This window comes from Saimiri boliviensis, chromosome 2, assembly GCF_048565385.1.
Source record: "Saimiri boliviensis isolate mSaiBol1 chromosome 2, mSaiBol1.pri, whole genome shotgun sequence".
NCBI lineage: Eukaryota > Metazoa > Chordata > Mammalia > Primates > Cebidae > Saimiri > Saimiri boliviensis.
In genome coordinates, this window is record NC_133450.1 from 139,185,509 (window position 1) to 139,323,619 (window position 138,111).

The window sequence follows — 138,111 nt, forward strand, 5'->3', positions numbered from 1 at the left end:
AAAAAAAAAAAAAAAAAAAAAAAATTGCGGCCCAGCGGATGCGGTGGGACTTCTAAGTTGAACTGATAAATCTCTCTAATTTCCATATTTTCCAAGAGACTGCTTTTTTTCCTTTTATTCCAGGTGGTAAATTTTCATTTTCATTACATTGCAGTCCTTATTCTTTAAAAATTTAAAGTAGAACATATTTATAGAAAGCAGATTCTAAGCATCCAGCCCAATAAACTTTTTACCAAGTGCTTGTTCTGGTTTTAAAATCAGTGGCTCCCAATATTTGTCACCAAAGTTCCCCCCGTAATATTTTGCTCCTAAATTACATTTATTGATGCCTATTTTTGCCCAATTTTAGTAGACATTTAACTAGTACAAGTCAGCTAGCTGGTGAGTCCCTGTGGCCCCTCGTGTGGGTGCTGCGAAGGCAGAGCGTTGGCCACAGGGTGGGCACGTGGGTTTCTCTTCCATGATTTTTATTATTTCCATGTGTGTTTCTCCAAGTCGGACTCTTGTTCAGTTCGCAGAGTCCCGTGTTACTTCCTGGATAGTGTTTCCTCATCCCAGGAAAACAACTTGTTGGAGCACAAATATTGTCATTACCCGGGGGGATGTTCACGCTTGCTGACTGACTGTGGTCTCAGTCCTGGAGATGAACTGCTGGCCGCAGGCCTGGGCATCTGCTGTTTATTTTCCTTGAGGATGACTTTGGCTGTCACTCTTTCGTTACAGTCTTCAAGGGGCAGAGGTGGACAGAGTAGCCCTGGGTGGTGGGGACCCATGCGGACCTGCAGGTGACACAGCGGGTTCCTTTTCCTTGGTGGGCTGTGGTTGGCTCTCAGACCATGGTGGCTGCACCAGGCGGTGTTGGGAAATGCTGGCGAAACCTCCCATTGGGGTGAGGTCAGTGACACCACCCTTGCTCCTCCAACAGAGGAAGCATGTGTTGTGTACATCAGTGTCCCGTGCGGCCCAGCGGATGCGGTGGGTAGTGGCTGTGGAAGGCGAAGGGGAGGGTGCGACCACCCTGAGCTCTGCAGTGTGGGTCAGAGAGCAGCAGTGGGTCAGTGGGCAGAGGCTGGGCCATCTTCCCTGCGGATGCTGAGTGAGTGCCAGTGGCTGGCACAGGGACAGCCAGTGCAAGGTGCCACCCTGCGCCCGGGTCCTTGGTAGAAGCCTACTTGCTGTAAGAGTGCCACCATGCTCACAATGGAAGGGCGGGGGGAGCATTTTTCAGGGAGGAATAGTAGCCACAGAGTAGTCAGGTAAAATTAGTCCTATAGGAACTGTGGGCCCATCTGTTAGGGAAAGAGAAGTGAAATCACCACTTATGTGTGACTATTTTGGTTACAATTAGGGTTTTTAAACTAAGCTGCAAGACTTCAAGTCATTTGGTACAAAGGCTGTGTTTAAACAGTGCAGGCCGTGCAGTGCCCAGCCTAAGCCCTGCCTGCCAGGAGCAGTGAGGGCCCTTAGGCTTCGCGTGTGCCCAGTGCCCAGGGGCTTGGGAGTGCTCTCTGGAGGGCTCTGGTGCACACACCAGGGCGGACATGGGGTGAGGCTGTGGCGCCCTGACCCTTGTGATTAAGAGTGCCAGCCCTGGGCTGGGCACACTGGAGAGGGCTGCTCGAGTCAGCCTCCCACTAACTTCCTCAGGAGGCGGCTTGGGGTGAGGGGCGTGGCAGGCACAGGAGCTGCCTCGATGGAGGAACGGGTCGAGCCCGACGGTAACCGCATCGCGAGGACTGCTTGGAGGGTGGCAGCCAGGCGCACAGGGCAGAGCCCACAGTGTGCTAGGCTTGCAGTTTGTGGAGAGCAGCCGTGTCACGAGCGCCACCTGTGAACACACTCGTGGGTCTGGCACCTCGTCCCTGGGAGCTTGTTGTGGGCAGAGCAGTCTTTGTGAGTGTGCAGACTTCGACCTGGTGCTGGGAGGTTAGTGACAGCAGACGACTGGCAGTTAGGCTGAGGGTCACCTCTCCACACTCTGTCCCTTAGAGACAGCACCAGCCACGCCCTCCCTGCAGAGCACTGGGATGAGATGTGGAGGCCTGGCAGCCTCTCTGGTGCTGTCTGCCTGCGCAACCCAGCTGGAAGGTGGATGTGGTGGAGGGACCATTTGTTATTTTGAAGATGAATCTGCCTTTTTTTTTTTTTTTTTTTTCCTTTTTGAGATGGACTCTCACACCGTCGCCCAGGCTGGAGTGCAGTGGTGTGATCTCAGCTTGCTAAACCTCTGCCTCCCAAGTTGAAGTGATTCTCCTGCCTCAGCCTCCTGAGTAGCTGGGATTATAGGCACATGCCACCACGACTGGCTAATTTTTGTATTTTTAATAGAGACAGGGTTTCACCACGTTGGTCAGGCTGGTGTGGAACTCCTGACCTCAGGTGATCCACCCGCCTTGGCCTCCCAAAGGGTTGGGATCACACGTGAGTCACCAAGCCCGGACTGAATCTTCTTTTTGTGTCTGAGAATTCAGAAGCAAGTGGGTTTTTCTCCAATTGCAAAGAAGCTGCAGGCCTGACTTCTATGCTTTCAAATAAAAACTGGTTATGTAGGTCTTGTTTATAGAAGCCCCGCAGAGGCAGCATTGCAGCCTCGGAGGATTACGGTACAAAGGAAAGGCCTCATTCTGAAGTGTGATGCAACGGGCCAGGAGGGTTTCCCACAAGCTTGGCTGGGGCTGTGGCGGGAGCTGGTGCCCCCTTCCTCCCAGAGCACACCCCGGTGCCCTGCAGGAAGCTCTGGACCGTACTTTCTCCTTTGGAGTTAATTTACTTGCCCTGCACCAGAAGCGAATTGATTGCAAAAACAGCCCTTGCCCTTTCCGTCCGTCCATCCATCCATCCATCCATCCAGCCATGTTTTCCTTGAAAGTATCAGCTGTGCAAACCGTTCAGAAGTACACGGGAGAGAACAGAACAGAAAGCTGCCTGCCCTGCCTTGATGGCTGTTGGTGTCCGCAGACTTCCCGAGTGGCTACATCCACCTCCACAGCCCGTACTGGAGTCACCGCGTGAATAGGCGCGCACTGCTCGGTGCCCAGCTGACAGTTCACCGCTGCCCTCCTGGAGCTCACAGGCCAGCCAGCGCACAGGCAGATGAGGATAGCGGTGTCCAGTGACAACTTCCCATTTCACCGAATCTAAGATGTCCTTCATTTTAAGATGGCACCATGGTTTTGTGCCACCAAGAAAGAAATATTGCCCATTAAACTGCCACCCTGTTGATCTTAAGATGCTCTGATTTCAGAGATGCTGAAGTGTGCGTGGCACTGGTGAGGGTGTACATCTCAGCCTCAGTGGAGCTCGTGGGGGTGGGGTGGTGGTAGGAGAGGAGCTGTCTGCCCAGCTGGGGTGGAGTCCAGGGCCTGAGGATGGCTCAAGGTCCTCCCCGCATGGCTCACGAAGCAAGCCTGGATGCGCTGGGGTCTCAGCAGCCAGGGGAGGATCTGCCCAGACCACACCCCGTCCCAGGCCCCTCCTGGCACCACCACTGCTCTGCGGAGCCTGTCTCCAGCTCCCCAGCTCCGGTGCCAGGTCCTGGAAGTGCTGGCCAGGGGCTGGCATGCGCTGCGCTCCTGTGGGATTATCGGGGACCCAGGCGTGGACTTTTTCTGGACTGGTGGGTGTGACATGGGTTGTCAGTGCTTTCTCTCTTCCTTTGCTGGGCACTAGGGAGGTTGACTTGTTTCAAATGGTATGGACTTGACATGCTGTTGCTGCTAGGAGATTTCTGTTCACTTCCTTGGCCCACTTTTAATGAACTTGCTTTAGTTGGGTGGGATTTTTTCCTGTTGATTCATAGAACTTCTTTAAGCGACCACGTTGACAGGGCACTTCTTTTGTGAGCCGCAGACATGCCAAGCAGGCGCTTCTCTGTGTGTGCTGGCATCTGACCCAGCACACACCGCCCAGTGCTGTTGATTGGCAGTTTCTTGATGGCAACAGAAGTTGAGCCTGTTTACATCTTTGTTGGTCATGGAGTTTCCTCCTGTGAAATGTCTGTACAGACTTTTTGCCTGTTTTTCTCCTGTCTTTTTCTAATTAATTTACAGAAGGTAAATTTTTGAAAGACAATAGACAGAAGGTAGAAACATCCATTCTGTAAGATTGTGTGGCCAGATTGTCAATGTTCTTATTAGGGTTTAAGAAATCTTTCCCTACCTTGAAGTTAGGAAAGTATTTTTGAAACTACCTTCTAACCTTTTTTTTTCCTTTTTGCCTTTTGTGTTTCAGCCTATAACGCACCTGGACTTGGCTTTTATGGCTTGTGAATGAGGTGGAAGTCCATGTCATTTTTTTTTATAAGGATATCTAGTGATCCCAGAGCCATTTCTTGGATACGCCATCCCTCCCCTGCTGTTCGGCAGTGCCAGCTCTCCTGTGGTTTTCTGTTTTTCCTTCTAGTCCTCTGGTCTCTGGTGGGCAGAGCAGTGCCCACCTTGCACCCTCGGAGATGTCCGTATTCTGATCTCTGGGTGTTGTGTTACATGGTGAAGGGGAATCGAGGTTGAAGATGGAATTTGCCTTGCTAATCAGAAGACCTTGAGATGGGACACCAGTCTAGACTATTAGGGGAGCCCCATGTCATCACAAGGGGGGTCTCAAGTGTGGGAGGAGTGCAGAAGACAGAGGAAGACCGTGCTGATGGAAGGAAGCATAGAGCTGCAGATTGCTGGTTTTGCAGATAGAGGGAGGGGCCGTGAGCCAAGGAATGCAGATGCCCTCTAGAAGCTGGAAAGACTTCTAGATTCTCTGGAGCCTTTCTGGATTCTCTGGAGCGTCTCCAGGAAGCTGGGAGCTCTGCTAATAAGCTTGATCTCAACTCAGATCTTTGTTGGACTTCTGGTCTACAGAGCTGTTAATAATTTTATGGTATTTGAAGTCACAAAGTTTGTTACAGTAGCAATGAGAAGCGAATCCAGTCCACTTGTCTATTTCTACAGTACACAGGCAGGGTCCCGATTCCTGCTGCTTGATTATGAGGCTTGCTAGCTGGTAAACCAGCTGCTTCCACTAAGAGTGTCGTGGATATCCTTGGCCTTTTGCATGTCAGATTCTACCCAGCCTCCCTTCCCTGACCCCTAATAATCAAGATTTAGTTTAGGATTGCCTTGAATTTGAAGAGATTTGACATCTTTATGATACTGGGGCCTTGATCCATGAACTTGGTATGGCTTCAGTTATTTCACTCTTTCTTTTTTGAGATGGAGTTTCGCTCTTGTTACCCAGGCTGGAGTGCAATGGCGCGATTTTGGCTCACTGTAACCTCCGCCTCCTGGGTTCAGGCAATTCTCCTGCCTCAGCCTCCTGAGTAGCTGGGATTACAGGCACGCGCCACCATGCCCAGCTAATTTTTTGTATTTTTAGTAGAGATGGGGTTTCACCATGTTGACCAGGATGGTCTCGATCTCTTGACCTCGTGATCCACCCGCCTCGGCCTCCCAAAGTGCTGGGATTACAGGCCTGAGCCACCGCGCCCGGCATATTTTACTCTTAAAGCTTGCAAAACATTTGATAATTTTCCCTGTAGAGGTCTAATGCTCTTTTTATTTTTTGAGACGGAGTCTTGCTCTGTCACCCAGGCTGGAGTGCAATGGTGCAATCTCAGCTCACTGCAACCTCTGCCTCCAAGGTTTAAGCCATTCTCTTCCCTCAGCCTCCCAAGTAGCTGGGATTACAGGCATGCACCACCACACCTGGCTAATTTGGGTATTTTTAGTATAGATGGGGTTTCACTATATTGGCCAGGCTGGTCTTGAATGCCTGTCCTCAAGAGACCTGCCTGCCTCAGCCCCACAAAGTGCTGGGATTACAGCCGTGAGCTACTACACCCAGCAGGAGTCCACTACTTCTAATGTTAGAGTTATGGCTAGGTAGTGTGTGTTTTTTAAGATCACTGTAAATAATGCTTTCTCTTTAATTTCACATTCTGATTGTTTGCTGCTGGTATGTAGAAGAATATAAATGAGTTTTGTCAAGTTTGTATGCGGCAATCTTGTTAAACTCATTACTTCTGAATATGGATGTGTAGATTGGCCTGGACTCTGTGTGAACCTTTTGCAGAAGGCGATGATCTGAGTATGGATGTGTAGATTGGCCTGCGTGTGAGCCTTTTGCAGAAGGCGATGATCTGAGTATGGATGTGTAGATCAGCCTGGACTCTGTGTGAGCCTTCTGTGGAAGGCGATGATCTGAGCATTGATGTGTAGATCGGCCTGGACTCTGTGTGAGCCTTCTGCGGAAGGCGATGATCTGAGTATGGATGTGTAGATTGCCCTGGACTCTGTGTGAGCCTTCTGCAGAAGGCGGTGATCTGAGTATGGATGTGTAGATCGGCCTGGACTCCGTGTGCGCCTTCTGCAGAAGGTGATGATCTGAGCATTGATGTGTAGATTGGCCTGGACTCTCGGTGAGCCTTCTGCGGAAGGCGATGATTGTATTCCTTGCTTTGTAGTCAGCAGTCCATTTGCTTTTTGTCTTGCTGGATGCGTGGGCGAGGTCTCTGGTCCCGCCGAGACAGCTGAGCAGAGGGCCTCCTCTCCTTCCCACACCCGGGGGATGCTGTCAGCATTTTACCCTGAAATGTGATGTTTGCTCTGCAAACGCTCCCTCAGATGAGGGAGATTCCTGTCTTGTCTTGGTGTCTTGAAAGTGCTGTTGAGTGTTATCAAATTCCGTGTGTTTATCGGAAGTTTCCCCTGGACTCTCTTACGAAGGTGCACGTGTTGCACTCATCTGCGCTCCTGGAACGAACCCAGCCTGGTGTGACGCGGGTCCTTTGTGGATACTGTTGGATTTGGTGTGCTCGTGTTTTACTAGTACGTATGTCATGAGCTAGATGGCCTTGTAATTTTTTCTCATGTGGGTCTTTTCAGGCTTGCGGTTAAAGTTATGACGTCAGCACACAGGAATCTGGAGAGTATCCCTTCTTTTGCTGTCTCTAGACAAGCTCGTGGTGGTTGGGAATTATTTGTTCATTAGGGCTGCTGTGTGAGTTTGCTGGGTCTGCCATAACAGCACCACAGGCTGGGCGGCACGAGCGGCAGAAAGGGGTTCCTCACTGTCCCAGAGGCTGCTGGTGCGGGACCCACGCGTGGATCGACAGGCTGGTGTCTCCTGAGGACTTTCCTGGCTTACAGGCGGCCGTCTTCTCCCTGTGTTCCCACCCGGTCCCTTGTGGGTCTGGGCCCTAATTTCCTCTCCTTATAAGGATACCGGTCAGACTGGATGAGGGCCTGCCCCGGTGACCCCTTTCTGACTTATTCCTTCCTTAAAGGGCCTGTCTCCAAAGACAACCACATTCTGGTGTCCTCAGGGACAAGACATCAACCTGTGGATTTGGGGGTCCTCGGGGACAGGACGTCAACTTGTGGATTTGGGGGTCCTCAGGGACATCAACCTGTGGATTTGGGAATCCTTGGGGACAGGACATTAATCTGTGGATTTGGGGGTCCTCAGTGACAGGATGTCAACTTGATTTGGGGGTCCTTGGAGACAGGATGTCAACCTGTGGATTTGGGGGTTCTTGGGGACAGGACGTCAACTTGTGGATTTGGGGGTCCTCGGGGACAGGACGTCAACCTGTGGACTTAGGGGTCCTCAGGGACATCAACCTGTAGATTTGGGGGTCCTTGGGGACAGAACATTAACCTGTGGATTTGGGGGTCCTCGGGGACAGGATCTTGGGGACACGGTCCAGCCCATCACAGAGGTCGTGTGGGGAGCGCTTCCCCTACTTGGAGAGCCGACATTTCCAAAGGTAGGTTGACCTTGGAGGATTTCCTTCTATTTTTGTATCATAAAATATTCAACCTGTAATCCCAGTGCTTTGAGGGTCTGAGGTGGGAGGATTGCTTGAGCCCAGGAATGGGGGGCCATTCTGAGCAACATGGCGAAAACCCATCTCTACAAAAAATATAGCAGTTAGCCGGGCTTGGTGACACTGAACTTGTAGCCCTGGCTACACGGGAGGTTGAGGTGGGAGGATCATTCGGCCTGGCAAGTGGGGGCTGCAGTGAGCTGTGAGTGCGCCACTGCACTCTAGTCTGGGCGACAGAGCTAGACCCTGTCTCAAAAAACAAACAAACAAACAAAAAAAAACCACCAAAAAGTAAAGTATTAGAAAGCCATCCAAGGAATAGAGTCACACAGATTAGTCATGAAGCAAAATAAAGTGACTGTCACTCACCTTAATAAACAATTTTACAGCGAGATCTGTAGAGATGGCATCACGAAGACCAGTGAGCTCGCCCATCATGCAGGGCTTGGGCATCGCATACCCAAGTCTGCGGGACTTGATAAGTCTGCGTTTCTCCTGGTCGTCCCTCAGTGTGTATTGGAAGCACCCACGGAGTGAGGTGCTGTGGGGTGGATGTGGTGCTGAGCAGGCAGCCCTGTGTGTCCGAGCTTTGCAGGCTGGTGGAGGAATGTCAGGCAGGTGGACCTTTTCCAGACCGGAAGAACTGACCAGGGTTGGTTGGGAGGTGATGATGAAGCCTTTGCAGGAGCCAAGAAATGTGCGATGCTAAGGAGTTCAGGCTCCTGAGGAGCCGCCGGCAGGGTGGCAGCCCACTGGGTCCCGGCAGGTGAGGAGCCGCTGGCAGGGTGGCAGCGGAGGGCCCACTGGGTTCCCGCGGGTGATGAGCCGCCGGCAGGGTGGCAGCGGAGGGCCCACTGGGTCCCAGCGGGTGAGGAGCGTGGACTGCATGTCGCCTCCCTCTGCAGCCAGACACAGGCCCAGTGACAGGTCCATCCGGGCCGTGTTTGCTCATCTGTACGGTGGGGATTGCAAAGCAGGTTTGCTGTGCGTCGATTACCACCTAGTCTGAGCTTGGTGAGACAGAACCACCTCCCCTGCCGCCCCCCACACAAGCTACATGAAGCTGGCGTATGACTCACAGATGGGCCACAAAGGGCTACCAAAGCCTCAGACTCATCACCAGCCAGTCCCCCAGGCCCAGGAAAACCTCCTGAGGAGGACGGAGTCTCCTCCGCGTGTGCAGCACTTATACTGCAGCTGAGCGGCCCCAGAAAGCAGCCTCCCTGGGTTTTGTGCCCCTGGGGAACGCTGTTCACTGGGCTGCAGCGTGGAAGGACGCCGTGCTTGCAGGGGACTGTCTGGCCAGCCCCTCCCCATCTGAGGACACTGTGCTCCCAGCACACTCTGCGGTGGTTCCCGAGAACGCCGAGCGGGACAAGGAGAATGGAGTGGACCAAAGCTCCTGGGGCCACTGTCCTGGAGTGATGACTATTGAGGTGCGTCCCGTGTGAACCTTAGGAGGACTGAGCTGCCAGGGCTGGGAAGAGTGAATTCCCTGCAAGAGCTTAGAGGAATAAATGTCGCAGGGGGAGTGGGGATGTGGCGGGAGGACCATGTCGTCAAGTGAAGCTTTGCTACTGACATGAGTAGGAAGGGAGCGTCATCGATGGGCTGAGCAGGGGTGGTGGCTGGAAGTGGCTGGGGCGCTCTCCTCGAGAGCCTGGCCTTTGTGGGCACCGCCGGTCTGCGACTTCATGTCCTCTGCCTCCATGGCTGCAGGACGCAAGGAGCTTGGAGGAGCTGGTCTGGGTAGGTGTTTGCTGTGGAAGGACGCAGGAATGGAAGGGCCCCAGGCTGGTGGTCAGGGCCGTGGGTGGACCTTCTGAGCCAAGTGACCCACGAGTCCCACCGTCCTTTTGTTCCCCGAGTGTCAGCACCATCAGTGGAGGCCTGGGCCAGTGGGGTGGCCAGGTGGCAACATGGTGGTGAGCTGAGCGGGACCACGGCAGCTGCCACCTGAGGGAGGAGGCCACAGGCAGGGGCTCGGGAGCCATGGCCAATGCCTGCCACTCACTGCTCTCTCATTAGGATGGTGGCCTTCTCAGGCTGGGAGGTGGTGCTGGGGGCAGCGGACTAGACTGTAAGGGATAATCGGGGCTACACTGTGAAGGACCCTGGCCACAAGCAGCCATCTGGCCTTTGGGACTTTGTATTTTGAGTAGAACGACCGTGCACTCACCCACTCCTCCACTCACTCATCTGTTCATTCATTTGTCCATCTGCTCATTCATTCATTCAGTCACTCACTCGTTCATTCTGGAATAGGGCTGGATGTACTGCTGGGTGTGGTGCAGGGCTGGAAACGAGGTGGGGTCCCAGCCAGGGGTGGCTTGCATTAATTCATGGCATCTGGGGGGTATTGAAGTTCATGGGCAGTGGAGAGACGTGACCCTGCGCCCACAGTGCTGTGGAGGAGCGATGGAGAGAGGAGGTGCAGCTCACGACTTACAACGGAACGTTAGCGGCACGCACCGCAGCGTGCGGGCCCAGGCGGCTGGAGGAGGCACAGCCTCAGAAGACATGGAGACCAGGCAGGCTTGTCCACCACCCAGCAGGACCGGAGCAGGGCAGGTGGAGGGCAGGCGAGGTGGGGACAACGCGTGATGCCTGGCTGGCGGGCAGCTGCGTACCGGAGACTGCAGCGCCGCTGGCGTTTTGGTGTGTGAGCTGCCGCATCTGTCCTGTCTGCTGCACAAGGGGCTGGTCTTGCCGCAGCAAAGAACCCAGGGCTGGGTGCAGGGCCTGCCCTGGCCAGCTCCTGCGGGGATGGAGATCGGAGCATGGTCAGGGTCAGGCTGTTCCCAGGGCCTCCCAGGGGAGGCCATGTTTGATGCTTGGCTGGAAGAGAGCTGGTGCCAAACATGTCAGTGCTTCCCAGGAGCGTCCCGGGTGCCAGGCACAGTGGCCAAGCCCCATGGCCCGGCCCGGGATGAGCTCACAGCCACTCTCAGAATGTAGGGCTTCATCGTCACACTGCACCCCGGATTTTAGAGTGACAGGGTAGATTTAAGGGTCAGCTCTGGTTACAGAGAATAGACAGAGGGTCCGAGGCACAGGAAGGGGAGCGTTCCCAGGCTGCTGCGGTGCCAGGGCGGGCAGAGGCTGCTTGGGGAGCAGAGGACAGAGGGCAGGTGGCCCTAGTGCCTGTGTGAGACATGGCGGAGGGGCTCAGGGTGTGGGTGGGGGACACTGAGGAGGACCTGGGGTCTCGGGGTGACAGATGGATCAGCTTAGACACGTGGAGTCTGAGGTGCTCCCAAGACAGCCACTTGGAGTGTGGAGTGGGCTTGTGGGTTCCCAGACTTGAGTGGGATGGAGGGGCTTCTGGAGGGGCTGGTAGATGGGTCAGCACTGGCAAACTTCAGTAGTCTGGGGCTGTGAGAGGATGATCAGGAGGGCCAGGACAGACTCTTCAGAGGACAGGTGGGGTGAATGTCCAGTGGAGGTCAAGTGAGGCGAGACCCAGCGGCACCCTTCGGGTTCAGTGGCCAGGAGCCAGCCTGACTCAGTGTGTTTTGGGGAGTGCTGGGAGTGGGGTGAGCAAGAGAGGACAGCATGTGGGGAAGGCTGGAGAAGCCCAGCTGTGCAGAGGGGAACAGAGAGAGAGAGAGAGAGAGAGAGAGCCCTCATGTGGAGGTGGCGCCAGAGGACGGCCTGAGCTGAGGGCCCAGGGACAGCTGAGTGGGAGCTCACATCCTGGGAGAGTGCAGAGCTCGGGGGTTGGGGCTGAGGCTTGGCCGTGCTCACCAGACAGGTCAAGCGGCTGCCAGTCCCCTGGGGAACTGGGCTCTTCGGAGGCCAGGAGGGCTTCTGGCTGCTGTCCTCTGGGGCGGGCTGGGAGTTGCAGCAGTAGGTGAGTTGGGGGGCTCCATGGGATTCTACCCCATGTGTGCTGTGGCCCCCTGCAACCCGCTTTCGGGAATGCTGGGGCAAGAGGAGCTGCGAGGCTCTGAGCAGCTGGAGAGGCTGGGCTGCCTGCTTTCTGAGCGTCTTCGGGCCTCGGTCCTGACTCTCCTGCTCCTGGAGAAGCCCTTGCTCTGCAGAGTCTGTGTCTCAGTGCCCCTCACAGGTGTGTGCCTCCCACCCATGCAAGGTGGGTGCCTCTGGAGCCCGGTCCTCACACACAACCATCCAGGCAGCTGTGGGGCAGCGATGGCAGCTTTCTGGGACCTGGGGGCACTGCAGGGGCTGATTATGGTAGCCAATGCCCTGGCAGGTGGCAAGGCCATGAAGAGGCCATGCCTCAGTTTCCCCGATGAGCGAGGTACATGTGCCCTCAGGCAGCTGCATCACTCACCTGCCACCTTCAAGCAGGTACCTGCCTGGAGGAGCTCTTCCTGGCTTCCAACAGCTGTGCCTCTTGCTGTGGGTGCATTTTGCGGCACGTGCTCCTGACCTGGTTGGACCTCTCCAGTAGCGAGCACCTGTTTGCTGAGCGGGACACCTTCCTGTCCCCAGGGGCCCTTCAGGAGCTGCAGCTTCAGGGAGCTGGCTGGTCACACTGCTTGCTGTAAAATAATGTGCCATCTAGGGGTCACTTAAAAACCCTCCAGCCTGGACACACATCCAGGCCTGAGGTGTGTGAGGGGGTAGAGTGGGCGGATAGGGCTGAGGACCACTGAAGCTGGGGCTGGCGTGCTGCTCCTGTGACTCTCCATCACGTGGGGACTTAAAAAGTCCACTATCAGTCTCTGTCTTTTTTTCTTTGTTTGAGACGGAGTCTTGCTCTGTAGCCCAGGCTGGAGTGCAGTGGTGTGATCTTGGCTCACTGCAGCCTCCTCCTCCTGGGTTCAAGCAATTCTCCTGCCTCAGCCTCCAGAGTAGCTGGGATTTTAGGCACCCGCCACCACGCCCGGCTAGTTTTTGTATTTTTAGTAGAGATGGGGTTTCACCGTGTTTCAGGCTGGTCTCAAACTTCCGACCTCAGGTGATCCGCCTGCCTCAGCCTCCTGAAGTGCTGGAATTACAGGCATAAGCCACCTCGCCCAGCCAGTCTCTGTCTTTTAATTGGTGTATTTAGACCAATTCATTCTCGTTTAACGTGGTGACTGGTTTCATGGAACTAACATGGACCGCTTTGTAACTGTTTCCATTTCTTGCCCTTGGTCTGAGTTTCTGTCTCCCTTTCTTTTCTGCGTTCTCTGGTTTGAATTAAGCATTTTATATGATTCCACAGCCTTTTTTTTTCTTACTCTGTTGCCCAGGCTGGAGTACAGTGGCACCATCTTGGCTCACTGCAACCTCCGCTTCCTGGGTTCAAACAATTCTCCTGCCTTAGCCTCCCGAGTAGCTGGGACTACAGGCGCCTGCCACCATGCCCAGCTAATTTTTGTATTTTGAGTAGAGACGGGGTTTCACCATCTTGGCCAGGCTGGCCTCAAACTCCTGACCTCGTGATCCACCCACCTCAGCCTCCCAAAGTGCTGGGATTACAGGTGTGAGACACCATGCCTGGCTGAGACCATAGTCTTTTCCTTAGTAGCATATCAATTATACTTTAATATAGAGAAAAATAAAAAGAAAATAAAGATATGTATTTTAGTGGTTGCCCTAGAGTTTGCAGCTAATCCATATCCACCTGTAAATTACGTGGTGCTGCTTCATGGGTCACATGGTAACTTGTAACTGACAACCCACTTCCTCCCACCTGTCCCTTTTAACGCTGCTCTTACACATTTCACTTAACCATAAGCTGTCACCACCCAATACATTGTTGGTATTCTGATTTTGAGCAAACAGTTTTTACTTTTTTCTGTTTGAGACAGGGTGTCACTCGGCCACCCAGGCTGGAGTGCAGTGGTTCATTCCAGCTCACTCCTCCCCGACTCAGGTGATCCAACTTCCTCAGCCTCCTGGGTACCTGGGACTGTATATGCACATGACACCACGTCTAGCTAAATTTTTTGTATATTTTGGTAGCGTCAAGGTTTTGCCATGTTGCCCAGGCTTATCTTAAACTCCTGGGCTTGGCCAGGCATGGTGGCTCACACCTATAATCCCAGCAGTTTGGGAGGTCGAAGCGGGCGGATCACGAGGTCACATCAAGACTACCCTGGCCAACATGGTGAAACCCTGTCTCTACTAAAATATAAAAAGTTAGCTGGGCATGGTGGTGCATACCTGTAGTCCCAGATACTCAGGAGGCTGAGGCAGGGGAATCGCTTGAACCCGGGTGGCAGATGTTGCTGTGAGCCAAGATCGTGCCACTGCACACCGGCTTGGCAACAGAGCGAGACTCTGTCTCAATGAAAAACAAGCAAAAGACTCCTGAGCCCAAGCAATCCACCCGCCTTGGCCTCCCAAAGTGCTGAGATGGTAGGTGTGAGATCCTGTGCCCTGCCCAGGTTTCTGTTAGATGAGTCAGGAATAAGAAAGATAGCAGGTTTCTCACTAATTTTGAATGTTTCAAAACCTGTAAAGCATTAAAAAAAAATCCTGTTAGCTCATCCTGGGCGGTGATGACACGGAATCCAGTTCTGCAACCTTTGCTCAGATCCTGCTTCACTTGGTGTTGGCTTTGCACAAGGGACCTTGCACGGGTCAGCAGGACATGCGGCTGGGAGACACGGTGGACGAGGCCAGCTGGGGGAGCAGGGACCCACCTTCCTGACGTCATGACTGCGCAAGCCGGGGGTGTTGGTGAGTGGGCCCGGGACAAGCTGAGAGGCACCCCAGGTACTCCCGAAACCTGGAGATGAAGACCACGGAGGCCAAGGCGGAGCACAGACGTTCCAGATGCTGCAGGCTGGGAGCTGGCATCTCACAGTCACAGACCTGCCTGATTCTAGCCCCTGGCTCCCAGCCTTACCCACGGGAGGAGTCACAGGCCACTGGGCACGGGGTGCCTCCTGCGTCCACAGTGCCTGCATGAGCTTCGTGAGCTCTGTCTAGGCAGAGCAGGAGGCCCAGGGGTCTGGCATCCTCTGGGGTTAGTGAAGGTGCAGGGAATGCCCACCTCTCCCTCAGATGTCCAGGGTTGGACCGGAAGTGACCTCGCTACTGGAGATTAAGAGAATGGTGCCACGGCAGCAGACGTGCGGAGGGAATGGACCTCTCGTGTTTTCAGAGGCCCAAAGGTGCCCACCCAGCCTCTCCTGGGCAGCAAGCCCCCACCCTTTTTGGGGAACTCCACTCAGCCTTGGAGAGAGGCTCAAAGGTGAAGATACCTCCCGGCCTCGCGGAGCTGGACTCCGGGGACACCATCCACATCGTAAGTCAATGCCCAACAAGTCACGGGACTGCCCCCGGGTGCCTCCTAGAGGCCAGCTCTTCCCATTGTGGGGCTGGGGGTAGGCTGCAGCCCCACCGGACGGAGCTCAAGGTGACCTTCCTGTCCCAGCCAGGGTGGCTTTTCTCCCCACTCCCCTCCCCTTCCTACAGGGACTTGCAGCCCCCTCTCCTGGGGGCCAGGGTTTGGGTGACATGAGAGGTCGCCCAGGTGGGGCAGACTTGGGCCAGCCTGCTGCAAGGGGACTCCAGGGGAGGGCGAGCTCGCCAGGTGGATCCGGGGCCTGACAGACCACAGCCCTGCTGGCACCGGCCTGGGCCACCCCACCCCAACGTCAACCCTTGCCACTCCATTAAGGTCCTGGGACTTTCTGCCCCCCGAATCCACACAGCCTCTTTGTGATCACCCGCATCCCGCTCTGTCCCCCACCGAGGGCTAGTGGGCGCCTTCTGAGCAGGGGGGTCCTGGATGGCCTCTCCAGCAGCTGCGGAGTTGTCTGCCTGACACCGGGGAGGGGCTGCGCCTTGGCCTGGTGGTCTGTCTCCTTCAGCCTCTTGGGGTTCCCTGAAGTGAACATGGTGAGGCATGCGCACATTCCCCACCTGGGGCAGCCCTGACACCCCGTGTGGCGGAGCCCTAGTAGCGGCTGGCCCCAGGAGTTCTGTGCCACTTCGGGCAGAGCCTGGGGCCTCTGTGCCGGTCCCAGGGCCACGCCTGGCTACAGAGGTGAGGCTGATGGGCAGCTCACCAGAGAGCCCTCCTGGACTCTGGGACCTCCACCACCAGGCGACTTTCTTGGCTACAAGGATCCAGTCACCAATGGCTAAATACAATTTGGGTCCTGATTTTGGGAAGGACTGTCCTGGCCTAGCTGGGGGACAGGGGCTTGCCTGTGAGGTTGGGGTAGGGGACCCCAGCAGGTGTTTCTAACCCTAAAATAGGGTGGCTGGGAGGGGTGAGAGTTTGGAACCATGAGCGAGACAACTTATAACTTCGTGCCTCCAGAATGCATCCATTTAATAGACGGTCCCAGTGCTAACCACACAAATCAGCAAGGACGCAGCAGCAAAGGATGCAGGGCGGCTCCTGCTGTCAGCCGCCGCTGGGATTCCCCTTGCTGAGATCCTCCATCCACACGGCCCAGCCCGGAGGCTTAATTGTGCTTCACAGGTCGGGGTTTAGAAAACGAGGCTTTGCCTTAAAAGGGTGTAAAATGGTCCATGGAAATGCACCATCTGTGCGCCCAATGTCCCCCAGACGCAGGAGCTGGAGAAGTTCAGTGCGAAGTAGAGGAAATGGCTCTCCTGCTTCTCTTCAGAAAGGTCCATGGCGGCAGGGCTGTCTGGGGACCTGGGGACGCACCCCTCACACATGTCCGGCTTCCCTGGGCCCTGCATGGCTTCTAACTTCCAGAAGGGGCTCAGGACGGCAAACAGCAGAGGGCCCCTCGCCCGGCCCGCAGAGTGGAGACCAGCACCCTGGCCCCCAGGGCCTGGCTGGCAGGAAGCAAAGTTGCTCGGCCGTGAACGCCCAGGCCGGCTTGGAGTTGGCTGGCCCACGTGGGGCTCCCGGGTTCTGGGTTCTCTCCCCCTCCCCATGCATCCCAGCCCCACCTTCTAACACAGCCTGGCCTCAGCCCTGCAGGGTGTCCAGTCCCTGCACTGCCCTCCCAACTGGCCCTGGTCACGAGTTGCGGTACATCTGTGTAAAGAGACGTGGACTCATCGATTTGTAAAAATAGGTTAAAAAACTCTCCCCACCAGCCTGCAGGTGCCCAGAGGTAAGCTGGCCCTCCCCCGACAGCATGAGGGCCTCCTTTCTGGGTGGAGTTCCGGGAGCCACGTGAGCAGAGTGTGGCATCCCAGGGTTACCCGAATGCCACCGTGTCCTCACTCGCTCCTCCACGTCCTTCCTGAGGACCCTGGGCAGGGCACCACTCCCCCGCCTGGCAGCCTGAGCTCCGTGGAGGGCTGGCTCAGAGCTGGGTCTCGTCGCGCGTCTCGGGATTGCAGGATGACAGCTTGTGGCTGCAGCTGCTCTTCCGGCTCTGGGAGCTGCTGGCCACGTGAGCCAGGGGGTCGGAGCGGATGAGATAGCTGCGGGAGGGCAGAGGGGACCCTGGAGGGGATGTGGTCCGGGCGGCCCTGCCCAGCCCTCTTCTGAGCCCCTCTCCTGTGATGCCTGTGGCCCCGCCTCCCCAGAGCCTACGTGGTGCTCAGGGCATCTGCACACAGCCTGCAGGTGCTACTCACACAATGTCATTGGGCTCCAGCCTCGTGTCGGGCGGAGGGTTGATGAGGACATAGGAGAGGGTGTTCTGGTGGTCGTTCATCTCATCTGCAAAGGACACAGCCGGGCAAATGTCACCCCCAGCCCTGCTCCTCCCAGCTCTGCAGGGCCCAGAGGCGTGGGGGCTCCAGGATGAGCTCTTTCCAGCCTTCCTGTTCTGCTCCAGTGCCTCATCCTGGTGAGCCCAGCCAGGGCCCGACTGACACCTGTCCCCAACCCATCCCCACACCATCAGGGGGCAGCCACGAGGGCAGACGGGAGCCAGCTCTGACCTGTACCCCCCTCCAGTGCCAGGTGGCATCACCGCAAAGGGGTGGCTCTAAGCAGAGCCACCGAGCATACCCGCACACACCTGCCACGTATGTCACGCACTACCACACACCGGCAGGTGTATGTTCACCATTCACTTGCCACGAACACCTTCATCTCCACCTGCACACACCTTGGATCCGCCCACACGGAACTACACACCCCAACCCCATACACACATCTGTGTACACGCCCACATGCCCTGCATACACACCTATCTACCTCCATCTTCACCTCTGTATGCCACACACATTTGTGCACATCACAGCCCCCCACATCCATGCTGTCTGCAAACCCCTACACACCTGCATGCTGTCCTCCACATCCACACCCACCACGAGCTCTGGAGGCTGCTCAGCACTGCCCCTCCCGCAGCTGCTGCCATCCCGGGCCTGGGCGGCCACTCCTGTTCCCTGTACTCAGCCCTTTGCTTCAGACTCAAGTCCTGAGTGGCATCAGCTCAGGGCACACCCCCGCCCCAGCTCATCCCTCCGAGAACATGGCCCCTTCCTCTCGTGGGAGACAGTCTGGCGTCTGGCTCATGGGGTGAGAATGGCTCTGGAGAAACACGCCCTGTCGTCTCAGTCTCTGTGTGGCCAGCAGGGCAGGCTGCCAGGCACAGGGAGAGGCCAGCATCCCAGCAGTGGCCCTGGGTTTGCTGGCTGAGGAGGAGGGCCTCTGGCCTCCATTTACCCATTTGATGGTGTCTAAGGGAACCTCTTGTCTCCTGTTCCAGGCTCCACGGACAGAGAACAAAGGTGACCCAGGACAAGGGACCCCCAGGGAGCTGTGCCCGGTGCGGCCTCCATCCTGGCCGCTGCCATTCCCTTCCCTCTGCCCGTCCTCTCCCCTTGGGACAGTCCCACTATGGCCCCTGTGAAGGGAAAAGTCAGGAGGCTGCTGACTGCCCAACCAGGTGGGGGCCATGCCGGTCCCTCTGCAGTGGGGGCTTCGGCCTTCCCACTGTGGGCACAGCTGCTGCCCGGGAGGCGGGGCACAGGCTCGGACTTGGGGCCGACTGGGCAGCTCTGGCCAGGAGACCAGCTCTGCCTCGGGCCTTTCGCACCCTGCGTGGGTCACTTGGTGCCAGCTCCTGTGTCCACGCCTGGGGGACGGGATGGCCTGACCCCTGCCCCTCACAGCCCTCTTGCTTTTTCCCAAAGCCCAGAGCAGGGACTTCCCCAGGTCTTTGGTGGAGGCCTGGGGGGCTCATGCTGGGGCTGTGCAGCGAGGTACACCCTCCCCCCACCACACCTGGGTGCCTGCACACACCTCTGGGGTGGCCGTATGGCAGGTGGCACAGGAAGCGGGCAGCAGTGGGAGGGGTGGCAGGCGGCTCTTGTAGGTTCTTGGGGACCACCCCCCGCCAGAGCTGCCTGACTGGCTTCATGATGAGTACCCAGTGGGACACCGAGAATAAGGGGCCACCAGCTCGTTTCACTCCGGCAGGCACAGACCAGCCCCCAGGCCCCAGCTTCTCCCCCCGGGGCGCCAGGACCACACACTTCTGACGTGAGTAGAGAGCGTGGCTGGGCTAGGCCAGGCTGGGCTGGGAGGGGCGGGGGGTGGGAGCGTGGGGACACGGGGCCCCAGCTGCAGTACTAGGGGCTGGGTTGTGGTCAGTCATGTGGCACTGGCTCTGGCTGCCCAGGGTGGCCACAGAGGTCTAGCTTTGAGGGTCCACTGTGCTTGGTAAAGGCAGGCAGCAGGTGTGCCTGGGGCTGGCTTTGGCTCTTCCGGAGAATGTCCTGGAGCAAGGCCACCTCACTCCTGGTCCCCAGCGCTACCTGACTCTTCCAGCCAGACCCTCACTCCAGGCCTCAGTGGGAGCTAACCCTGCAGGTCCCAGAGCTTCCAGACCCCATGGCCACTGGCATCCACGGTCACTGCCTGAATCCCCCACGCTGGGCCAGAGCTACCTGACCCAAGCCTCAGTTTCTTCTATAAACAGGGGGTAACTAGGGCCTCCCCCAGGACAGCCATGAGGAAGGTGGAAAGAGGTGTTTATGTGAGTATCGGGGCTGGGCTGGCTCCTCCCATTGTGTGTGGGGTGGGAGCTGCGTGCTGGAGGGGCCCCAAGATACTGCCCATCCTCCCCCCACAGCACGTGACTCTCCCTGTTCTGTGCCCTGGCCTAGGCTCTGCTTGAATCCAAACATGGGGGTGCAGCCCCCTAGCCCTGGAACCCTCACCCTGCCAGGCATGTAGGCTGAACTCAGGAAATGCCCACCCAGTGGGTCCTGTGAGCCACCGCCCCAAGCCCGCTGTGGCCTCACCTGCCCTGGAGCGCATGGGGAGCGGGGGACGGTGCATCCCATTCATGAATGCCACTAGCTATGGATCCGAGGCCCACGGTGCCCAGCAGAGCCAGGGACATCCCTGAGCACCATCGCAGGGAAAAGCACAGACCCAGTAGAGGCTGGAGCTTTACTTCCGTGGCTGCCCTGGGCCTGGGCCTGCCTCCAGCGGCACGCACGGCCATCCTGGCACACAGGTCCCTACCGAGCTAATACCTGCCTGGGCTCAGGAAGCCCTTCAAGCTCCCAGGTTACCCTGTAGGGAGGCGGGGCAGCAGGTGCAAGCTCTGAGTTCCCCAGAGGCTGCAAGGACCCCCTGGGAGTGGCCCAGACTGCTCTGAGCACTGATGGGGTACAGGATGTTTTTGGAAGAAATGGGGTTCTGAGAACCCAGAACGGTGTGGACCTGCTCTGCCCCAGCCGAACAGGCGAGTCCCCTCGTGGAGCCCCAGCTGGAGGACAGAGGTCACCATCCACCCGGACTGGGCAGCCACAAAGCCTGCTCACTCCCTGTGGCTTGGAATCCTCACCCTGCATCCAGCCCAGGCTTCACTGAGCTCCTCCTGGGGCCCTGGCTTGGGGCCATCTGGGTGCTTCCCAAGAGCAGGGAAGCTTAGGGTCCTCAGACCTCTCATGGCGCTGGCCACAGGGAGGGGCTGGCTGTAGGCCAGGTGTCCCACCGGTCCCATCAGGGCTCATCTTAAACAGCAAAGCAGCAGCACCACTGGGTGAGCCCCGAGCTGGGCAGTCTCCACCCTGCCTGGTGGCCAGCAGCGCCCTGACCAGCACGAGCCCCAGACCTCAGCCTCAGGCCCATCCTCAGCACCCAGCCAGGGGACACTCTGGATGTGTGAGGCCTCGTCCAACAGGGCTACCGGGGCTGACAGCTGGGACCTGCTCTCACAGCTCCTGTGCACCTGCCTGGCTGGGATGGCACGGAAGGCTGCCAGTGGTGAAGGGTTGGCGAGCCCCGTGGCGCAGTGCGGAGCCCGCCAGAGCCGAATTACCTTGCAAATATCCCAGGTTTACCCGATTCATGACATCACTGGCTGTTAAATTTGCTACGTCCTCTACAGAACACACAGAAAGAGGCACAGACAGAAACAGAGAGAGAGAGAGAGTCAGCAAGCCAGGCGCAGGAGGCCGGCACAGCGGGAGGGTGCGGGGGCAGCTGCGCGGGCGGCCGGCCACCCCAGGACCTGCAGCCAGCACTGGCCACCAGAAGCGAGTTGGTCACCAGAAAGCCAGTTGCTCCTCCCTTGCCAAGCTCTGGGGGCGGCCGGACTGGGCTGGATCATCCTCTCCCAAGTCACGGGGGAACATGAACGCCAAGGCCGGGCACCCCTCTCAGCCTCAGAAGCCCCTCCCGGGACAGGGGCACTGTGGGGATGGAGAGAAGCTTCAAGGAAGGGACATGGGGACGCGTTCCACAACACGCACAGGGCTGGGGCCGGGAAGGGTCTTCATGGGCTACCTGTTCCCCTAACCCTGGCCTTTGAGTCTCCTTCGGGCAGACAGTCCAGCCCAGTGACCCGTGGGCAGCTCCCCGGCCAGCCCTGAGCTCTGGACTCTGCTCGGGGGAGTCAAGGCCCCTGACCCAGGTGACAGATGCAGGAAGCAGGGTTGGGAGACCTGGCACCCCAACAGGACAGAGGCAGCCCTAAGCACTGGGCAGGTCCCTGAGATGGAACCAAAGAGAGGGCAAAGCCTTGAGGCAGCCCAGGGGTAGGCGAGCTGGGGCCGGTGGTCTCATCAATGGAGGTAGTGTCTCTAGAGTGAGGGAGAGGATGAGCTTCCCTCCATGCAGGCAGGGCACCTGGGACCCAAGCACATTTCCCACCACAGGGTGCAGAGAGGGGGGCTGCACGGATCTGTTGCTGGAGACAGGCGCCGGGCTCCCTGAGCAGCAGGAGGGGGGGATGTGCTGTGGGAGTGGCAGCAGGCCATGGTGGACGGAGGCGTGTCCTGGATGGGCCATTCCCCCAGCTGTCCCCTCGAAGACAAGGTCCCCTCCACACTGACTGCTGGGAGGGATCGGGCTCCCACCACAGTCTTGACTTCTGCGAGGACTCAGGGGCCTGGGTATTCCATGTCCAGCAGGACGGGCTGCAGCCGGCTGCCCCGTCACGGACACTCTTGACTTGGGGAGCCCAGCCTGGCCCTCTGCACCCGACAGCTGCCTCCCCTGAAGGGCTCAGCCAGCTCCCATTTAGTAGAGAGGGAAACTGAGGCCCCAGGGCAGTGGGAGCCAGCACCTCCCCATGGGGCTCAGCACCAAGGCTGTGGCCATGCTCCTCCTCCGCCCTCCTCTGCACAGGGTCTCTGCTGGGGCCGGAGGGGTGGTGGTGGTGCCCATAGCTGGCCCCCCAGGAGGGGCAGGCAGAGTGCGGCCGGAAAGGCCGACAGACAGGAGGACGGCCTGGCCCCGGGATGCTGCGGCCCGACCCTGGCCCTCCGTCCGTTCCGCCTGCACGCGGGCCGGGCATCCTTACCGTAGCCAGTGGTGGGCAGCCCCAGGTGCTTCATGCGGTTCTTCACCAGCTCAGAGAGCTCCTGGCGCTCGGAGCGCTGGTACAGGCTGAGGCGCTGCTGGCTGATCCACTCCGCGGCCGCCGCCCGGCCCGCCTGCCTGGGTGCCCTGCGGCTCAGCCTCCGTGCCCACTGCAGGCTCTTGCGCCGCAGCAGCGGGTGCTCCGTGGGGTCGCCGCTGCCCGTGTGGCGGCCGTGGGAGCTGCCTCCGGTGCCAGTGCGTGCACCCCAGGGCCCCTTCACTTCCCGCGTGTCCTCACAGTCCTCCATGTTCACTGAGATCTGGGACTGGGCAGGCGGGGAGGGGTGAGGCGGTGGGGAAGGGGCGTGGGCTCTGGGGCGTGGGGGCAGCTGGGGGTGTCAGGAAGAGGACGACAGACCCCAGGGGTGCATGTACCTTCCTCCTCTGGGGAGAACGTGCCTGGGCCAAGGGTTCCTCCTGAGCCCAGACCTCCGGGCTACCCGCCCTGTCCCGCCCTGGTCATGGGATTCTCCAGCTCCCTTCACCTCTCTGGGCCCTTATTTCTGTGGCTCCAGCTGGGAACCCATCTGGACCCCAGCACATCCTGGCCTTGCCCTGGGGATCCATGCCCTCTGTTCGTCAATTTCTCCATCTGCAGACAGGCCACGGTCCCTCTTGCAAACAAAACTTTCAGAGGCCTGGAGCCAGCGGAATGTGGGATGTGGGATGTGGGGTGCAAGGGCCTGACAGGTGTGGGGGGCTGGGGACAGGCGGGGCCCCCCATCTGGGCGGCACCTTCTGAAAAGCCAGGGAGGCTGGAGGCTGGATGATCAGGCCACATGGCCATGGGGGATGCCTGCCTTGGTGGGGCCTGGGGGAGCCAGGGCTGGGCCTGAGGGGGCAGACACAGGTGCCTGCGTCCAAACTCACAGGCGACTCCCCCCAGGCCTCAGTTCCCCGCCACCAGTGCAGAAGGGAGTGACTGTTAGGCACCCTCTCTGAGCCATGCTGGGCCCAACATATCCATGTGGGACCCACTCCTGTCCTGGCTTCCCCAGGGCCCCGTGGGTGGGTAGGGCCTGGCAAGCTTCTCCCGTGAAGCTAGGATGCGCTGGTGCTCAGAAGAGGCTGTGTGGCACGGAGTGGTCGCTTACCTGGGCTCTGAGATCGTGGGGCTGCAAAGGAAGCCAAGCACAGTCTGGGGCCTGTGGACGCCCCCCTCCCCCCCACACCACCTCTGCCTGTGGTCTGCATGGAACATGCTTAGGGCTGGCAGGCAGGTGCCCGCTGCTGTGTGGACTGCACCACGGGGCTGCCCATGTGCTTTCTCAAGCCTCCCCTGACCTTCTCTGCCCCCGGTTGGGGTCACGACTGCCCCAGCTGGAAGCATCAAGTGTGGGTGCTGGGGCCAGACAGAAGGGCCGCTGGCAATGGCAAAGCTGATCTAGCCCAGGTCCCCAGCACTGAAGGTGGGGATGGCGTGAGTCACACAGGACAATGGGGCCACCAGTCCCAGCCCCTGGGCTGCCCAGAACCTCCGAGGTGGAGAAGACATGGCTCTCCGTCCTGTAGATGCCGATGGGGATCTCGGCGCTGGAGGAGCAGAGCTTCTGGAAGAGGCGGCCGTAGGTGCGGATCCACAGGTCACCTTCCGTGATTTTCATCTGCAGTGCGGAAGCCCTGAGCCAGCCAGCCCTGGGCAGGTGGCGGCACCCAGAGCCTCCGGGCTGCCTTCATCAGGGGTGGGTGCCCACCCACTGGCTTGGGACAGCCCAGCACACCCCCAGCCCGGCCGGGGAACTTACGGCACAGAGGTAGCCGGAGCCTGGCGTGGTGTCCAGACCCAGCAGCAGCCGGGTGATGGTGATCATGTAGTCCTTCACGAAGGACTGCCAGGGAGGGAGCCAGAGCAAGGCGCGTGGGCATCACGTGGGACGCAGGTCCACACCCCACTGGCCACGGGCCCACCGTACCTCGCACACACACACAAGCCCCCAGGTTCCTGAGCACCGTGTAACCCACAGGGAGGCCTTTTCTAAGGAAAGCCACTTGCCAAGCACCCACAGGTCAAAAAGGGCCCAGAAATCCCCAGGACAAGGACAGGGCCCAGAGGCCTTCTTGGAATCCAGGGAAGGTCATTCAGAGGGAGGCATATCGCTCGGAACGGGGACCAGGCTGCAGCGCCGAGGGCATGACGGGGGTCCCACCCAGGCACCACCCTCCCGCTGCCACCTCCCAGCTGACCTGGTAAAGCAGCGTGTCCAACATGCTGATGCTGAAGACGCGGCCGGCGGCAAATGGCAGGCGGAACATGAAGGCCAGGTTGGAGCCGTTCTCTCTCTCCCTCTGTGGGAAAGGAGGGGCCTCAGATGGGCTGGTACCAAGGTCCCTGCAGTGGCGCAGCGGCCACAGGGCCAAGGGCACCTGTGCGCTGTGTGCGCGTGCATGTGTGCATGGCGTGTGCAGTGTGTGTCTCTACGTGTACACACACCAGCAGGCTTGAACCAGCTGTATCTTCCCAGACACACTCAGGGCCCGAGAGTAGTGCTGTGGGACTGTAAGAGGAAGGCGAATTCCCAGTGGACGCCCGGGCGCTGCGCTTGGCCGAGCACCCTGCTTATGCTGTCCGGAAATTCCGAATCCTCCTGCCAGTCCTCTCCTGCCCCGATGTTTGCTAAGTGGTGTCCAAGGGCGCATGGCCTGGGCTGAGGAGCAGCAGCATCGGGCTGCCTGCCGTCCTTGGCCTCCCCGTCCGTGCGCCGGGCTCGCAATGGGCCCGCTGTGTGAGCTTCTTGGGGCTCCCGTAACAAATGACTGCAAACTTAGCAGCTGGATCGACACCCGACTCCTCCCTCCTGGTTCTGGAGTCGGAAGTTTAGTGAGTCTTCGGCTGGATTCGGGCCTGGGCAGGGCTCCTTCTCGGGCCTTTTCCAGCTCCTGGAGGCGCCGGCTGTGGCTCGTGGCTCCTCCTCCCTCTTCTGAGCTGGCTGTGCCGCTTCTCCCCATGGGACCCGGACCCTCCGGCCTCTCCCTAGAAGGGCCCTGATGGTGTGAACCTGCCGATGCTCCTGGGGGTCTCCCATCTCGAGGCCCTTAACTTCATCCCGTCTGCAGAGTCCCTTTTGCCACGTGAGGTGGTACGTCCTCAGGCTTTGCCATCTCAGCCGTGGCTATCTCTCTGGCCATTCTTCAGCTGGGCACGGTGGCTCACACCTGTAATCCCAGCGCTTTGGGAGGCTGAGGTGGGTGAATCATCTGAGGTCAGGAGTTTGAGACCAGCCTGGCCAAGATGGTGAAACCCTGTCTCTGCTAAAAATACAAAAATTAGCTGAGTGGGTTGGTGCGCACCTGCAATCACAGCTACTTGGGAGGCTGAGGCAGGAGACGCTCTTGAACCTGGGAGGCGGAGGTTGCAGTGAGGCGAGATTGCACCACTGCACTCCAGCCTGGCAACAGAGAGAGACTCCATCTCAAAAAAAAAAAAAAGGGTCTAGAGCTGCCCCAGGTGCCCCTGTTGGAAGCAGGTCACTGTGTGCTGGCCTCTCAGAGAGACCCATGGGAGGGAGTCCCACGGGGGAGCCGGAGCCAAGGCCACCCAAGCTGGGGAAGACATGGCCCCTGGTACCCTCTACAGGCTCCTTGCGTGCCAGGGAGGTGGATCCCAGCATCTCCAGGGGTGATGGGTCAGGTGGTCCACGGTGTCCTCTCCTCCCTTGGCCCCAGGTCTCTGCACATGCCTGGTCCTGCCCAGGGCCCAGGGTGTCTGTCCCACAAGGACCCCAGCACCTCGTCAGTCCAGAGAAGGCCATGGCTGCTCTGGGGGCTTTGCTGACGTCCTGACCTCTCCCTGCTGGTCCCTGTCATACAATCGCCACGGAATCACATGACCAGGGCCCAGGACTGTTCAGTGCCCTGAGATGGAGAGCTGGCTGCCCCCACCCTGGCAGCACTGGGCACTGGTGGAGGCGAAGCTGGGGAAGGAGCTGGGGTCCCACACCAGGGAGGAGGGCGGGTGATTGGTGATGTCTGCCTGGCGGGAAGGAGGGCAGAAGCGTGCTTGCTGACCCAACCTTCAAGCTGCCTCACTGGGGAGAGAGGTGTGAGGCTGAGGCTGCAGGAGCCACGTCAGGCTGGCTGCCTCAACCCACGCAGCATCCCTGCCCACGCCGGGGCAGACTCGGTCTTCTAGATCCAGGGAGTCCTTCCAGCACTGCAGAGCGGCATGGCACCTGAACACGGAATCCCAGCACGCTGGACCACAGAGGCAAAGTTCCTCTCTCCCGTGGTTGGAGCTGCGGCGAGCACCCCTCTGCCGGCTGTGCTGGGGACCGGGGCCAGGTGCTCCCAATGCTGGGCAGGGTGGGCTCCAGGGTGGGCTCGGGTGTTGGGCAGGGCAGGCTCCAGGGTGGGCTTGGGCAGCGGGCAGTGCAGACAGAGCCCTCTCCTGTGGCGAGACCAGCTGTCCCGCTACACCTCAGGCTATCTCGGAGGCAGGAGCCCCTGTGGGCCTGGGGGCTGGTCCAGCCTGGCCTCCTCCCACCTCTCTGGGGCAGGCAGAACTGACTCCAGACTCCCCCATAGGCTCTCAGTCCATGGTTGGCTGGAACCCACTTTCACTCTCCATCAGGTTCAGATGGGACAAAGCTGTGTCCGTGTCACAGGGAGTGCCAGTGTGTGTCCTCTGCTGGTGTTGGTCTGGCCTGGCTCCAGGGGTCCTCCACAGCATCACGCTCCGCCAGCCACGCAGGCCCCAGCGCTCGCCGACGAGGACTTCAGCCCAGATTGGTGAGCTTGGGGTTTGCTGCTCCTGACCAAGGTGGCCCAAGTCTCCCCAAAACAGCATGCCGCCTCCCTGCTCTCAGCCTAGGGCAGCCCGGGCACCGGCCCCCATAGGGACACGGTGGTGCTGCCCTGGCCTGAACAGGTGGGATTGGTGTGGGCTGGAGTCAGCCAAACATCAGGGCAATGGCAACAGTGGCTGTCCCTGGGTGCCCGTGCCCCTGGGTTCCACAGCTGACCCTGGTTGGTGCCCTTCACGGAGCCGCAGGGGCAGAAAGCCGATCCCAGCTCAGTCACTTGCTCCCCTTGCGACTCAGGGCAGGCCCCTTCCCTCTCAGGCCCCCGGTCCCGTGTCAGTACCAGGAGGCAGTGCTTACAGTGAACCCGTTTCAAGGTCAGGCGTAGTGACCCGGGCAGTGGAGGAGTCGTTAACAGCCATGTGCGTTATTTGTACTAAGAGCTGCTGGCCAACCTCTACAACCACGGATCAGAGGGCTCCCCACGGGGGTTCTGACCAACTCACCATCCCAGGACAGATGGCCTTGGCCTCTAGACACAGCCAGGCCTGGCCCCTGCTCAGGGAGATGGAGGGCTGCTCCGGGCCACATTCCCAGCGCTCCACACACACTCAGGGAAGCGCCCTGCCCATCTCCTGGCTCCACCATCAAGAGGGTCCTGTCCATGCTGGGCCCCCAGCTCCTCTCCTGAGCTCCCCAGCAGGAGGCGGCAGGAGCCCAGCCTCCCATGGCACCGGCCCCCTTGCCCTGAGCCCCTTCTCTCCCACTCATTCTGTCTCCTGGGGTGGCAGCTGGCACAGGGCAGGGCTGCTCACCTTTTCTAGTTTGGAAAGAGCCAGAGAGTAGCTGTCCTTGGCACGGAACTGCATGAAGCGCATGTTGGAAGGGTGGGTGAGCTCTGTGGTGATGCTGAGGCTGGGAAAGAGCCTGGGGAAGGCAGAAGGCTCAGGACAGGGCCATGGTCATGGCTGTAGGGGTCTCAGGACAGGGGCCTATGGTCATGGCTGTGGGGGTCTCAGGGTGGGACCCATGACTGTGGCTGTGAGGGTCTCAGGGTGGGGATCCATATCCGTAGGGGGTCTTAGGGTGGGGGCTGTAGTCAGGGCTGTTGGGGTGTCAGGGCAGGAGGCGGGGCCTGTGGTAGTGGCTGTTGGGGTGTTGGAGCAGGGGGAGGGCCTGTGGTCGTAGCTGTGGGGGTGTCGGGGCTGGCGGCCTGTGGTCGTATCTGTGGGGGTGTCGGGGCGGGGGGCAGGGGCCATGGTCAGGGCTGTGGGGGTGTCTGGGTGGAACCCGTGGCTGTGGGGATGTCAGTGTGAGGCCTGTGGCTGTAGGGGGTTCAGGGCGGGGCCCGTAGTGGTGGCTGTGGGGTGGTCTGGAGCCGAGCCCGGAGGCCGCGCGCACCGGAACATGGTCTGCACGTTGACGATGGTCTTGGCGTCCGCCATGTAGTCCTCCTCGGCGCTCATGGTGCTCTCCTTATCCACCACCACCAGGTTGTCGGCGTAGATGATGCCGCACTGCAGCAGGCTGTCCAGGCTGGTGGTGGACGGGGTCCCCACGCCTGAGGATGCGGCCCACTCCCCAGCCCCAGGCCCCCGGGATTTGGTCAGGGAGGCAGGAGGACCTCAGCCCCCCACCCCCACCTGCGGTCGGGTGCTACCCCAGACGTTGGAAGAGGAGGGGAGGGTGGGTGTGGAGCCCTCCCGAGCCACGGCTGACCACGCCTTACTTGTCCACGGAGCCCTCCATGTAGTAGACCATGGGGAAACAGCAGATGGCTTCCAGGAAGTGGTGGTCAGGCCTGTGGGGACAGCGGTCCTGGAGGGGCCCATCCTGCTCCAAGGCCCACCCTCCATGCGCAGAGCTGGACCAGGCAGAGGGCCCTAAGAACCACGGTATGGACCCTGGGGGGATGCTTTAAGGCCAATGGGCCATTCTTTATTTCGTTCAAGGGGAAACCAAGGCCTGGGAGGGTGGACCTGCTGAGGTCACACAGCCAAGATGACCCTGGGCTCAGGTGTCAGGGCCCCGGGGTCCCCTAGGCAAAAAGGTGCTCAGGAGGAAGAGCCATGTGTCCCCCTATCCCTGGGGCTCTGAGTGAGTGGGGCAGGAGGCAAACAGGACAGAAGGAGTGACAAGGGAGGAGGGGGAAATGGGGAGAGAGGACCAGAGCAGAAGGGGCTGGGAGCCACAGGAGCTGAGAGCAGGGAGGAGCTGAGGGCCAGAGGAGCTGGAAGCAGGGAGGAGTTGGGACTGGGGAGGAGCTGAGAGCCAGGGGAGCTGGGAGCAGGGAAGAACTGGGAGTGGGAGGAGCTAGGAGTGGGAAAGAGCTGGGAGCAGGAGGAGCTAGAAGTAGGAAGGAGCTGAGAATGGGGAGGAGCTGGGAGTGGGAAAGAGCTGGGAGCTGAAGGAGCTGGGAGACAGAACTAGGAAAGGGGAGGAGCTGGGAGTGGGGAGCAGCTGGGACCTAGAGGACCTGGGGGTCATGAGGAGCTGAGAGCCAGAGGAGCTGGGAGTGGGGAGGAGTTGAGAGCTGGAGGAGGTGGGAGTGGGGAGGAGGTGAGAGCTGGAGGAGGTGGGAGTGGGGAGGAGGTGGGAGTGGGGAGGAGCTGAGAGCCAGAGAAGCTGGGAGTGGGGAAGAGCTGAGAACCAGAGGAGCTGGGAGCGGGGAGGAGCTGGGAGTGGGGAGGAGCTGGGAGCGGGGAGGAGCTGGGAGCGGGGAGGGGCTGGGAGTGGGGAGGGGCTGGGAGTGGGGAGTGGGGAGGAGCTGGGAGCGGGGAGGAGCTGAGAGCCAGAGGAGCTGAGAGTCGGGAGGAGCTGGGAGTGGGGCGGGGCTGGGAGTGGGGAGGGGCTGGGAGTGGGGAGGAGCTGGGAGCCAGAGGAGCTGGGAGCGGGGAGTGGGGAGGAGCTGGGAGTGGGGAGGAGCTGGGAGTGGGGCGGGGCTGGGAGTGGGGAGGAGCTGGGAGCCAGAGGAGCTGGGAGTGGGGAGTGGGGAGGAGCTGGGAGCGGGGAGGAGCTGAGAGCCAGAGGAGCTGAGAGTCGGGAGGAGCTGGGAGCCAGAGGGGCTGGGAGTGGGGAGGGGCTGGGAGTGGGGAGGAGTTGAGAGCCAGAGGAGCTGGTAGTGGGGAGGAGCTGAGAGCTGGAGGAGCTGGGAGTTGGGAGGAGCTGAGAGCCAGAGAAGCTGGGAGTGGGGAGGATTTGAGAGCCAGAGGACCTGGGAGTGGAGAGGAGTTGAGAGCTGGAGGAGGTGGGAGTGGGGAGGAGCTGAGAGCCAGAGGAGCTAGGAGTGGGGAGGAGCTGAGAGCCAGAGGGGCTGGGAGTGGGGAGGAGCTGAGAGCCGGAGGAGCTGGGAGTTGGGAGGAGCTGGGAGTGCAGAGGAGCTGGGTGCGGGGAGGAGCTGAGAGCCAGGAGGAGCTGAGAGCCAGAGAAGCTGGGAGTGGGGAACAGCTGAGAGCCAGAGGAACTGGGAGTGGGGAGGAGCTGAGAGCCAGAGGAGCTGGGATTGGGGAGGAGCTGAGAGCCAGAGGAGCTGAGAGTTGGGAGGAGCTGGGAGCCAGAGGGGCTGGGAGTGGGGAGGGGCTGGGAGTGGGGAGGGGCTGGGAGTGGGAAGGAGCTAGGAGCTGGAGGAGGTAGAAGTGGGGAGAAGCTGAGTACCAGGAGGAGCTGAGAGCCAGAGAAGCTGGGAGTGGGGAGGAACTGAGAGCCGGAGGAGCTGGGAGTGGGGAGGAGCTGAGAGCCAGAGAAGCTGGGAGTGGGGAGGAGCTGAGAGCCGGAGGAGCTGGGAGTGGGGAGGAGTTGAGAGCCGGAGGAGTTGGGAGTGGGGAGGAGCTGAGAGCCAGAGGAGCTGGGAGTGGGGAGGACCTGAGAGCCGGAGGAGCTGGGAGTGGGGAGGAGCTGAGAGCCAGAGGAGCTGGGAGTTGGGAGGAGCTGGGAGTGGGGAGGAGCTATGAGTGGGGAGGAGCTATGAATGGGGAGGAGCTGGGAGCAGGGAGGAGATGGGAGTCAGAGGAGCTGGGAGCAGGAGGAGGGGAAGCAGGAAGGAGAGCCCCACTCTATAGTAGTAGGAAAGCTGAGAGGACTGGGCCAGAGCCCCCATGTTCCCATGCCCTCTGAGAAGGTGAGGGTGGACCTGGTGGGGGAAGCTGCTGGCTGCAGGTCTGAGGGCCCGGGTCGGCAAGGTGGGCTGAGCCCCAGGAGCCTCACTTGTTGTCCAGCAGCAGGACGATGGGGTTCAGCTCCTTGCGGGACCTGTAGTAGGCCCGCAGTGGCACAATGAAGTTGTACAGCCCATTGCCGGCCGTCTCTGCCGACACGATGATCAGCTTGTTCTTGAACCCATAGGCCTTGGCATCTTCATAGCTGTTGTGCTTGCAGCCCTGGGGGCAGATACTGGAGTGAGGGCTGGCTCCTGCTGTGGCCACTGGGGCCCTCCCAGACCCCTCACAAAACAATCCCTGCAAACACCCAACCATCAGCCTCTCAGCCCACAGCCGTTTCATGGCCTACATGTGCCTGGTGGGAGCTGCAGGCACTGCCAGACACCACAGCTGTGCCCACAGGTGGCACAAAGCAGTCATGTCGGGGTGGAAAGAGCAGCATCCATGTGAACGTGTGGTTTTGGCATGCAGTTAGAGAGCTAGGCGTGAGCATAGATACATATCAGGTGTGTGCATGTACACGTTTTCTTGTTTTGTTCACCAAGAGGCTCAGAGCGGGGACGCCCCAGCAGCAGCGAGCACATCACCCCCAGATTTTGGTTTCTAATCATCGTTTTCCACTAAAAGGAATCAGGGTTCCTTGGAGAAGCGGTTGATTCCAGAACTGGAGCAGGGGAAGGCCAGAAGGGGCTGGAACATCTCAGGTTGGAAACACAGACGAGCTCAAAGGGTGAGGGGGTCACATCAGAAGCACCCAGAAGCCACTCAAAGGCCCCCACCCTGCCCAGTGAACCCCGGGGGTCTGAGCATCAGCATCAGTAATGACCTGTCAGGGATGACACCACTGCAAGGGTCAGTGACAGATTACAACCCACAGAGTCAGCCAGGAGCCCACAGGCTGTAAATGATACACACGCGGGGTGGGGGGACCCCTCCATGGTCGAGTACTAATGCACAGCTGGAGAGAGTCTGGAACTGGAAACCACCCACTGATGGCTGGCATGGTGGCTCACGCCTATAATCCCAGCACTTTGGGAGGCCGAGGTGGGAGGATCCCTTGAGTCCAGGAGTTTGAGACTAGCCCAGACCACATAGGAAGACCCCATCTCTACTAAAATTAAAATAAATAAATTAGCCAGGTGTGGTGGTGTGTGCCTGTGGTCCCAGCCACTGGGGAGGCTGAGGTGGGAGGACCCCTTGAGCCTGGGAGGTGAAGGCTGTAGTGAGCTATGATCCCACCACTGCAATCCAGCCTGGATGACAGAGTGAGATCCCGTCTCAAAAAAAAAAAACAACAAAAAATAAAAAAAAACCCGGTGATTGATGCTGAAGCCTCATGTCCAGTGGTTTGTTTTCCTGATCTCAACGTGTCCCCCCACAGAGAAGCTGCTAACTCCAGAAGGAAAACAGTAACTTTCACGGTGGGGAAACCCTGCCTTGCCATGAGATCCAAGTTAACATCACCCGTGACCTGACAATTGACCCCACAAGCTTCCAGGGAGGGCCGGCCCCACATGCAGGCAGTGTCCCACCACCAGGAAGTGCTGGCAAACCCACCCGCCACCAGATCAGTGGTCCCTGCTCTGCAAAACGATCAAGGTCAAGAGACCTCAGGGAACATTCCAGATTGAGGGAGCGCAATGAGAAAGGAGCGCTGCAACACAGTAGGAACAGGCTCCCAGCGGAGATAACGCTACCACGAAGGACAGGGAAGGCTGTTGGGGCCCTCGGCACAGTCTCAATTTGGACTGTGGATCAGACACTGATGCTGGCCTGGGCCCCCTGTCCTGACGACTGAACTGTGGTTACAAGGTGGTCCTTGATCTTTGGAAACACATGTGGATGTATTAGGGGAAAGGGGAGCGGTGGCTCCAACCTGTTCTCAAAATGGTTCAGAAGGCCGGGAACGGGAGCTCATGCCTGTAATCCTAGCACTGTGGGAGGCTGAGGCAATTGAATCACCTGAGGTCAGGAGTGGGAGGCTGAGGCGGGTGGATGACCTGAGGTCAGGAGTTCAAGACCAGTCTGGCCAACATGGCGAAACCCCATCTCTACTAAAAATACAAAAATTAGCCAGATGTGGCCGAGCACAGTGGCTCACGCCTGTAATCTCAGCACTTTGGGAGGCTGAGGCAGGCGGATCACGAGGTCAAGAGATTGAGACCAGCCTGGCCAACACGATGAAACCCCGTCTCTTAAAAATACAAAAATTAGCTGGGCGTGGTGGTGTGCGCCTGTAGTCCCAGGTACTCGGGAGGCTGAGGCAGGAGGATTGCTTGAACCCGGGAGGTAGAGGTTGCTGTGAGCCGAGATTGTGCCACTGCACTCCAGCCTGCACAACGGGAGTGAAACCCATCTCAAATAATAATAATAGTAATAATAATAACCAAAAAGTTAAGAAAACAGATGCCCCTAACATAGAAACTGGGAGAGTGCAAAAGGGACAGAAGAGACCGTCTGCTGACTCTGGGGGAAGGGTCTGCACAGCTCCCTTGTAGTATTCGTGCAGCTTTGCTAGAAGCTTGCAACGATATTGAAATGTAAAACGGCCAAAGAGAAATCAGGGCAGGTGTGCACAGCCTGGTGCTGGCGTCTGGGGCTGCAGAGCAGCCAGCCTTACCTTGTCCAGCCGCAGGCAGCAGAAGGGGGCTTTCACAGGCAGAAGGTGGCACAGGGTTGGGGAGCTGCCTATGTAGGGCGAGTTGGGAGGATATCCCTTCACGTACCTGGGGAGGAGACAGGAGACCTCAGCACAGCTGCGTGGAGGTGGCTGGGTCTGCTCTGGGGCCCCCTCAAGCTGAAGGATTCAAAGGCACCCACTCAACCCACAGCCACACTGCTCGGGGACATGGTGGCCTGGTCTGCCCTCAACCACCTGGGCATCAGGAAACGTTCCTCCAGCTGAGCCTGTGGCCACCGTGTTGTGGGGCCTGTCCAGCCTTGGCACCCAGGATCCCAGTGTGTTCCACAGGGCAGTGCCCAGGGCACCCATGCAGGTGCCAAGCCTTAAGGACCTGGGCCAGCCTGATGGGTCAGCAGTGGCTGCAAGGCCAGAGTTGGGGAAGCTATGACTTGGCCCTACCAGGGCCTCAGAGGACTGGGGGAGACAGTGGCGTGAGAAGGGCCCTTGCTGCTGCTGCCCTCACCCAGCTGTGGGAGGGGCTGGCCACGGGGCTCACCCCTCATCTGGTCAGCCCAGGACCCCCACCCAATGATCAGCCCTTGGCTACTTTGGGGAGGGGCGGGAGGTGGGGTGGGGTGGGATGGGGCGGGGCAGGAGGTGGGGTGGGGTGGGGTGGGGTGGGGCAGAGGTGGGGCAGAGGTGGGGTGGGGTGGGGCAGAGGTGGGGTGGGGAAGAGGTGGGGCGGGGCAGAGGTGGGGCGGGGCAGGAGGTGGGCTGTGCCCTGGGCCTATCCTTCCCTGAGGGTCTGGGGTGAGACTCCACCCAACATACACAGTGGAGCTATTCACACATGTACACACATGGAGATGCATGCACAGACAACACCTACAGGCACACTGAAATGCACACATGCAGACATATACGCACGTGCACACGCACAACATATACACTACAGACAATGCATACCACACGACACGCAACACACGACACAGCACACCACAAACACACCACACACAAGACACATACCACACACCATACAGGCCCAACAGACACACAACACATACCACATACACAGACAACACAAATCACACACGCACACACCTCCCACACACCACACGTGACACAACACAAACCACACACCCAGACACATAACACACACAGATGCACAACACATACCACATACACAGGTGACACAAACCCCACAACACACACGCACACACCACACGTGACACAACACAAACCACACATCCAGACACACACCACACGGACACACAACACATACCACATACACAGACAACACAAACCACACACACACCTCCCACACACGTGACACAACACAAACCACACACCCAGACACACAACACACACAGATGCACAATACATACCACATACACAGACGACACCCCCCCCACACACACACATGTGACACACAACACAAACCACACATCAGACACACACCACACGGACACACAACACAAACCACATACACACAGACAACACAAACCACACACACACACCCCCCCCACACATGTGACACACAACAAACCACACACCCAGATACACACACACGAACACACAACACATACCACACACATACCACACACATGACACAACACAAACCACACACCCAGACACACAACGCACATCATATACACTCATGGACACACAACATATATCACACAAGAACACAATGTACATCACATACACATGGACAAACACAGAACACACCCACCCCCATGCCCTGCATGGTCTTTCTACCCCCCACACCAGCTTAGACGAAGCCTTGCAGTCACAGGTGAAACCCACAGGGCTCTGCCCACCCACCATGCCTCCTGTGGTCCCCAGCACCCCAGGCCAGTGGGGCAGGCACTCTGACCTTGGGCTGTTACCCATGTGCTTTTCCAGCCAGGCTGCTGTCCCCAGTAGACCACCACCCCATCCCAGCAGCACCCAACACACACACACACGCAACGGCTCAGTGTGGTTTCCCAGCAGCTGGGCTGTCATTACAGCGAGAGGCAAAGGCCGGGCAGAGTTGGGCAGCCGGAGGAGGGTGGGCCCTCAGGCCCTGCGGGGGCACTTGTCTGTCCAGCCTGAGGCCAAGAGGTGCTGAGAACAGACTGGGGCCTCCTGTCTCATCATATGAAGCAGGAGGACTTGGCCCCAAGCCCAGGCCTGGAAACAGCTCATGATGGGCTGTGGTTTCCAGGCCGAGACGCTGCCTTGCCCGGGGGTTGCACAGGGACCCTGCTTAGAGAACCCCTGGCCAGGCAGGTTGTGACCCTCTGTGCTCCATGGCACTAAGGGGGAGACCCAGGGCTCGGGGTGGACGAGGATGGCTGGGGTCTGATTCAGAGTGGCTGAGCCACTGTGGGGCTGGCAAGGTGGGTGAGAAGGGCCCCTCTCCATGGGTGGCCCTGCCAGGTGTCTGACATGCAGCCCTCGCCTCAGTGAGCTGCCTCGCCCCAATTAGCTCTGCACCCCCAGCCCCAACTGAGAAGGGTACAGTCCAGCACACTCCATCCCAGTGACATGCAAGGTGCTCCCAGGGACCACAATGCTGTGGCTCTGATGTCGGGTCCCCTGAAGACCCCATGGAGCTGTCCAGAAGCTGCAGCTCAGTGCATGGGCCACCACCCGACACTCCCTCCCGCCTCTCACCCCCAACGGAGCCGTCTGCAAGGCCACACTCACTCCACCACAGAGAGCCCCTCGTCGTCCGAGGGTGTCACCTCGTCCTCCGACTGGTCACTCAGCAGGTCGCAGGGCAGCAGGGCCGAGCTGTCAGCCAGCTCCAGGACGGGTGCGATGCTGGGTCGCCGGCTGCCCGAGCCATTCTCCGTGGGCAGTGCCAGCTTGCTGCCCCCGCCGCCCCCGACACTCTGCGTGGGCCGGTGCTCTGTGCCCTGCAGGTCCATGGCCACCGTCCCTGGAAAAGAGCTCCGTGCTTGGCCAAAGCCCGACTCCCACCCTCCAGGGCCAGTGAGTTCCAAAAACAGGCAAACAGTCATCTCTGGAGACCCCGTCATGGCCTGGCTCCTGTGCTTCAGCTGGGGAGCTTCAATCTCTCTGTGCCTCAGTTTATCCCTCCATACAACAAGGTCAGCAGCCTCTAGGGTGGTGATGATGTTGGGCAAACACCCAGGGGGCCCCAGTACCCCATCAGCACCATGCAGGGCAGCTTCGGTGGCCTCAGTTCCAACTGCCTGAGGAGGGGGTTGGCTGATCCTGGGCTCAGGGGCCTCAGCCTTGGGGGCCTGTGCCACACTGGTCAGCCTGCCTGGTGGACAGGGCCAGGTGGGGCAGCCTGGCCTGTAGGAGCAGACTCAGCTACTCCTGCACCACCACCCCCAGGCTGCCAGGTAGGGGCTGTGGACCTCCAGGTATGGCCCAGGGCCTCTGCAGGTGCAGCGAGGGTTGCCTGAGGCACCCTGGTTTCCTGGAAGCCACCTAGGGGCAGAGGGCCCGCTGTGCAGGTGAAGACAGGGTCAGCCTCTGCCTGGGCCGCTGTACAGAGGTGGCAATGCCCTGGCCCGACCTGTGGGTCTGTAGCCTGAGTGGCTTCCTGGCCTGACTTGCTCCCTAACTGTCCCCCAGGAAGGCCTGTCTGGGGAGGGGGCAAAGCCACTATGGGTGGTGTCCTCGGGGCCACGAGCCTGCACCTGCTCAAAGGCAGCCTGACCCAGTCTGACCCGGCCTGGCACACGGCACCCCGGAGGAGCCTGGAGGCGTGAGAAGAGGCCAAAACCCTCAGTCGCCTCATTCAGCCAACTCCCAGCCCCGTGGATGCCAGGGCCCCAGGCTATTTGAGGGACACACGTGAAGCAGACCCTCTGGGCTGATGGGACCCTCTGGGCTGATGGGACCATCAGGAGCCTCTGGCTGAGCTGCCAACTGGTCCTGTGGGCGGCCCCACTTGGACAGTGATGCCCACAAAGGTGGCCACAGGAAGGCCGGGACAACTCCTGTTTGACAGATTCAAAACAAGGATGGAGGCACAGGCCCAGAGGAGCTAGCTCTGGTCTCCAGCCCCGACCTGTCCCACCACACCCTACCTGGTCTCCCACCCTGGCACTGCCTGGTCTCTGAACCCACCCAGCCTCCTGCCCTGCCCCTCCTGGTCTCCGGCCCCGCCCCTCCTGGGCTCCTGCCCACTTCACCTGGTCTCCTGCCCCGCCCCACCCCACCCCACCCCGCCCCACCCCACCTGGCGCAGGGGCAGCCAGGCTCTGGAGGAGCAGGCCCAGGGAGCCCCGCGCACCGGCCCTGGCTCACCCATGGAGGCGATGATGCTGTGCACGGGCAGGCGGGCTGGACCCTCGTGCAGCCCCTGCCCCGAGAACGCCCTCTTCTTCCGCTTCTCCTCCTGCTTGAAGATGAAGGCCGAGTTCTCTTCCTTGGTGATGTTGATGTAGAAGCAGGTGTCGGAGGCGGCCAGGATGTGCCTCGGCCCCGGGTTCAGCAGGATGCTCTTGTTGTCCTCCCGCTTCAGCCCGATGAGGCACACACCATACCTAGGGGGGGCGGGGGCACCACAGCTGCAAGCACCGCGCCCGCGCCTGCCCTGTCCCGCTCCCTGCCTGTGAATCACCAGAGTCCCTCCTGACCTCCTCCGTCTTCCTCCTGGGGGCCATCTGAGGTCAGGGTCCTTGGCCGAGCCCTCCCGTCCCAGGAGTGTTGGGGACCAGAGAGCTGGGGGCAGCCCACAGGCCTGGGAGGAGCCTCAGGGAGGAGGGTGGCAAGTTTTCATGTGCACCCGGAGCCCAGCCCTGCAGCCGCCCTGGCCAGGCAGGATGACCAGCTGCCCCGCCCCAGGGCCACCCCTGCCTGACTGGGCGTGTGGGCGCAGCCGGCCTTACTTCTTGTGGGCGTGGAAGGCCGCGTAGGTGAAGCTCTTGCCCTCATACTCTCGGAAGAACTTGCTGTCGCCCATGCGGATGTGGTACACCTCGTTGCCCGAGCAGCGCCCGTACATGCGCTGCCACTGCTCCGGGGACTCCTGTCCCTCCCTGTGGGCCGGAGCGGGGCCAGGGGACCGTCACCCTCGGCCATGGCTGCCCCTCCTGCCCGGCCGGGTCTCCAGCGGACCCTCCGCTTCCCCTGGCTGGACCCCTCCCTGTGCGGGACTTTTGCCCGCCACGCGCCCCACCGAGAGCCCCTCCTCCGGGAAGCCCGTCCCAGCCCCCACGCAGGCCCTGCCTTGTCTCCCTGCGCCGGCCGGGCCATGGAGGTCAGTCCCGCGGGGCACGGGGCACTCACTGGCCGCGGGACGTGTGCACCAGCAGGGTGATGAGGGTGGAGGTGGCCGGGCAGATGCAGTTGAGGGCCAGCATGGCATACTTGCACTCTTCCTCACACACCACGTGGTCTGCGGGCAGGAGGGGAGGCCGGTTCACTTGCCACCCTGCCACCTCTCTCCTCCCCCACAGCACCTGCCCCCTTCTTGAAGGGGCTGTGCAGACGCACCCTCACCTGGTGCCCCCCTGGAGCCCCCACGTGTCTGCCGTCCAGCTCCAGCATCTCCACCTCGAGAATCTCTGGACATCAATAGTTACTTGGCCTGAGTCTCTGTGGACCTTCCACCATTCCCTGCTTCTCTCCATCTCAACGAGGAGCTCCAGGGCTTGGTGGGTCCCGGACACACCATGTGGACCCTGGCCCTGTCCTTTGGGCACCCTGTGTGAGCCCACTTTCCCTCAGGCACTCTGAGTGGGCCCTGCCCCCTGCCCCCGGGGTGCCCAATGTGGGCCCTGCCCATAGAGGTGCTCATCAGATGGTGCTCCTGTCCCCACCTGACTCTGACGCTGCCTTCACTGACCCCAGGGCCCCAGCGGAAGACTGTTCATATGAAGAGCCCAGACTGCATAGCCCCCTTCTCGGATATGGTGAGGATGGGGGTCCACCGTCCCCCCAGCACCTCCCGGTGTGCTTGTGTGAGGGGCTCCAGGCCAGCCCCTCCCGCTCCCCACACAGCTTGCCCAACTTCGTGCACACATGCCCTGCCCCAGACGCACCGGCGAACTTGACGTGAAACTTGTTTTCGGGCTTGAGGATCTGGACGTAGAGGGGGCAGTTGGGGGCGAAGTCCTTCACGGCCCAGGCACGCAGGATGGTCTGGTGGTCCTGGTGGGGTGGGTGGTCGGTCAGTGCAGGAGGGCTGGCCTCTGTGGGTTGCCGGGTGGCACCAGCAGCCTGGGGCAGGTCTCTTCCCTCAGGGACCCCGATTCCCTACCCCACGGTGCCCTTCCTGCCCAGGTGGGGCCTCAGCCTCACTCACTGCTGCTGTGCGGTCCACCTCGTTCCTGCTGCTGAGAATGAAGCAGGCCTCCCCATTGTCCATCCTGCAACGCACCAGGGCCTGAGCGAGGGTGGAGCAGGGGAGGCGGGCAGCACAGCTGGGCGGGGTGCGGGGTAGAGGTGAGGTGGGGAGGGGAGGGCCTCCCCTGGGAGGAGGTCGGTGCAGCAGGTGTGCAGGAAGATTTTGGGAGGACGGGAGGACGGGAGGACGGCGGGCGGGCAGGAGGTCCCTGCTCCCTGCTGGTCAGGCATCACAGTGCCCCCTCAGTGGGCATCCCGGTACCCTCCCCACCCACCGACATCACAGCGCCCCCTGGTGGGCATCTTTGTGCACCCTCCACCAGCAGGCATCACTGTATCTCCCGCCCAGGTATCTCAGTGCCCCCCACAGGCATCCTGGGCCTCTCTAGATCCCCGGCCCCTCCCTGACAGGCTCTGAGCTGGGTCAGGACTCCTGGACACCCTAGGGAGACTCCAAGCTCTGACACTTGAGAAGGCACAAGACCCAGGCCTGTCTCCTGAGCCTGTGCAGGCTGATAGCAGGTGGGCGCTGGGGGGCAGATGCCACAGGCAGTATGTCCTGGAGACGCTGGCCGACAGCTTCTCCCAGCCACAGCCCTGAGTGGGGAGCCCATGGCGCTTCCCAAGGCAGTGCCCGCTCTTCCTCCCCAAGCCGTGTTCTCTCAAGCTACCCCCCAGCTTGCTCCTGAGGTGGCCCAGGTAGGAGGGGCATTGGGAGGTCTGGGAGGGGGCTCTGCTGGTGGGGGCTGCCTGGATTTGTCCACACTCCCAGCTGTCAGGGGCTGGGGGTCCAGGGTTGGCAGGAGCAGGCCTGGTGGAGACCCCACCTCAGTGTGTGCCAGTTACATGGGCACCAGGGCAGCTGACCTGACCTGGGCACTGGCTTCTTGGGTACCCATCTTACATGTTGCCATTAGCTAGTCACCCAGGGCTGGGCTGGGTTACAGAAGAGAGGGAGGAACTTAGGGGCAGAGACCCCATCCGCTCCCTGTCCTGGCCACCCTATGGTCTGGGAACCTGGGTGGTCACTTCCAGCCCCTCCATGGTCTCCGCAAAGCCCAGCTGCAGAAACTGACCAGTACTGCTGAGATGCCATCTGAGAAACTGTCACCTCCTCTCAGGGCAGGAAGTCCCACCTCATCACTGGCATCACTGCCTGCTCTGCAGGGGCCCAGGCCCCGCACCCACAGCCCCTGGGCTCTTCCCTGCCTGGTGGGCATGGCCCATGCGCCTGCCCTCTCCCCACTCCCTGAACCCAAGCAGGTGCGTTAACCTGTGTGCTGGAGACAGGATCACAAAACAGACAGTTCTATAGCCAGTGGGCCCCAGCTTGGGGCTCTGGACATGGCAGGGGAGGGGAGCGATGGAGAGAGACCCTGGGCCACTGAGGACACATCCAGGCTCCTGGAATGAAAATGTTGCCAGGAGGGGTTTCCGGGGAGTGTCCCAGGGAGTGCACCAACACATTCTGGAAAGTTCCAGGTAACAATACACTCTTGTTACCCTGTCACTCTGCCAATCTGTCTTTAAAAGGAAGCTCCATCTGCAGCCCCCATTCTCCCACCTTGACTCACAGCAGCCGACTCTCCCGCCCCTGCTCTATTTCGAGCCTCCGCAGAACTTGACAAAGAAAATTTCCCTAAATTTAAGAAGGAGATGTTGAGAAAAAAAAAAAAAAAAGAAAAGAAAAAATTTCCCTAGACTTGGAGCAGAGGAGGGTGGAGTTTGCACAGGCTGCCCCACATCCTGCAAGAGGGAGACGGAGACTCAGCTGGGGTGGCTTGCCCCGGCTGCTCCACAGTGGGTATGGGGCAGGAACAAGGGGCCTGGCTGCAGGTCCTGCTCATCTGGGCTTGGAACCTGAGCCAGAGAAGCTGCAAGATGCCCTGGGTGTCCAGGGACACAGACTCTCCACCCCAGAGAGTCCACCCCAGAGAACCCACCCCGGAGAGTCCACCCCAGAGGGTCCACCCCGGAGAGCCCACCCCAGACAGTTCACCCCAGACCGTCCACCTCAGAGAGTCCACCCCGGAGAACCCACCCCAGACAGTCCACCCCAGAGAGTCCACCTCGGAGAACCCACCCCAGAGAGTCCACCCTGGAGAGTCCACCCTAGACTGTCCACCCCAGAGAGTCTACCCCAGAGAGTCCACCCCAGAGAGAGAGCCCACCCCAGAGAGCCCACCCCAGACTGTCCACCCCAGACTGTCCACCCTGGAGAGCCCACCCTAGACTGTCCACCCCAGAGAGTCCACCCCAGAGAGTCCACCCCAGAGAGAGAGCCCACCCCAGAGAGCCCACCCCAGACTGTCCACCCCAGACTGTCCACCCTGGAGAGCCCACCCTAGACTGTCCACCCCAGACTGTCCACCCCAGAGAGTTCACCCAGGAGAGTCCACCCCGGACTGTCCGCCCCAGTCCACCCCAGACAATTCACCCCCAGATGATCCACCCTGGATGGTTCACCCCAGACAGTCCACGTTGGATGGTTCACTTCAAAAGGTCCACCCTGGGAATGGTCTACACTGCTCTAGTGGCTTTCACTGGCCATGAGAGTGATGGTCGATGCCCTAGCCCTGAGCAGCTGACCTGTCTCAGGAAGGTGCCGAGATAGTCCACTTTGGACAGTCCACTCTGAGTGGCCCACCTAAGTGGGCCCAGCTGAGTGGCCCCAGCTGGGTTAACTCATATTGGGCCAAGAGCCCCTGGTACCTACCCTTGGGACCCCTAGCTCCAATCAGCTTACTGGGCAGGCCAACTCAGGACCCTTGGCCACGAGAGTGGCAGCCAATGCCCTAGCCCTGAGCAGCCGGCCTATCTCAGGAAGGTGCCCCCGCGCCACCCGCTTTGCCCCGCACTGCCCCCTCTGCCCCCATCCCCCCCACACACACTCTGCACCACCCCCTCTGTCCCCCAGCACTCACTTGGCCCGCATGAGGTCCTGGTCTTTGAGTGCAGAGCCCTGGAGGTAGATGACTCGCTGGGACCACAGCGGGATCTGCAGGACTCTGCGCACCTGGACGTCCATCTCCGTGGGGCACAGGATGACCACGTAATAGTCCTGTCGGCCAGGCGCAGGGTCGGACCCTCTGAGCCAGCCCCGGCCGGTCCCGGACGGCCCCGCCTTCAGGACTGTGTGCGCCCACCACTTCTGGGCCCCGGCACTGACTGCCATCTTGCATCTGGTGGGAGGGAATGGAGGGGCCCCCACAGGACCCTTCCCACTCAAATGTGGGTTGCCACCCTCACTGAAGGGGTAAACTGAGGCTGAGAAGACTCGGGGACTTGCCAAGCAGTCCTGGGGAGAAAATGGCATCTCTGGGGGCCGCGGTCAGGGGTCCTCACCTGGAGCCGGGGGTGGGCGTAGAACTCGTTCAGGAAGTCCATGAGGAGGTCGATCTTGAGGGAGCTGACGCACAGGACCACGTGCTTCTCCGTCTGTGCGCGGTGCCGACTGTAGTTGCCCCCCGACTTCTGCCGCTCCATCCAAAGGTAGACAAGCTCCTCGAACTGTGGGGGAGAGCTGGGTGAGGGCTCCCGGGGAAGCACCTGGGCCCCCCAACACGACTGTCTGCTGGGGGCCGGGGACAGGGCCTGCTCAGGGGTGATATCTACATTAGGGGGGCCTTTCCCACACGGAAGCTGCAGGTGCTGACAGCCCCAGACGACACAGAGCAGGATGCAGGCCCAGCTGGCAGGATGTGTGGGGACCAAGGGAAGAGGAGCAGCTGGAGATTCTGGAGTAAACTGAGGGTGGGAGTCTCAGCTAGTAGAATTAGGGATCATTCTGATGGTAGGGGCAGCCAAATCGGGAGTCAGACCCCAGTCCTCCAGGCACTTGCTGGCCTCAGGAGCTCACATCACAGTCAGGAGCTCACATCCAGGTGGGGAGCAGTTGGAGGCCGCGGGTCTGAGGACTCCACGGGTCTGAGGACTCCATCTGCTCCGGCTCATGCTCCACAGACTCAAAGGGGACAGATCTGAAACAGAGGCCATCCGGCCTCACAGCACCGGCCCAGCTTGCCTGGAGTGGACAGCCTCTGGCTTTTCTTTGAGATGGAGTCTTCCAGGCTGGAGTGCAGTGGCTCGATCTCGGCTCATTGCAGCTTCCGCCTCCCAGGTTCAAGCGAGTCTCCTGCCTCAGCCTCCCGAGCAGCTGGGATTACAGGTGTGCACCACCACACCTAGCTAATTTTTCTATTTTCAGTAGAGTTGGGGTTTCACCTTGTTGGCCAGGCTGGTCTTGAACACCTGACCTCGGGTGATCCACCCGCCCAGGCCGCCCAAAGCGCTGGGATTCCAGGCGTCAGCCTCCGCGCCTGACTGAAAGTCTCTGGCTTTTCTAAGCATCAAGCTCATTCCTTCATTTCACATTTTATTGAATTGTTCTGTGTGTGTGACAAGGTCTCGCTGTGTTGCCCAGGCTGGAGTGCAGTGGTGCGACCACGGCTCACTGCAGCCTGGACCTTCTGGGCTCGAGTCATCCTCCAGCCTCAGCCTCCTGAATAGCTGGGATTACACGTGTGCCAGCACCATGCCCAGATAGTTTTATTTTTTGTAGAGATGGGGTCTCACTACATTGCCCAGGCTGGTCTCGAACTCTGGGCCCAAGTGATCCTCCTGCCTTGGCCTCCTGAAGGGCTGTGATGCTAGGCGTGAGTTACGGTGCCTGGCTCCACGGACCACATGTGAAATGGACAATGGTAGGAGCTCCTGTGCAGTGTGGACCAGCATGGGCGATGAGCAGTTATCCAAATGAGACCATCTCATCACTCTTATCCAGCGCCCGCTTCCTTCCAGTGACGAGACTCCACTGCCTTGCCACACGGAACAGGTCCACAGCCAGGAGGTGCTCCGGACTCCAGGGTGACTGGAGCAGAGGCTCCCCGCAGATGGTGCTGGCAGAGGGCTCCACCGTCAGACACCCCAGGGCTCGCATCCCCCGCCTCCCACGAGTCTCAGCTTCCTCACCCAAAAGATGGCGGCATGGCACTTGCCTCCAGGGCTGCCGTGAAGATGAAGGAGCTAATGCCAGCGGCTCTGTAGTGACCCCTAAAGGTCACATCTGCCTAGAACTTTGCCATGTGATGACCTGGAAATGTCTCTGTAGATGTAATTAGTTAAGATGAGGTCCTCCTGGGTTAGAGTGAGCCCTAAATCCAATCAGAGGTGTAGAGAAGAGGCCAGGTGCAGGCAGCGCGGAGGCTGAGCTTTCCACCGCACAGAGCCCCAGGGATTGCAGCACCACCAGAAGCTGGAGAGAGGCGTGGGACGACCTCCCCGAAAGCAGCCAGAGAGGGCCGGCCCTGCCAGCCCCTCAACTTCCAATTCTGGCCTCCAGGGCTGGCAGAGGATACACATCTGCTGTCTAAGCCACCTGTCTGCCTTGGGGGTCAGAGCCTGGAGGGATGCTTCTGGGAGACCCCCAGTTGGCATCGCTGTGTTCCAGGAGGGACACTCGAGAGCCAGGGCCTCAGGGTTGTCACTGCTGAATTCATCTCCGTGGAGACCAAGGGCAAGGGCACCACAGCCCATTACCATTGCCAGGGAGAGGCTGTCTTTCCGGAGTCATTTGGGGGAGACAGGAAGCGGCTCAGACGGTGGGGTCAGTGGCATCACCGTCCTGATCATCGCCAGCCCTGCCAGGGATGGCACAGGTCCACCGTGGGCCAGGTTTGAGCACCAGGCCCGGCAGGGCTGATGGGACAGAGGGTGTACTGGCCCCCAGCCCCCACCTTCCCACGTCTTGCTTAGGGCTCATCCCACTCAGGGCCTGCTCTGCCTGCCCCGAATGGGAGGAGGGAGACAAGGCAGTCGGGTGGCAGCTGATCTGAGGACCCCACTGTGGACACAGCCCGAGCTGCAATGACACCTCCACGTGCAGGCTGCTGGGGCGTCGGTCACCGTCACCATGGCCATACCCGTCGATGCAATCAGTTCTTGCAATGATGGTGTGTTTGTTCAGTGAATTTCCCCAAAGAGCAGTCCAGGTGTGTTGGTGGCTGCAGGACACTGTGCACCTGGAGTGACCTTTTTTTTTTTTTTTGAGATGGCATCTCTCACCCAGGCTGGAGTGATCTTGGCTTGCTGTAACCTCTGCCTCCTAGGCTTAGGTGATCCTCTGGCCTTAGCCTCCCCAGGAGCTGGGACTACAGATGTGTGCCATCACACCTGGCGAATTTTTCCTATTTTTGGTAGAGGCAGGGTTTTGCCATGTTGCCCAGGCTGGTCTTGAACTCCTGATCTCAAGGGATCTACCCACCTCAGCCTTCCAAAGTGCTAGGATTACAGGCAGATCACTGGGCCCAGCCCTTTCTTCTCCTGAAACAGAGTCTCACTCTGCTGCACAGGCTGGAGTGCAGTGGCACGGTCACAGCTCACTGCAGCCTCCACCTCACAGATCAAGCGACTCTCCTGCCTCAGACTCCTAAGTAGCTGGGACTACAGGTGCATGCCATCACACCCACCCAGCTAGTTTTTGTATTTTTTGGTAGATATGGGAGTCTCTCTCTATTGCCCAGGCTGGTCACAAACTCCTGGGCTCAAGTGACCCTCCCGCTTTGGCCTTCCAAAGTGTTGGGGTTACAGGCATGAGCGTTGCGCTTGGTCCTGTCTTATTTCTTGGTGGAGATAAGGGGAGGTGGGGGCCCCTGATGGTTCAGCAGCAGAATGGGAAGGCGGCCCCAGCCTGGAGGCTGTGGACACAGCAGAGGAACATGGAACATGCCTGCTGCACACCCCGATTTGGGCCTTACCTGCGGGTGCCACGGTCTCCCGAGAAGCATGAGAGCGCGCCTCCCTGCTGCTTTATTTGAAAGTGACCCTGGGGTTGGCTGGGGCTCCTCTTCACTTTGGAGTGTGTGGGGTGGGAAGAGGAGCCGGGTGGCACATGAAGGTGGAGCTGTGCATGGCTGGGCCGAGGGCCCACAGGGAAAGGGGGATGCATAAGCCCTACTGACCATCCTCTGACCTCGGCTGGGCCTGTGGCCTCTCGGAGGCGTCTCTGGGAGGGTTTGTGGGGAATTCAGAGACTGGAGAGGCCAAGGTCTCTGCAGAGCATCCGAGCAGCCTCAGCAGGTGCTGGCCACGTGGCGAAGTGTGGGCAGGGGAGGACCAGGGACAGAGGCTTGAGGCCCGTAGCAGTGTGAAAGGTGGCTCTAAAAGTGGTCCCCCTGGACCTCGGAATGGAACCTCATTTGCAAAAGGGTTTTCGCAGAGGTGATTATGGTAAGAATTTGAGGTGAGATTTATGGACTGGGGCAGGAGGGTCGAGGTGGGAGGCAGCATCACCGCAGGGACTGGCCCTCACCACACCGTGCTCCTGGCCTGGCTCCCACCCTCGCTCCTGACCTGCAGGGATGTCGGGAAGTGGGTGTCAGAGGGGAGAGCCCAGCTCTACCCCCACCCCACACAGTGGTTCCGGGTGGGTGAAACCCTGCAGGTGAGAGGCGGGCTTCACACTTTTAGAAGAAAACAGGAAGCCAGGTTTATGATCGAGGGAGGGAATGACCTTTTTAGTCAAGACAGGAAAACAGAAACTGTAAGGAAAGATTGGTGAATCTGACTGTGTTAAAATCAAACCCAAGCTGCCTGTAATCCCAGCTATTTTTGGGGCCGATGTGGGAGGATCGCTTGAGTCCAGGAGTTCGAGGCCAACCTGGGCAAAAAAGTGAGCGTGAGGACCCCCCCCCACACACCCTGAATCGCTCATTTAAAAAAAATCAAAACCATCCGTGAATGGAAGATTCTGTAAGCAAAGTGAGAGGAGCGATCACAGAGCAGGAAGTAATGGGGAAGCCCACACACGGCCGGGATTCTTCTAGAACAGAGACTAGGTTCATGGGTGAGAACCGGGGGCGGTCCAAAGAGGAGCCGGCAGCTCCCAGAGATGGGGTTTGTGGCATCGGGTGGTGGGGGACCGGCAACTAGGCAGAAAGACATGCACGGCCCCCATATGGAGTCGGGGGACAGAAACCTGCAGACTGGGAGAACGTGGCCCACACTGAGGGCCGTCCAGCTGGAGCCACAGCTGTGGCTGGGATGCAGATGGGGGAAGAGCCAGGCTGGGCCGGGGCCCACCTGCGACATGCCCTCTGCCGTTTAGGGAGGGAGCTGGGCCGAGCCTGGGGTCAGCATAGGCTCCCTGGAGGCACTCCCTGCCCGTCTCTCTGGCATCCTGCAGACACGTGAGGGTCTGGCCACCTCGCCCTTTTCCTCCCACCCAGGCTCCTGAAGAACGTGCCACCGCCCACAGAGGTTCCCTCCCCCTCCTGTCTCCCTGATAGCAGGGACCCTTCAGGGTGGGCTGGGGTGCCTGGAGGTGTCAGAGGCAGTCTGGGGTGAGCACTCACACCCTGGGGCAGCTGCCCTCTCTGGGCCGCCACTCTTCCTGCTGCGGCCCCACCCTGCCCCCTCCTCTGCTCAGTGGGCAGTGGGCCTCGGCAGTGGTGACAGGGATGCTGCTGGGGTGGCTGGGGATGGCAGCGGATGGGAATTGGGCTGCCTGTCCACCCTGATCCCTCTCTGCACTCCGTGTGGGCCTGGGAGGCCACACCGGCACCAGAGACCTGCCACCTCCCTGGAAGGAAGATGCCGGCTCATGGGACCCCATCAATACCCACTGCGTGAAGCAGCACCAGATCCATAGCAGACCCTCAGGGGGGCCTCCATGGAGCAGGCACCGCCCGCCTGGCCTCCTGGGAGTGACCCTGCCCTGTGCCCACAGCCCCAGCAGCCTCCTACCCCTGCTGGCACCCACCTGTCCCTTTGCTGCTGGCGCCCAGGGGACTCACCTGCAGTGGAAGCACCACGAGGGCCACGCAGATCATGATGACCACCAGCAGCTGCGACGGCCAGATCTTGGGCGTGACGTCGCCATAGCCCACGGTGGAGAAGGTGACGATGCAGAAGTAGAAGGAGGTCAGGAGGGACAGGTTCTCGCCCGCCCGCTCCAGGTGCTGGATGCCGCAGGTCCTGCAACCCCAGACAATGAGGGGCGGCCTGGGGCCCGGGAGCCAGGGCCGTGGCCCCTTGGGGCTCCTGCCTGCCCACGGGACCCTCACCGCCCACGAGACTGAGCTTCGCCTCGTCACCAGGTGAGCCCCACCCTACTGACAACTGGGTGGCGTCAGGCCCTCAGCCCTGCTCATCTGTCCCCAGGCTCTGCCTGGGCCACCTCCTGCCCATCGCTGGCTGACAACTTGGCTGACCCCTTGGCCACAGCGCGGCGGCCTCTGTTCACAGTCAATTCCCCAGAGCCTCCCTGCCTGCACGGCGCTCTCTCCTAGGCCTCTGGAAAATTCTCTGGGAGCAGAAGATGCAGGGCTGTGCCATCAGTGCGGGCTTGGGTGGGCATGGGGTTGGGCCCGCCAGCCCCATCTCAGAGCTTTGCCCCTTACTTGCTACATACAGGCCTCTGCCTGGCACAGCCAGATAACACTGGGAGGTCTAATGGGCAGGGTTGGGGTCACTAACAGGTCCCAGATGCCACCTGCATGGATGCCCCAATCTGCCCGCTGAGCTCTGTGTCTGTCATGAGGGGCAGTGGTGGAGGGGAGGCAGGAAACACAGGGCACTGTGCTTGCCTGGCATCCCTGCCTGGGGATGGGAAGTGGCGACCAGGCCTGGCTAGGACCAGGACACAGGCAGGTGGGCACAGGGGCACACTCAGGCGGGTGGAGGCCTTCCCAGCTCCGGGAGCCCCCACACCCTGCTCTCAGCTGGGCCTCAGCCAGGAGACACCCCTGGCCCAGGGGCCAGTCCCCTCTTTATGTTAGTGGCATAGACCAGGAAGCCAGACTTGGGTATCACTGGCCTTGGAAGAGCCAAACTGCGGGGCTGCTCACGTAGTGGGAATGTAGGCTTGGAGCCGCCTCCTGACCTCAGTCCCAGCTGGGTGGCCTGACAGCGGCAGCCCAGGCACCATGGCCTTTCCTGTCCCCTGACTGCCTGGACACAGGCGTCTGCACCCTCTCATCCGGCCCTCCCAATGCCCTGCGGTGCTCACCCCGATGGCTGGCACTCACCCCGACGGCTGGCACTCACCCTGTGAAAACAAGGCACAGCAGGGTGCAGAAGAGGATGAGGACCTGGTTGAACATGGCCGACTGCGTCCGCAGGATGGCTCGATGGAAGTCGTTCTGTAGAGGGAGCGGCGGCCGTCAGTGGGCGGGGACCGTGCACCTTGCCAGAGCGATCAGCAGAGAGTGGGACAGGGGGAACAGACGGCCCAGCCACACCTGCGTCCGCGCCGAGGCCCACAGGGCAGCCTGCACCTGGCCACACCTGCGTCGCCAATAAGGTTCACCTGGGCAGGGCACCCCCTCTGCTGTACTCTCTCAGGATGGGTCCCTAGCTTGCCTACGTCCCTTGGGCTGAGGCTTAAGGCTCAGGCCAGAGGGCTGGTTAGTGTGCAAGGCTTGGACCCAGCGCAGTAACGCTGCCTTACCACTGGGACAGGAATGGGGGCTGTGAGCCAAGGGGTCTGGCTTAGAGGCAGGGGTTGCCCAGGGAACTGGTCATGGCAGGGGCTCTTCACACGACAGGGGCCTTGCTGAGCCACTCAGAGCAGGGCCTCCCTGTGGCCCTGTGGCCCCAGTTTCCTCAGACGCTCGGCACAGGACCTGTCTGTGGCCCCAGTTTGCATGTGGCCTGGCGTTTGTGGCCCTGGTCCTCATGGCCTGGGTTTGTCACACCCTGCACTTTGTCCCTCCTCCTCCTCCTGCCAGTCATTTAATTGCCAGGGTTAGGAAAAGCTCTGGGATTGAGCTTTTTCCTGGAAAGAGGGCGTTTGAGGTGTGGCTTGGATGTTTTATAGGCACAGAGTTTCTGCTGCCCTGGCCTCCTGGTCCTCCATAGGTCACACCAGGCCGGGGCGTGGCAGGCTATGTCTCACAGTGTCTTCCAGGGCTGGTGAGGCTGAGGGTGCCCCCCCAAGTCCCAGCTGCACCCCCCCGGCTTACAATCATGTTTTCCAGTGCGTGCTTGGCCAGCCAGCAGTTCAGAAAGACGGGTATGAACAGGTTCCGCAGCGGCGGCCAGAAGATCTGTGAAGGGGACAGGTCAGGGCTGGGGCTCCAGGACCCCCACTCCTGGCGGCCGGGGCTCACCCACCGTGATGATGAAGGGCAGCGTGTTGATCATCTCCAGGACAAAGGACACTCGGAAGATCTGCTCCCAGATGTTTCCCTGGGGGCCAAACGGGGCATCAGGGGGGTGAGGGTGGGGCCCGGTGGGGGAGGAGCAGGGTGGGGAGAGGGTAAGGAGCCCACCCTGGAGGTCAGGGGATGAGGCTGGGAAGTGTGAGGAAATGGGAGAGGGTGCGGTCGGTGGGGGGTGGGGAGACGGGAGAGGGTGGGGGAGTGTGGGGAGGTGAGGGAGGGTGGGGAGGTGGGGAGGGTGGGGAGGTGGGGGAGGGTGGGGAGGTTGGGTTGTGGGGAGGGTGGGGGAGGTGAGGGAGGGTGGGGAGGTGGGGAGGGTGGGGAGGTGGGGAGGGTGGGGAGGTGGGGGAGGGTGGGGAGGTTGGGTTGTGGGGAGGGTGGGGGAGGTGGGGAGGTGGGGGAGGTGGCAGAGGGTGGGGGAGTGTGGGGAGGTGGGAGAGGGTGAGGGAGTGTGGGGTGGGGACCCCCTTTGAGGTGCCACCCCGGGTAGGCACTCACTTTGTAGCTGAGGTAGATGAGAAGCATCGTCTCCAGGAAACTTATTATGGCCACGATGACCTGAGAGTCAGGAAAGGGAAGGAGCTTGGAGCAGGCCAGGGCCGGGGCTGGACACAGGGCCTGACCCCACACCCCATGGGCCTCGGCAGGTGGGTACCACAGGCATGGGTGTCTGGGAGCTGCCTGGACCCCTGTGCCATCCACTCCCATTCCCCACCCCAGGAAAACAGTAAGAACGAAGATAGGTCCAGGGAGGGAGAGATTCAGATGGTGAAACAGATGGGGGCGGGAAGGGGGAGCGTGGGGAAGGCGGGGCAGGAAGCCCTCAAGGATTCCTGGGAAAACTGTGGAGAGCAGAAGACCCTGGGTCGGTCCTCGGCACTCACTGAACCTGGGTTCCCTACTTAGCCCGGGCTTGTCCTCAGCATTCACTGAGCCTAGGTTCCTTGCTTACTAAGCCTGGGTCCTCAGTGCTCACTGAGCCTGGATCTCCTGCCTACTGAGCCTGAGTTTGTTCCCAGTACTCACTGAGCCTTGGTTTCTTCTTACTAAGCCTGAGTCCCCTGTTTACTGAGCCTGGGTCTGTTGTCGGTGGTCACTGAGCGTCACTGCAGTGGGGAGGTAGGCAGGTGGGGCACTCACCTGAATCACCCACAGTGTCATCTTTCTCTCCACCCACAGAATGGGAGCCCTGGGGAGAGAAAGGAGGCAGCACAGTAGAGCAGTGCAGCCACCCGGGGCTGGGGCCATAACCACCGGCCTCCGCTGGCCCCAAGCTTGTGCTGCTCATTGGGGCTGGACCAAAGGAGCCTGCCTTGCCCTTGGAGGGGACCAGAGAACTAGGAGGGAAGGGAAGATTCCCTAGGAGATGAGGAGGGAGCAGGACTGCAGTGGGCGGCCCCCCCGGAGGTGCTTGTGAGGCCAGAGCCCATGGCTGAGTGCCCGTGGAGCCTCAGCCTGCAGCTCAGGGAACTGCCAAGGGTGGCAAAGCTTCTCCTCTCTGGACACAACAGGCAGCAGCCTGGGCCCAGCCTGGGCAGCCTGCTTTGCTCACCTGGGCCCCTGGAGCCAGGCTCTCATGAATGTCCCTGAGGGCAGTGTGGTCTGACTGTCTAATCGACAGCCCCCTGGGTTTCCCTGAGCCTCGGTTCCTCATCCATAAACAGGCAGGGGCTTGGCTGCAGGGGGCATCTGCCCCTCGCCTGATGCAGACAGAGACTTGGGGTCTGGGGACAGGTCTTAAACTCTGGACTGGGCACCCAGGCTGCCTCTCAGTCACCTCCCACTGCCTGCCCGGGTGGGAGGTGACTGAGCTCTTCCACTGGGCGCAGGAAGAGCGTGCGGAGGCTGTGAGACTGGCTGGGAACTCACAGTTCTCAAACTTTCCCTCTTGACGGGGACATCCCATCATTGACCACAGCCAGGGCCAAGGGCAAAGGTGTCCTGGGAAACCTGGGTGGCTGCAGGGCTGAGGTGGGCGTTGTCCCTCAGGTCCGGGCCTTTCGAGCCTCTGCTGATGCCACCCCATCCTGGTCCCCAGCCTCCCAGCGCCTGGCTCTCGGGAGCTGGAGTGTGGACTTACCAGTTGATCTCGGAGGTCGAGTCATTGAAGGTGTAGTTCTGCTTGGGGCAGCCCCAGCTGTGGAGAGACGCAGTGCTGACCCAGCCTTGGCCCCTCCAGTACCACCAAAAGGACCCGCTGCCTGAGGGCTGCCTCCTCACCCACCCAGGGCTAACCTCCACATCCTGGAGGGGCCTGAGCGCTAACCGCTGGGAGACATGGCAGCCTGCCCCCTCTCGAGGGAGGGCCTCTGCTCAGCCCAGCAGGCAGACAGCAAGGACACATCCCACATCTGGGGCGGGGGCGGGGGGAGTACCGACCCAGCAGCGAGATGTGTCTTCTGCCTGTGCTGACAACAGGCTCCCAGGGAGTGGCCCTACGTGACCAGAGAGAGCACATGGGAACACTTGGGGCCTCCCCAAGGCCAGAGCCGCCTGAACAAGGCTGGACAGTGCTTGAGAGACAGGGAGAGGAAGCGCCCACCCCACGTGGTGGTGACTCCAAGAGGCACATCCTTAAGCTGCTTCTGAGGACAAGCAACCCCAAGCCACCTGGAACCAGCTGCTGGGACAGTGGCCAGGGTATGGCCGGCACACTAGTTTTGTCCCAGACTGTCACCAACGCCAGGGTCACTGACCAAGGAGACCTCACTGCTCACAGGGCCCCTGGTGATGCTGGCTCCTCCTGTCTTTCCTTTCAACTGACCCACTTTCCCCTGATTCTTAGTGGGGTTGTTGCAAGCTCAATGCCCACAGAAGTACCTGGACATCTATCACCCATTCGCCCATCCATCTTCCCACCCACTCATCCCTCCATCCATCCATGCACTCATCCATCCACCCACTCATCCCTCCATCCATTCACCCACTCATCCTTCCATCCATCCACCCACTCATTCCGCTATCCATCCACTCAGCCATTCATGCATATCTATTAATCCATCCTTTCATCTACCCACTCATCCATCTTTCCACTCATCCCATCCATCCATCATCCAGCCAATCATCCATTCATCCCTTCATCCATCCACTCAACCATCCAGCCATCTTTCCACTCGTCCCATCCATCCATCATCCATCATTCCATCCACTCATCCCTCCATCCATCTGCCCGCTTATTCCTCTATCCACACACTCATCCACTCATCCATTCATCCATCCATCCCTCTATCCACCCATCCATCATCCACCCATCCTCCCATCACCGTCTGTGTCCTGGGTGCTATGCTAGGTGATGGGCAGTGAACACAACAGATGTGGGCCCTATGGGGATGTGAAACCAGAAGCCGCTGGGACTTGGGGTGGGGTGACCCAGGAAGTGGCTTGAGAGTCACTGGGCCTAGTTCTTCTTCCCAAACTATCCCAGTGGGTTCTGCCCTCTTCTGATCTAGGCAAAGACAGGAGGTTCGTTCTTAGGACAAGTTAAGTCTCTGGCCTGGGGACACCAGGTCCCCTGCGCTGGAGTAACAGGTGAAAAGGGGGGTTGAGCAAAAGTTTGCATGCAAGCCTTTAGGCCCCAGAAGCCCGGCCTCCGGCAGTCAGGCCTTCCTCTCCGGGGAAGAACCAACTCTGCACAGCCCGACAAGGGACCAGCATGCTGTCAGGGTCACCCCAGTGGCTGGGGGTGACGAGAACCCCGCATGTGTGGCTGCTCCGTGCCAGCCCTCATGCATAAACGGTGCCATTCGGGGACATCTACGGATAAGAAATCTGGTCAGTGCGAGCTCGGGAGACACGGGCCCAGCAGGTGGGGAACGTAAGGCAGGAAAGGACTAGAGGTGCCATCCTCAGAGGATGTTCAGAGGAAGGATTTCTGGAAACTAGGAAGCAGGACAGAACCAGTGACCAAGGGAGCGAGGAAGCGAGGCAGGAGAGGGGAGAGAAGAAACAGGAGGCAGAGCCCAGCCTCCAAGTGCCGGGGAGCCAGAGCAAGGGGCTCAGGGTGGGGCCCGGTCCCCAAAGACATGACGCAGGACAACAATCCAGCACCGAGGGCTGGGGGCCCTGCCAATGTCCCCTGGGACCAACAGAGAGGTGATCAGGAGTCGCCAAGGCACCTTGGGCACGGGGGTGGGGGGGGGGTCCCAGCAGCAGCAGCAGGAGATGGAACAGGACTGGACAGAGCAAGTTCCCACCCACCTCGTGGCGGCTCCTGCGAGGCCCCCAGCACCTCTCCCAGAAGTCCCTGGAGCATGGGCCCCTGGAAGGGGACTCCTTGGGACCCAAGAGGGGTAGAAGATGCCCCCAGAAACGGGTAGGAGCTTTCTCCAAGGGGGTGGACACCCCCTTCCCTGACCTGCAGAAACTCAAGTGAGCACAGAGACACTTGTGGGGGTAGAGAGGGACTTCTTAGATGCTCCAGCCTTTCTGTGGACCTTCTGGGGTTCGCTACCAGCTAAGGGCACAGCTGCAAGCCTACAATGGGGACCCTTCTCCCTACACTGAGCCGTCTGCGGGAGCCTGAGCACCGAGTCCTTGGCTCTCTCCATCCTGGGACAGGCACTGGGGAAGGAGGGGCTCCCCCAGGGAGGCCATCAGCTTCTGTAATGGCCCGGCAGGAAGGCTCAGCCCTGGGACCCAGGACCCCTTGCCCGGCCGCGCAGGTGGCCCACCATCCGATGCCCAGGGCTGGGTCTTCCAGCAGGACGCGCACAATGTAGAGCAGGCAGGTGAGCAGCTTCAGGGAGAAGTTGAACAGCCGGATCCTCAGGCCTGTGGGGAGGGTGGCGTCAGGGCTCTGACCCAGCCCTGGGCTTCGGGGGGCGGGGCCTGCCCCAGGTCTGGCTGGGCAATCTGGATGGCCTCAGCTGGGCTCCCGTCCCACACCCGGGCTGCACCCGGAGCTCTGCGTGCCCTGCGGTGCTTGGGGGCCGATGCTCCTGGGTTAGTCTCCGAGAAGCTCTGTCCCCGGCCCTACCTCACAGGTGCCTGAACTTGGGGTACAGGGGATTTCCAGAGGCCACTCCACTTCTTGGGGGACAGGATGGCGGTTGGGGAGCAGGCAGGTAGATTGGAGCCCCTGAGAAACCCCACAAGTCCTCACCCTGCATCCCTGGGGAGCCATGAGGCAAGCTCTAGCTGGGAACAGGGCAGGGAGCAGCTGGAGGGTAGGGCTGTATGGGGGGGGGTGGCGGGAGGCCGGGCATGGCACAGGGAGACCGTGCTGGAGCCTGTGGATGGCCCCACCCCGCCCAGCCCAGTGTCCAGCAGGTGGGACAGTGCCCCCACAGGTCCCACTGGAGAGGCCCTGGTCTCAGGCAGTGTGAAGCTGAGAGGGGCTACCCTGTGCCCCACTCACCATGCAGACCCACCCCACCCTGCTTCCAAACCCCCCACAGCTCGCAGGGATCACCCATGGACTCATCCCTGAGCTCACAGCCCAGCCTTCCCATTGCCAGGCTTGCTCTCGGCGCCCTCAATGCCTCCCTGCCCCCCAGGGAGCGGCCCCCTAGGAACCCCACTCACTTGATCTTTGGTTTTTGATGAAGAACAGCTTCAGCCGCTCCTTGAAGGTGTTCTCGTTGACGTAGAACTCCACCTGGACCCTGAGGAGCAGAGAGGGGCGTGGGGGCTCAGGGCCAGAGGGGCTGGGGCTGGGGACATGCCAGAAGCCCCAGCACGACTGACTTCTAACTGCAGGAGCTGAGAAGATGGACGGGGCCAGCAGGGCCACTGCTTCCGTCTCAGACCTGGGAGGACCCTGCTGTCCGTCATGCCCAGCAGACGGCCCACCCAGCCTCGGCTCCTCTAAACATTCCTCCTTGGCACCCCTGAGCCCTCCAGCCCACCGTGTTGGGGCTCAGGGTGCAGTGCCCACTCCACACACCCTCTCCCAAGCCTCCGTGGGTGCAGGGCAGCTGCCAGGAGATCCAGTTGCCCACGCGAGCCTAGGCATGGTGCTCAAGACAGCAGGAGTGCTCAGAACACACCATAGCACCATGTCACACAGGCTGTCCGCAGCTGAGGGGCGGCTGCTCTGTCCGGAGGCCACAGGGGGCCGTGCTCCAAGGCTAACCCCGACTGCAGCCTGAAGGGCTGTCAGGGAAGCTGGGCTGTTGGGAAGTGGTCATCCCTGCACCCACCCTGCAGGCCAGCTATGGGGGCCCTTCTGCCAGGGCCACTTCCCTTCCCTCGGGCTCACCTGCGGCCCCAGCCACCAGTTCCCAGACACCCCTGAGCCCCTCTGCACACCACTGCTTGTGGGGCCTGCCAGCCAGCCCTGTGGCCTTCAGCAGGGCCCGGCAGTCCTGAGAAGAGACCAGGGTATCCAGCAGCAGTTGGGGCGAGGTGGGGTGGGGAGACTGCATGGCCCACCTACAGTGGCCACCACCTGCATCACCCAGGCTGGCCACCGAGAGGCGGGCAAAGCTGAGGTTGGACAGCTGCTGCCCCATTGCCCTAGCCTTGGCCGCAGGTCCTACTGTGCCTGGCTGTGGTGGGAGGCAGGCCAGGCTGGGCCAGGGTTTCATGTTCCCCTGAGATGAAAACTCCAATGCTGCCAGGCTGCAGCACAGACGGAAGCGAGACCCGGAGCCAGGGTTCCTGCAGCAGGCATGGCCTGCCTCTGGGAAGGGGGAACATGTGTGTCCCTAAACAGCCCGTGACCTGGGGTGCTGTCCCCCTTGGGCCCAGCCACGGCCGCTGTGCCCTCCACGATGGCTGCTCCTCTCAGTTGGCAGCCTCAGCCCTCGGGGGGCTGCCTCCAGTGCCTGGCCTTGCCCCCTCGGGTCAAAGAGAGGTGTCCCAGCTCCCTCGGGGATGGTATGGGGGCAGAACCAGCAGTCCAAGCAAACTCCTCAGGTTGGACTTCCCCTTGCCAGTGCAGTGCGAGGGCCACAACACAGTAAGGCACAGAGAGGGGAGCCTGGAGGGAGACTTGTGCTGCATGGAAGGATCCTGGAGGGCTACATGGAGGAGGCAGCATTCAAGTAGAGATCTTAGGGCAGCTGTCCAGAGGTGGGGGGAGGTAAGCACAGCCCAACCCCTGCTCCTGCTGCAACCCCTTCCTTGTCACTGTTCACCGGGGCTGCAGCCTATGACACCTAGTGGGTGGGCTGTGAGCCTCATCTCCCCTCTGAGCAGGCACTGGCTCCCAGCAAGCGAATCTGAGGGTTTGATGTCACTGCCTGGCCCAGGGCGGGTGACCCTAATATCTCCAAAAGTGATGAAAATATTCAGCATTTCCCAGAGCTCACAACACTCAGGGTAAGTGATATGGGCAGGTGTGGGCAGCAGCCTTTGTGGCGGGGCTGCTGTGGGTAGGAGGGAGGGGCCTTGGTAGAGTCCCAGCACTACCTTGATCTGCCCCAGTGGCCACAGAGCTCTGCTGGTCATAGAGGTCAAGAAAGGGCCAGGGGCTGCTCACAGTGGCTCATGCCCATAATCCCAGGGCCGTGGGAGGCAGAGGTGGGAGGATTGCTTGAGGCCAGGGGTTTGAGACCAGCCTGGGCAACATAGCATGACTCCCATATCTATAAAAAATAGCCAGGCCTGGTGGCATGTGCCTGTAGTCCCAGCTTCTTGGGAGGCTGAGAGAGGAGAATCATCTGAGCTTAGGAGTTTCAGGCTGAAGTGAGCTGTCAACACACCACTGCACCCTAGCCTGGGTGACAGAGCGAGGGCCTGTCTCAAAAACAAGTAATAAATAAATAAATGACATAAAGAAGAGCCCAGGGTGCAGGAAGAGGTGCCGTGGCTCTGGGCGCCCTGCTGAAGAGGACTCTCAGGCCAGGTCTTGGGGCAGGCTGGTCACCCCACCTGACACACTCGGGGCGTCGGGGGCCAGGCAGCCAGACAAGCCTTCCACAGACCAGTGGGATTTGAACCGAATGCTAAGGGGGGGGTCAGTCTGCCCCCAGAGTGCCCCACCATGTCCCGAAACCCCACAGCACAGACGACTTTGCTCTCCCCGCCCAGGGCCCTCCTCCTTCCCCCTGGCCCCTCCTCTTGCCCCACACTCCGGAACCCACCCTTGTCTGTGTGCCTGGAGCCCCGTCCGGGGAGGCCCCTTGATGCATGAGGGTCCCTTTGGGGGTTTGTCCACCACTGTCTTCCTCTCTGAATGACAGGCTCAGACAAGACGTTGGAGGTCCAGGCTGGGCTGGGCCTGGTCTGGCCGGGTCTGGGGGCGGGCAGCGCTGAGTGGGGAGCTGCCCCTGGGGACTGAGCCCACGGTTTCCTAAGGTCCTCCTCCCCTTGCTGCCAGGGGTCCCCAGGGACTACCAGGTCCGAAAAGCATGGAGCCCAGGAACGCACCCTCCCTACCTCACACCACAGTCCCGCCCTCCGCGGCAAAAGCCTCCATGCAGGGGGGTCTGCCCGCCTCACTTGCCCCTACTGCCTCCCACCCCCTCCTCTCGGGCAGGGAGCCTCACTGTGCCCTTAACGGGGATCAGGCCCCAGAATCTCTCCTCCTCCCTGGGCCTCTCAGCACGGCCCTCCCCAGCTCTGGTTTTCTCCTTCCCGCTCTGTTCCCCTTGGGGGCCCCAGGGCTGGCCACAGGTGCCTCTCCCCAGCCCAGCCCGGGAATTAAGTGCCATGCAGGGGTGACTTCCCAACTGGCTCTGCGGGCAGCCGTCCAGCCCCACTCTGCCCTTCGGCATTACCTCCAACCCCCGGCAGAATTCTCCATTCCTGCACCAGGCCAGCACCCTCCACCCCCCGCCGACCTCTGGGCCCCGGACCCTCCCTTTCGCTGGGCCAGAGCCATCGGCAGGTCCCACAGCTCTGCCCTCAGGATGTTTCTATTTCCCTGCAGCCAGGAGGTCCCGCCCACCGGCTCCTGGCCCTCCTATGGGTCCCCTACCAGGTGGGATGGGGCCCAAACTCCCTCTGTACCACCGCCTGGTCTCCCTGGACATTGCCGTGTGCATGCTCAGCCCTGCCTGTCTCTCCAGCCTAAAGGCCCCACGAGGGCTCCCCCCGACGTCCCCCCAGGCCTGGGGCTCCTGCCTGGCCTCACCTCCTAGGCGGGTGCCTGGCTCCACCCTGCCCATCACCCCACACTCCGCTCCACGGCCACACCCTGCTCCCTCCGGTGGTCACGAGCCTCCCAGGAGCTCCTGCTCCTCCCTTTACCTCCCCACAGACCTGGCACAGCTGGGCCTCTGGGGCTTGGGCGTCTGCAGCTGCCCGCCAGGACTGTGAAGCCAGCGCGTCCCGCTGGGCTCCCCCTGACCTCCACAGCCAGGAAACAGAGAAGGGCCACCCATGCCATTGCCAGGACCTCACCGGCTTACTGACAGCCGACTTCTCGCCCGGGCACTGTGGGGTGGGGACTGCTGGCCTGGGGCTAGTCGTGCCCCCAACAGCTTCTCCTGGAGGCCCCTTGGCCTCCTCCTGGCACCCTAGAAACCAAGCACTGAGCCCCCTCCTGGGGGAGAGTCCAGCCAGACCCTGGTCCCCTTACCCAGGGGCTGTGGGCCCCTATCTGGGCAGCCCCCCATGTGCTCAGCAGGCAGTGCCCACCCACATGGATGGCATCCTCCACGGGGAGCCAGAGAAATGCTGGGGCCTGGCAGTCCTGCTCACTGAGAAATGGGAGCCCTGCAATGCCAGGGAAATTAATGATGCCTCCTCGGCGTTTAATTTTTAATGAACTGCGGCCGCCCACTTCTCCTAGCACCACCACAGAAAGGAGATTGAAACGATCCATTTTTCCCTGAAGTGTATTTCAGGTGACTGGGGTGATCTGTCTTAACAAATCACACGGCGGCACCTGAGGAGGGGCCTGTGGCTGCGGAGGCCTGGCGGGTGTGAGCTCTAGGCTGGTGAGCTCTGGGCCGACCTGGCTGGTGCAGGCGCGCCTGGTGGCCCTGTCAGAGTGCCCGAGCCTCCTTGCCGAGCCAGGGGTTCGGGGCACTGGGGGCCTGGAGGGCCCCTCTGGCTCCTCAGCGTCACAGAATCCTCCTGGCCTGGCAGCCAGAGGCCCCGGGCTGAGACCCAGTGAGCCCTGTGGAGCCACACGGGTCCAGCTGCTCCCTCCACCTGCCAGTGCTGGGGCTTCCTCCCTGGGGAACGAGAACCAGGACAGGGACAGCCTCCGAGGCGTCCTGAGGGTAGCAGACAGGTGGAGGAGCTCTGTCTGTGGCGGAACAGAAACAATGGCCTCTGTGTCCTAGGCCTTTCCCGGAGGACGCCCTTGCTCGGGGGCTCCAGTGAGAGGCTGTCCCGGGGCTCATCGGTGGGCCAGCGCCCATCTGCTCAAACCCACAGGACCCGCGTCAGCCAGGAGAGATGGCGCGGGCCTTAGACTCACCAGGCTCTCAGGCTCTGAAAACACAGGTGTGGACCACGGGCAGAGGCGGGACACTGGGTGGGGCCGCACTCCCCGCTTCCTGCCAGGACCCAGCCCATGGGAAAGCAGTGGACCAGCTCACGGCAAGTTGCTCCCAGGGGCTGGGTGTGGGCTTGGTGGAGCGCCCCGGGAGGTTGGAGCTGACCGAGAACTCCCGTGGGGAGCCGTCCCCAGGGCTGGGAGGGATCTGCCTGCAAACGCAGGCTCCCAGGCCCCTGGGAAAGGACGGGGCAGAAAAGTCTACTTCCTGAGTCCGTGCTCACCCACTCATTGGTTCAGTCATTTGTCTACCTGGCAAACAGCCTGCGAACCGAGCGCCCAGGGCAGCATCTGTCTGGGGACTTCACCTTTCCCAAACAGTCCATACCCGGCGGTGGGCGCTGTCCTCCCCGATGCCCGACCAAAGGTCCTGACCCCCACCCTGGAGGCCGGCTCAGAATCGCAGCCACACACGCACCCACAGGAGGCCAGGCCCGTCTGACCTCTGCCAGTTTGCGTTTCGGCTGACGGGGAGGACAGGGCACACCAGGGACCACACTGCCCATGGCCTACAGCCAGTGGGACCCACAGGCGTGCCCAGGCAGGCCTTGCTGGGGGGACCAGATGCAGCAGGGAGCCTCACACGGTCCCTCGTGCACTTCCTGGGGTGAGGCCATGGTCCCTGAGGAACCCACAGCCCAAACCCTGGCCCTGGCCCTAGGACAGCCGTCAGCGGAGTTGGCTCTGTGAAGACAGGGCACCCCCGGCCAGCCTCATCCCAGCTGAGGCCCGCTGTACCGCCCCCGCCAAAGCTCCCCGGGCCTGTGCTTGCCCCAATCACCCAGCAGGTCAGAGGCAGTGTCGGGCCTGGGTCCTTGGGGCTCCCCAGAGGGGCAGCAGAGGAGTCTGTCCCCAGATGGCGGCTCTGCCCCCATGCTGCACGGCTGGTATTGAGCCAGGCCTGGGCCCCGTGTGCACCCATGCCCCCTGCCAGCTTGTGCCCAGGGTCTCACGGCACTGCTCTGCCTGAGGGTGCCCTTGAGCTGCAAAGGGGCTGTCATGGCACCCATCCCACACCAGGAGGGCAAACTTTTAGGGAGGTGCCAGCTGCCCTGTGACAAATGGGGCCAGCAGAGGCTGGGTGACCACGGCTCTCCCTGCTGACCAGCCGGCCAGCTGCAGGCTGGGGGACTGGCCTTCCAGGGATTCCTGGCGGGTGGCCCTGCACAGATGGCCATGCCGGAAAGTTCCATACCAGCACCAGCCTGCCAGGCACCCGCCTCGGGGCCCCCCATAGCCCTGCACTCACATGGGGCCGAGTTCCGGGCTGCCTTTCTCTGTCGGTGGCTGGGTGCCGGCTGGCTCTTAGGCAGGTGCCTGGGAGCTCCACGCAGGCCTCTGCCCCCGGCACCAGGCAGGCAGGAAGAAAGGGCAGGCTTCAGGCCCACTGCCAAACCTGGGCCAGCTATTCTGAGCCTGGACACAGCATCTGACCTGCCCAAGGCCCCGAAAGGGCACACATGGCTCCGTCCCCCTGGGGTCCTTGTTTTGACACCCTTGGGCCTCTGGGGCCCACCTGTGGCTTAGCCAGGGGCCAGGTAAGGCCGGCTCAGGACTGAAGGGTGAGTCCAGCTGGGCCTTCAAGGGACCAAGAACATCCTCTGTGACCAGACAGTGCCTCGGCCCCTCGGCAGCCGCAGGCGCATCTACTTCCCCCTGAGACCTGACCCCTCTGGAGCCTGGGGCGGGGCCAGGAGAGCACTGGGTGGTGGGCACACCTTCTGTCTCATGCCTCTCACCCTCTGCACCACGGGGCCCTGGGCTGGGAAGATGGAGGGCCAGGGGGTGGCACTGGCCTCCCAGCCTCCAGGACTCTTTTGGGACAATAACAGGCTCCACCACGGGTGCCGGGCGGCCCCTGGATGCTCGCGGCTGGGAGCGCTGAGTGCTCAGTGGCTTCTGCGGCTGGTACTGTGCACGGACGGGAAGCCCGCGGCCCCTCCTGGAGGCCGTGCGGAAGGTGGATGGTGGCAGGGGCTTTCCGGGAGTGCGCAGGGCCCGACGGCTCTGAGGGCTTTGGCTGCCCTGGCCTCACGGCCTCTTCCATTTCACCTACATCTTAGCCGAAGTCAGGAGATGCCACTGGCAGACGCCAGAGGCTCACAGCGTGCAGTGGCACAGCCTCCGAGAGTCCACCCCGCTCCTGGAAGCTCGACTCGCACAGGCAGCCCAGGTGGGCTGAGCCGGAGCCCAGGGCATCAGCAGCTGCCTGCCCACCTGTCCCTGGGTGGTGCCCGGACAGGGGCCTCTCCTCCGCCATCTGCCTCTCCGGAGGCCGTAGCCAGCACTGCAGGGCTGAGAGCACCCGCCTCTGTGGGGCCCGTTTCCCAAGTGCAGGCTCCTCTTCAAGGGGTGACACCCACTGTCCGTCTCCAGTCCTGGCACCTGGGGCCCAGGGGCACCCGTGGGTGTTGGGAGGTGCTGGCGGCCCTGGCCCAGCTGCAGGGGGTGCTGGGCTGAGGGGACTCCCCCCAGAGACGAGGACTCTTATGCTCCTCCAGAGTTGTGAGTGCCCTCGTCTGCCACCAAGACAGGCCCTACCTTGCAAAGCACTTACTGAGACAGGGAGGAGTCCAAGCTGAAATCTTCTACGGGAAGCCTGGGGACACAGAGGGGCATCAACCAGAAGGCGGCAGACGGACGGACGGAGAAGGTGGCAGACAGACAGACGGAGAGCCTGGGCCCCGGGACCAGGCGGGGCACAGACACGCGGCGGGGCTCTGGGCGGCCCTGACCTTTGGAGCCCCCGGGCTCAGGAGAAGTGTCTCCAGGAGGCAGCCCACATGCAGAGCCGGGTGGGGACCCTGCGCCGAGCCGGCCCCCTCCAGGCCCGAGAAAGCAGCACAGCCCGCTTGGGGGGTCTCAGCGCATGCACCCTCCTGTGCCTGGGTCAGATGGGGGGTGACAAGCACACTCAGGGACAGGGCCACTCCCTCAGCCACATGAGCAGGTGACGATGCTTTGGGCATCTGCCCTGGCCTTGCTCAGACCCCATGTGGGGCCAGCAGCATCTAGGAGGGAGCGTGGTGAGCTCCACCTCATGCTGAGGAGGCTGCGGCAGCCGGAGCAACCAGCCAGGGCTCAGGTGTGTGAGGCTGCCCGTAGCTCCACTTCCCTGCCCTACACACAGGCCAGTGGGGGGTGCACCCTCCAGCCCTGCCCCGTGGCTTCCTGCGACAGGACAAGCCAGGGCTCAGAGCTGATGCCTGTCGGGGTGTCACTGGGCCAGTAACCACACGCCTGCTACTCCTTCAGGCTGGCCCCGGGGATCCTGGCCCCAGTTGTCCCAGACTGGCCAGCAGGCGGCTGACACCAAGGTGGTCACAACCTGCACTGGATTCGGAGCTCAAGGGAAGAGGCTGGTGGGAGCTGAGGCTCCGGAGGACTGGCCTGCGGGCGGGCTGGGCAGGGTGGGGTGCAGAGGGTCTTTGCCGTCACTGACTGTGTGCCTGTCCTGGGCCAGCTCCTCCTCAAAGGACTTCAGAGGGACCTCTCTCTTTTAATCCTCAAAACAACCTTTTTTTTTTTTTTTTTTTTCCAGAAAATGAAGACCACTGCCTTGAGGCCACACAGGCAGGAAGGAGGGAGCTGACCTGGGGTCACAGGCACATGCTCACAAGCCTATGGCCAGGCCCTCTGGGTGGGCAGGTGCCCCTCCCAGTGCCCCGAGCCCTAGCAGCTACTGGTCCCCAGGGAGGCAGAAGCTGGACACACCCCTGGGAGGGCCGAGGTCCCGGCCGGGCATGGTGGCCGGGTCAGCAGCTCCACACGGAGCAGGCGGAACCGCAGGCTCAGTGGGGCTGATCTTTGGGTTTGCTGGGAGCTCCTGGCGGATTCTTCGTGTCCAGCTCAGGTTCCCTCATGGGCCCCGGCACTGTCCGAAGCGCCGAGCCAGGGCAACAGCTGCGTCAGAGGCTGGCAGGAACCTGGCAGTGCCTGGGCCCATGGCAGCGGGTCTGCCCGGCCTGTGGGGTCAGGTCCGGCGTGGCCAGGCCCTGCTGGGCTCCACCGTGTCCTCTCTCCGCAGTGCTCCCTGGCCGTGTCCCTCTGCATTCCTAAGTGTCCACTGAGCTGCGCATGGGGCCTCCCATCCACCCTGCCCAAGGCGCTGTTGTCTGAGTGTTGAGGAGGCCACCACCTGTCAGTCGTCCCACGGCCTGAGGCCCAGGAGAGCCATCCCCGCTCACTCTGGGAGGGGCTGCCAAGCATGTGGGTAGAGGATCCACCCAGGGGCTCCCAAGGGGAGGACAGGGGCCTGTGGGCAAAGGGACCCGGGGCTTCGCTGGCCTGTGCAGACCCCGGCTGAGGACTGGAGCTCTGTGTCAACAAAGTCTGTCTGCTGCACAGACCCTGCCGGGCACACTGCCGGGCAAGGGGTGGTGACGGGGAGGGGAGCTGAGGATGCTGGACCTCTATCTGCAGCATCTATACCCACGCTGGTCCAGTGGGACTCTGATGGTCACCTGTCCCAGGGGCTGGTGGCCTGGGCATCACTCAGAGCCTCTGCCAGCCCTATCACCACTGGGACCAGGTGGTAAGGGCCCATCCCATTCCTGAGCCCACCCTCCTCCCACGGCCAGACTTGCCATCAACAGTGACAGAACCTGCACTGAAGCCTCCTGGGAGAGGGTCTCGGCCCCACTTAGGGCAGCAGTGGTCAGCGGAAGGGTCCAGGTTTAGCCCTGCCTTTCTCCCCCCGACATAGGGATGGCTGGGCGAGGTCACAGGGTGAAGACGGCTTCTGCACGCCAGGGAGAGAGGCCTTGGTGGGGAGCCAGGCCTGCTGACGCCTTCAGCTCCAGCCTCCAGGACTGTGAGAAAGTGAATGAGGTGCAAGCCCTGGGCTGGGGCAGGCCCAGTAAACTCACCCCCGAAAGACAGGGCCCGGTGTCCCCAGAGGCCTGGGAACTCAGCCCCACCCCTGCGGCTGGCCACTTCCTGCATATGCTCTGGGTCAAGGATAAGCCAGCCACCCAGACTGGTGGTGTTCTAGGGTGGGGGAGAAACATCGCAGGGCACTGTGTGGAAAGAAGGGGCAGAGCCCGGATGGGGACAAAGCCAGGTCGGGGAAGGGGCACCTCAGGGGTGATGGGGCCGCACTCAGGAGGGGCCCTCCTGGGCGAGAGGGCATTTTGGGTGAGCTCCAAGGGGGCTTCAGGCCCAGCGGAAGGGGTGTGCCCAGCCAGTGTGAACACCATGGAGAGGGTGGGACGTTGGGTGTGTGCCAGTATGAGGGGGACACGGAGGAGCAGCCAGGTTCTTGGCGAGGAGAGGGGGGCCACCATGAAGGTCTGGGTCGGCAGGGGAGGGAGATCCCAGCAAGGGTGTCCAGGGTGGGGGTGCTCAGGGGACCATATCCTCAGCCAGGGAACACCAGGCGAGGGGCTTGGGGCCGGGGCAGGGGTGGGCTCTGAGTGCCACAGCTGGACTCTGACAGGTCTGGCTGCCACAGACACTGGGTGCTGGGACAGCAGCAGGAGGGCCTGCCACATTGGACCTCAGGCCGTGTGGGGACCTCAGGCTTTCAGGCCAGCAGAGGAGTAGGATGGGGCTGGGGACAGCCCCAGAGAGGATGTGGGAAGGGGGCTGCACTGGTGCCTTAAGTCAGGCCTGAGGCTGGGAGGGCCCCTCTAGGAGGGGCGAGGCCACCTAGGTCTGGGGGTGGTGGGCACACGGAGAGGCCCGCCCAGGGCCTCCTGACCCAGCAGGGGGCTCACTAAGTGGCCCTGTCCCTCCATTGGGCACTTTCACTCAAAAGCTCTGCAGTGATGATGGCCTCCAGCCCCACCACCGAAGCCACGATCCAGGTCTCAATCCCTCCCCGGCCTCACACAAGGGAGTGAGAAGGAAGGAGGAGACCCTGGAGCTCGGAGCCAGGGGAGCCTGACTGTGCAGGAGGAGGGACAGACACCGGCCTGTGGCACCCATGAGTGGGCGCAGGGTGTCATGGGGGCTCTGGGCAGGGGCAGCACCTACCCTCTGGACACAGCACCAGGAGCAGCCCCCCCTACCCGCCGTGGCTCAGTCCCTGGAGGGCAGTGGAGACCTCTCCTCAGCTTCACTGTCTTCTCAGCAACGGGACAGGCAGAGGCTGAGAGGGCTGAGGGAGCCGGGACCCTGGCTGGCCCATGAAGGCAGCACACTCTAGGACGGGACAGCTGTGGGCACTGCAGCCCGCAACTCCCTGGGGCAGACCACACCCACCTCTCAGCTCTGGCCTAGCCTGAGCTTTCCGTGAGATCCACACTCCCGAAGAGCAAACCCACCAAGACCTCCTCTGCTCCGGAGCCTGCCCTACTCATCTCAGCGCAGGCCCTGCTGTGTGAACCTCCAGGCCCAGGGGCTGTGGGTCCAGCTAGTAGCAGCTCCGTTACCTCTGCTCTGCAAAAGGAGGCTACGACTCTGCACTTCAGGGGCTGCTGGGGGACAAGTGAGGCCACCTGGGTAGAAGTGTCAGCACAGTGTATAGCCCACAGGGCTGGGGTGAACATGGGGGAGGGCTTCCTGGAGGAGGTGGCCCTGGGCTGCAGCTCCCATGCTGCGCTGCACTCCGGGTAGAATCTGCTTTCCCTGTGGGCTCTGCAGGAACAGGATGGGGCAATGAGCCTGTCCCTTGAGGGCTGGCTGTGACAGGGCTCCCAGGATCACTGGCCTCCCCAACATCCAGGAAGAGGAGAGGGAGGGGACTGTGGTCCCCAGGGCTGTGACCAGTACTCGCCTCCTGGGCGGAGGCTGCCCATTAGCTGCAGGAGGCTGCAGCCAGGCGCTTGACCTTAGCCTTGACAGCCTCTTCTGCAAATGGGACTAAGCTGGGCAGTGCCTCCCAGGGCTGCTGTGAAGAGCTAGAAATAGGGGTGCGGGGGGTGCCCAACAGCCCACGGACAGGCAGGAGGGGCAAGGGAGAGGCTCCTGGGCACCCTTGGCCTTGCCATCTGCCAGGCCTGGCTCTGCCAGCCCTGCCTCCCAGCCCTGATGAAGCTTCAGCTCTTGCTGCTCCCTCTTCTGGGAAGGCCCCTGCCCATCTCCCCATGCTCGTCCAGGAAGGACCAGCACCCCAGGAGGCTGCGGTTCTTCTATCCTGGCCTGGCCTGCACCTCTCTCTCCCAGGCACAGGTTCCCTGCCCACGACTTGTGCCCACACCAGGCCAGGTCTGATTCATTCTCATTTCCCCCGCAGCATCCAGAATGGCTCCTGGCACGGGAAAGGTGCTGGCTAGGAATTTACTGCTGCAGACGAGGCCTCGGTGTCCTCATCCGTGAAATGGGGGTGTTGCGCCCCACCCTGAGCTTTTGGAAGGGCCGAGGAGGGGTAGGCGCTGCTCCACCTGCCCAGCCATCCCCAGAGGACAGCCTATTGGCACCTCACCTGCTACAGACACCAGACTCCAGCCCAGGCACGGCCCACAGCGGGGCTCCCCGGCAGCCTGAGCCCCGTGTCCCAGCCCCGATCTGCTGTGCAGGCTTCAGCCTCACTCACCTCTGGGGTGGGGACACAGATGCCGGCCCTGGCTCCCCCCAAGTGCTGCTGGCACCAACAAGAGCGGGGCTACTGTGGGATGGGGCGCAGGCAGGGGCCCTCAGGGCCTGGCACACAGCCGGGTCCACTTCCTCCCTCCCCTGCCGCCTCACCTGGAGCCCCGCCGCGCTCAGCCTCTAAGTGGGGGAAGTAGGGGTCCCGAAGGCTCCAAAGGCTGGAGACACAGCGGGAAGCGGGGGCTGTGGTGGGCTTGGAGGGGAGACCCTGGCCGTCCCCCCTTCCCCGGGCTGCAGGCAACGCAGGTGCAGCCCCGCCAGCGCAGCCCGAGCAGGATGCAAGCGCGATTTGCCAAGCGGGGTCCCAGGCCCGCGCGCCCCTACCTCTGGCCCACGTCGCTGCCCACGGAGCCCCCACCGCGGGCCGGCAGCAGCGGGCTGAGCCCGTGCGGCTCCTCGGGGGCCGCGGCGCCGGCTGGGGCGCCCCCCGGGCCCGCCTTGCCCTCGGACGGCGAGCGCGGCAGCTTGGCCCGCGCCATCCTGCGGGAGCGCACGGCGTGGCGGGCGGGCTGGCTGCGGGCGGCGGGGGCGGCGCCGGGCGGAACCATTTCATCGCGCCGCGCCCTCCCCGCGCCGCCGTGCAGTGGAACGGCCGGGAGCCGGGGCTGGGGGCTGGGGAGGGCGGGCAGGACCGCCCGGCGCAAACCACCGCCAGGACGCCCCGCGGAGAAGGGTCGAGCCCCCAGCGGTCCTGCGGCTGCTCTGGCAGAAGCCGAGCCACGGTAACAATGACAGTAGCGCCAGGGGGAGGGGAGCAACCGCGAGGGCCGGGGGCCGTGGGCGCCCGCCCCGGGCGCAGATGCTGGAGAGGAGCCGGGACCCACCTGGCAAGGCCCAAGCCATGACCCTCCAGCCGGCCTGCGGACCAGGCCTGGCGCTGAGGATGGCCTCCGCAGGCAGTGCCCACCCCTGGCTCCCAGCCCTGCTGTGGGGTGAGTGAAGCACCCTGGCCAGGGGAGTGACGGCTGAGTTTGCCTGTCCTCACCAGGGTCCTCATCCCCCACTTTCTACCTCCGAAGCCATCAGGACACAGCCCACGGGAGCACTCCCGATGGCGCCTGTACACCAGGCTGGGCACCGGACACAGATCCCACGTGTGTGTGTGCAGCGCTGGTCTGCTCCAGATGCCTGGCCGAGCCGGCGCGTTTCACAGGCTGCGGCGTGGCTAACCATTCCCTTCCATGCCACAGACGCGGCTCCAGGTGCCTTGCCCAGGTGACAGGCAGGTAACAGCCGGGAGGTGCTGGCATCGGGAGGCCTGGCTGCCCTAAAGCCCGCTCGGTGGAGGCAGGTGGCTGTCAGGTTCACACCTGTCCTCAGCAGTGCAGGGTGGCAGGGCCCTCCAGACCTGCCCACACTCTGACCCCAGGCCTGGATCCTTGCACGCCAGCGGGGGCTGCCTCTATTTCTTCCCCCAACCGTGCCCCTACCAACAGCTAGGGCCCAGTGAGTACAGAGGCTTGTGGGAGGAAGGTGGGCCTAGGACCCCCAGACAGCACCAACTCCAGCTGAGGGAGAGGGCTGCCCGCCCCAAACTCACACCAGAAGCCCTCCCGGAGCCGGCTGCCCATCGCCCGACCCTGAATCCCCCTACACTTCACTGGACCTTCCTGACCTCACCACAGGAGCCTCAGGGCTCACCCCTCGGGGGACTGGGCGGCCAACTCGGATGGGGTGGGGCCTGACAGGCAATGCGGGCTTCCATTTCTTCAGCACCTGTTACAACGGAGGGCTGGGTCGCTTGAGGGAGGCCGAGGCACAGGGCCCTGCTCCCTCTGGGGGCCCGCACACTGAGTCACCATCGTGCTCAGAAAATGACTGACTCACTGGCGCTCCTGATAACCTGCCCTAGCGGCCTCCCCAGCGAGGCTGAGTAAGGAAGATCCCCTGAAAAGCCACTGCGTGTGGTCTGAGCAAATACTCCCATGCACGTCGCCCTGGCTGCTTTTTGTGGCTTGGGTCTGCCCCAGGGGAAAGTGCTGTTTGGACCTGCAAAGCACAAGGACCCCCTGCCAGTCCCTGGTGTGGGGGGCACCAGCAGATGGAAGCCCCACTCGCCCCTCCTGTGGAGTGCCCCGGAGCCACTGCAAAGAATGAGGCTGGGTGCTTCTCCTGGGCAAGTGCTGAACCCCACGCTGTGCTGTGTGTAAACAGGCTCACTGGGGGCCCTGCACCATCCCTCGGCACCACCAGTAGGACCCTTCACGGCACCATGACTCCACAAAGGGCTGGGTGGACATCAGGGCTGCCCATACGTGGTCACCCTGGAGAGGGGAGGTGTCTGGGAGGGGGGGCGCCTGGGCTGTGGACACTGTGGTTTCACAAAGAAACGGCTCGCTCATATTCTCTGGGCACGAACCCACAGCCCACCCAAGTGCTGGAGGAGCCTTACACAGGACGTAAACTCGCTCCCACCAGGGCAGCTGCTCCGTGAGGCAGAGCTGTGGCTCCTTCCGTTCCTGCTTTTTGAGAGTGCAGTGAGTCTTCGCTTACTCCTGGCCTTTGAAGTCCAGGATCAGAGTCAGGTGATGAGAATGCCTGTGCGATGTTGTGCTCCGAGTGCCCACAACGGCCGCAGCACGTGCTGCCTGGGGTGGGGGAGGGGAGGAGGACCTTCGCCACTTGCTGCTGTACCATGCCTGAGGTTTGATTTATTTTGAAATGACTCTCTATGCTTGTCACAGAAAGTCCAGTGTGATGATTCCCATGCGGAATCCGATCCCCATAGGGAGAACAATCCCTTCGCATTAAGCAGCAGTCCCAGAGTCCCTTTCCTGGCCTCAGGGCACCAGGACCAGTGCAGGGTGTAGGGCCGGAGCCAGGCGAGGAGGGGAGGGTGGGCTGGGGCCCCAGGCTCAGGGTCCACAGAGCCACATGAGCCTTGAGGTGTCCCTAGCACTTCCTGCTCCCATGGAACCTGGACAGGCTGGATCCCTGGCTACACAGGGGCAGACATCCTAGAAACACAGGAGACAACTGCCCTTTCAGGGAGCATGGGGACGCTGTGGTTCAAACGTGTGTCCAAGCAGCACAGAGCAGAGGGCAGAGCCTCGCTTTGCCTACTGAGAGCTGAGTGGGACTGTGGCTGGACAGAGTACAGGGGACGCGGTGGGTCCAAGGTGTTTTTGAAGGTGGCACTGGCCAGACTTCCTAAAGGACTGCGGGGAGAGGACAGCGCTCAGGCTGGGGGGGAACAGGCAGGTGGTGACACCCCAAGGTGAAGACAAAAGCGGCAGGCAGGGGTAGATTATGACACCCATTCTGGACGTTCTCAAAGTGCCTGCCAGGTTGCATATCTTGGTGGGCACCCATGCCTGGGGTTACGGGGGCTGCCAACCTGAGAGGGATGCATCTGTGTCTCCTGCTTAGCAGTGGGATCTGAAGCCCCAAACCGGCTGGGGTCACCTTGTTGGAATGGTGCAGCCTGAAATCAGCCAAGTGGGAGAGGACTGCAGGGCTGTGTGATGTCTACAGGTGTGGGGGCAGGGGTGGGGGCAGGGGTGGGGGTAGGGGTGGGGGCAGGGGTGGGGCAGGTATGGGAACAGGGGTGGGGGCAAGTGTGGGGGCAGGGGTGGGAGCAAGTGTGGGGGCAGGGGTGGGGACAAGTGTGGGGGCTGCACCAGGAGCCTTCCCAACCCAGGAAAATGAACAAGCATAGTAAGAGCTAGAGATGAGTGACCCAGAGCTGACAAGGAGAGGACAGGTCAGCATCGCAGGCCTCCTGGAGGGTGTCTGGGGGGTCACAGAGGGGGTACAGATGGTGCTGCTCCCCACACTGCTCCCATCTTCTGAGTCTAAACTGGGGGTACCATGGGGTCCCAAGAATCCTCACCCTTAGGAGGCAACCAGGGGGTGTGTCCTGAATTTGGTCACTGTCTGACTGGGGAGACACCTGGGCTGACCTCGGATGGAGGTGAGACCTCTTTATTGCTCCCAGTGGGGGAAGGGCATGGAGCCCCAGGAAGGAGGGAGGGAAGAAGGAAAGGAAGGAAAGGAGAAAGGAGAGAGAGAGAGAGAGAGAGAGAGAGAGAGAGAGAGAGAGAGAGAGAGAGAGAATGGACTTCAGCAGACAAGGAACCCGGCCAACAATGAGACAAAACGCAGAGAAGAAGGAAGTTCCCCAGGAGGGCTTTGGGCAATGGATCAACCAAATAAGAACAGGGTGCAATGGCAGCCGCACTCAAAGATGAGGCCGCTCACCTCAGCAGCCAGCGGCAGAGAGGGAGACTGCGGAACTCCAGAAGCAAGCGAGGAACCCACACGCAACATGGTTAGCACTAAATGAACCTGAACCAGCAGGAACGGGAGAGGCATGGCTGAAATCGATCACCCACGCAGACGGCCGGCTCTGACCAGCACGGTGAAGGCACAACAAGATCCAGGCACTGGAGAAAGGGCGGAGGACACGCTCACTGGAGAATCCTTCGTGCCTCTGGGTAGAGGCCTCAGCCGGGTTTCGGTATTTAAAATATATGTGAAGCCGGGTGCGGTGGCTCACACCTGTCATCCCAGCACTTTGGGAGGCCAAGATGGGCGGATCACCTGAGGTCAGGAGTTTGACACCAGCCTGACCAACATGGTGAAACCCTGTCTCTACTAAAAATATAAAAATTAGCTGGGTGTGGTGGTGGGCACCTGTAATCCCAGCTACTTGGGAGGCTGAGGCAGGAGAATTGCTTGAAACTGGGAGGCAGAGGTTGCAGCGAGCCAAGATCACGCCATTGCACTCCAGCCTGGGCAACAGAGAGAGACTCCATCTCCAAATATATATATATATATATATATATATGAAAAGTATTTAGATATGTGATGATGAAGCCAAGCAAGAACTGTGCATGGAGTCCCAGGAAAACAAGGTGCAGGATGCATTCCACCCAAATATGGATCCTACTCTACCTCCTGAGCTGAGGGTAAAGAAGATTCTGCAGGTGCACAAGACAGAACCAGCGAGTCATCACAGAGGGGGCAACTTCATTTACAAAACACTGAATCAACACATTACAAGAATTACATGGTTATGGATTTTAATAAACTGAGCATGCATTCATGAAACTTAAAAAATATTAAGAAATGCATTAAAAAATAGCATAAAAAAAGACAACTCATAGAGTTAAATAAAAATTACAAAGGTCCTGAGCCAATTAATGGTTGGTAACAATGTCATTCAAAATGCCTTTAAGGTTTCAGTCTTCGGGCTGCAGATTTTCTGCAGTGAACTAAGCGTCAGAGGATGATGGTTCCATGCTGATCAAATTCTAAAGGGAAAAAATGGTCTAGGACTGTTATACCCAACCAAAATGTCACTGGAGTCTAGAGACACAGGGACAATGTCCTCAAACGCAAAGGAGTGTGGGAGAACGTGGCACAAATGCAGATGCCCTTGTTGGAAGAAAACCCACCGCAGCCGCCTCAAACATGAAGCTGCTGAAAGCAATGCCCAAGAAAGAACTCCAGCATGAGGAAGCCTAGTGAAGGGGTGGGTGAGCAGCAGGAAACCCACGGAGGTGGCTGCAGAGCATTAGAGAATGACGCAAAATATGATCATAGAACAGGTAAGCACTTAAACGTTGGTGGAGTAAAAAAAAATGATAACATTAGTGTCACTGTGAGCGTCCAGGGCACCGTGATCCAAAATGAAGATACCCCAGCCAACCCTCCTCTCCTCCCTGAGCCAACTGAGGTTCTAATGCCAGCCGCACTGAAAGACCCATCCTCAGAGAATGCTGATTCCAGGGCAGGGAAGGTACAAGAGTGTGGAAAATCTAGTTTTTTTAGAGAACAAGGAAGCTGCAAGGAGGAACAGGGTCGTCTCCAAGGACACAGACGCCGGTGGGAAGGGCTCCCATTGGCCAAAGTAGAGGCAGGGGTGCCCAGAGGGGACAAGGATTCGAACATGGCAGGCGGCCTCCTGCCTCTGTGTGCTTACACAGGACCACAAATTTAGTCGCTCTACCACACATTTGTTTTTTTTGCCTTGAGACAGGGTCTCACTTTGTTGCCCAGGCTGGAGTGCAGTGGCATGAACACGGCTCACTGCAGCCAGGACCTCCCGGGCTCAAGTGATCCTCCTGCCTCAGCCTCCCGAGTAGCTGGGACTACAGGCACGAATCACCATGCTTGGCTAATTTTTGAATTTTCTGTAGAGATGAGGTTTCGCCATGTTGCCCACACTGGTCTTGAACTCCTGAGCTCAAGGGATCTGCCTGCCTCGGCCTCCCAAAGTGCTGAGATTTCAGCTGTGAGCCACCACACCCAGCCGATGCAAATTTTTCAAGCATGCAGTCCTGGAGGTCAGAAATCCTGAGACCTACATGCTGGCAGGGCTGCTCCTTCTGGAGCTCCAGGGAGGCGTCCATTTCCTTGTCTTGTACAGCTTCCAGTGACCACCACCCTCCCCGGCAGGACCCCCCGCCCTCCCGGTCCTTGCTCTGGTCCTTGCTTCCACCACAAATCTCCTTGTCCAGCGACTCTGAGCTCTTCCTCCCTCCCCTAGGACCTCCGTGGTGATCTTGGCTCACCCAGGTCATCCACGACAATTCCCATCCTCAAGGCCCTTCACTTCATTACGTCTGCTAATCCCCTCGCCATGCGGGGTTACATAGTCACAGGTTTCTGGGATCAGGACATGGACCACTTCCGGGAGCATTATCCGGCCCGTGACCTGGCAGGTCCATGGAACAGCACGGGTCCACACCTGACGCTCCGAAGGGGGAGTCCAGGGAAGGCCCCTCCTTGGTGCCAGCTCTTGAGACTGCGATTCAACCCTGCTTACTGTGACAACCTATCCTTAAAGAGAAAGGATCAAGAGTGTTTCCAGCAGGAATTATATTTGGGGGTGCACAGCCAGCTCCCATGGACGAAGAAGCAGCAGAGCGCAGAGGAGAAAGTGCTAACGTCGGTGGATGGCGGAAGAGAAAAACATGGCCAGCACCTCCCAGGCCCTAGCTGGGTGAGGGCCTTCAGAAGGGGCTGAGAGCCACAGAAGGGGGACTGCGTGCTCGAAAATCCACAGGCCACCTTGAGGCCACCAGGGGGAAGTACCTGCCCCATGGAGGGGTTGGGCAGGCCCCAGCAGGTGCACTAGACCATCTTTGACACAGGCAACCAGGACCCGAGGCCACACGCAGACACCAAGGGCAGCTGCAACGTTCTCAAGCCTCAATCAAGTAAGCTCTGTCCCGCAGGCCTGCAGACCCAGCTTCCGCTCTGCAAAAAACCCTGGAGGCAGAGGAAGAAGTCACGCCACCCACAGAGGCCACCGGACACGTGCAGACGGTGGAGCCTCCTGCAGGACAGGAGGCCTGGGTACGTGCTACCTCTGTTGCATAAGGAGCCGCCACCAGCCTGGAAGCTGAAAGCAGCACCCACTTATCACTTCTCGGCTCTGCAGGGTAGAAGTCGAGCACAGCTGAGCTCAGTTTCCTGCCGAGGGTCCCATGAGGCTGAGATGGAGGCGTCCGCAGGGCTGGGTGCATCTGGAGCTCAGCAGGAATCCGCTCCCAGGCTCTGATCCCGCCCTCTGCAGAATCCCCTCCTGCACTTGGGGGACAGGGCACCCCCTTTCTCTCGAGGGCTGCCTCCTGCTTTGGCACACACCCTCATCTCCAAAGCAGGCACGCTGTGCTCAGTTCCCCGCACCTTCTAATCACTTCTCCTCTTCCACCACCGGCCAGAGGAAACACTGCTTTCAAAGGGCACGTGTGAGTAGGCTCAGCCCACCTGGATAACTGACTTTTAATTAATTCAAATTCAGCTGATCAGCAAGCCTTAATTAATTAATCCTCGGTGCGTGCCTGTCTCCCAGTTTCTCCTTTGTATAAGGAGGGGCCTTAGTCCTGTTAAATTAACCTCATTTCACCTTAATTTCCTCTAAAGAACCGATTTCCAAATCCAGCCTAAGGTTCCGTGGGCTAGGGCTTTGATAGATAAATCTTGGGGATGCAACTCAAGCCCTTATATTGTGTCACGTGGCAATCATGGTGCGATGTCTCAGATTCGCAGTCCCCGGACAGGGTGGGAATCTTGGGGGGGGGGCGGGGGCGTGCCTGGTGGGAGCTGATCCAGATTGAAAAGGGGTTTGTGAATCATCATAACCAGACCTGACACAACATTCCTGGACTGAACACACCACTGGTAAGGACATGCTGGGCTGCTGGGGAGATGCCAGTCTAAGCTGGGCTTGGCTGCCTGTCTCCCAGGACCCCTGCCCGGCCCTCTCCTCTCCCCTTCCCAGCCCGTGGCTGCTCTGCCCTCACTCTGCAGGCCAAGCTCTCTGTCCCTCCATGGGCATGGCCTTGGCCTCCATGAGTTGGTGGGGAGGTGCCTCCTCCCTTCCTGTTCCCGGCACAGGGCCTGAGTCTTGGGAGACCTAATTAGGGCCTCATGAAATCTGGGCTTCCCAGGCGGGCTCTGGGTGGGTGCTGCGTCCTCAGTGAGGCTGTGGGGGTCTCAGTTACTAAGGAGCGGTCTAGGGACGGGCTTGGCCGCTGGCTGTTTTCTGCCCCACATAGAAATGACGTGAGTCCTCTCGAAGTTCTCCCTCTGAACAATCATGGGATTTCCTGGTGTCGGGGGTCCTGGGACTGCCATAGTGGGCGACATCCATGTCTCTGGCTGATGTCCAGGGTCCAGAGGCTGCACTTCTCCCTTGGGGGCCCTAGGGAGGCCCCTCCTGCCCCCTCCAGCTTCCGGGGACTCTGGGTGGCCCTTGGTAGTGGCCACGTCTCCGGGCTATGCCCCGCCTTCACTGGCCACCTGCTTCTGCCTGTGCTTAACTTTTCCTTTTTTGAGTGTTCTTACTGCAAGCTTGTTTTCGTAGTAAAAGGCGTAACACAAATGTTGCCGTTTCAACCCTCTCTGCCGCCCTCCACGTGACTGCAGTTTGTGCCGGCCAGGATGGTCTCCCCATCACAAGATCCCTTCCTCACTTGCTCTCGAGAGCCCAGTCCCAGGCTGCGGATTGGGATGATCTGGACGGTCATCATTCGGCTGACCTGAGAAGGGCCCTGGTGCGGACCCACACTCTCTGGGTGGCCCTCTGCTCCCCTGCGGGCCCCACCTCTGTCCAGAGAATCCAGGCTGGCAAGTGGGGGCTGGAGGAGCCACACCGCACCCAGGGGCCGGGGGTGGGGATGTGTGGCCACCTTTGGCGTGGGGGCCACTGCCCTGCCTGGTGCCACATCTCTCTTAAGAGGCACAACAGCACCACCAGGCATGGGGGTCCTCCCCTCCCAAAGGTGACACATGGCTGGGCTCCCCCTCCGCACTCCCAGGCCCCTCAGGCTGGGTCCTGGCTAATCACTGTGGAGGAGGCCCTGCAGAGAGAGAAACTGAGGGAGACAGGGAGAAGGGGAGGGAGAGAGAGAGGGAGGGAGGGAGAATGGGAGAGAACGAGGGAAAGAAGGAGAGAGGGAGAGAGGGGAAAAGAGAGAAGGAGAGGGAGGGGGAGAGGGAGGGAGGAACAGAGGGAGGGAGAGGGAAGGAAAGAGAGGGAGGGAGGGGGGAGGGAGAGGAGGGAGGGAGAGGGAGACAGAGGGAGAGGGAAGGGGAGGGAGGGAGAGGGGGAAGGAGAGACAGAGAAAGACAGAGAAGGAGGGAGAGAGAGGGAGGGAGGGAAAGAGAAAGAGAGGGAAGGAGGGAGGGAGAGACGAATTAATTAGCTAATCTATTGGGTTGGGGCGGCCTGGGTCTCCCTGGGGTGGGTTCGCAGGAGAGCTTGGCTGGCCTGGGTTTCCTCGCTTTATCCTCCTAACAGGTTCCGCCTACTCAGGGACCTACTGAGGCTCGGAACGGGTTTGGGGTGAAGATGCAACCCTGACCAGGTGGCGAGGCAGGGAAGCCAGGGGAGCTCTTCCCACGGCCACCCAAGACAGGGCGGCTTTGCTCCCAGGGACCTTCTGTCCCGGGCCGGCCTTATCCAGTCCCTGGAAGGGATCCGAGACCCAGGGAGGCTCCAGAGGGCCCTGCAGGCTGGGGTTCTGCCCCGGGGGCTGCTGGCCCCGTGCCCGGGCTGGGGGCATGGCCAGGCCAGGAAGCTGCCCTCACTGGGAGCCCGGTCTGCCGGCACCTCGAAACCAGGCTTCCAGCCTCCAGAACTGAGAAATAAATCTCTGCCGCCCAGGCTGCCGGGTGTGTGGTGCTTTTCCATCGCAGCTGGGAAGACGGAGACAAGCGTAAACACACTTCCACCCATTCCGTCTCAGCTGGATTCGGCCGGATGATGTAAATGGAACACTGGGGGAGGCGCACTGGGAATTACAACCTGAAGCCCAAATGGATGGCGGTGTCCCGAGGTGGAGGATGCCAGCCCCCGCCTGCTGGGCATCTGTGTTCTGTTTCATGCTAATTTGGGAGGAATTTGATTTTCTGTCACGCACATGAGTCCCTGGGACATGGGCTGGGTGGTGAAGCCTTATGCCCCATTGTGCCAGCCCAGGGGTGGGATGGGGGATTTGCCCTCTCAGGGTCTCCCTGGGTATCCCTGGGGTGTGGTTGGGGAGCCAGAGCCCCCCACATAAGTCGGAAGATGGAAAGGCACTGCCTGATGTGCTGCCTCATTCCCGAGGACTGAGCCAGCCTGCCCAGGGCACCAGGGCCCTCCTTCAATCCCCCTGCAGCCAGATGAAGTCCACAAGACTCCACTCACCTGTGGTGGCCCCTGGTCACCGACAGTCTCTGTGGCCCTCCCGCCCTCCTATTAATCCTGCCCATTCCTCGACCACCCAGGGCTGGAGGCGACCCCAGCCCCTGGAACTCACACTAGGAGGGAAGGATGGGGCCAGCAGGAAGTGGTGGCCGCCCTGGGAGCCACAGTCTCCACAGCAGAGGCGTCGCCTTCCCCCAGCCCTGACTCAGGCCCACCTGCCAGGCCCCGGCTACCTTGTAAGGACCTTAGGCGACGAGGGTGAGCAGGCCTGGCCTCCAGCTGTGCCTAGTCGAGTGGGGGAGGCAGAGAGGAAAGGGCTGGAAAGGGACTGGAAAAATCCTGACATTTCACTCACCCAGGATACCTTAAAGCCCACAGGACCGGCCAGAACTTTTGGACGCCATCCCAGGGCCTTTCCTGCGCCGGTAAACCAGACCTGACTCATTCATGCAGGCAGCAGACCATGGGAGTCCAGGAAAGGCAGGGGAGGCCGTGGCAGCTCCAGGCTCAGCTGCTGGTACACGCGTGGCCCATGCCCTTCCCTGGCCAGGAGCCCCCAGCCTGCCTGGGCCCCACGGGCCTGGCCCAGGCCATTTCTCTGGCCAGCCGTGTCCTCCCAAGCCAGTAGGTGTTGGATCGGGACAGGGCCCCAGCCTGCTGAGGATGAGAAGGGCCAGGGGCAGGACTAGGGTCCTACCTGGCCCCTCCCTGCCCCATTAGTGCCGCTGCACACAGCAGGATGGCCCTGGGCAGAATGTTAAATTTAACAGCACCCAACTCCCCCGCTGCCACCCACCACCTTCCGGGGCTGAGCAGGCCAACATTTCCCTGAGCTCAGCAGCTCTGGGTGGGATGCATGCCAGGGGGCCCTGTGCTGGCTTCAAGGCTGGGGCCAGCAGGGCAGCTTAGGCTGAGAGTGCTTGTGGGCCACTCCAGCCCCTTCTGGGGGTCCCCAGTCCAGGGGTCGCACTTCCCAAACCCAGCTCCAGGGCTCTCCTGCCTCAGCCCTCACCTTGCATGGCTCCCTGACTCCTCCTCCAACCTCCACTGTGCCTGGGCTTGGCTGTGTGTCCCCCATGCCCCACCCTCGTCTTTGGGTCAGGCCTGGCCACATCCTTCCTCCTGCCTGTCCCCCTCCATTTCAAAGCTCCAGCTACACCTGAGTCCGTCACATGGGGACCTGGGGCCCTAGGCAGGAGCAAGGTGGCGCAGGCATGGCTCAGCCTCGGCTTCCCCAGAGCAGCTCCAACGGAGAGCTGACCTGTGTCCCAGGTCCCGAGCAGGCCACTCAGGCCTTCACGCAGAAACTGTGGGCTCCATGCCCTTCAGGGAGCTGGGCTGGCTCGAGGGCCCAGATGTGCCTTCTCAGCTAACTGTCCCACAGTGGCCTTCAGATAGCAGGTGGGAGTGGGGGTGGGGGTGCAGGCAGGACCCCCACTCCGAGAGCCCCAGGAGAAGCAGAGAAAAGCTCCCTGTGGAGGAAGGCTGCCAGGGCTCCCTCCTCTTCAGCAGGGGCTGCGCTGGTGGGATGGGGCAGGATGATGGGAGTGGGGGTGATGGAGGTGGGGAGGGGACAGGAGGAGATGACAAAGCCTGCAGGGGCTGGGCAGGATCCAGGCTCTTTGCAGGAGGGATGGTTCTAGGAGGCCCTCACCACGGCCCATCACCCGGGGCTCGAGACTGGGAAATCTATCAGTTATTAAGGATGGCAGGTGAGTGCTCAGAAGGCGGGGCTGTTCCTGCAGATGTCCCCACCACAACCCCTCCTGCTTGGAGGCCTGGTGGGGCCTTCACCCTGTGAGACAAGCCTCTCTCTGTCCCCAGCCACCCTGTCCCTGTGGGGCGGCCGGATTCCCGGTGGTTCAGCGGGGGGTGGGGTTGGGTGAATGGAAGGGGTGCATCCAGGGAGGGGTTTGGGCCGCCCACTCCTTCTGCACCTGCCCCCGCTCCTGAGAGGCCACGAGGGGTCCCTGCTGGACCTGCTTGCCCCACCCGTGGTTGCTGCCTGCGGGGCTGGCAGGGGTCTGTCCTCCACGCAGGGCCTGCGGCCCCATGTTCCCGGCAATGCCAGGCCCTGTTTATGGTCCACTCTCAGCTTGTTGTGTGAAAAAATATTTGGTGTTTCTCAACTCCAGAGAATCAAGTCGAGTTCCATTCTCTGTTGTCAAAAGAGCTAAGGAAACAGCCTGTTCAGGCCCCTCTGGGGACAGTGTTCTGACCCTCAGGCCGACCTTTCTGCGGCAAGGCGGCCACCCCCTCTCAGGTGACCCTGGTGCCCAGGCCCCACGGCGGGGAGTGCTGGGCTCAGCCTGGCATGGCTCAAGAAGCCAAGGCAGTGGGCCTGGCCATGCTCAGGGCTGAAGCTTCCTCTCGCCTGCCGGGAGCCTCAGCCAGTGGGCAGGGCCTCCCTGGCACCTCTGGGAGTGTTGGTGACCCACGTGGCCTCCAGTGGTGGCTTCAGTGGCCCCGATGGGATGGGTCCTGGTGCAGCAGGGCAGGGTTGGCTGCCTTCCCCGCCCCCCCACCCACAGTAGGATTCCTTGTCTGTAATCTGCCCTTTTTAGGAGGTGGGCTGTGGTGTGACGGCCCCAAGTGTCTCCAAAGCATGCTTCCCCCAACACACTCAGCATCTCCCTGAGCCTCAGTGCAGGGTGGGATCGAAGCTGCGCCTCCACTGCCACAGACAGGGGGCCTGCAGAAGGTGCTGGGGACCCAGCTTGGGGATACCGCCAGGACCTAAGCCCGGTCACCCCTTGCCCTGCTGGCTCCTCAGGCTGCCCTTTGGGGGCTGTTGACCCCTCTGCAGAAGGAAGAGCCCAGGTCTGTGTCCGCCAAGGGCCGTGGTGCTCACTTAGGTTCTGGGACACTCCCAGAGGCTGGGTCTGGCTGGGTAGGGCAGGGCCTCCATCAGCTACCCTGGGCTCCTGGACAGAGGGGCAGTGAGACTCTCAGGTGGCTCAAGGGGCTCCAGAGCCCAGAACCAGGTGGACTGTGGCTGAGCTGCTCCCCGGAGCCCCCGAGACACTGTCCTGTAGGCAGTGAGGTGAGAGGCCCCCAGGACCTCATCAGGTCCCTGAGTCGGGTGAGGTCCCACCAGACAGCACCAATGGGCTGGCTCATCCCCCCCGGGGAGCGGCCTGCCCAGCGCTACAGCCTCCTCTGCCCATGTGGCCAGCCGAGCTCTTCCCTGCCCAAGGCCATGGATGATGGAGGCTGTGGTGACTCACTGCCAAAGGCTCTACTCCCCGGGGAACAGGAAGCCGAGGCCCGCCCACCCACCTGCTCGCTCAAAGCCTGCCAGGGGTTGGCAGCGGCACCTGCTCCCCTTGCAGAGCCTGCCTGGGTGGAAATGGAGAGTGTGAGGGGTGACCGGCATGAGGGGGCTGGTCTGTGCTGAGCCCCCACACTGCACTGTGCTGGTGGCTGGGTCTCCCTGCCCCCCAGCCTCTTCCCCTGGTGCAGAGAGAGACCAGGTGGCACTCCCACCTTACCCAGGCCTGAGACACCCCCATGGCAAAGGCCACCATGCTGGTCGCTGAGGGGCCTGAGTGGAGCCCGCGCTGCTGTGTCCAGGCACACCAGCCCTTCCGGCTGCAACCAGGACCCCATCCCAGCATCTTCTCCTCTCCACCTAATGGGTCTTTCACCCAGAGCCAGCAGGCCAGTCTTGGGCTCAGCCCTCTCAGACCTGGTCCCCCACAGCCACCAGCCCTCCCTCCTGCATCCAGGTAAGCATGTCCTCCCACCATATGAAGACTCTGTGAGTCACTGCGGTACATATGGAGGGGGTCCCACCAGGCCAGGCAGATGACCCCCCATTCTCCATTCCAGGAGGGAGAAGGCACAGGCACTGGGGATGAGGAGGAAGATGAGGAGAGAGAGACGGGGTGGGCTCTCAGGGTGGGCAGAGGCATCAGACCCCACCCCAAGACCCCAGGAGGGTCCTCCAAGTAGCCACTCCCCTCCTCCAGGTCAGCTTGGGGTTTCCACAGAGCTAGGGGCCAGGGTCCCTACATGTGTGTCCTTATGGATAGCGGAGGGCTTGGGTGACCCCAGGACCCCTGGGCAGCAGCCTGATTTCCCTCATTGCTGCCCACCCATTCCAGCGTTGGGGGTCATGGGAGAGGCCAGGCCAGACTCACCCAACCCTGCCATGGAGGCCGAAGCAGGCCCCTTTGGGCAAAGAAGGTTTGAGAGAATAGAAACCCTTTGGGCCAAGCTCCCTAAGTTGCCTTTGAGAGGAGAGGTCCCCAGGCTGCTGCTGAGACCAAGGAGCTGCCCCTTCTGGGTGAAGGGACCCCCAAGGGGGGCACCCTCTGGGGCACCCTCTTCTACATCCAGTCTCGGCAATTTCTCCGGAAGGCCTGAGTCCACATGAGGAGTGGGCCCAAATATGTAGCGGGGTGGCTGGGGAGCTGGCAGGCAACTCAGCCAGGATCCCCCAACTCACTTGCCCCTGTACCCCCAGAAGGCTGCCCACTCCTGCACCATCCCAGTCAGCCTCACCAGCCCCACCAGCCTTCACAGGGAGCCAGGCAGAGCTGCTGGGAACTGTGCTGGAGACCAGCTGACCAGTAGCCCCCCACCTTCCAGATCTCAGGGTACCCAAGGCCACCATCCACACCAGGCCCAGGCTTCCTCTCAGGGCTGAGAAGGGGGGAACCACTTTCAGAGGGAAGCTAAGTCCCCTCCCTCTCCTGTCCCATAGACACCAACGAGGCAGGAAGCCAGAGCCCCTCCCTGTCCTATCCTTTAGACACCAACACCACAGAGGCCACACCCCTTCCCATCCATCCTATAGACACACCACAGAGGCCACGCCCCCTCCCATCCTATAGACACACCACAGAGGCCATGCCCCTCCCTCCCATCCTATAGACAGCAGCACCACAGAGGCCACGCCTCCTCCCTCCCATCCTATATACACACCACCACAGAGGCCACACCCACTCCCATCCTATAGACACACCGCAGAGGCCACGCCCCCTCCCTCCTTGTCCTTCACCCATGAGGAAAGGCAGCACAACATCTCTGAGGCCGTGTTGAGGGACAGTGCCACAGGACAGGTACAGCTGCCACACAGCCCTGTCACTGTACACCCCTGGCTACTCCCCCCTCCAACAGACCCTCACTATATGCTTCATTTGCAACCAGACACAGCAGGGCCCTGGTGGGGGGCACAGATGCCCTGTACCCCGTGGGCCTTTCCTGGAGAGGACCTGCAGCCATGCACAGGCAGCACTCACACAGCCACACACATCTGGCAGTCCACCTCCTAATGCCATCAGCCCACAACTCATGCGGCCACTGGGCCCAGCATACCAACGCCAGTGCATGCGAATCGGCGGCTGCCAGGGGCAGGGGATAAGGGAGCAGTGGGCAGCGAGTCCCGGGGGTAAGGAGATCCCTTTTAGGGTAGACAATGCTCTCGAATCACAGCGGTGACGGTGGCACAGTGTTGTGCACTAAATGTCACTAATGGTAAATTCTGTGTTTTATGTATTTTCCCACAATTTTAAAAAACCCCACCCAGGACCTGGGACTCACTGCGAAATCCCACGCCAGCCTCTCATCTCCCAGGGACAGGGATGGTTCTCTCTAGGCAGATAGCAAAAACCTCTGTTGTCCATTCCTGAAAACTCAGGGATATAGCATTGCAATTAGATCAACCACAGCCACAGGCATTATCAAGTCATCTGGAAGCCCCAGGCACCATTAGGGGGATGGACATCACTTCCTGCCCAATATTACAGGGCTGCTGTTTTCAAGAATTAACCAAGTCCCAGTGGAGCAGGCACCCAAGGGGCTGGTGCTGGTGCTGGTGTTGAGTCCGTAGGTTCGGCCTAGGGAAGCTTTCCGTGGCTCCCAGGGGGCAGGAGAGCCTCCTAGCCATGCACGCTGCATGGGACCGGCCTGGCTGCCTGCCCTCTGCCCACGCAGGGAGGTAAACTAAACTCTTCACCCGGCCATTTGCGCTTAGGTGGGCTTATTTATTATTACAGCACTGAGTTCAACATGATAAAAATCCAAGTTTAAAAGGCCTCTCTGCAGGACATGCATGCCCCGATTGTGAGGGGATGGAGACTTTGGGCTCAGTCTCCTCTCTGGACTCTTGGTTCACACGACTGAATGTTATGGGAGATCTGGCAGAATATTCCATTCCCAGCAGGCAGAGGGCTTTAAGACCCCTTTTTACAAGGCTTCACAGTTCTGTGGACCGAGTCCCTAGCACTGACCCTAGTTACAAGCATGATTTCTTTTTGAGCCGGGGTCTTGGCTGTAATCACTCTGAAAGCTCAGTTTGTTTCCTGACAGTTTTCAACCTCGTGTACTTTGTGTGACTGTGTCGCTGGGGGAAACTGTGGATTCGATAGCTGAGCCCAGGGCTGGGTGGTGACGGGCCCCTGCAGACAGTGACAACCCCAGCCCGCTGCCGTAGCTGTATAGGCTGGACACGGGGGAGCTGTTCCTGACCCAAACCCCCCCCCCCCCCCCCGCAGGCTCCAGCCCCGCATGAGTCCTCAGAGCACTCGCCTTCGCTGGCAGGCATAAAAGCGCCTCCCCGGAGGCTGGCAGAGCCGAGTGCTGGGTGTTTACCCAAGACAGCTATTTGGGGAAAAGGAGGAGAGAAAACCAACATTTCTCCCAGCTTCCTGCCGGCCCCTCAGCGGATGAATTATTCCCATGGGCTCCTCTTGTTGGTCCTTTATTGAAAGACACAATTCATTTTGCCTTTTTAGCCCAGCAGATGTGGAGGGAACGGGGACGCGGTGACGCTGAATAAGTGACCAGGCCACGAGCCTGAAGGACACGCTCCCTCCTTGAATAATAAATCAGGGACCGCTGCCTGAACCTGGAGGACGCCGGACTGCGGGCTCCGCCACCGGGCACTTCCGGGCCTGGCTTGCCCCTAAAACCAGCAACACTGGGGTGCCGGGGGCTGGGAGCAGACACCGGAAGGCCGGGCCGCCCTCCCCCTCCGCGCCCCAGTCGGGCTCTGGAAGACTCCGCAGCTCCGAGCGTCCCGCGCCTCCTCCAGGCCCCCTCCCGGGAAGATGCTGCCCCCCGCCCCCACCCCACCTGAAACTTCTGCGTCCCCAGAAGCCGGGAAAAGTTGAAGGGCGCCGGCGGGGGCGGGGGCCCGCGGTGCGGGGCGCGCGGAACCGGCCTTCAGCACCGCGGACAGCTCCGGGCGCGCGGCGGCCCCGGACGGCGACCCCCGCCCCCAGGCCCTACCTGTCGTCGTTCTGGAAGGACGGGTCGCCCAGCAGCAGGTCCCGGAAGCGGTAGCGCGGCGGCAAGGGCAGCACCTCCGAGTCCAGGTCGCTCATCTTGAGGCCGGCGATGTCCAGGAGCGCGCCGTTCCCGGCGCAGGGCTGCCTGCGGGGACACGCCAGCGCCCCTCAGCCCGCGCCGGGCGCCCTCCCGGACGCAGCGCAGCCCGCGGCCACCGCGACCCACCGGGGCGGGCGGCCGGGCAGGGGCGGGCCTGGAGGCACCCGCGGGCGGGGGCGCGCGGGACTGGCTGCGCCCGGTGGGGGCTGGGGCGGGGGCGGCGCAGGGGCAGGGTGCGGGGCTCCCTCCGAAGCGGCCCGGGGCCTGGCAGGAGGTGAGGGGGACGGGAGCTGTCAGGGCCAGCTCAGGGTCAGGCGCGCACCATCCCCCTGGAGCCGCGATGAAGGCCCTCCCCCTGCCCTGGACCCGTGCGCCAGGGCCCTGCCAGCCCTCTCAACGCCCCAGCTCCCCTCCCCGCCCCCTGGGTCTTTGCGGAGTCCCGCTGCTCAACCTTCTTCAGGGTCCAGAACACCTGCCCCAGCCCCAGAGACCCATTCTCAGACCCTCAGGGTGGAGTTACCAGGAGGCCTGACACCCTTGTTTGCAGCTTCCCCAGGTGGGGCAGCTCAGCTCAGCTCAGAACCCCGGGGGGCTGCCAGGCCCTCTGAGCCCTCAGCTGCCTTGCCACTGTCACCAGGGGAGGGACTGAAGAGACACAGAGAGCTGGCAGGGTAGAGGCATAGGGGCACACCGGGTAGAGTGGGAGGACCCCTGGTGGTCTGCAGTTCTTGGGGGCCCGGGCAGGGGTCTTCCAGGGCTCTTGTACCTTTCTGTCCCCATGTCCCCATCAAAATGAATTTTAGCTGCTCCAGGAGAAGCAGGAGCCGAGGGGCAGGGAGCTTCCTACCTGTTCCAGGCCCACCCCTGTCCCAGGCTGTGTGCCCAGAAGGTGAACAGAGGGGATATGGAGGGGACTATCCACCCGAGGCAGGGGCAGGAGGCCCTGACTACATCCAGCTCCCCGTAGGGCCTGCACAGAGGTCACTTACCTTGAGCACCAGGTCCACGGTGCCACAAAACCCTCCTTTCTCTCAAGTCAGGATGGGTGGGCACGTTTCTCGAGCCCCCACCAAGTGCCTCTCCTGTGCCCCCCAACCCCAAGATGGGCAGCAGGCAAGGAGGTGTGGGCACCCCAGGCCAAAGCTGCAGGCAGCAAGTGCATGCCCCAAACCCTGCTCCTTGTTCTGAGGTCACAGGTTCAACCCCCAGGATCTGGCAGCGTTGGAAAAATAACATTTTCCTAATTGCATCAGTGTGGCTGCATGTTTTTCCTTAGTCACAAGCTGGCTGGGCCATGGGGAGGTGCAGGCAGGCAGGGGAACCACGTGGCCAGGGGTCAGGGCTGTATTTTCTTGGTTTTGTGCCTCCTTTACTGAAAGCCCCCTTCAATGGCAAAACCCCAAGAGACTGCCGGCTCCCCAGGCATGGCTGCCTTCTCCTGCCCCTGCCCCGCCTGCCTTTTGAGCTGCTCTGGTTCCTCCTCCTGGCCTCAAGGCCCAGTCTTGGCAGGGCCCATGGACAAGCTCAGAGGGTGGGACCTCTGCTTGTTTCAGGGGTCACCGGGGAAAGGAAGTGCACCAGGAGTCCAGAGACCTGGCCCCACCCCTGCTCCCCAGAGGTGGCCTGGGGAGGGTGACAAGGACAAGCTGCTCTTCCTCCCTCGGGGAGCTGCTTCAACACTGGAGTGAGCACAAGGCTGTGAGCAGGTGTCCTGCAGACCTCCTGGCATCCTGCCTCATTCCCCACAGAGCCACAAACCTTGAAAACACTTGGCTGTTGTGCTGGCCAAGGGCCGGAGCTGCAGGGTCTCTGGGAAAGGTGCCCATTGGAGGAGGACCACAGCAGAGCAGCTGCTCCCTGTGTCCCTGGGGTCTGGTTGAGACCTTTCTCAAGCAGGAAGCCCTGCGCCAGCCAGCTCTTTTGGGCACATGGGGGTAGGGGAGGGCTGAGGGGTCCAGTCCCCGCTGAAGCTGGTTCAGGGGAAGTGGAACACAACTCTGGCACAACCAGACACGGGGACCCTGGGCCTGCCTCAGATTCTGCACCCCCTTTTTTCTTGAGCTCTCCTATGTGACCCAAGGGGCACCGGAGCAAATCTGAGACCCCCACTGTCACATCCACAATCTTATCTTTTAAGTGACGGCTGTGCCAGAGTTGCCACTTTCCATAAGAATTCTGTGGTTTGGTGGCTTTTAAGGAAGGTATCCATCTTCCCAGCCCTTACACCACTCTCTGGACAAGGTGTGGAGCTCAGCCTGTGAGACTCACACACCCTCTGGAGCCAGGGCTGAGCTGATGGGACAGAGCCTATGCCTTTAGGCAAGGCTGGGGCAGCCCAGGGGCTCGGCATGGAGCACCCCCTGCTCTTCTTGGGGACTCTCTGGGCTGTCAGCACATAGCCTGCAGGCCCAGGGAATGGCAAGAATGAGCTGACATGAGCAGGGCTCAGTCCTGGTCCCTCAGTTCTGGCTGGGCAGCCCCCCGAGAGCTGCTTCACCTCCCCAAGCCTGTTTCCTCATGAGTAGAGGATCTACTGATGCTGGTTCCCTTACAGGGCGACTGAGGAGATGGAACCGGACAGCCGGCCTGAGGCACCCGGTGTGGGCCTGCACAGGAGCGCGTACAAGACAGCAGGTGTACTGTGGCAGCAGTGTGGCTGAGCCCTCACGGACAATGGCTATGTGACGGGATGATCCGGGCTGTGGCAGGCACCCAGCATGCCCGCTCTGGCTCAGCTGAGGCCCGTCAGAGAGCTCAAGGTTGGGACGCTGACTTCTGGAATCCAGCTGGAGAGGCCAAGAATGAGTAGGGCGGTCCACACCCGGGCACTGCCATAGGAAGCCCCTGTCAGCTGTTTGGTGCACACAGTCCCGTGCACTGACCCCGACAACCCTGTCAGAGGGTGGTCCGGCAGCTGTGCGCAGCGCCAACTGCCATGGACTGAGAGCCAGCGGCACGCCAGGTGGTGGAATGGAATCCTAAGAACAGTTCCCAGAGGCCAGGACAGTTCCCATCCCTAATGCCGGGCGAGGACAAGTGGCTCCCAGAGCCCAAGGAGCGTCACTGAGGTCCTGGCAGAGGTGCTGGGGTGGGGGCCGGGTCCGCTTCACCTCGGGCTGTGCTGCCTTTGGGCAGCTGGGGGGGCTCTTCAGACAGCCGGGAGTGCCTGCTTCTCACTCCCCCGCCTCTGTCCCTGGTGGCCATGGAGCCAGGACCGTATAACAAAGTGCTCAAAGACAAGCTTCTCCCGCCAAAGGCCCCAGGCATTCCGTTCCAGTGGGAACTCGAGGCTGCCCGTGCCACCACAATGGAGGCCTCCTCTGTGCACTGCTTCGAGAAAGAGGATGAAAGGAAGGAGTCGTGGGAAGGAAGAAATGGGGCTCCGTGTGGAGCTGGCACGATCATTTACTGGAAAACCCAGCAGAAGAGAAATTAACTGAAAACCTATTAGAGCAAATATGGAACCCAGTAAGGCAGCCAACCCAGGAGCATCACAGGGAGCAACAGCAGAGAGCCATGGGGAGAAAGCCCTGCTCACAGTGGCTGCGGGAGCCCCATCCCCCCAGAGCGTGGCATTCCCGAGGGATGGACTGGAAGCTGTCGCTAGCGGGAGATGGGGGTCTTCTTCCCGAGGGTCCAACAGTCCCTTCTCCAAACACACGGACAAAGGGAATCAATCAAGAGTGCATCACGATTTTCTCAGAATTTGGTGAATCGTTTCAACAATTAATCCTGAAGAGTACATGTGTAAGAACAGGCAGAGTCGAGAGGAGGAACAGAGAGGCCCTCGTCTTCCGCTGCCAGCACCCATTTACAGCCATGGCAGCTGCCGCTCTGGGATCTGGCCCAAGAAGAGACAGAGGGCCGAGACACAGCAGAATGCCTTGACTGGTTGAAGCCCATGTTGGAATCCAGGCTTGGGAAAGGAGGCAGGGGGCACTCCTCGGCCCTATGGTCCTGTGGTGAATGCAGCTCCTCCCGTGCTGCCTCAGGTGATGGGCGCAAATATCAGGAGGGATGACATCCACCCTGTTGTGCTGTTGTGCTGGTGGAGAAATGGAGGCCAGAGAACTTCAGAAACGCACTTAACCTTGTTCCTTATTTATCCTTGCTTATCATTTGTCCCCTTGTCTCGGGAGGGCTGGTGCTTGAACCAGTATCTGGCTCCAGCCTATGTTATGCAACGTGCCTTCCGTTGGATAAAATACAATTAGACTCCACGCTGCAGCCCCAAACCAAGGACAAGATGGAAAGAAAATACAGGGAAAAGTGTTTAGAGCTGAGAAGACCTTTTATTTAATATACAAAACCAAACAGCATCTATTCCAAGAGGAATAGATGTATAAATGCTTCCCCATCTGAATAAAACACTGCTGTTTAGCAAAACACATCACTGGCAACGGAAAGAACATGACCCACAGGAAGAACATATCTGCAATAGTAATAACGCTATCAGAACATAGCCTGGTGCCCACAGGTCCTGTGGGAAGGAAAACAGGCTGGCAGAAAACACGGCTGGGTGCGGCGGCTCACGCGCGTCATCCCAGCACTTTGAGAGGCTGAGGTGGGTGGATCACCTGGGGTAAGGAGTTCGAGACCAACCCGGCCAACATGGTGAAACCCTGTCTCTACTAAAAATACGGTAATTAGCTGATGTGGTGGCACATACCTCTAATCCCAGCTACTTGGGAAACTGAGGCAGGAGACTCGCTTGAACCCATCACTTGAACCTGTGAGGCAGAGATTGCAGTGAGCCGAGATGGTGCCACTGCACTCCAGCCTGGGCAACAGAGTGAGATTCCATCTCAAAAAAGAAAGAAAAAAACAACTCAAAGGATGGATGAGTGAGGTTCAAAGAGGAGGAGAGGACAACAGTACGTGAGTGAAGACCAGGCAAGCCACCTCGCTAGCGATTCGAGAGACGCACAGCTGGATTATCTCCTGTGCCAGCGATCGGCTGTGGCTGGAGAATGGGAAGCAACTGGAGGCTCTGCAAGCTGGGGCTCTTGTGCAGTGTCCCTCAGGCTGGGAGCACTGCACTAATTATGCTGGAATCGTGGATCCTCTCCAACTTGGAACCTCTACCTGGGGATATCCTCGATCTGCGTCCGAGGCAGCTCAGGCATGGGTTTTCATGCAGCCTCACGAATGAGGGTGAACACTGCAGGCAGCCGGCATGTCCGTGAATTCAGGAGGGACTGACAGCTACAGCCAAGGCTGCTCGGTGTGTGCAGTCTCCGTGAGCCTGCGTGGGTGCACCGTTACACACACAGAATGACATTTAATGGACCCCATTTAACGAAACACAACCTCTTTCCACGGAACCCTAGACATGACGTGGGTTTCTCTGGGCACCCAGCTCCTAAGTGATGTACAGACACTGTCCCCACACATTGGCAGCCACCGTGCTGGAGGCAGGATGGGGTTCTAGGGCAGTGCCTCACCCTTTGTGCCTTGGAAAGGGAATATAACATGCATGACATGTGTTATGGAAACGGAACAGCTAAGGGCTAAAGACTCCCTCCCCAAACTCCAGCTTCACCAGGCCCTTATTTCTGCCCCTGCTGGGGCTCAGAAACCGGCAGGGAGCCTGCCTCTCAGGAGAGGAAAAGATGTCCTTCCCGCAAAATACTTCTTTTAAGACTGCTTGTGGCCCAGCACTCTGGGAGGCCGAGGTGGGCAAATTACTTGAGCCCAGGAGCTCAAGATCTGCCTGGGCAGCATGGCAAAACCCTGCCTCTACAAAAAATACAGAAGTTAGCCAGGCATGGCACCTGTAGTCCCAACTACTCAGGAGGCTGAAGTGGGAGGACCACTTGAGCCCATGAGGTTGAGGTTGCGGTGAGCCATGACCGTGCCACTGCACTCCAGCCTGGGTAACAGAGCTAGACTCTGTCTCAATAAACAACAACAGAAGACTGACTGTCTTTGACTAAAGGAATGAGCTTTCTCTCCTAAAATACATTCTTGTTCACACTCAGTTCAAAATTTTCAGGAGCTGGGTGAGCCATGCTTGATAGAGAAGTCAGGGAGGAGGGAGATGAGCAGGCATGTGCACATGGAAGCATGTAAATACACACACATGTAAATGAGCACACGTGTGCACATGTAAGCACTACACACAACATGCATGTAAATGAGCACACATGTAAGCAGATGCACACACGCTGGCATCCATGTAAATGAGCACACGTGCACATGTAAATACACATGCTGACATGCATCAAATGAGCACACGTGCACATGTAAGCATGTAAGTATGCACATGCATGCTGGCGTGCATGAAATGAGCACACGTGTGCACACGTAAGCATATAAATACGCACATGCACACTGACCTGCATGTAAATGAGCACACGTGTGCACATGTAAGCATGTAAATACACATGCATGCTGATGTGCATGTAAATGAGCACACGTGCACATGTAAGCATGTAAATACGCACATGCATGCTGATGTGCATGAAATGAGCACACGTGCACATGTAAGCATGTAAATACACACATGCATGTGCATGTAAATGAGCACACGTGCACAAGTAAGCATGTAAATACACACATGCATGCTGATGTGCATGAAATGAGCACACATGCACATGTAAGCATGTAAATACGCATATGCATGCTGACGTGCATGTAAATGAGCACACATGTGCACATGTAAGCACATACACACATGCTGATGTGCATGTAAATGAGCACACGTGTGCACATGTAAGTATGTAAACACACGTGTGATGTGCATGATGCGCACACATGTGCACATGTAAGCATGTAAATACTCACATGCGTGATGTGCATGAAATGAGCACACGTGAGCATGTAAATAAGCACATGTGCCTGTAAATGAGCATGCGTGTGCACAGGCATGTGTACAAATATGTGCACGTGTGGCCAGGTTTGCATGCATGTACATACAATGTGCATGTATGCACACATGGCTGTGGGTTGTGTGCACGTGCACATACAGACGTATGTGTGCATGTGCATGGATGTGTGTGTGTTCCTGCATGTGCGTCGGCATCCCTACCCAGCGTCCAGGAGAGTCCCCGAGGCAGGCACAGCATCACTGCGGTGGGGGCGTTTGAGTGCTGGGCTTCATGCCCAGCAAGCGCGGAGCTGCAGAACCTCTCTGCTGACCATGGCAGAAAAATTCAATGCTGCTTTTGCACAATGATTGAAAAGTCAGAGATGCTGAAGGGGCCCAGGCAGCTGGGCAGGCAAGTGTCCTGGGTGACATCTCTCTTTAGGGGAGGGGCTTCTTGCCCATGTGAGGGTGGCTGCTCAGCACCATCTCCTGAGATGCTTTAAGATCCAAAGTGAAAGCTCAGAACACGTGGATGAGCTGAAATCAAGCTGTAGATTTATCCAGATAGACTTCAGAGCAGCTTCTCCCAGCCCGGAGGGAAGGGGGAGGGCCAGCAGCACAGTGGACACAGGGGCCTCAGACGAGGCTGTGGGGCCATCACCCCTGGACCCATGCCCAAGGTTGTCCGGGAGGCAGAAGTCATGAGGAAACTGCAGCTCCCATCCCCAGTCTGTCCTGGGCTTGGGCCAGACACCAGGTGAGCTCCTCTGCTGCCTCCACCCCCTGCAGCCGGCAGCGAGCCGGTCACTCAGTGCCAGGCAGCAAGTCCATCTCAGGGTCCAGCACTCAGCCTCCGGGTGCCCAGGACCCTTGGCTGGTCCTTCCCACAAGCCACACCCCGTTCTCCAGCTGCAGCTGCCCACATCCCCTGCCTCTGGCCATGCTGTGGCTGCTGGGAGGTGCCTGGTGACTACACCCATGTCAGCCAATAGTCCCCCAAGCTGAGCTGGCTGCTGGTGGCAGGGGTAATCCCAGCAAGGAGCACAGACCAGAGCTGGCAGGGGACCCTTGGGGACAGCCCTGCTAGGATGACAGCCTGAGGGTGGGGAGGCCAGGGTGGGGGTTGAGCCTGGAGAAGCCCACTCCCACAGCTGTGAAGGCACCCCCATGCCCCCGCTCATTCCCCCGGAGAGCTGTGCCAACCCCCTGTGCTGACCATGCTGAGCACCTGCTTTCTATAGAGACAAGGTCTTGCTATGTTGCTTAGGTTGGTCTCGAACTCCTGGTCTCAAATGATCCTCCCGCCTTAGTCTCCAAAAGCACTGAGATCACAGGCATGGCCCACTGAGCCTGGCCTGGGGCCTCATCTGGAAACTGAGGCACAAGTGGGGGCTTCCATTTCCTCAGCACCCATTAACTCCAGGTGGTTTGGGCTGCTTTAGGGAGGCCGAGGCACAGAGCCCCTGATCCATCTAGCAGTCCACACCCTGAGCTGCTATCATGCTCAGAAAATGACCAACTCACTGGTGCTCCCAATACCTGCCCCAGCCCAGCCCCCTTCTTCAATGTGGCTGGGAGTCAGAAAAATCTGCTGGAGAGCCACTGCCCCTGGTGCTCCGAGCCCTGGCTGCCAGTCACAGCTTGAGTCTGCCCCAGGGGAACACATTCTGTGAAGCACAAGGTCCCACTTCTGGCCCCTGGAGGGAGGCACAAGTAGATGGAAGCCCCCTCTGCCCCTCCTGTGGAGTGCCACAGAGTGGCTACAAAGGAGGAGGTCTGGGTGCTTTTCCTGGGCACCAAGGGGCCAGTTGTGTCTCAGCCTCTGAGGCCTGAGTGGTGCCTGGCAGGACAAAGGTGCCCCAGAGGGACAGTGCCAAGGAGGAGACAGTGGCAGCTGGTACATGCTGCATCTTGCACTGGTGTGAGGGGGAGCCAGTGCCACCCCCAGGGGCCATGGACCATGTGGCAAGTGTCTTAACACTGTGGGAATCTTTCAACCAGGAAATTCCACTCTTAAGAATCCATCTCAGGGATGTTACTGGACAAATGCTTAGCTCCGACATGTCCATGCTGGCTGGAGCATGACAAAGCAATGTGGAAGCTCCCGACACCAACACAGCTTCGTAAACACCGTGCGTGTGCTGCCAGTAAGATCTCAACACAACCTTGTCAGCTATGTGCTAGCGCTCCTACTCTACAGATGAGGAAACTGAGGCCCGGAGAGGTGAAATGACCCACCAGAGCTCACACAGCTGCTGCATCTCAGTCCTGGGATGGACTACCCTCACAGACACAGCTCCTAGGTTCCTCCAGGCCCTCTGCTTCTCCCTGGGTGCCCATCCTGTGCCAGTCCAGTCCCTGGTCCTGCAACGCCCTCCATCTCCTGATGCCCCCTCTGCTCCAGTGAGGCCACCCCCCTCCCACCTCCTTGACTTCTGCCCCTCTCAAGGAGGGCCTTCCCAGGGACCCACCCCAGGAATCCGGCCGTCTCTACCTGCCACTGTCCCCTGCAAACCTTTTACACTTGCCAGCTACTAGCTCTGGTCTCACCTCCCAAGGCCAACTGCAGCCTGGCTTCAGTTCCGGCCCGGCTGGCTCACCCCTGAGTTCCACAGGTAGAAGCAGGTCTGGGTGAATGCGTGTGACCGTACCCACACGCAGCTGGGAAAGGTCCCGAGACACCTTTGAAAGATGCCCACTTAACCGGGGCTTGGCATCCAGCCACCTAACCTGTGCACACTGAGCCCAGCCTGCCTTTCCCTAGACATCCTCCTCCGGCCCTCACACACGTGCTCACAGTGTGCCTACCTGGCACACACAGTGCTGCACAGGCACACGCAGAACTTGTGTTCAGGGTTGAGGGGTACACGATGCCCTGTCAGCCCTCCTCACCCAAGAGGGGCTGGGACACACTTGGACAAACTTTCCTGGTGCAGAGAAACCTGGGATTGTTTACGGAAGACAAAGAGACGCCGCCCCCGAGGGCCAGCAGCGCCTGGGCAGAGCCTGCAAGTTGGCATCCCTGGGTAGCAGGACAAGAAGCCTCAGGGGAGAGTCCGAGACACCCCCCAACACCCTCCAAAAGCATGAGATGGCCCCACGCAAGGCCCCCCTACTGCTACTCCAAGCTCATCCGAGTAGCTTTCTGCGCTCATCAAGAGCTCCCCATGCAGTGGCGGAACCAGACCAGCATACTGGGAGGCCGGCGGTGCAAGGACACGGCCCACACCCAGGCCAGCCACGGGACAGACGCAAAGGCCCTCGTGGGCAACCCGCCCGCTCCCTTCTTACTCACCTCTGTCCTTCTGAGCTGCTGCTGCAGCCACCGAGGGGCCATGGCAGACTCCTGAGATCCCTGTGGCCCGAGCCGTTTCTCCTGCCGGCCGGTGCTGGGCAGTACTTGGGCCCTCAAACCTTTCCCATGGGGCCTGAGCTACTTCCTGCTGCCAAAGGCACTGCTCCCTAATATGGGCCTGGAGGGCTGGCTGGGACCTTGGGCTAGGCATGTGCCCTGGCAGGATGCCAGGGCCTGATCCCATCAAGGCCAGGATGATCCCAGACCTGCCCTGGAGCAGGGCTGCTGGGAACTGGTAGTTCCAGGAAAGGCCTGGCTGGGGCTCTGATGGGAAGTGTGCAGGGTAGGGGTGGGCACTTGCCAACTCTGGGGCCACCGGCCCCTCCCTCTCCTACAAAAGCTGTCATCTCCAGGACCTGTATAGAGGTGGCTGAGGGCCTGGGACTCCATGGCATGGGGGTGGGGGCACAGAGACTGAAGGCCAGAAAGGGGGTGGAGGCCAGTGAAGACCCCGGTAATCTGTAGCCCCTCCTTCTGGTCTTGTGGCCTCAGGACTGACTCTGGGGTGAGACTGGGATGGAGCTGGGGGTTAGTGCTGGGGCACTGGAGTGGGGAGGGGTGTCACAGCACCTCCTGCCCCCCCCCCCGAACCACAGCACCAAGGTTGGCATCCTCCAGCACCCAGGAAAGACAGAGGACTGCTCAAAGCCCAGCACCAAGGCCACCGGGCTCCAGAGCCGGGGTTCTGACGGTGCTGCTGCACTGTGCCTCACCTCCCCCACCCACCCGGCAGCACTGAGGCTCTTCCTTCTGCAGCCGAAGCCACCTGCCTGGCCTACCTGCCCTGGCTTCACCTGGAGCTCAGCTTCCCTCTCACCTAGCCCAGCCCAGCCCAGCCGAGTCCGAGTCTTGAGTCCTGGTCCCTCACCAAGTCCGATTCTCCCTGCAGGGCTCCCCGCGGGCCCGCCTGACATCCCCCCAGTGCTGGCAGCTGCTCTGCCTGCAGTGTGACAGGGAATCTGTTGGGACGGAGGCCAGCTCCATCTGGTGGGAGGAGGAGCTGTCCTGGGTGGGTGGGCAGGGCAGGCTGGGAGACACAGGTGTCTGGAAGGACCCAGCCGATGATGCCTAGAGCTCAAGGCCGGACACTGAGGGCACAGTCCTGCCACCTCATCTGGAGCAGGGCAGGCCCAGCAGGGCAGGTGATAAACTCGAGCAGAATGGCCAGGGAGGGAGACGGCAGGGCCGGCCAGCCCATAAAGATGACAGCAATCCAGGACCCCCTTGGGTCGTTTTCTCTGTGCCTGACAGACATCCCCCACATGGCCCCTTAGACCACATCCAGGCTGGGCCCACTTCCCAAGGACATCGCCAAGTCTCTGTCCACCCTCAGAGCACCTGCTGCATACCCACACTGCACCCCAGACTCCCATGGGGGCCGGGCGGGTGCTGTGCCTGCCTCTTGATGCTGGGAACCTTCTCTCGAGCCTGGTTCCTCACCAGAGGCAGCCATTAAAGACCATCTGCCCCACTCCATCATTTTACACACGGGGAAACTGAGTCTCACAGAACAAACGGGCAGCAGCACCTGGCCTCCTGCTCCCAGATGTAATCATCCACCCTCTTCTCTGGCCTCAGGACAGGCTGAGACTGGCCAGGACCCAGAAGAAAGGGCTCTGTCCTGCTAGGAGGGCTCACCCAAGACAGTGACCATCTCTGCTCAGGGTCCCCTGGAGTCTGGCTCTGGGCACAGGGTGAGGAGCAGGTCTGCCTGTCTTCAAGGGCCAAGGGATTGGGGGGAGGATGGGGGACTAGGACCCTGGGCGACCTCCCCTCAGGACTGTCCACTCAGCTGCTATCACTGGGTGGGTAGGAGCCATGTGCACAGGGAACAGCTGGCTCCAGGTCACCTGAATGCCCTCAGCTGACCCTCTCCTCCCAGGGATGGGCCAGCAGGGAAAGAGGAATGACCAGCCAGACATCACCAAGTGACCAGAACCCAGGACTCCCGCCCTCATCTGACAGCCACGTAGCCCACTTCTGGTGGGGAGGGGCTCTTCCTCGGAAGGGCATCCCTGGAAACCCCTTACTGTGTGAGGAGACCTCGCTGGGCACCCCACACAGGAGGGATGGAAACTTCCTCCCCAGGCAGGGGTGAGGGAAGGGGCTGGGGGCGGGGTGGAAGTCCCTGCACTGCCTCCAGCCTCCCTGCCACTCCCTCCACCTGGGAGATGCTCACGACCCCCATCCAGCCACGGCCACTCCCCCCACCTTCTCGCCAGGTCAAGGACAGATGGGGACGGACGCTGCTGCCTGGGCACCTGCTGGTTGTTAGGGAAAGCGAGGCCCACCCTGAGGGGCGCCAGTGTTCCCCCCGGTGGTCGGGGAGAGCGTTTGCCGGTCCTGGGGAAGTTGGATGGTCCCCTGGGAATGGGGAATCCTGGAGGGTGTGGGAGTCTGAGGGGGAACTTGGGGAGTCTTCACGGGGCTGGCGCTGGTGAGACCGGGGCCTCCGTGTAGGGAGGGCGCAGCGGACGGTGCCTGGGGGCGCATCCGCCACCGTCGAACTCGAAGGTCCGCTTGGTACAGACCCCGCAGCGCGTCTCCCGGTAGACGCCCTCTGGGCTTTGCGCCCCGTCGGAGTGGCACGCTCCCGGCAGCTCGGACCCGACCCGAGGGGGAAGCGAGGGAAGCCGCCACCTTCCCCTCGCAGATGAGCGCGGGGGTGCTGGTGATGCCGGTTCCAGGCTCGGTTCTGGCTTCTGCTCGCGGGGACCCGCGGCGGCTCTGGGCAGGGCTGGGACGGGGCGGGGACTGCAGGGACTCGCCCCCACCGCGGTCCCCGGGGCCCTCCAAACTCCGGCGAAGAGGACGGGGTTCGTTAATGGCTGGAAAACCCGCAGAGCAGTGCGGCCGCCTGGCTCTGACCTCTGACCGTCAGCACCTCCCCCCCCCCCCGCCCCCGTGCTGCTCCGCCCTGGTCGACACCCCTCACCCCGCCCCCACAGGCTGTGGCTTCCCTCGGTGGGCACCACACCTTGGGCTTGGCTGGGGAGGGGTGACTGCACCCCTCCCTGCGCTCTCCCCCGCACGGGCGCACAGAGCCCCTTTAGACGGGTGAGAAAGGGCCCCAACTTCAGATGCTGTAGCCCAACGACAGGGAAGCAGGGGATCCCCCTGCGGGCCCCCTTTCCGCGCACGTGCTCACAATGTGGCACAGGCGTCACCCTGGCTCAGACGGCCTCTGGGGAGCTGCGATTTCTATCCTCAGAGCTTTGTTGGTCTGCAGCACAGACCAGGCCCCTCACTAAGCCAGAACTGTGGCCATGAGGGGCAGGGGGAGGCCAGGTCCCTTTGTAGGGTGCATGGCGCGGACTGCGCCGTCCCTGGCCTCCCAGTATCTCTCCGGAGGGTCCTTCCGTTTCTCCAGGAGGCAGCAAGAGGAACACGGATGGTTTGGGGTGAGAGGGGACACTCAGGGAGGTCCCCGGAAGAGGTTCAGCCTGTGCCACCACCACCCAGCTCTCCGGCATCTTGGGGGTTTTTCCTCAGTTCCCGAGAGAGGCGGGGCTGCAGCGGGTCCCACCACCCCTGGGCGGGTGCCGCCGGGGCCAGAAGTGGCCTTTCTGCCAGTGCCCTCCTGCCTGGGGAACTCAGGAACACCGCCACTGAGAGGACGTGCCGCCCGCATCTGTGATTGTTTAGCAGTAATTACACGTGTTCTCTGCAGCAGGAGTCGAAGGTTCGATCACATTCGACGGCTTTACGGAATCAAAAACTTGGCCCCACTCTGCCACTGAGGAGCCCCAGATCGCCAGCCCGTCCACCTTCCCCAATCAGGAGCAGACCCGGAGAGGGCCCAGCTCCCTGAGGGTTTTGCCTCCTCTCCAGCCCGGACCCCTCCATGTCTGACCTGCAGCCGTGGCCGGGCTGAGTAGGGATGGACAGACCCCCTTACGTCACCGGTAACCTGCCTCTGCTCGGGCCCTGGTGCTGCTCCCAACACCCTTCACCCAACCTTGGATCCAAATCCAGAGGATGCCAGCCTGAGGCCCAGACCCTGCCTTCTCCACAGGAGACTGGGGCACCCCAGGCAGACGCCCCCTCTGTGGTGGCACCTGCCCGCGCTCCATCTTGCCGCCCCTTCAGGAGCAGAGGCCCTGCGGCCCACCCACCTCTTCCAGCTACCGGCCCAGCCAGGGACGTCCTCCGAACTGCAGGCCAGCCGCACACCCCGCCCGCGTCCCCTCTGCTTCCCTGAGGAGCCCCCACCTCTGTGAAAGAGTAAAGGAGGCGTCTCCATCTCCCCCTTTCCTCCATCATCCCCCGGCAAGCATTTATCGGGTGACTCAAGCCTGGCGCAGGGCGGCTCCCTGAGTTCAGTGGGGAGATGAGCAGAGATCCAGTGCCGGAGCTTTCTTAATTTGGAGGGACCCCGCGACCCCCGAGAAACCTGAGAGTGAGGGGGTGGAGCTGGGGCCGCCTGGGCAGGGCCGGGGGAAAGGGACAGACGGCTCTGAGCATGCCCCCCAGAGCTGAGCTGGAGGAAGGGCGCAAGCCATAGTGGCCTGGGGTGGGGACAGGATGCCCCTGGCTCTGGGAGACCCAGCACGGTGGATGGTGACAGTACTCTGAGGCGCAACACCCCGCAAGGGGACTAGATTTGGGGGCAGGGCAAGCGTGGGCCACCTGGGGGACAGGCAGGTGTCCCTGGGTCCCTCAGGCCAGCCCGCCCACTCCCACCAGGCGCTGGGCTCCTAAGGGCAGGACCGGTGTCGCCAAAGTCCCAGGGTCACCCGAGATGCCGGGGAAAGTAAGGACGGAGGCAGGGCTACCTGGGCTGGGGCCTTTCCCCCGGCGTTCCACGGGGCTTGGTGGGGGCGGACCTTCCGAGTCGCTTTCCAGCAACTTCTGTGCAAGAACACGGGTCACATGGGACTGGGGCTGGATGCGAGGGGAGGGCCAGAGCGCATGCGCTGAGGGGTGGGGGCGGAGCGCGAGTGGGGGAGTGGGGGCAGGCTGGGTGGAAAGCACGTGGCAGGTGGGCAGAGCACACGTGAGGGGGCGGGGCTGGGGCGGGGCTGGCGGGCGGAAGGAGCATGCACTGGGGTCTCTCTGCAGCTGCAAGGTCATGGCGTCCTGGTGCTCCGAGCCCGACCCGGAGGTCTCTGGAGTCCCCACTGTTGGGGGATGCAAGTGAGGAATTAGGCTGGGGGCCAAGGGTGTGGGGGCTCAAGGCCTGTACCCAGGAGTGGTTCAGCAAGTCCGCGGTCTTCACCCCTCCTGGCCCCCCTGAGGCGAAACCCTGGACCCTGGGGGAGGGGAAGCGGTGCAGAGAGGGCTGGGCCGTGTCCCTGCGTGACCCAGGTCTTGGCCTCCACCCGCACCCCAAAGATGCCCACTGCGGCATCTGGGGCTCCTGGTGGCGTTTTCTGGGGTTCTCAGAGCCCGGTGCTCTTGGCTCTCTCGGCAGCGGCTCTTCCCTGCCTGGTGCCCTCTCTTGCTGCGAGGACTTGGCCCAGGCCTCTGGCCCGCCCAAGGCCCCTCTGGTGACTGAGGGTCCCAGCTCCTGCCTCCCGCGGAACGTGATCAGCGAGAGGGAGCGCAGGTGAGTGGCCGGTGCCTCCCCCGGTCAGGGTGCTGTGAACGGGCGGGTGGAGCCGGTGAGATTAGTTTTGTGGCTGCCACCAGGTGTCAGGCAGCTGGGAGGGGCTCGTGGCGTGTGCCCAGTGGAAGGATGGGCTGCACATCTCCAAGTCACCCAGAAAAGCTGTGCTGGGGGACATCCCGCAGCCCTGCCTTGCTCTGGAGGCTGCGCCGCTGTGACCCTCCCTGTCCTCTCCACACTGCAAAGCAGCCATGGCTTGGGCCTGGGCTGGACGGCCCGTAGCTGGGGCCCAGGGGTCAGGCTCAGGCTCTGCTCTGATGTGGATCTGGGGGCTTCAGACCACGGGGGCGACCTCTCCGTGGTCCTGTCTCCAGGGCCCAGTGGTCTCTGCCTGACCAGCCCCCAGGGTCTCTCTGGTAGGTTCTGGTGCTTGCTGTCTATTCTGCTGGAGGCCAGAGGGCCCAGAGCTGTTTGTTTCTTGACTGGAAGCAGGAAGCGGATCTCCTTGAGCTGTGAGCGTCTGCGAGCCCTGCTGCCCCAGTTCGATGGCCGTCGGGAGGACATGGCCTCGGTCCTGGAGATGTCTGTGCAGTTCCTGCGGCTTGCCAGCGCCCTGGGGCCTGGCCAGGAGAGGCATGCTGTGAGTTGTAACGGTAGACGTGATCAGTCCTCTGGTGTCGTGGTGAGCCGACATCTCACCACCCTGCTGGCAGCACGTCCCCGGCCGTCCCCGGCTCCCTTGGCCTCCACAGTGAGGGCAGGGCATGTTTTCAGCAGGGCACTTCCTCATTTGTTCAGGCCCTGCCTGTCGTTACTCTCTCTCCGGAAGGGAGCAAGCTTTCCAGCGTTCATGTGCCTGAGTCCTGTTCATTGATGGGCTGCCCTGATGCTTTGTGCCAGTTCTGGGGAGAGTCGGGGTCCCCCGATCCTCCCTGTCTGAGCACCCCCTAGATCATTTCTCTGCACATCCCCAAGAGAGGCTCCTGTGTCCTCTCCAAAGCCCTGGGGGCTCCGGCTGAACCCGGGAGTGCCAGGGCTGAGGACCCACTTGGGGAGTGAAGCTGTCTTGATATCTGTAAGATCAGGGTCCCAGCGTTTGTGGTGAGGCCCCTGGGTATTCATGGCCTAATTCAGGAATGGTGGGGTCTCTCAGAGGTGGGACCTCAGCCTTGTTTTCAGCCTGCACCCTTGCCCCCAGTCCCAAGCAGGGACCGAGCTCACAGCGACCCTCCAGGCCCCAGGGCGCCAGTCTGGCCACAGCCCTGCTTTCTCGTGTGCTTCCCGGTGGACTATCTCTGTTCTTGGCTTACGACTTTGTTTACATTTCGGCCTCTTGCTTCCTCCAAGCAGACGTGGCCCTCATTGCAGGAGAACGTTCTGCAGTTGACACTGTCGGGTCAGATTCCAGCAGGTGTGCCAGACACTGGGGCAGGAGCGTCCGGCAGGGCTCGGTGAGTGAGTGTCTCCTGGGGCCAGCTCTGCAGGGCTGGGTGACCCTGTGAGCAGCAGACCCAAAGCCCCCTGGCAAGTCCTCGGGTGGGTGCGGCCTAGGGCCTGGCATGGCCTCTGCAGCTGGTGACCTGCCCCAGGACCTGCCGACTCAGGTAGTCAGGTGAGAGGTGACCAACGTGGGTCAGCTCTGGGAAGGGCAGCATGGTCAGTGGACTCGAGGGCCTGGGCTGGCGAGCAGGGGCTGCAACTTGTATTTAAATGTAGCCATTTTACCCCAAAGTGGGCTGGGGCGTGGGGCTGGTGGCTAATTAGCTGTGGAAGGATCTAGAACCAGGAGAGTTGGGCAGAGAGAAATCAGGGAGGCAGCTGTGGAGCTTGGCTGGCCCAGGGCCCCCAGGCAGAAGCTGGCTCAGTGGTAGGTGGTACCTTGGATGTCCTGGGGACAGGTCCAACCCTCTGCTCCTGGGGTGAGTAGGTGGGGGAAGCCTTCCCGGTGGCTTGGGGGGCAGACCCAGGATCTTCATCATGTTGCTCTTTTTAGAACCCCAGATTCAAAGGTGCTTCTGGAAAATCCTTGGTCCCGGGATCCGGCATCAGCCCACCCTGTGGGTCCAGAGCCCCTCCCCCACATCCTCGCATCTTCCAGGCAGTGGGACCCCCCGAGTTGCCTGGCCCTGGGCACGGATGAGTGTGAGGCGCTGCCAGGGCTGTGCCAGGTGCAGGGGGGGCCGCCCACCTTCCCAGGTGAGTCCTGGGTGTGCATCTGGGGCGCCCTGGGCCTGGGGAGCTGGGCCAGACTCTGCTTTACCCCTGAGAACAGCGGGACTGTTTTCAAAAGGGGGATTTGAAGTTCCCCCAGGGGCTTCTGTTAGTGAGAAACCCCCCTGTTGAAGGCTGGCCTCGAAGGGCCCTGGTTTTTGTGTGAAGGAGGAATGTGGTCTCCGGAGGGAGTAGGTGTGGCTCGAGGAGGGGAGAGTCCTAGCCAGAGTCCTCCTTTGGGCTGTTCCCTCCATCCTGCCTCCTGACCTCCCTGTGCTCCGGGGAAGGGAAGGACTGAGCGGGTCCATTTCCTCACCTGCCTCTGTGCCCCAAGGATGGGGCCTCCCACAGCTCCTCTTCCCTGGGTCCCCGGGTCTGCGGGAAGCGTGGGGACCTAGAGGGCCTCAGCCTGTCCTGGCCACTCTGTCCAGCTTTGCAGCCCTGCTTCCTCCTCCCGTCTGGCTGGCCTGTGTGCAGGATGCGCCCCGCTGTCTGTTTCCCTGGGGTGGTCCATCTGCCCCTCTGCCTATGCTGCTCGCCTGCGGCGGGAGCGGTAATTGGGGTGAGCCGGAGGCCTGTGGCCTCCCAGCTGTTCCCTCTGCCACACGGGGCCTTTGTCCCTGATGCCACCCACAGCTGAGCTCTGGTCCCTCTGCAGGTGGCCCCGCAGGGTGCCTCTCGTGACCAAGCTCCCCTTGGTCCCCGCTGTGCTTGTGCCTGGAAGTCGCCAGGTGCCATGAGGGGCAGGGCTGTGCCTTTCGGCTGCCCATTAGTGGGGCTGTGGCCAGGAGTAGTCATGTGGTTGGCGTGGCTGGTGGCAGTGCTGGGGTCATCAGGGCACTCCGGAAACCCACCAGCCAGGCATGTGGGCCTGGAGCAGGTCTGAGGGCAGAACTCAAGGTCCGGGAGGTGGTGCTGAGAGGGTCCCCCAATCCAAGACCCTTGCAGCTGGCCAAGCCAGCACCTCCTCTAGGAAGCCCTCGGCCCCCAGGTATTAGGCACTCCCCCGTGGGCCTTTGGCTCCTCCCGTTTACCCGTCTGCCACCTGCTTGTCAGCTTCCTCCCTCGTGTCCATCCTGCAGGGTGCAGGCAGCAGGGCAGGTGCTCGGTCAGTGTGAGTGGACCCAGCCCGTGAGTCACAAGGTCTTCAGGGGAGGCCTGTGAGGCCAGGCAGGGAAGACTGACCTCCATCTTGACTTCTCTTCCAGAACCTTCCAGCCCAGTGCCGTGGCCCCCAGGCCTGAATCTTCCTAAGGCCGAGAGGCCACCCTTGTCCTGGCCTCCATTCTCACAGCAGCTGACCTCGCCTGTGATGAGCAGTGAGGCCCCTGGCTGGTCGGGCCAGGCTGGACCCCTGGCTGTGGAGGCTGCATCTCTGGGGGAGCCAGCCGACGAGGCCCCCATGCCTGTGCAGGACACCGGGTGAGTGCCCAGGTGGTGTGCACGCCTGTGTGTGCGTGAGCGAGCCGAGTATGTGTGTGTGTGTGCGCGCGCGCGCGCACGCGTGAGCCTGCCCCGCCACGCCGCCTCCTCCCAGCCCTGCCTGGGCCCCCTCTCTCGGCATCGGGAAGTTTCCGTACCTGCTTCCTCTGTGGCTGTGCGGGGGAGGCCGAGGCCCAGGTGGAAGCCCGGGGCAGGACCAACCAGCCTGGCTGTGGGGCTTTCTAATGTGTGTTCCTGGAAACACGTTTGTCGTCCTAATTGTCATTTGTTTTGGCTGATAGTAAAATGAGTTTGTGTTTCCTGAGCGCACACCAGCTGGGGTGTGGGAGGGGGAGGGGAGGGGGAGAGGACGCGACGAGCAGGCCTGCGGCTGGAGAGAAACGGGCAGAGATGCCCCGCAGGACGGACGGTGGGCCAGGACAGCCGCTGGCCAGTGTCCTCGGTGGCCATGGCTTCCGCACTTCTCCCCACTGTGCAGGGCCGAGCCCGCCAGGAGTGCGGCCCAGAGCTTTGCATTGGAAGCTGCCTTGGCAGGACTTGGGGCCCAGGTGCAAGGCCTGGGCCCACCTGTGGCCACTGAGGGAGGGCTCCTCACCTGCAGGTCTCTGCTGGGGTCTGATGTGGAGGATGGGACGTCCTTCCTGCTGACCGCCGCTGGTCCCAGCTGGTGGCCGGGTGAGTGGGGCCCTGGGTCCGGGGCTGGGTCTCCGCATCAGCACCTGCTGTGAGCTGGGGAGTTGGGACTCAGGCCCAGTGTGTGTGACATGGGGTCCCAGAGTCTGGGTCTGAGCCCCCATCTTCTCCTCTGTTGGGGCTTAGCTGTTGGGCCTCATTCGGCATTGAGTGTCACGGGTAACGTGTGAGTGTGTGAGTGAGCGTGATGTGTGAGCCGGCACGTGAGCTGGCAGTGTGTGGAGCCTGCGAGGTCCCTGGCCCAGCCTGTGTTGGCGGGCAAAGGCACGCAGCACTGTGATGTGGCATGTGTCCACCCCGTGTACGATTTTGTGTTGAGGTGCCCCTTCCTGGTTCTGGCCCAACAGGTGTCCTGGGTATGGGGCCGCCAGGTGTGAGCTCACCCACCTTATAGCCTCCACATGGGAGGGCAGGGCAGGGCAGCTGGGTTGAGGTGGGAGCCCTGCTCCTGTGACCCTACCTGCCTGCCTCTGGTCCCCACAGCACCTGCCTGCCCTGTTCATGTGTCCTGTTTGCCTCCAGGGTCCCGGGAGGGCGGAGGAGGCAGTGGCCCCGCGTGGGCCCCAGCTGAGAGTAGCCCACCGGATGAGGGAGAGCCAGGCTTCCTAGGGGACCCTGAGCCGGGCTCCCAGGAGCTCCAGGACAGCCCTCTGGAGCCGTGGGGCCTGGCCCTGAAGGACGAGGTGGACAGCCTCTTCCCCGACTTCTTCGCCTGCTAGCTGCCGGGCTGTGCAGACGGCGGTGGGGCTGGCGGATCTGGAGCGGTGTGTGTCCCTGCTGCGTGCTTGGGCATTTTATTTTGGGTTTGGGTTGCAGCTGCACCCTAATTTGAGCGAGGCTTGTAGGCTGTGATGAGAGGGTACTGAATATTAAAGAGGGAAAGCAGGTTTCCTGGAGGAAACAAAACCCGCGTGGCTTGTGTGTGATTAGTCCGATTCATCGGGCAGATTGCGCCGCCTCCGTTCAGAGTGCAGGCAGCTGCTGGGGATTTTGTTCTGTGAAGTTCTCAGCACCGTGAAATCCCGGAATAACCCGGCCCTGGTGCCGGGGGGTCGGGGTGCGCTGGATCCTGGTCTCTGGAGGCAATGCAGCCTCATGGTCTCGGCACCTGGAAGCGGCTTTGTGAGCTGCCTTTCCTGCTCTGTGCCGCTCAGAGCTGCAGGGAGTGCTTGTCCTCTCCTGGCCTGGGGGCTTCAAGGGAAGCGCTGGTCCCACCTCTGCCGCTGGTTACCTCTCCCTCACTGTTATGGGGAATGGGGGACCTGGGCAGAGGTCACCTGCCCTCAGTGTCTGGTTCTGCTGCCAGCCCTATCCTGTGAGACCTGGAGGGGGCTGGGTTACCCTGATGGAGGTGCCGAGCTCTGTATGGCACTTGGTGCCCACCTGTTTTTCAGCCACAGCACAGGTGGTGCCGGTCTCCAACCCCGGTGCTCAGGGGCTCACCCTGCTATCCCCATGTGGAGACACTGGCTCCAGGCCCCCTGTGACTGTTGGTGTGTGTGCATGTGTACTGGTGTGTGTGCACTGTTGGTGTGTGCAGTGGCAGTACGTGTGTGTGCACTGGTGTGTGCATGTGTGTATCAGTGTGTGTGTACTGTTGGTGTTTGCATGCATGTGCAGTTGGCAGTATGCGTGTGTGCACTGTATGGGTATGTGTGCATGTGTGTGCAGTTGTGTATGTGCATGTGTGTGCTATTGGGTGTATGTGTATACATTGTTGGTGTTTGCATGCATGTGCAGTTGGCAGTGTGCACCGTTGATATGTGTGCACTATTGTGTGTGTGTACACTGTTGGTGTTTGCATGTGTGTGTAGTTGGCAGTATGCGTGTGTGCACTGTATTGGTGTGTATGTGCATGTGTGTGCTGTTGGTGTGTATGCATTTGTGCTCCCATGTGTGTTGGCGTGCGTGCCTGTGTGTTCGCTGTTGCTGTGCGTATGTGTATTTGTGTACTTGATGTCTGCATGTATCTGCTGTTTGGTGTGTGCATACATGTGTTTGTACACCCATGTGTTGGTGCACGTGCCTGTGTGTGCACTGTGTTGGTGTGTGTGCATGTGTTTGAATTGTATTGGTGTGCGTACATGTGTGTGCACCCCATGTGCTGGTGTGCATATGTTCACAGTACGCATGTGTGTGCTCCCGTGTATTGGCATGCATGATGTTCACTGTTGGTGTATACATGCATGTACATCTCAAGTACAGGCCAGTGCCATCTCAAGAGGGTGGGATATTGCCAGCCTCTGAGGTCCTGCTCAGCAACCCTACATGTTTTCCCGCCTACCCCGTGCCCTTTGCCTCTAGGAACTGGGGTAGAGACAATGAGCTTGTCCCCTGATTCCATGATCAGCCTAGCAAGGAGGCAGCTGAGCTGTGGGTGACAGGCGGCTGGTGCTGCCCTGGGGCTGAGGCCGGCACCCAGCCCTGCTGCTGTGAGCTCTAGTCTACAAGGTGGGAGGGGTCTCCTTGGAGCAGAGGGATAGGCCTCACCTTGCTAGCTCCCCTAGACCCCCTCCACAACTGGGCTCCAAGGTCAGGGGCCTCACTGTGGACAGGTGCTGGCAGGTGAGGGACAGGGCCCCATCAGAGCAGACAACCCTCACCTCCTGCCTGGAGCCCATACTCAGAGTGACCCTGAGGCCCAGCCTGGCTTGTCAGGCGAGAACAGTGATTGATCAGCAGTGTGTGTCCCGGGAGTGGAAGGTGGAGGGGCTTGGAGCTACAGGGGTTCACCCCGCCCCAGCTTTTGGGGTCCTGTGGTGTGTCTTGTCATGGGGCTGTGGATAGTCCGCTTCTCTTGGTCCTTTTGCTGCATGCCGGGAGGGTCGGGGGCTTCAGGCACTTCCCCAGGCTGGCTGTGTCTGTTCCTTTGGGCAGTGATGGTGGCAACCCAGGGGACCTGGAGGGTGGGGTGTCTGGGCTGTCACGAAGCCGTCTTGTCTCCCCAGGTGGCTGCCAGGGCCTGGGGGCAGCTTGGCTGTGGTTGCTCCTGGGGCTAAAGGAGCTGCTGGGGGTAGGGAGGAGCCATTCCGTGAGCAGGTGTGTCTCCCACCCCCATCTCCCCGTACCCCCCCGGATCCTGGGGCCGTCTCTCTGGACCAATTTATCACTCTTGTTGGCCATGACGCAGCCCCAGTTCAGAGGTGGGTCTGGAAAACCAGGGGCAGCTGCTCTCCCTGCAGTTCTGGCTGGCGAGGGTGGGCTTGTGTGTGGCAGCCAGGTGGGGTCTGCAGCTAAGCTCCCACTCCCCGCCTCATCACTGAGACAACAAATCTCTCAGCAGAGCGATTTTTGTACTTCCTGGAATGCAGGAAGGGTACTCTTACTAGCCATCTTGCCCCAAGGCCAGCTTTCTACACCAGTGGGCCTGCCAAGTGGGCAGCTTCTCGTGTGTTCCCGCTGCAGCCCAACAGGCTGGGCCCAGATCCAAACGGGCTGGAAGCTGGTGGCCGTGGGAATGCCAGGTGCCTCCCACCCCTCCCATCCCAATGGAGCTGCTCCTTCCCCAAGCCTGGCACCCTGACAGGGGGCACTAAAGCTCTGCCCAGCCTCGCCCTACAGCCTGGAGCTCCCGACAGAGGTGGGGTGGGGTTGGCATCAGGACCCTCATCCTGAGGTGGCTCCGCATGGCTCCTTTATAAGCAGGCACTGGCTCTGGGGACCGGTTCTTCCTCAGCATCCGGGACTGTGACCCGCAGGATGACCCCCTTCCAGAGCTCACACAGATGCCGCCCAGTGCATGCCCCCAGTGCAGATATTTCTGGGTCTTGGGCTGCAAAATGTTCTCCCCTGGGGAGGGGCAGGGCCAGGGCTCCTCAGACAGAGCTGCGTATTTGCTGAACGTGCAGGGTCTCGTTCCCACCGCTGGGGTCACAGTGCAGGACATTGCACCATCGGCGGGACCCCTGCTGCTGCCCCTTTCCGGCCACACTCCTGCTTCCCATTTGTGACCTTCAGAAATCACCCACTTGTGTCCCCTCTGTGGTTTTATGATTTTGAGAGCACCCTTTCATTTTCACATCTAACAGATGCCCAACCACCAATCGCTGTCAGCCCACAAAATCACCACGGATGGGCTGGTACCTCCCTTTTATTCACCAAAACATGGAGGGGGCTGCGGGCACCTGCCTCAGCTGTGACCCTGTCAATCATCCTCCCCCAAAGGCAGTGGCTGAGCTCAGGGAGGGGCAGGGAGGGGAGGGAAGGGAAGGGGGAGGGCCTTGGTTGCTGTCACCTGCATCTTGGGGCCACCACGCACCACAGGTGCACCTGCTGCTTTAACCTCAGGAACCCTCATGCAGAAATGCAGAGGCGCCTTTAGGGCTGTGTCTCTGGGAGGCTCAGGCTCTGGGAAGGGAAGGGGGCCCTGGAGTTTTTTGTTGGGCCGGGACTATTCCTGAGAAGGGGGGGGCAGCTCGGAGAAGGAGCCTTGGTGGCCTGAGTGGTGTCCCTAAAAGGATATGCTCGTCTCCTAGTGGCTGGGCCTGTGAAGGGCGTCTGATGGGAAAGGGTCTTTGCAGGTGTGGTGCTAAGGATCTTGGCAGGAGATCATTCTGGTTGAAGACGGGCCTAAATCCAATGACAGGTGTCCTTAGAAGAGACAGAAGAAGAGACACAGACAGGGGCAGAGCCTGGGGTGACACTGCCACAAGCCAGGGACACCTGGAGCCCCCACAGCTGGAAGAGGCAGGAAGGACCCTCCCGGACCCTGTGGAGGGAGCGCAGCCTTGGATTGCAGACCTCGGGCTCCAGGCTGTGAGAAAGTAAATCCTGGTTATCTGAGTCACCCACTTGTGGTGACAGCAGTCCCTGGAGACTCCTACAGGCCTCATCACACTTTCTGCTCAGACCCTACCGACCTGGAAGGCCCCATCACTGCCCTGACTCCAGTGATGCTTTTCACGGCCCCTTTCACCAAGCACCTTGTGTTCTGTTCCCAGACCAGGGGAGAGGTGGGCACCGGTGGCCCTCCTGGGCTGGGACCCCCAGCCTCTGACATTGGCCCCAAGCTCTCCCCATCCAGCCCCCTCCCCGACCTAAGCCACAGCTCACACGTGGTCCTCCTGGGCTGGGTCCTCAGTCTCTGACGTTGGCCCCAAGCTCTCCCTGTCCAGCCCCCTCCCCGACCCGGGCCGCAGCTCACACATGGTCCTCCTGGGCCTCCTGGGCGGGCTCCTCTAGCGCTTGGAGTAGCAGGGATCTGGGAGGACAGAGAAGGCTCTCAGTGCAGGGACAGGGACCAGGTGGGAACACCCCATCCCCAGCCCATCCCGCCTCCCTCTTGGTCTGGGAGCCACGGCACTGACCTTCGTTGGTCAAGTCGACGATATTTTGTGAGCCGAGTCCATACTTTCTGCAGGTTTCTTCAAATCTGCTCAGGAAGGAGGGTTCCAGCTGTGGGACCCGTGCTGGGAAAAGAGTTGGCTCTGTGTGAAGGGTGGGCCTGGCTGGGGGTGCGCAGGCAGTGCTGAGGCTGGGCAGGGGGTCACGCCCTGACCAGAGGGGCTTTGTGCTGAGTGAGATGGGACGTGAAAGACTGCAGCGCCCAGCACCCTAACCGTGTGTCTGTGGCCAGGAATGGCAAATGGGAACCACCTCTCCAAATCCCAGGGCCACAGTGAGACCCTCCACCAGGGTTGGCCAGATTCCGAGGGGGTCGGAGGGGTCAGCAGAAGTACCATAGAGTGCCAGCACATTGGTCTCGCTCCCGTTCCTGAAGTTCTGGAGGTGGAAGGTGATGAACACGTTGTAGTCAGTCTCCGAGACCGCCACCGTGTTCTCGCCCTCATCTGCGTGGAGACACGGCTCAGCGTGACCTGGCTGTCACCACGGCCCCACCACCCTCAGGGTCCTGTGACAGGTATGCTGTGTGGCCTCCGCCGGGTCAAGTGGCCTTTTGAGGGGGGAGGGGAGGGGCCCACAGTGCTCATCCAGTGGAGACCCCACGCTCGCCCAGGGCGTGGGCAGCAGCTGCACAGCCCTCTCCCTCCTTGTCATTGGCTTGCAGAGACTGGTGGCCCCTCAGTGGGCTTGTTATCCAGAGCCCAGCATGACACTCCTGCCTCCCTGCTTCCTCTGGACCAGGAGCCCCCATAGGGTTGGTGCCAGGATGGGTCCTTTCAGTGCAGGGTCAAGCTGTCAGGGGGCTTACATAAAATCCCCAAAGTCAGTGGCTGCCAGAATATGGCCCAGGCCCTGGAGAAAGGGGACCCCCAGCTGTCAGCCAGGGGGAGTCTGGCTTCCACTCACAGTTGATGGAGTATTCCCCATTCTTCTCTGTCTTCTTGCAGACCACGGCCACGGCCACGCACTCCCCCTGCACCCTGGAAGCCAGCCAGGATGATGCCGGGAGTGGAGCTCCAGCCCCCTGGACATGTGACGGCAGAGCCAACCCCCTCCAGGGCACAGGCTCCCCACCCCAATGCCCAGGGCACCATTCCACAGTCAGGCCTTGCTGCTGCCCCCACCCCTGACACCCTCATTGCCTCTGACCTCACCCCAGCCTCAGAAGGGGGGCGACTTCATCTCCATGTTCCCGGGAAGAACACAGCACCAGGCTGACCGAGTCCCTGCTCCCACCCTGCCCCACTCCGGGGTCGTACGCACAGGCTCAGGCTCTCCCAGGAGCACCAGCTAGCGAGCGTGTGAGCGTGTGTGCACGTGTGGGGGTGTGCACTGGGGCGGTGGGGCATGGATCACGCACATGCATTGGAAATCAAATCTGAGGCTGCCGTTCTTCAAGTGTTCAATATTCCGGACGAAGACCCTCAGGTCTCCATCATCTTTAATCCGACTCAGGTCATCTGAGGCCATGAAAATAGAATACCAGACCCCCGAAACCTGAAGACAAAGGGCTCCAGTGGGTGGGGGCCGCGGGTCAGCCCTGGGAGGCTTAGTGCCCACAGTCCTCCCTCCCGGGGCCCCGCCACCCTTCTAGGGCCCTCTCTGCCTCCCAGGTCTGCCCTCTGTCCTCTCAAGGCCCCCCTCCCCCTCCTCTCTCCCAGACTCCCTTTCTTTTCCCCTCCTAGGAACCCCTCTGTCCCCGTAGGGGCCCCATCTCCCTGCTGGTCCCCACTCCGCTCCCCAGGTTTGCCCTCTGCCCTCCCAGGCCCCCTCTGACCTCCCAGGGCCCCAGTCACCCTCCTAGGCCTCTGCTGCCTGACCCTCCTGGAGCAATCCCTGCCCTCTCAGTCTGCTGTCACAGCTTGGGGAGGAGAGGAGGGCTCCCCTTGGAGCAGCCACCCTGGTCACAGGTCAGAGGCCCCGGGCCTTGAGGCCGGGCCCCTCCCTGCAGGCCCCGTGCAGACCCACCCTGGCCATGTTGTAGTTCGTCTGCACAACTGTGTGTGGGTTGAAGTCCTGGGCCGAGGTGAGGCCGAGCCCCAGGCTCAGCAGCAGCAGAGCCATCCTTGCCGGGGATGCCTCGCCCCGGGCCTCTGCCCCCTTTATACCCTGCTGCCCGATGAATTCCAGCCCCTTGGGGCGGCCCACCCCCAGCCCATCCACACACATCCTGTGCCCACTGGGCATGCAGCCGAAGGCCTTGAGGCCGCCGCCCTCCTCCGCGATGGGAAGGAGGTCATCCCACTCCCTGTGGGAGCTTCCTGGGCCTGTGGGCAAAGGGACCTGCTGTCCCTTCACTGGAGGCACACACCGTGTCCCAAAGGCAGAGGACAGCCTCTCAGCCTGCAAGAGGACCCACGGTGGCTGTGTCTGTGGAGCGCATCATGTCCCTGTTCCCCTCCCACCCCTTCCCGCTCCTTCCCCAGCACGGCGTCTGGCGCCGGAGCCTACAGAGAGTCACAGCATTCCCAGACCCAGCCGAGGGCCAGGCTGCTGCTCTCAGCCCAGTGACGAGAGGCAGACGGGCTGGGAACGAAGAGAGTCTGCTCTGCAAACGGCACGGGGGGAGGGACAGAAAATAGCACGAGAGCAGCTCACAGCCAGCTTTCCAGAGCATATTACCTTCGAAGCTACGTGTCTGCAAGTGAGTCTGCACTTCCCTGAGACTCAGTCATGGACCTCTCCTCTGCGACTGACCTGACGACTGTCCTCTGGAGCCTCAGTGCGTGTATCTAACAGAGAGGCCCCGGTGCTGCTGCGGAGACCACCCTCGCCTTGTCCCTGCTAAATCATGGAGGGTTGGGGCGTTCCTTCCTGTAGACTCCAATAAAATGTGTTTGTAGGGGTTTGGAGAGTTCCTTTAAACCCCGAGAAAACTTGTTTAATCCTAAACGGGTCCTGTTCAGAATTCTTCGTTATCTTGCGATGCCTGAAGGGCCCGGAGAGGCCTGGGCCGCGCTCTGGGTGGGCTCTTGCTACATGCCAGCCTTTGAGAAGGCCGCGGGCTTGCCCAGCGGTTCATGTTGGACGCTGCTGCCCGGCCGTTGCTGTCGTGGAGGCCTGGCCTGCCGCTCCCCCTCCGTGGCACTCTGCAGGATTTCTTCCATGCTGGGGTATTGCTTTGTTACGAGACTTGCAGGGGAATGGGGCACAGGACTCCTGCTGCTGCTTCCTGCTGATGGGAGGCCGTTGTTACGGGGCACAACTCCCGTTGTGCGGGAGTGAAGGAGGTCCGCTTGTGCCCGGAGGCCGCTCCGTTTTGGGGGCCTGGAGGCAGTGCTGGCTGAAACAGGGCGGTACGAACTGGGGTCTGCTTTGGAACAATCAGCAGCAATACATTCCGCCACATCATGTGACACCCGGGCTGCGAGGGCGCCCTGTCACTAGGAAGGCCCTCCGCTACGCCACGAAGCCATCCGGTCACTAAGTGGTCACCTAGGGCTGGAGGTCACCTGCGTCTGTTGATATACATCCTTTAATGCCGGAGAAATACTCCAGAATCGACAGGTCCATACACGCGACATTCGGGTTTGATGATGGCGCAGTCCCCGCTGTTGGGAGAAGCAGCAAAGGAGAAAGGACTTACAGAGTGCCTGCGTAAATTGCTTGTGAGTAACACACAGACAAGGAACGGCGAACTGGGGAAGGCTGCAGGAGGCCTCTGGGGAGGAAGGCCTCTCCATGCCTCATGTTCCCGTGCAGGGTGACCTCACTCTGTTACCATAAACGTTGTGCTCAAGGACGTAAAACTCCTTTGTAGCACTATGACGTAGCCAGACTTGTAGGCTCCTCGTAAGGCCTGAGTTCCATCAGCTGCACACAGACAATAAACTAAAGACAACCACAAGTTCTTGTGTTGTGAAACTCCCAAACCGCCACTGTTACCAATCCTTAGGATGACACATCAGTTTCGGCTCACTGATTCATCCACCGTCACTCCACCCCTACCCTGCAGATCAAAGTGATTGTAATCAATAAATAGTGTGGATGATCAGAGCTCGGGCCTTCACTGTCTCCTCCAGTACTGAGTGATGGTCCCCCCGATCCCACTTTCTCTCCTAATCTGTCTTTTTCTCACTTTTTGTCACCACTGAACTTGGGGTACCCACAGGTGTGATATGGGGCTGGTTCGCTACATGGTCCCCCCTACACCCTTGGGCCACTGTTAGAATGTCTAGGGCCATTCGACTTTGCAAGATAGTTTTCCGCCTGTGGTACATTTCAGCATCCACACAGGAAACGCTGTGGAGTCTCTTGCTCAAGGCTGGCTGTGTAGACTTAGCCAGTGCCTCTCTGCGCCATCTGACCATTTCTCAGCGTCTTGAGGGCATAAAGATTGTGGCCAGATGACCACACCTGGGAAGGACTGACCTGGTCCATCTGTGAAGCCTCTGTGGGAGATTGGCTAGAATTTAGATGGCTTTTACCCAGGGCCCCTGTGGCCACAGGAGGCCTAGAGTACAGTGTCTCAATGTGCCCGAGGGCAGCTATGGCCATAAAATGGTGCCACAAGCCACTGGGTTCTGTTAGGGGCATGGCAACATAGGCCAGGTTGTTGGGACCAGTTGGTGGCAAACACCTCTCTTTGCTGTGGGCCAGGTGCGGTGGCTCACGCCTGTAATTCCAGCACTTTGAGAGGCCAAGGTGGGCAATCACTTCAGGCCAGGAGTTCTAGACCAGCCTGGCCAACACGGTGAAACCCCGTTTCTACTAAAAAAATACAAAAATTATCTGGGCATAGTGGCGGGCACCTGTAATTTGGGCTACACTGAGGCTGAGGCAGGATAATCACTTGAACCCAGGAGGTGGAGGTTGCTGTGACCCAAGATGGCGCCAGTTACTCCAGCCTGGGTGATAGAGACTCTATCTCAAAAAAAAAAAAAAAAAAAATATTTTTGTTGTAGCACTGTGTGTGTGTGTGTGTGTGTGTGAGAGAGCACCCACATGTGTGTGCACACACGTGTACGTGTGTGTGCGTGTGCATGCGTGCGTTTCCGTGTGTCTGTGTGCGGAATCCATTCAGTGACGGATGGTTACATTAGGCCCGTGGTCAAGACAGCGTTTCTGTCGCTCCCAGCATGAGAAAGCTGCTTGGTTTAAATGTCCCGTGCGGGCAGTGCGCCACATAAATCCATTCTGGACGTGAGGAAAGCTGTTTTCATACCGGACATTCTGTGGTGTAATAGCCTGGACGTCCCGCCTCGGACTTAGCTGGGCGGAGCTAACGCTGTTCCGTCATCCCTGTGTACTCGGCAGGGGCGGAGCTAACGCTGTTCCTTCATCCCTGTGTACTCGGCAGGGGCGGAGCTAACGCTGTTCCATCATCCCTGTGTACTCTGCAGGGGCGGAGCTAACACTGTCCCATCATCCTGTGTACTTTGCAGGGGCGGAGCTAACGCTGTTCCGTCATCACTTGTTTTGTTTGCTGAAAACGGCCTTTTGTGGCCTGGGTCTTCTAAAGTCTCGTTTTATAGGCCGCTGTGAGACGTAGAACAAAAACATCTGCGTCTAGTCTATTTTGGATGGGCGGCCCCCACCAAGGCAAAGGGAGGTGCTAGAAGAGGGTGACAGGAGGCCGCAGACCCCGCGGGGGACTTGCCACAGGTTGTCAGTGTAGTCCTGTGCCCAGTGGAAGGAAGGCTGAGAGGTAAGAGCAGGAACAGTGAGAGGCGTGCAAGACAGAGCACTAGGAGAGAAAGGCTGGGCGCTGTCTGAGTGGAAGCTTCAGGCCTTCCAGGGGTCTGCCTCCCAGCTGTGGCCAGAGACGTGTCTGCTGCGGGGCCCCAGCCAGAAGGAGTCTTTTCAAGCGCATGTGATGGACCCCAGGCTTGGTGCCGGTCAGCTTCTGTGCTGCGCCCATGGTCAGTAGCACGTCGCAGGCCCTTCCGTTTCTCCCACGGCGGTTCCCTTCCATTCCCTCGGCAGCACTGATCGCCAGGTAGGAATGGGTGGCAGGAGTCTGTGGAATTCACAGCGTCCCTGTTGGAAGTAAACGTATGCAAAATATTAGGAGTCATCTGTCCTGTAACTGTAATTCTTCTTTTTTTTTTTTTTTTTGGACAGCGTTTCACTCCTGTTACCCAGGCTGGAGTGCAATGGCGCGATCTCGGCTCACCGCAACCTCCGCCTCCTGGGTTCAGGCAATTCTCCTGCCTCAGCCTCCTGAGTAGCTGGGATTACAGGCACGCGCCACCATGCCCAGCTAATTTTTTGTATTTTTAGTAGAGACGGGGTTTCACCATGTTGACCAGGATGGTCTCGATCTCTTGACCTCGTGATTCACCCGCCTTGGCCTCCCAAAGTGCTGGGATTACAGGCTTGAGCCACCGCGCCTGTTCTGTCCTGTAATTCTTAATAGCTGACTCCCAATCTAGGGGTACTTAGGTGGCCCGAGACAGATTAGCTGCAGAGAGCCTCCCAAAGATGGTTTCATAGGGGCTGGTTTTAATCACACTTGCTGGGAGCAGTGCCATGCTGAGTAACTGCATCCAGTTCAATGGAGTCTCTTGACATAACTCGGCAATGAATGTTTTTGGGGTGTGGCTCGCTCTCTGTTTGTCTGGAAGATTGAGGTCTCCGCGCTGACTGCTGTGTCCACTTCATTTCCGATGCTTTGTTCATTTGTTGAGTTACCATTTTGGGTGACATCAGGAAGCCCATATCTTGGAATGCTTTCCTTCAGCAAAACTTTGCCTCGGTTGCTCGTTGGGAGTGACATGAGCACGATCCCTCCTAGCCAGAGAAAGTGCCCACTAGAACGAGGAGGTATTGATGTCCCCGGGGCTGGTGGCATCTGTGCCAGGTCTATATGCTGGTTTTCTAGTGGGCCCCTTCCTCTTTCTTGTTACCCAGGCTGCCCTGGGCTGTGATTATCAGGCACATTCCAGGCACATGGACCACAATGTTGAATGATATCCTCCACGTGGGCCTCTAGTCCTTTTCCCTCCAAATAATTTTGTACAAAGGCCAGTGAAGCCTCTGTCTCAAAGTGCGGGCTGTCGTGAACGTACTTTGACAGTGGGTGGACCAGACACGCTGCCGTCCAGACTAGGCCTGCACTGTTTCCTCTCCCCGCCTCCACCCTTCCCCGTTTACTTTGAATCCCTTATCTTCCATAGCTTTTTCATCTTTGGAAGTGTACTGTTGCTTGATGGCTCAAATCTATTTGAGGAATTAAGGGCGCCTGGATTTTGATGCTAGCACTGGCGAATGCCTGGGGTGCGGTCTGCAGAAGCTTGCCACTTCGGAATTACTGCGTGGATGGCTGGGCCAATGCATTACAGCCATTTCCTGTGGGGCCTTTATTGCCTCTAACAATATTTTTTTGAGACAGAGTCTCCCTCTGCCGCCCAAGCTGGAGTGTAGTGGCGCCATCTCGGCTCACTGCAATCTCCGCCCCTGAGTTCAAGCGATTCTCCTGCCTCAGCCTCCCGAGTAGCTGGGATTACAGGCACCCGCCAACATGCCTGGCTAATTTTTTTATTATTGATAGAGGCAGGGATTCACCATGTTGGCCAGGCTAGTCTCGAACTCCTGACCTCAGGTGATCGTCCTGCCTCAGCCTCTCAAAGTGCTGGGATTACAGGTGTGAGTCACCACGCCCGGCCCACCTCTACACTTCTGACACTTGTTTATCATGTTTAACTTTGGTGTTATCCGCCCTTAGCCGCCCTGTTTCCCTCCAGATGGCTCCATGTGACCTATCACAAATGTGTACTTGGAGTCAGTGTAAACGTTGGTGTTCTTATCTTGGGACAGCTGTAAGGGTGATCCACTCTGCCTTCGGTGTCAAATTTCCTGCCAGCAAAGCCCCTCCTCCGTTACCTCTGAGGGGGCACCACAGCATACATGGCGCTCCTCTTCCCGTTGGTGACCAACCTATTCGTGTCTACAAACAAGGTCCAGTCTGTGCTGGGAGGGCTACGTCCTTTAGGTCCGGGGGTCCGGAGAACACTTGGTCTATGACCTGCAGACAGTGATGCAGGATTTCCCCAGCTCCTCGGTGGGAGGGAATAGGGAAGCAGGGTTTGGGTTTGCAGATTTACTTCGGGGTCGTCTAAAAGTATGGCTTGATGTCTACCCAACGGACCTGCTATCAGCCAGTATCCTCTTTTTTGCTCCAGTAACACGTGGTGGGGCACATGTTTTGTGACCGGCTGCCCCAAGGTCAGCTTCTCGGCTCCCCTGAGGAGCAGGCAAGCAGCGATGACCGCTCTAGGGCAGGGGGGACCGGCCATTGGCCACCGTGTCCAGCTGCTTTGAAATGCATGGGTTGTCACACTTCGCCTCACCTTTGCATTAGAACTTCAAGGGCACGTCAAGTTGGAAGGGCTGACAAGATTTGGAAGCCCTAAGGCGAGGGCGGAGATGAATTTTCTCATCAGTTGCTTGAGCGATTGGTGCCTTGCTTCCCACTTGAAAGGATCCTGGTCAGCCCTGTTCAACAGTTCACGTAAGGGCTTTATCATTAATCCATGATTAGGAATCCAAATCCCACAAAATCCGGCAGTACCTACAAAGCCGCTTAGCCGTTTTCTCCTGGCTGGCTTACCAAATATCCAGACCGAACCAGGGGCTGGGCCGCTCATTCTCACAGCTTGATAATGAGATACAGATGAACTGGGAAAGAGAGTTTGCTTCTGTAAACGGGGAAAAGGGAGAAGGCTGGGAAAAGAGCTCCAGAGCAGCTCAAAATCACAGAGTTTTCCAGAGCTCGTAAACCTTCACAGCTGTATGTCTGCGTGTAATTGTGCATTCACCTAAGGACGTAAGTGATGAGCTGCTTCTCATCCATAACTAAGGCCTGAGTCCTGAAGACCTTCCTCTGGTCCCTCAGTACTTTTACTTAATCTGAGGAGCCCTGGTGCTGGGGTGATTCCCCTTATCTTGTCTGCTGCTAAATCATGGAGGTTTGGGGAACTCTTTTAGACCCCAATAAAACTTGTTTAATCCTAAATGGGTCCTGTGAAGAATTCCTTCATTATCTTGTCATGCCTGAAGGCCCAGAAAAAGCCTGGGCCACACTCTTGGTGGGCTTTCGCTACATTCCAGCCTTTGTAGAAGGGCACTGGCTCTCTCAGCTTTTAATTAATTAATTAATTAATTAATTAATTAGAGACAGAGTCTGGCTCTGTCACCCAGGCTAGAGTGGAGTGGTGCGATCTCAGCTCCCTGTAACTTCTGCCTCCCAGGTTCAAGCAATTCTCCTGCCTCAGCCTCCTGAGTAGCTGGGATTACAGGCATGTGCCACCACACCCAGCTAATTTTTATACTTTCAGTAGAGATGGGATTTCGCCATGTTGGTCAGGATGGTCTTGAACTCCTGACCTCATGTAATCCACCTGCCTCAGCCTCCCAAACTGCTGGGGTTATAGGTGTGAGCCACCACACCTGGCCAGTTTTTAATATTTAACCACTCTGTCAGTGCTGAAACAGTTGTGATGGTGGCCTGCCTGGTCAGCTGTTAGTGAGACCTGACCTGCCACACTGGTGTGGAGCCACTCCTGCCCTAGCTCCATCTCCTCTGTCCTCAGCCAGGAAAATGGTGCTGCCCACAGATGCACACCGGCAGAGGCCAGGCTCCAGAGGGGACCCACGTATAACGTGAGTGTACCAGGAGGGAGGCTGAATGTCCTGACAGAGGATGGACATTCATGACCCTGGACAGCAGGGTGTGTCCAGTCATCTGCCTCCTGGGGGATCCAGCCTGGGGACGCTCTGCACACAGCACCCTGTAGCCCTCCCAACTGGGATCTGCTTGCTTGACCCTGGAGCTTAGAGAGAGGCACCCACCCCCACCAAGCCTTCTGGTGTCAGATTCCTGGGGGAAACCTGATGGGTGGCAGCAGGCCCCTCCAGCCAGCCCCCACCCGGCTCTACTTTCTGAATCTGAGGACAGAGGAGGGATGTGCAGGCATTTAGGGCCCCAGACAGAGGGTCTGGGAGAGGACGAGGGAATCTCAGGAACTCGAGGGGCAGGAGAGCCTCCCCCTGATATGTCAGAGGGAAGGATGTGCCTTGGGCTGGGGCTTCTGTGTGGAAAAGCCTCAGCAAGACCCGGGGAAGGGTGTCCAGGCAGGGGGATGGGAGGGGCACTCTGCAAAGGCAGCAAGGAGGTGGCGTGTGGCCAGACACAGGGAGGAGGCGGAGGCCAGTGAGCCAGGGGCATGTTCTTGGGGCCTCCTGAGGGCTGTGGCACAAGCTGTGGTCCCTCACATTTGGCTCAGAATAAATCCCTTCAAATATTTTACAGAGTCTGACTTCTTTTGTAGACACTCCTACCTGTGCTTAATATCAGTTTGGGCTCTCTTTATTGCTCAAACGAATGGGACAATTTGCTGAAGTCCAGGAGTATCCTCCTCTCCCCATGAGAACCCCTGATCTCCCAACATTTGCTTGAGATCTAAGGTTTCTTTTGCTGAATGTTGGAAATAGATGCTCAGTGCCGCAAAGAAAGATCAGCACTGAGACAAAGGATCTCTCAGCAAGGCAGTTTTTCCTTCCTGGACTGCAGGAAGGGCACTCACTAGCCGTCTTGCTACAGGAGTACAATGAACAAAGGGAAACACACAAAATCATCCCTTACATATTTGGGGTAAATGCCTGAGGTTTGGTCTCTCGCACCAGGGAAATCGAGGACACAGACACACAGGAGTGAGTTTAAGAGCAGAGGTTTCATAGGCAAAGGAAAGAGGAAAGAGGATAGTTCTCTCACCTGCAGAGAGAGAGGGGTGCTCTTCAGTTCCTTGGTGAAAGCATGGGTTTGATAGATGAGCTTGAGGAGGGGGTATCTGATTTACATAGGACACGAGTGATTGGTCAGACGAGGCATGTCGTTTGCATAGTGCACGAAGAAGCTGGCCACCCCACCCTAATCTATTATCCAGACGGGGTCTCCACCTGGCTGGTGCCATGTCGCCTGCTTTTTACTGCACAGGTGGCGACAACGAAAAGGGAAGAGGGAACCCCCGTGTTGAACATACTTGGCTTCTCGGTAACCCTCTTCTGTTGCCACAGCTGTTACCCATGTAAGCGTTTAGCTTGCTTATCTATGCTTGCAGCTGGATTTTTCAGGCTGCTTTTTGTTAGGAAAGAAATTATTGGAGGGCTGCTTTTTATTAAAAGGAAAGCTTACTGAGGACTCTCTTACCCTCCCTATCTGCCTAAATTTATTTCTGGCTCCTGTAATACCATGACCTGGATCCCTTAAATAACTCAGAATCAGGCACCATTTGCCCTGTGTGGGGCTTGTTGGGAATAGATGCTCAGTGCAGCAAAGAAAAATCGGCACTGAGACAAAGGAGCTTTCAGCAATGCAACTTTTACTTCCTGGGCTGCAGGAAGGGTTCCCTCTCCAGCCTTTGTGCCACGAAAGTGCAGTGAACAAAGGAAAACACACACATTTATCCCTTACGCATGTGTGGTCGTCCTTACTGCTGTGTCTGATCTCTGTTGGCGGGAGCCAGACCTCACAATCTAAAACCCGACTGGCTAACAACTTAAAACTTTTCTAAACAGGTAAAAGCAGTGGAGAGCTGGGACACGCCTGTGAGCACGTCCAGCACAGATATCTTGGTTAAAGTACAAGGACACAGAATGTACTACGTGCCTGTAAGCATGGCGTGTCTCACAGCTACAGAGGATAGGGCTTCACAGAGTTATTAGCATACTTATTCTTTCACAAGAAAGGAACCAAAAAGGAACTTTTCTACTCCCCACAGAGGCGTTCTGCTTCTTGGTGGAGTTGGAAGAGTCATGGCAGATTCTTCTTAGGTCTGAAGTTCTGCTTTCTCTGTAGCGCACTGCCTGACTTCTTCGGCTTTCCGAGATACCAGAGATGGCCTTGGTGTGTATAATGGCAGGTGAGAGCTATGCATGTTAAGGATGACTGAGGACAGTTGACAGGAAATGGTCGTTCCTACAGGGGGCCACTCGTTGCACATTTAGATAAGAAAATCGTGCATGCTTTCTTGGCTCTGTTTCTTGGCTCTGTTCCACCCTAGGCCAGTGACCTAATCAAGCTCAACTGAAAATACTACCTGTCAAATGAAGTCACTGCAATACAATTCTGTCTTTAAAGGAGATTTCCATTTTGTAAGGACATTGCTGTCTCTGCATCTAAACCACTGGGAACTTTAAGGGGGAGACAATGGCTTCATTTACATAACAGACGTTGCCTTTTTTAGATCCAATGAGTTCTGAGATGTACATTTTTTACCTTGCTTCACCTAAGCCATGTATTTGGAGATGCAGATTTAGAGTTGCCTAGTTAACAATTGTTTAAGGCATGGAATAGATAATCAAGAGATTAGTAGCCTAAAGTAAGGAAGAAAAAAGTTTTGAAAAACAGGCAAGTGAAATATTTTAAATCTCTAAGACCTGCCTCTATCTCTAAGACCTGGATCTGTTAAGTCTGTGTTTATGTGTCACACGGAAATAATATTTTACTACCAGTCATACGAAAGCTCTCTAATTAGTTGGCTTCAAGAAAATTAAATATTTATCAGACTCATGGAAGCTAGCCCAGGGCCTTTCAGTTCACGTGACTTTAGTAATCTTTGGTGAGATTAATTTGGTAAATTTAGTCTCAAAATTCTCTCCAGTAATTGAAAATCTTAAAGCCATGTGTTAAGTAATCCTAGGTTTTTTACTCGGAATTAGGGTTTTAAGAGAATAGCAGGAAAGTAAGATGCATTTTTGGCGAAGTTTGTAAAAAAAATGAGGATGTGGTTTTTGCTTCATGAAACGTATTTTTTTTCTAGTTTAGAGAAGCTTTCTACTGGTGTTGAGATGAAAACCACTCTTCACAACCAACCATTCTCCTGTAAACTGGTCAGTTTGCATTGGTACCTCCTGGATGGAATTCCAAGACAAACGCTATGGGATCTTTGTGTGTGTGTGTGTGTGTGTGTGTGTGTGCATGCACGCATGTGTTTGTGTATGTGAATGTGTGTGTGCACGCTTAGGTGTGTTTGAGTGAATGCATGTGTGTGTATGTGAATGTGTGTGTGCACACTTAGGTGTGTTTATGTGTGCATGCATGTGTGTGCACACTTAGGTGTGTTTGAGTGCATGCGTGTGTTTTTGTGACTGAGTGTGTGTGCATGCTTAGGTGTGTTTATGTGTACATGCATGTGTGTGTGAATGTGTGTGTATGTGAATGTGTGTGTGCACACTTAGGTGTGTTTATGTGTGCATGCATGTGTGTGTGAATGTGTGTGTGGACGCTTAGGTGTGTTTATGTGTGCATGCATGTGTGTGTGAATGTGCACGCTTAGGTGTGTTTGAGTGCATGCGTGTGTTTTTGTGACTGTGAGTGTGTGCATGCTTAGGTGTGTTTATGTGTACATGCATGTGTGTGTGAATGTGTGTGTGCACTATGTGCACATGCATGTGTGTGAATGTGTGTGCACACGCTTAGGTGTGTTTATGTGTGCAATCATGTGTATATGCGAGTGCATGTGTATGAATGCTTAGCTGTGTTTGAGTGCATGCATGTGTGTGTTTATGTGAGTGTGTGCACACTTAAGTGTGTTTATGTGTGAATGCGTGTTTTTGTGAGTGTGTGTGCACACACTTAGGTGTGTTTATGTGTGAATGCGTGTGTGTTTTTGTATGTGTGTGTGCACGCTTAGGTGTGTTTATGTGTGCATGCATGTGTGTGTATGTGAATGTGTGTGCATGCTTAGGTGTGTTTATGTGTGTATGCATGCGTGTGTGTGTACGTGAGTGCGTGTGTGTGCACACAGGTGTGTTTATGAGTGCATGCATGTGTGTGTTTTTGTGAGTGTGTATGTGCACACTTAGGTGTGTTTATGTGTGCATGTATGCATGTGTGTGTATGTGAATGCATGTGTGTGAATGCTTAGGTGTGTTTATGTGTGAATGCATGTGTGTGTGTTTGTGAGTATGTGAGTGTGTGTGTGCACACTTAGGTGTGTTTATGTGTGCATGCATGTGTTTTGTTATGTGTTGTGACCACAAGGTACAAAACTGGCTTAAAAATAAAGGAGTGCTCATAGATTAGTAAGTCCCAATGCTTTTCAATTCACATGACTTCAGTAAACCTGTAAAAAATAACCTGGCTTTAAAATCATTGGTAAAATACAATTAGAAACGTCTTCGGCGTTGTCAACATATGCTGTTATTTAGATTTACTGGTCTAATATTGTAGATTTAATCAAAACAGCAAATCCTGAGTTATTGGCCAAAAAAAAAAAAAGCCATTGATTTAACCTTAACTTTCTTACTTACGTAAACACTTGAAATTCACTGGCTGTAAAAAATGGTCAACGGGGAAAGAACTTTAAACGATGACTGTAAACCAGAATATATCTGAGACAGGTCCCAATCAGTTTAGAAGTTTATTTTGCCGAGGTTAAGGACATGCCCATGTGAACCCCCAAAATCTGAAACAGGTCTCAGTTAATTTAGAATGGTGATTTTGCCAACACTGAGGACATGTGTCCATGACACAGCCTCAGGAGTTCCTGAAAACATTTGCCCAAGGTGGTCAGAGCACAGTCTGGTTTTACACATTTTGGAAAGATGTGAGACATCCGTCAAGGTCAGAGGAACACTGCTTCAGTCTGGAAACAGCAGGACAGCTTGAAGCTGGGAGGGGGCTTCCAGGTCACAGGTAGATAAGAGACAAATGGTGGCATTCTTTTGAGTTTCTGACTAACATCTCCAAAGCAGGCAATCAAACATGCATTGACCCCAGTGAGCAGGGGGGTGACTTTGAAGAGAATGGGAGGCAGTTTTTCCCTAAGCAGTTCCCAGCTTGACTTTTTCCTTTAGATTAGTGATGTTGGGGCTGCAAGATATCTTCCTTTCACACCCGTGACACAGCCTCAGAAGGTCCTGAGGACTTGTGCCCTTCTGGTGGGGCTACAATGTTTTCATTCATTTCAGGGAGACATAAGACATCAATCAATACATGTAAGATGTACCTTGGTTCAGTCCAGAAAAGGCCAAGGCCAGACAACTTGAAATGAGGCCTTCCACATCACAGGCAGACTCAACGATTCTGACCAGCAGTTGGTTGAGTTACTATCTAAAGACCTGCAATCAGTAGAAAGGAAGGTCTGGGTTATAATAAGAGGCTGTGGAGACCAAGGTTTTATCGTGCAGGTGAAGCCTTCAGGTGGAGGTTTCGGAGAAAATAGACTGTAAATGTTTCTTATCACACTTAAAGAGTCCGTCCTATCAGTTTTAAGGCCTGTGTTGATGGTAATGAGGTAGGTCCACCTCCCTCTTCCTGTCTTGGCCTGAGCTAGTTTTTCAGGTTAACTTTGTAATGCGCTTGGCCGAGAGGAGAGGTTCAATCAGATGGTTGGGGAGCTTAGAATTTTACTTTTGGTTTACACGGCTATCATAATTTTCAAAGTAATCTAGGTAAACTATTAAAAAATTAGGTAAATGTAATGGAATAAATGCTTACAAATAAATGTCATAGAATTTAAAATCTAAAGTTATAATAAAATAATATTCATTAAATGCATCATTTTCATTTTTTTAACAAAAATTTGATTATAGGAAAACATTTTTCTAAGAAACAATGTGTTCTTATGAAAAGGAAATAAATTTTGTCTAATTCAAAGGCTATTTAAAGGTTATTTTTGAAACAAGGTATATTAGGGTTCTCTAGAGGGACAGAACTAATAGTATATATATGTACACACATGCATATATGTGTACATGCATGTACACACATATACTATGTATACATGTACATGTACATGTATGTACACATATATACAATGTACATATATGTATATATATGTACGTGTGTGTGTATATATATATATATATATATATATATATATATATATATAGGGGAGTTTATTAAGTACTAACACATACAATCACGAGGTCCCACAATAAGTTGTCCACAAACTGAGGAGCAAGAAGAGACAGTCCAAGTCCCAAAACTGAAGAACCTGGAGTCTGATGTTTGAGGGCAGGAAGCATCCAGCACAGGAGGAAGATGTAGCCTGGGAGGCAACACCACTCTAGTCTTTTCATGATATTCTGCTTGCTTTTTATTCTGGCTGAACTGGCAGCTGATTAGATGGTGCCCACCCAGATTAAGGATGGGTCTGCCTTCCCTGATCCACTGACTCAAATGTGAATCTCCTTTGGCAACACCGTCACAGACACACCCAGGGTCAGTGCTTTGCATCCTTCAATCCAATCAAGTTGACACTCAGTATTAACCATCACACAAGGCAAAAGGAACTAATACATAAGAGAGAGATAATGAGTGTTATAAATATGGAGAAGTATTTTTGGTAGGAAAGTTTAAAAGAAAAATAATTTTGTATGAGAAAAAGTCTTATGTGGTAAATTGTTTGCCCTAAAATAAAATGACTGTTTATTTAAGAAAGAGGAATGTGGCCGGGCGCGGTGGCTCACGCCTGTAATCCCAGCATTATGGCAGGCCAAGGTGGGTGGATGGATCACAAGATCAAGAGATCAAGACCATCCTGGCCAACCTGGTGAAATCCCGTCTCTACTAAAAAAATACAAAAATTAGCTGGGTGTGGTGGCGCATGCCTGTAATCCCAGCTACTTGGGAGGCTGAGGCAGGAGAATTGCTTGAACCCAGGAGGCAGAGGTTGCAGTGAGCTGAGATCATGCCACTGCATTCCAGCCTGGTGCCTGGTGACAGAGCAAGACTTTGTCTCAAAAAAAAAAAAAAAAAAAAAAGAGGGATGTTTAGGATAAAACGGGAACTCCAAGCATATTGTAAATGGTTTGTGTAAGTGGTAATAAGGTTTATATAAAGGGAATTTATGAAAAAAAAGCTTTAAATAATCAAGTTGTCTATGATTAAAAGGAAATTTTAACAGTCTTTTTAGAGATTGGGTTTTGATATTAAAATATACTAATAAACTAAAGGATTGGTTAAAACAACAAAATTTTCTTAGGGTACTGATTTATTCAATAAAATTACAAGAGATTTTAATTTTTTTAATTCTAAAGTTTAACTTTTATTGCATCTCACTGTTTTTAGCTTTCTCTCCCCTTCAAGGAGGCCTGAAATCACTTTCTCCTTCAAACTTTTCATCAGCTCCTGTAACTATTTTCCTCAGATTCTAACTGCTGTTGTGGCCTGATGCTACAAAATATTTTATCCTAAGGATCTTGGCCAGGTGCAGTGGCTCATGTCTGTAATCCTAGCACTTTGGGAGGCTGAAACAGGTGGCTCTCTTGAGGTCAGGGATTCGAAACTAGTCTGGCAAAATGGTGAAACCCTGTCTACTAAAAATATAAAAAAATTAGCCAGATGTGGCTGGTACCTGTAATCTCAGCTGCTTGGGAGGCTGAGGCAGGAGAACTGCTTGAACCCAGGAGGTGGAAGTTGCAGTGAGCTGAGATCATGCCACTGTGGTGCAGCCTGGGCAACAGAGTGAGACTCCATCTCAAAAAAATAAAAATCTAAAGAAAATGTTTACTTTCGATATAACCTTCTGTGCTCTTGGCTTTAAATTCTTCTATGAAACTGGAAACTTTCACTTGTGACCCAGGACACATTCTTCCTATGTGTCTGACTAATTCAAGTCCTAGGAAAACGGAGATTAAAAAAAATAAGGTTATAGTATCTGTGTTTAGGTATTGCTTTTAAAGACCTTGTGCCATTAACTTGCAGGGCTTTGACCCTGGTATAGAAAGGACACAAAGCTTGCTAAACTTTAAACATGAATAGCAGCTAAAGCCCCATCTTCAGACCCATGAGCTGACAATCAACACAACCTACATTCGTGAGACACACAGCCAGATCTTAACACTAGTCAATCCCCTAGAAGAGGTGAGCACTTGAGAGTTTCCAGGCTGATTTTGAGAGACAAAATTAGTTCAGAGTTTCTCTACAAATTAAATATTAACATCAAAGCCACACTGATGGAGGGCCAGCATCCAGACCCTTGAGTCACATTAACAAGGTTTTCTTGGAGCAGTAACAACTCTTTAATTTACAAAATTATAAAACGTTTATGGAAATTATGTCTTATGGTCAAGATGATTAAAATTTAATAGCTTTGTTTGTAATATTTGAGAGACAGATTTAGTTGGCCTCATGCTGCTTTTATTAGGGAGTGTGATTTGGGCAAGTAAGCCTTCTCTCTCAAAGAATAAAGGGTTTTGCTCTTTAAAAAAAAAAAATCCTTGAGTTATCAGATTGGCTTAATGAATGGTTTATTTCACAATGACTGGCAACCCTATTTTGTGATATCAAGTGTTTCAAACTTTTGATATTTTACCAACTTTTCAAAATCAAATTCTAAATTAGATCTATTTGCCCTATTTATTTTTTTTTATATTGGATCCTCTGAAGTTCAGAAGAGACAAATCCTACTTATTTGGTATAATAAAATCATATGGGAAGCACTGTCAAATATGAAATGATACTTAACCTTCTTTGGATTATTTTTGTGTAAATGTGTTGTTAGGACTGAGCATGGTGGCTCATACCTGTAACCCCAGCACTCTGAGAGGCCAAGGCGGGTAGATCACCTGAGGTCAGGAGTTCGAAACCAGCCTGGCCAACATAATGAAACCCTGTCTCTATTAATAATACAGAAATTAACTGGGTGTGGCAGTACATGCCTGTAATCCCAGCTATTCAGGAGGCTGAGGCAAGAGAATCGCTTGAACTCAGCAGGTGCAGGTTGCAGTGAGCAGAGAGCATGCCATTGCACTCCAGTCTGGGTGACAAGAGTGAAAGTTTGTCTCTAAATAAATAAATAAATAGTGTATTAGTATGTGTTCCAAAATTATATGAGATTCCTATGATTCTGAAATGTCTCGGTATATGTTATCAATAGTAATTACTATTCTTATGTGAAATTGTTCTATGCCACAGAAATAACCAAGTTTCCTTGACGGTTAAGTCTTTGACCACGGCTGGTCTAAGGCTTCTGTCATCCACAATTGTCATTTTAGTTTAATCCTTTTATGGAATGGTTTATAATCAACTGTGGAACTGAGGAGTACTCTTAAATATAGGTTTCTGATAAATTTAGAGATTCTGCCTTTGGAGTAGAGAGAAAAACTTTCAGGACTCCCATGGAGAGCTGATGTAGTCATGAGTTTCCTGATCTAGTATCAAGCAGAACAGGAGTTAATTGCATGGATTCATCTAACGGAAGACTGAAATAATCACATATGGCTTTGTATTTTAAAAAATTGCTGATTTGTTTTGTTTTTCTGTGTCAAGAAAACTTTCTCTTCTTTTAAGCTATTTACAGCTTTTCCCAGCGGAATGTACTATACTGTTAGGAGTAAAATTTAAAATATAATTCCTTTCAATTGAATTTCTTCAAAATCTGGAAACTTTGTGAGTATTCTTAATTTGTAACAATATGGTATGAAACAAAAACAAAGTTCTAAGCCCCCCGACCAACTGATGGACCCTCCCCTCAGCCAAGGGCTACTTCTGGCCTACTAATACTAACTAATAATCTTCTGGCCTGCTAATACTAATAACTCCAAAGTTAACCGGAAAAAGTTCGGGTCATGATGGGAAATGGCGGTCAGACATGCCTCCTTAAACCTTCCTCCCTTTTGGAATTCAGACACAACTGATCAGTATTAACATTAACACAGAGACCTTAAGACTGACAGAACAGACTCTTTAAGTCATATCAGAAGCACTGACAATCTTTTCTCTCTGAAGCCTGCTACCTGGAGGCGTCATGGGCATGACAGAACTGTGGTCTCCACAACCCCTTATCTGAACCCAGACATTCCTTTATATCGATTCCAGGTCTTTCAATAATAACTCTTTCAACCAATTGCCAATCAGAAAATCTTTATTTTGTTTTATTTCATTTTATTTTTTGAGACAGAGTTTCGCTCTTGTTGCCCAGGCTGGAGTGCAGTGGTGCGATCTCTGCTCACTGCAACCTCCACCTCTTGGATTCAAGCAATTCTCCTGCCTCAGCCTCTGCAGTAGCTGGGATTACAGGCGCCTGCCACCACACCTGGGTAATTTTTTTATATTTTTAGTAGAGACAGGGTTTCACCATGTTGGCCAGGTTGGTTTCAAACTCTTGACCTCAAGTAATACACCTGCCTTGGCCTCCCAAAGTGCTAGGATTACAGACATGAGCCACTGCACTGGCCCAGTCAGAAAATCTTTGAATCTGCCTATGACCTGGACCTCCCCACCCTGCGTCACCCACTTCCAGCTGACCTTTCCTTCCAGAGCAGACCAATGTACCTCTCACATATATTGATTGATGTCTTATGTCTCCCTAAAATGTGGAAAAACCGGCTGTGTCCTGACCACCTTAGGCACGTGCTCTCAAGATCTCCTGGGGCTGTGTCACCCATATTTGGCTGAGAACAAATTGCTTCAAATATTTTACAGAGTTCAACTCTTTTCATCAACAGCAGTTATTTGCATGAGTTCAATAAGAATTTGTTTTCTTTTATAACAGGGTATCATTGGAGCCACTGACCTACAGAGCCAATAAAAGCCCCTAGGAAAAACTGGCCCCACGCCTTGTCCTTTACAAGGTACTGACCTGTGACAAGCAAAGAATATCACTTCCTGACAGGTCCAGGAATCCCAGAAACAGTCTGTGGTCTGTGTCTTTCTCCAGAGTTGACTTTGAGGGCTTCGATAGTTAAGGAAGAGTGCGGCTGGCCCTGGAAAGGCACCCAGATCCTTCCTCCCACCCCTTCCTTCCCCAGCGCCTCCTTCTACGCCCATCCCTCATTCATTCTTTCTTTCATATTGATTGAGGCCTGCTGTGCCTGTTGTGTGCCAGGAACTCAGCCAAGCCCTCAGATTTTAGGGGTGCCCTGCCTGCCTTGCCTGTGTGTTAAATACCTTACAGGCTAGGGCTGAAGGCAGGTTTCGAGTAAGAAAATAGAGGATCTCTAAAAGTTCCCAAAACAGAGACAGGGAAGGGGTAGTGATGGGTTTGGGAAAGGACGTGGGTGCCTAGAGGGGCGGGCTGATGATGACCGTCTCTTGCGTAGGGTGGGGGCAGGGGGACTCCTCCACCGAACAGACCCCCATCGGAGCACAGCAAGGGAAGCTTCACGGGGGAGCCTCCTTCTGCCTGCACCCCAGATAATGTGGGCTGTTGCTTCAGCTGCAAATCCACCTGCAGAAAACCTTCTGGCCACATCTTGTGAAAAGGGAATTCATATACTCAGATATGCCCTTGTAAGCTCCACTCTGTTTCAACAGAAAGGGAATCATGCCAGATGCAGGAAGGCACACCCCAGGGGTGTCCAGTGCCAAGGCAGCTGCTGCAGGTGGGGCCTTCTGATCAGCTGGCGGGGACTCAGCGGCTGGGAAGGCCTGTCTGGATGGTGTTGGGGGCTCATCTGCCTAGCAGGCTGCTCAGTCATGAACACCCCGTGGATTCTCCAGGGAGGGCAGAGCCGGACAGCCGAGCAGGCTGGATGCAGCTGCCTCCCGCATTCCCTGTCCCGGGGAGGAGTGACTCGCCAGGACTGCTTCTCCGCAACCACGGGCAAAGTTCAGCACTGATCACACTTCTCTGCAGGCCTCTCACCGCACCTGTAGCCTGGAAGCCTCCCCGCCCACCCCTGCTTTGGGTTTTCCCACCTTTCTGAACCAAACCAATGAATTTCTTAAATGTATTTCATTGATGGCTGATGCTTCCCTAAAATGTATAAAACCAAGCTGCCCCGACCACCTCGGGCACATGTTCTCAGGGCCTCCTGGGGCTCTGTCACGGGCCGTAGTCACTCATACTTGGCTCTGAATAAATCTCTTCAAATATTTTACAGCGTTTGACTCTTTTTGTTGACACCAGCAATTACATCTCTAGGAACTGTGTCAATGTTGACCACCACGTTGTCACAGAACATGTCACAGGATCGTCATGGTGGCATTCCTTGTAACGGCAAAGTCAGAACCATCAGAATGGCGGGCAATAGCAGACTGGTTATGTAAATTACGGTTTGCTCGTGTGACAGAATATGGCTCAGCTATAAGTAACGAGTTCAATTTGAATGAGATGGAATGAATGCTCTTCAAAATGTACCAAGAGAGAAATTCAGGGTGCTGAAGAGCGTAGCACATCCCTGCTTGACCCAAAAAGGAACTACAGACAAAAGTCTCGGTGTCTCTACATGCACAGAAAGGTTATGGGATAAAACCCAAGGGCCATTACAGCGTCTGCTCTGGGGGTGGAGGAGGAGGAGGAGAACCGGGCCCAGTGAGGAAGTAGACTTGGTGTGCGTTGCAGACACCTGCGTACTGTTCGCTGTTTTGCTTTTATTTTTTTGAGATGGAGTCTTGCTCTGTCGCCCAGGCTGGAGTGCAGTGGTGTGATCTCGGTTTACTGCAACCTCTGCCTCTCAGATTCAAGAGATTCTCTTGCCTCAGCCTCCCAAGTACCCAGGATTACAGGTGCCCACCACCATGCCCAGCTAATTTTTGTATTTTTGCTAGAGACAGAGTTTCACCGTCTTGGCCAGGCTGGTCTCAAACTCCTGACCTCGTGATCCACCTACCTTGGCCTCCCAAAGTGCTGGGATTACAGGCATGAGCCACCACAGCTGGCCTCATTTTTCTTTTTGAGACAGGGCCTTGCCCTGTCGCCCAGGCTGGAGTGCAGTGGTTGGATTACAGCTCACTGCAACCTCTGCCTCCTGACCTCAAGATCCTCCCACCTCAGCCTCCTGAGTAGCTGGGATTACAGGTGTGTGCTACCACACCTGGCTGATTTTTCTATTTTAGTAGAGACGGGGTTTCTCCATGTGGCTCAGTCTAGTCTTGAACTCCTGAGGTCAAATAATCCACCCGCCTTTGCCTCTCAAAGTGCTGGGATTACAGGTGTGAGCCACTGCACCTGGCAGATGTTTAATTTTTATATTTTACCAAGTGTGCTGGGTTGAATGGCAGTCCTTAAAACCATAGGCCCAAGTCCTAACCCCTGGTACCTGTGAATGTGACCTGATTTGGAATAGGGTCTTTGAGGATCTAGTTAAGGTGTAAATTAAGATGAGGTCCCACTGCAGTAAGGTGGCCCTTAATACAACTCGACAATGTCCTAAGAAGAAGACGAAAGACACACACACACACACAGGCACACGCACACACACACATATGCAGGCACACGCACACACACGTACACACACACGCGCACACACGCACTCACGCACGCACACACACATGCACACACAGAGGGCGAAGAAAGCCACGTGGTGACAGAGGCTGAGATTGCAGGGATGCGTACTCAAGCCAAGGGAGCCAAGGACAGCTGCCGCATCAGACCCTGGAGAGAGCATGGCCCTCCCAACACCTCGAGTTTGAACTTCTAGCCTCCAGAATTGTCAGAGAATAAATCTGTGTTGTTTTAAGGTACTCTGCTAACTGTGTTATGGCAGCGATGTGACACTAACATGTATCTACGTGACTTTTTCAATAAGGAAAACGATTTCATTTTCTAATGTGAGGGGCAAAATAAATAAAGGTTCCCATGATGATCACAAATGAAGGCGGCGATCAGAAGGTGGTGGAATTGCATACGATCGTTACCTCCGTTGTGCTGGGAGCACGTGACTCACAACACAAAAACGTGCTATTTCTGTAATCAGAAAAAGAAGTACATCAGCAGCATTCTGAGGCAGCGTAAGAAGGGATTTCCCCTCTGGAGGTGAGCAGACAAAAGCTCAAAGAGGATGAAGGAGGAGAAGGAGGCCGCACTCTCCCTCTGCCGTAGGAACGTAAACACAGGTCATTCAACACATCTCTCCGTCAGTAAGAATCAGTCATTAGGAAGTAAGGAGACGAAGGTAATGAAAACCAAAAGCACATTAAAAAATATCCTTTAATTTTTCAAATGGGACAAAGTCCTGTCCTCATAGCCACGGGAAGAACCTATGTGCAGAGGTGTCACTGTGACGCTTGCATCATCAAAGGAGCCTGGTGACATCAGCACCAACGGAAGACTCCAGGGTTAGGAGAGCAGTAGATGGCAGCTGGATGGTGGTGTGACACAGACCCTAAGATATGCTGCTTGGAAGAAACTCATCCTCAAGGGATGTCTTTGGCTGTCTCTTTACATCACTCTAACCCAAGGTAAAGGACTTTTAAAGAGGGATCTAGGAAAGTTTGGATGATTGTGGTAAAATCAGGGTCAGGGTCATCCCTTAGCCTTGACCTCAGAAAGATACTGACAGACAGGCAGCTCATCAATATATAGCTAGGGGCATGCCCAGGGACGATGTCATGGAGGAGGGAACACTGATGCAGAGAATCTGGCTGGATGGGCCCATCTTACCCCCTCCACGTGACATTTCTGGTGATCTTGAATTTAAAGGGTGGTCAGTTTCAAATCACAGAGGCCCAACTGAAGCCTTCCCAGGATGGGATTATATCAAGAACTGCCCCATAGGAATAAAACGTGAGCCACATTTTCAGTGTCCAGTTTCCTAGAAGCAACGTTACAAACAGTACAAAGAAACAGGTGAATTAATTTTCATAATTTATTTTTCATTTAACTCACTCTTTCCAGATGACAACACCCAGACTGTTACCATTTCGGTGTGTAAACGATATGAAGTTATGAGTGAGATGGTAAATTCTTTTCTTTCCCACTGTGTCTGACTTTGAGACCCCATGTTTCCTACCTTGCAGCATACCTCATTTCACAGTGGCTGCATTTCACGTGCTCAGGGACCACACGTGGCAAGTGGCTACTTTATAGCTACTAGTGCAGAGCTAAAGCATCATGTTTATTAAATGAATGTTCAAATGAAAATCACTGTGAGCCTGAGGCGGGTGGATCACCTGAGGTCAGGAGTTTGAGACCTGCCTGGCCAACATGGTGAAACTCCATCTCTACTAAAAATACAAAAAATTAGCTGAGTGTGGTGGTGTGCACCTGTAATCCCAGCTACTAGGGAGGCTGAGGCAGGAGAATCGCCTGAACCCAGAAGGTGAAGGTTGCAGTGAGCCAGGATTGTGCCACTGAACTCCAGCCTGGGAGACAGAGTGAGACTCCAACTTAAAAAAAAAAAAAAAAAAAGGAAAATTGGAGGATTGGAGACCTGCATTTTGTGTGGACACAGCCCAGGGGTGTGTTCCTGATGGGCTTGTAAAATGAATCCCACGTGAAGCCTCCAACTCACGCACAGGCACTGGCGAGAGCCCAGACTCCCACCTTCAAGTCTAATGCCTTTAACTTAGACAACATTCCCTGTTTACAAGCAACTACCTTTGAGAGCACTCGTGAATTTTTAGACTGGCACAGTCTTGGAACAAATTATCCATCTTACGATCTCAGTGAGGAAGAAAGAATAGCAAGTCAGCTTTGGGGGAAGAAAA

General features: G+C 58.6%; 3 protein-coding genes and 1 long non-coding RNA gene across 9 annotated transcripts; 2 read left to right on the forward strand and 2 right to left on the reverse strand.

Moving 5' to 3' along the window:
* Positions 1-16,029: 16,029 nt before the first annotated feature.
* KCNT1 (potassium sodium-activated channel subfamily T member 1) lies at positions 16,030-87,524 on the reverse strand. Of its 6 annotated transcripts, XM_039461510.2 has the most exons (32): positions 69,734-69,893; positions 64,434-64,475; positions 57,007-57,086; positions 56,154-56,253; positions 53,564-53,620; positions 52,624-52,672; positions 51,982-52,041; positions 51,437-51,511; positions 51,286-51,369; positions 50,369-50,463; positions 49,117-49,297; positions 43,670-43,834; positions 43,249-43,385; positions 40,284-40,347; positions 40,021-40,129; positions 39,266-39,374; positions 38,866-39,015; positions 38,282-38,520; positions 36,701-36,935; positions 34,004-34,109; positions 31,430-31,602; positions 28,956-29,027; positions 28,628-28,762; positions 28,042-28,153; positions 24,675-24,776; positions 24,236-24,319; positions 23,966-24,094; positions 23,585-23,605; positions 22,432-22,756; positions 20,947-21,009; positions 17,297-17,381; positions 16,030-17,140 (listed from the first exon to the last, which is right to left on the reverse strand). In XM_039461510.2, exons 1-32 carry the CDS (start codon positions 69,886-69,888, stop codon positions 17,020-17,022), a joined length of 3,714 nt encoding a protein of 1,237 aa, XP_039317444.2. In that variant the 5' UTR covers positions 69,889-69,893; the 3' UTR covers positions 16,030-17,019. The 6 variants fall into 6 exon arrangements, with proteins under 6 accessions (XP_039317444.2, XP_039317442.2, XP_039317441.2 ...); XM_039461508.2 differs by lacking the exons at positions 64,434-64,475; positions 69,734-69,893 and adding an exon at positions 87,291-87,524; XM_039461507.2 differs by lacking the exon at positions 64,434-64,475.
* Positions 87,525-102,623: 15,099 nt separating this feature from the next.
* On the forward strand, positions 102,624-108,299 carry SOHLH1 (spermatogenesis and oogenesis specific basic helix-loop-helix 1). The gene is made up of 8 exons (XM_003941372.4): positions 102,624-102,688; positions 102,966-103,100; positions 103,593-103,742; positions 104,432-104,551; positions 105,094-105,296; positions 106,520-106,733; positions 107,356-107,429; positions 107,970-108,299. The coding sequence occupies exons 1-8, from the start codon at positions 102,624-102,626 to the stop codon at positions 108,164-108,166; spliced, it is 1,158 nt and encodes a 385-aa protein (XP_003941421.3). The 3' UTR covers positions 108,167-108,299.
* Positions 108,300-112,762: 4,463 nt separating this feature from the next.
* Positions 112,763-114,854, reverse strand: LCN9 (lipocalin 9). The gene is made up of 5 exons (XM_074391909.1): positions 114,759-114,854; positions 114,151-114,287; positions 113,697-113,770; positions 113,126-113,236; positions 112,763-112,818 (listed from the first exon to the last, which is right to left on the reverse strand). Exons 1-5 carry the CDS (start codon positions 114,852-114,854, stop codon positions 112,763-112,765), a joined length of 474 nt encoding a protein of 157 aa, XP_074248010.1.
* Positions 114,855-124,570: 9,716 nt separating this feature from the next.
* LOC141582821 (uncharacterized) lies at positions 124,571-133,296 on the forward strand. The gene is made up of 3 exons (XR_012515728.1): positions 124,571-124,651; positions 125,552-125,621; positions 133,235-133,296. It is a non-coding gene; the product is annotated as an uncharacterized LOC141582821 (long non-coding RNA).
* The last annotated feature ends 4,815 nt before the right edge of the window (positions 133,297-138,111 follow it).

What these genes read in the sequence shown, in the direction of transcription:
- KCNT1 (XM_039461510.2), bottom strand. Translation starts at nt 69,888, where the DNA reads ATGGCGCGGGCCAAGCTGCCGCGCTCGCCGTCCGAGGGCAAGGCGGGC. An exon ending in GTGCACACGTCCCGCGGCCA is followed by an intron (nt 39,016 to 39,265) that starts GTGAGTGCCCCG and finishes TCCGGCCCACAG; the next exon opens with GGAGGGACAGGAGTCCCCGG. An exon ending in TGGACACGCTGCTTTACCAG is followed by an intron (nt 24,320 to 24,674) that starts GTCAGCTGGGAG and finishes CCTCCCTGGCAG; the next exon opens with TCCTTCGTGAAGGACTACAT.
- SOHLH1 (XM_003941372.4), top strand. Translation starts at nt 102,624, where the DNA reads ATGGCGTCCTGGTGCTCCGAGCCCGACCCGGAGGTCTCTGGAGTCCCC. An exon ending in GGAGCGTCCGGCAGGGCTCG is followed by an intron (nt 104,552 to 105,093) that starts GTGAGTGAGTGT and finishes TGCTCTTTTTAG; the next exon opens with AACCCCAGATTCAAAGGTGC. An exon ending in TGGTCCCAGCTGGTGGCCGG is followed by an intron (nt 107,430 to 107,969) that starts GTGAGTGGGGCC and finishes GTTTGCCTCCAG; the next exon opens with GGTCCCGGGAGGGCGGAGGA.
- LCN9 (XM_074391909.1), bottom strand. Translation starts at nt 114,854, where the DNA reads ATGGCTCTGCTGCTGCTGAGCCTGGGGCTCGGCCTCACCTCGGCCCAG. An exon ending in AGATTTGATTTCCAATGCAT is followed by an intron (nt 113,771 to 114,150) that starts GTGCGTGATCCA and finishes GCTGGCTTCCAG; the next exon opens with GGTGCAGGGGGAGTGCGTGG. An exon ending in CAATGTGCTGGCACTCTATG is followed by an intron (nt 112,819 to 113,125) that starts GTACTTCTGCTG and finishes CTTCCTGAGCAG; the next exon opens with ATTTGAAGAAACCTGCAGAA.